The 116,311-nt window shown below is 52.3% G+C and overlaps 3 protein-coding genes across 4 annotated transcripts; 1 reads left to right on the top strand and 2 right to left on the bottom strand.

Annotated features, from left to right (window-relative positions):
• Positions 1–2,875: 2,875 nt before the first annotated feature.
• On the bottom strand, positions 2,876–64,033 carry EDA (ectodysplasin A). 2 transcript variants are annotated; one of them, XM_053990614.1, is made up of 8 exons: positions 63,752–64,033; positions 28,424–28,529; positions 12,068–12,097; positions 8,848–9,027; positions 8,034–8,068; positions 7,880–7,931; positions 5,510–5,640; positions 2,876–4,122 (listed from the first exon to the last, which is right to left on the bottom strand). In XM_053990614.1, the coding sequence occupies exons 1-8, from the start codon at positions 64,031–64,033 to the stop codon at positions 3,871–3,873; spliced, it is 1,068 nt and encodes a 355-aa protein (XP_053846589.1). In that variant the 3' UTR covers positions 2,876–3,870. The 2 variants fall into 2 exon arrangements, with proteins under 2 accessions (XP_053846589.1, XP_053846590.1); XM_053990615.1 differs by having other exon boundaries at positions 5,516–5,640.
• A 9,890-nt stretch (positions 64,034–73,923) lies between these two features.
• NALF2 (NALCN channel auxiliary factor 2) lies at positions 73,924–100,815 on the bottom strand. The gene is made up of 3 exons (XM_053990255.1): positions 100,031–100,815; positions 83,551–83,722; positions 73,924–83,068 (listed from the first exon to the last, which is right to left on the bottom strand). The coding sequence occupies exons 1-3, from the start codon at positions 100,799–100,801 to the stop codon at positions 82,659–82,661; spliced, it is 1,353 nt and encodes a 450-aa protein (XP_053846230.1). The 5' UTR covers positions 100,802–100,815; the 3' UTR covers positions 73,924–82,658.
• On the top strand, positions 76,621–77,406 carry LOC128814578 (SAP30-binding protein-like). Its single transcript, XM_053990545.1, has one exon. The coding sequence runs from the start codon at positions 76,621–76,623 to the stop codon at positions 77,404–77,406; it is 786 nt and encodes a 261-aa protein (XP_053846520.1).
• Positions 100,816–116,311: the final 15,496 nt, after the last annotated feature.

Genomic DNA, 116,311 nt, shown 5'->3' with positions numbered 1-116,311 from the left:
GCCACAGAGCTCATGCTGTAATCCTGGAGGTGTCTGGCCGGAAAAAAATAATATATGGACATAAAATACATACATAAATAAATACATAAATAAATACACATATATATATATACACACACAGTTACACATCTGAGTTACCCCTCACCCTCTGATAGCCGGCGTGGTGGGGGACACTTTGTCACCTCAGGACGTGACTCAGCCTTGAGCTGGCCCGGTGTCCCCAGCATCCAGGTCAGGCAGGACAGCGGTGACAGGCCAGGGACGGCGTTTTGGGCTGATGCCCCGCGGTGCCGGGGCTGCGGCGGGGCTGGAGGCAGCAGCGAGCACACAGCACATCTGTGCAGATGTGAGCTCCTGCCAGGGAAACACCGACCTCGGGATGACCCCCGGGCCCTCCCAAAAGCAGAACCAGCACATCCGGCCCTGCCACGCCCTGGGAAGCCCGGCCTGTCCCCCTGCACCCCAGCTGCTGGACATGGGTCTGCACGGTGACACAGCCCCTGTCAGCAGCTGAAAAGTCCCTGATTTGGATCAGGGACTTCTGCAGAGAATCCCTGGGCATTTGCATCCCAAGGCTGTGAACTTCCTTCACGGGAGCACCGGGTGTGGATCAGACCCAGCACACACAGAGAGGCTTTTCTTGGATTGTGACAAAGGCAGAGTGAACCACATGGCCTGAGCAGGGAGAGATCTGCTCTGAAACCAGCTACCCTGTGCTCCTTGCCCTTCCTGCCCTCCAGGACTGGCTGGCTCCAGGGCTCCAGCAGGATCTGTTGGAGACATTCCCTGCTCCCCCCGAGGCTTTTGTGGGAGAAGTCTCCAAAGGATATGAGGAACGAGCAGCAGGACTGAGGTGTGGAGGAAGCAGGGACAGAACCACCTGCCCAGGTCACATCTGTGCTGTGGGTGATGGGCTCCAGCCTGGGTGTTTGGGAGCAGAAGGATACCTGGTTATCCAAGTCCATTGCATCTGCCCTTCCTTCCCTGCATTCCCAGGGCATTGGGAAGGTGACTCCTGAGCTGCTCTCATCCCAGCCAGGGGATGGTGCCTCTCCCAGCCCTGAAGGATGGAGCTGTCCCCTCGCAGAGCTCAGCCAACACTGCTGTGGCCACAGAGACCTTCCAAGGGAGCTCCTGGTGTGGCTGGGGAGGGACATCCCACCGAGAGCAGGAAAGAGCTGTATTTGCCAAGGCCACCTGCAGCCAGCTCCAATTCCACATCTCCAACTCACACTTTGGTTAGTGTGAGCACCAGAAAAAGCCTGTTAACACATTCCATGAAGGAATTGCTCCCTTCTGCCCTCCTCCTGCATCCCAAGCACGCACCAGGAAGAACTTCCATGCAGGAATGGCTCTCTCCTGCTCTCCTCCAGCACCCCGAGCACACACCACAGGGAACAGCAACACTGGTCTTTTACAGAGCAAAGGGATTCTCCCTCTGCCTCCCCCTGCCCACAGCCATGGAGCACATCCCAGATCCTGCCAGTGGGGGACAAGGAATGCAAACTCCATCCCCGGCTCTCCCAACCCCCTGTTATTTATGGCTGCCCCCAGCCTTGCTGCTCAGGCCAGTTCTAAAGCAACCCTGTTAACGATTTGCTTCATGTTCTCACTGTACACAGTTGTCCCACTTCATTCTTGTCACAGGAACATGTCCCTCTTAATCCATTTGAAAGGAAAGAAAACCACAAAGCCCAGTGAAGAGCCCCCAAGGCTCTTGCCCGTCCCACATGTCGAGGCTGAAGGGAGGAGAAGCCACTAAAAAGCCAGAGCAGCCCATTTGTCACGCAGTTGTTTCCCGAAGTGCACGGCTCCTGTGAATAGCGAGGCCGCGGCCAATGCCGCTGCCCCGAGGAATTTTTGTCTCCCAATAACTGCAACACTTGGCAAGGGACATCACTCGCTAGGGCTGGAGCCAGGAATGCTCCAGGCAGGGCAGAGCCTCCGTGGCCACAGCACAGCGCTGGGACACGTCCCTCCCACACCCTGCAGGTGACCATGAGCCACCTCTGCATGGAGCCAGCACCAAGATCCTGGAATCACAGCATTGGCCTGGGAGGGATCTTATGGAACAAACAGTTCCACGCCCTGCCATGGACAGGGCCATCTTCCACTAGCCCAGGTTCCTCCAAACCCCATCCAACCTGGCCTTGGACACTTCCAGGGATCCAGGGGCAGCCACAGCTTCTCTGGGCACCCTGTGCCAGGGCCTCAGCACCATCACGGGGAAGGATTCCTTCCCAATATCCCATCTAATCCTGCCCTCTGGCAGTGGGGAGCCATTTCCCCTTGTCCTGTCACTCCAGGCCCTTGTCCAAAGTCCCTCTCCAGCTCTCCAGGAGCCCCTTTAGGCACTGAGGTCCCCAAAACCTCCCCTGCTCCAGGCTGAAGATGTCACTTTGGGATTTGTCCCGTTTCTACATGGGCTGCAACTTCACTCCCCCCTTGAAAGCACAAACAAGCTCTGGAAAGAAACACAGGAAAACAAAACCCCAACCAAGCTGAGCCAAGGGCTGAGACACAGAGAAATTTGTGCCTCTTATGGCTCAGAGCATCTTATGGCTTTAGGTCTCCCCAGCTGAGGGGAGGTAACGGGACAGGGTTGCTCAAGAAGCCAAAAGAAACAATAGTGTCCCAGCTCCTCTATTAGTCACCAGAAATCAAGTTATGACTAGACTCAGCAGGGCTCAGAGAAAAGAAAAAGTGGTGACTTCATGCTGGACCAGATTTTAAAATCCCATTTTTTTTCCTTTGCTAAAGTCTCCATCACCACTTATTTTAGGTAGAAGAGTGCCAAAAGCAAAGGGGTGGGGAGAGGAAGGCTAAAAACCACATCTGAAAGCAGGACAGTTGCTATTAAAACAGAAAAAAAAAATCCTGTTTGAATATTTTATTCTTAAACATAACAAACTTCCTCCGAGTGTTGTCACAAGTACTTGTGGCTGCTCTACGTGGCTCGGTGAAGCCTGTAGAAATGTGTTCTGGTTTGCAAAATATTAATTAAAAAGAACAAAACAACCCCCCCCCCAAAAAAAAACAAAACAAAACAAAACAAAAAAAACCAAAACCAAAATACCCTCAACCCAACTCAACTTGCTGTAACAGCAGCAGTACTTGAAGGCAGCCCCCGCTGGGGCAAGGTTACCTCTGGGGTAAGGGCAGGAGCTGAAAGGAGCAGAGGCCTGGACCCGGGAATCGGCGTTTTCTTTGGGATTTGGTGCTTTCTGGAATGTGGAGGCAGTTTCCTATCTGCTAAGCCTGCTCTAGTTATTCCTCTTCCTCTCGCACTTCCTGCTTTTGCTTCCAAGCTCTAGGTCGAGGCACTTTTCCTCCTCCTGAGGACGAATGTAAACACCACTGACCCTGTCTCACCCACCTGCCCTCGCCCCCCAGCCCTTCCAGCTCCCCCTGGGAAGGCAGGAAGCCAGAACCCCCTTCCTGGCTGTCGTTAGCGTGCACATGCAGGAGCCTGGCTGGGATTTTGGGACAGGAGTCCGTGTGCTCCCGCTCCCGCCTGGGATGCTCTTGCCAGTGCCAACATCCGAGCAGAGCCCCCAGCTCTCCCACCAAGCCTCGTGTGAAGGTCACAGAGCAGAGTATCAGTGCAGTAATACTTGAAATACTGAGACAAGGCACACCCAACAGCCTTTCCTCCTCACAACGCTCTCCCCACCAGCTTTTTGGTTTGATCCGAGTCTCCCCGCGAGTCACAGAGGACAAGTGTGCTTCCTGCATTCACATATAGGAATAAATAGCTCTGGATCAGTTTCCTTTATGGCCGGATTACAGAACCCCTGAAATACTGATACGCTTTATGAACAGCAGCACTGTGCAGTTCCGTGGGCGTCCTTGGCCACGCCAAGTTCCTCTCTAGGATGCGGGTGCATCTCCCAGGCGGATGGCCCCAAAGAAAGTCGTGTGCTTGCTCATGTTGATGGAGATGTCAGCGTGGACCATCTTCACGGCGATCTTCTGCCTGGCCTTGAGCAGGCACACCCCGGCCGTGTAGCAGGTGTTGAAGTTGGTCTTGCCGGTCTCGATGCTCCGAGTGCATTGCAGAAAGGGCTTCTCGTCCACCACCACCTCGTAGCTGGCAAAATCGGTGAAGTTGATGTAGTAGACCTGATGTGAAGCAGGGAGAAGAAAGGTGTCAGGGAGGGGGTTGGGGTGTGGGGAGCAAGTGCAGCGTCCTGGGGGTGTGTGCAGCCCCTCCTGGCCCCAACACCTGCACTCACAGGTGACTTGTGCGAGGCAGGGAGAGCCCCAAACCAACCAGGAGAACCTCTTTGATTCCGCTTCAGACTGACCCAAGCATGCAAAAACCCCTGAATCCATGTGCCTAAGGCTGAGCTACCATCCTGCTCATTCCAGGGAAGTGACACACCTGCACAGAGCCATGCAGGACCCTCTGCGTGCTACAACAGCTTCTCACCCCACACACAGACACACACATTCCACTGAAGGCCTCTTGCACTTACCTGCCCAGTCCTGCTTCCTGGTGCCAGGAGCCTCCTTTAGTGGTGACATCAGAACTGCCCTAAGGTGGCCTGGGAGCTGTCTCCTGGGTAACTGGACTCGGTGCTTGCACAGGCATGAGCTATTATAGGGAAAAGGCTCTCCCAACCTCCACAGCTTGGAAGGAAATCACCTCGCAGTGCTTCTACTGATTGAACTCCCTGACTTCCAAGGCCCTGTGACTCTGCTTGTCCTCACCTAACCCTCTCCCACACTCTGATTCCAAAGAGCTGCAGGAGGAAGACCTGTCCAAGGAGAAGTCAGTCTCAGGGAGCTGCTTCTTCCTGAGAAAGGAAATCCAGTCCTTTTGGAGGCAGGAGCTGCCTGAACACTGAATCCCTTTTGATTCCTTGATGGACCACAAACGATGAGGCTTCACTGGTCCAACACCGTGGCCAGCAATCAGCTCAGCATCAAACACTTGGGAAACAATTATACTTTGACCCGTGTGGAGTTATATTTTCTGTCCCCATCCAAACTGGACACCTGTCACCAATTCCATGGAAGAGCACCTGACATCCGTGGCCCACTTCATCCCAGAGCTGTGTCTGGGGAGGAGCTACACGGAGCAGGGGGAGGCAAACGGAGTCACCTGGGCTGGAATCTGGTCAAACCACCTGAGCTGGGAGTCCTGTGCTTCCAGAGCGACACAGCTCCAAGATAACCACAAATGACCAGTGTTGGGGTCTTTTAAAGCACTGAGCTCAGCGTCCTGCCTGCAGGGAGGTTTGGAAGGCCCGGGACATGGATAAGTGGGGGGATAACCCCGGGATTGGTGGGTGCGGGGTGTGCTTTCAGTGACTAATCCCTGGCGGGCGGTGTCCAGGCGGTGACAGGGGTGTGACACTCCTCCCCACACCCCTCCTGAGCCGAAGCGGTTACAGCTCCACACAAGCTGTTGGCATTTGGCTGTTGTCTGGAGCCCTCTCGTGGTTCATGCAAGGCTTCCACCGGAACACAAGAATAGGAGGAGTTAGCCTAGGACCGTACTCACTTCTACCTGACTATAGATGAAGTATGTGCCGTCCACCAGTACCTCCAGCTCCCCACTGCGGGCATGCAGCTTAAACACCTTGGGGTTCAGAGTGATGCGAGACCAGTCATTGAGGACTCCACCTGAAAGATCTCAGTATGAGAAAACGGCGGTCACTCAGTACCCGTCAGGAGGAAAAGCGCAGGAGCAACACAAACACAGTCACAGCACCACAGGGAGCAGGGAATTCGGAGGGGGAACCCCAGGATTACACGCTGGGGAGTGGGAGCAGGGACTTTTCTCTAGCTCTGAGCACACACATCGGCTTGTGGGGTTGCATGTCCCTCCAACCCTCTGTGTTCTCCTCTGCTCATCCCACGGACCTGCCTCCTCCTGACCCTGCAGCTGAGCTTGTTTGATCCCTATTCCCTACTGTGTCCATGGCAATGGTCATCATGGAACCATCACAGAATGGTTTGGGTGGGAAGGGACATTAAAACTCATCCCATTCCACCCCCTGCCACGGGCAGGGATACCTTCCACTGTCCCAGGTTGCTCCAAGCCCTGTCCAAGCTGGCCTTGGACACTTCAGGGATCCAGGGGCAGCCACAGCTTCTCTGAGCACCCTGTGCCAGGGCCTCAGCACCTTCACAGGGAAGGATTTCTTCCCAATCTCCCATCTAAATCTACCTTCCTTCAGCTTAAAGCCATTCCTTCTTGTCCTGTCACTCCAGCCCCTTGTCCAAAATCCCTCTCCAGCTCTCTTGGGAGTCCCTTTGAGCACTGCAAGGGGCTCCCTGGAGCTTTCTCTTCTCCAGGCAAATGGAGGCCAGCTTTGGGTCACACAACTGATTTTAATTCTGGCATTCCATGACTTCACCATTCCTGATTTTGTAATTGGGATAATTTTAACAAAACCTTTGCCTTTACAACTCCTAAGGTTTTTAAAATCCAGAATAAACAACAAAGTAGGAAATTGCATCATATCTCACAACACAGTAACCCCTAACAGAGGTCACTCAACACAGGGATTTATGGATCTACCACTCAATCCTTTGGGATCACTGGGATAACCTAGGGACAGCCTTTGCTATGAGCCCCAAACGGAGCCAATCTCTGTAGGTGCCTCAGTTTATCAAATCCCACTCTTTTCCTCCCAGTCTCCATCTGCCTCTCTTCTCCCTGCTGGATGGGCCTTTTACTTAAGAGTTGGACTCGATGATCCTTGTGGGTCCCTTCCAACTAAGAATATTCTGTGCATCAGTTGGAGCTCGCCAGGCTGGCAGCTGGACAGCATTCCTGGCTCCCAGCTCTGGATTGTTCCCGAGCAGCAGGGAAGGACACTCACAGGGCATTCCCACTCTTAGAGAGCAGCGTTCCCTCTGGAAACCCTCAGCATTCCCAGAAATGAAGGGATAATTGCTTTCTGAATGTAAGCAAACAGCATCTTTTCCCGCACATTGTTCCTGGGAACGGGCGGTTGTTTCCTTTTAATTTTGGGGAGCTGCAAGCACAAATCCCTGTCCATGAGAAATTCCAGCTGCCACTGCTCACAGGGAAAGCTGCCTTCCCACAGAAGCAGTGGCCAGCCCTCCCCACCCCACATGTGAGGCAGGAACTTGTGGATGGGGATCCTGCAGCCCCCACCCTCAGAAGTCCCTCCCAGTCTGGGATTGGGGTAAGGATGGATGGATATGGTCCCTGGGGAGCTGCACGTGGGGACTCAGGGAGGGGACAAGCCAGCTCCTCTCCAGCACAGCCAGAGCAGGGAGGCAGGAGGTGATGAATGAGCCCCAGCTGTTGGCAAGGAGAGCAGGAACTTGAGGAGAATTTGGATGGGGATCTGGGAAGGAGGAGGAGAGCCAGGAGCTGCCTGCGGATGGGAAGTGGCTCGGCAGGATCTGGGATTAAAGGCTGTTGGTGGGGACAGAGGTGCTCAGGGGATCCCAGGAAGGGATGGACACCTCTGTGTGCATTCACCACTGCCTTAAATTCCTGGGAAAACTGGAGGAAAATGAGCAAATGGGGAAGAGACAGGACAAGGATCACTGAGGGTTTAAAATAGAGTGGGGGAGCAAAAAGGCCTGGTCATGGAGGGGCTGGGGAGGCACAAAAAGTGCCTGGAGGTCAGGGAGAAGGGAGATTCAGTGGGACAGAATTACTGGGGTGTGCAGAGCAGGGATCATCTGGGAGATAAACAGGAGCTCAGGGGAAAATGGAGGTGGAGACTCCACACAAGACTCTTCTTGTGGGGTCTGGGCAGGGGTATTGGAGGGCAGGGATGGGCAGGGATCATCTTGGAGCTGTGTCATGGGATGGACTGGGATCCAGGAGCTCTGTGGGTGCAGGAGGGGCTCTTCCCAGTACCCACAATTATCAAGAGATCCTTACCATTCTTCACTTGGATTGCTGAGCCTTGGCCTTGGAGATGGACCACAGCTGGCTGCAAGGGAGAGCACAGGGATCGAGGATTAATGGGAAGCACTGCGCCAGTCCACAAAAATGCCCCCCAAAGCTGAGTTTTCCCACGGAAAGATCAACCCACCTGGATGTCTCTGGAGCTGGCCTTGTCTGTGGCACCTGCAAAAGGCAATTCCAAATCACTGAAGAGTAAGGTTGAGTGAAAAATCCCATAAATAAAACTTCTTTTATCCCAAAATAACCCTTAAACCCCCTTATAAATAACCTTTTTTTACTCCAAAATAACCCTGAAGCTTTTCTTACTCCATAATAACCATTAAAACCTCTGCTTTAACAGGGGGAAGGATATGGGGTGCAGGTAATATTAAAATATATAAAACAGAAATACTAAATATTAAAAAATATTTAAAAGCACATAAGGAAGAAAAAGACTCATCCTACATTTCCCTAGTTTATTTCCAGCATTTCAGTCCAACCATCAAAATTCTTTGTTATTCAACAGGTTTCCACTAGAAGGAAAAATTGCACAACCCATTCCCTGATCCACAGTGGCAATAAAACCTCTTGGCTGCCAAGATGCCAAGTTTCCCTCTGCAGGTCATCCATTCCATCTCCCTTCCCTGGGAGCCAAATCCTAATTAAGGAGGAGATGCCCGTGGCAGCACAGCACGGAGCTGAGGGGCTCCTGCTGCTCCTGGCCATTCATGAATCCCAGAAATTCAGCGTGGTTTGGGTCAGAAGGGACCTGAAAGCCCATCAAGTTCCAGCCCTCCACGGGCAGGGACACTTTCCATAGGTTGCTCCAAGCCCTGTTCCACGTGGCCCAGGACGCCCCAGTCCTGCTCCAGGCCTTGTGCCATCGAGTCCGGACACTCCGGTGATATCTCCGGCATTCCTGCCCATCCAGCTGGGAGCAGAGGGCACGGATGGATCCTTACCTGAGGGGCCCTGCACTCCGGGTGGTCCCTGAGGGCCCGGCGGGCCAGGGGGGCCGGGCGGTCCCATGACAGTTGTGCCTGGAATCCCGGGGATGCCGGGAATGCCGGGAGGACCCTGCGGCCCGGGAGGCCCTGGTGGCCCTTGGGGACCGTTGGGCCCTGGAGGACCAGCCTTTTTACCTGGAAAACACAAGGACAGGCATCACCTGGGGCTGTGGGGTGGCATTGGAGCTGCAGGAAATGGGAGGTTGGGGATGGATCACTCCTGGCTCAGGACAGCCGGGGTGGGTGTCCCACGGCTCCACACCATGAGGACAACGCTGCCAGCAGGGCAGGACCAGGTCACCACCCTGCAGGCTCCTTCCTGTTGGGAATTGCACTTAAACGAGGCACAGGGACTCTCAAGGGATGGAGGCTCAGGGGGGCTCTTCCCACAGCTCCGGTCACTCGGCTCTCAGCATGGGGTCAGCCCTCAAGTCCCATGCCCTGGGGCTGGTCACATCCCTACGGACCTGGGATGATCTCTGGATGCAGTCAGGATGTTCCCACAGCCCATTCCAACGTACCCAGCCACAGCTGGGCTGTTCTGGTCCACATGAACCACTCTGCAGTTGCTCCGTTTGCTGGGTTTTGATGGAAAACAGGGATCATCTTTCCTACCTGTTGCACAGGACTAGGACTGGGACATGATCCCCATGGCTCGGTCTCCTCCAGAGGGCAGTTCGGAGCTGAGCTCCAGCTCTTCCCCAGCTTTGCTGGAGGAGCCCCTGTGCTGCTTGTGCCTCAAAATAATTCAATATTTTGGGCTTTGGATTGAGGGAGGGCCTCAGGAAGGACTAACCCCATCCAGGGGATGGAAACACGGGGGAATTGTTACAATCACAGATCCCAGACTGGTTTGGCTTGGAAAGGACCTTAAAACCCACCCCTGCCATGGCAGGGACACCTTCCACTATCCCAGGTTGCTCCAAGGCCTGTCCAGGCTGGCATTGGACACTGTGAGGGATGGGGCAGCCACAATTTCCCTGGACAACCTGTCCCAGTATTTTACCAGCCTCGTGGTAAAAACCTTCTTCCCCACCATGATCCTCAAACACCTCACACGTCCCAAGGAAGAGAAATGACATAACCACATCAGGAATGACTCCTACATACAGAGAGTGGGATGAAACAAACTCTGCAGGGAAATCCTGGTCCCTGCTCTCCTGATTTTCCACATTCCTGACAAAAATGATGTTCTTTTGATGTAGTTTTTAAAAAGCCACTTTGGAACAGCTTTTCTGCCAAGGAACATAAACTGAGCAAAATCTCTTCAATTGCTGCCACAAGGTCCCCAGTAGGACAGAATTAAACTCGTATTCATATGACAGCAGCAGTTGGGATATGAAATTATAGTTATTGGAACAGTTTCTGAGTACATTTATGTACTTGTTTCTCTACTAATATCCATCCTTGTAATGGACAGAAGTGTGAGGAAAAACCCATCTGTTTTAGTACAGGACTGGGAATCTCTGGATAGCCACTAGCTAGGAGCAAGGACACAAGGACATCAGGGTGGGACAACTGTGGGCTTAATGTAAAAGTGCAGAAAATGAAGTTAAAGCAAGCAGGGGTGAGTAAAGCCACACTCGTATCCTACAAAAAGGGGGAAAAGGCTTCAGGGGACAAATCTCCACAGCAATATTTCTCTCCAAATCAGCAGCCATGACTTCCAAGCTGAGCTGGCCACAGTCCAGCCTTCCTCTAATCCAGTACTTCTCCTCAGGATAATGCTCTGCTTTGGAAATGATCACCTTGAACCACACCCATTTTCCCTAAACTACGCCGAACTCCTCTCACTGACATCCCTCCAATCCAGGCCATCCCAAGGGAGGATTGCAGACAGGGAGTTGGGAATGCTGCTGCTGTCACTCCAGGCTTCCTTTCCCAAGAGGGATGCACACCACAGCTGGTTTAACTCATCTGCCTCCAAAATCTGCTCTGCTACTCAGAAATCTGCTCTGCTACTCAGGGAGCTGCTGCTTGAGCAGTGACACAATCGCTCATCCCAGCCACACATTTCTGTGCCTTTCCCTCCTTCAAGGCATTCCAACCACTTCTCTGCATTAACAAACCTCACAAGACAAAAGATAGTCCATTTATTATCTGATAGCTCCCTTATCAGGTCTCCAAGGAGGGTCCCAGCACCCAAATCCCAGCCTGCCAAGTCTCCCATGTCCGTACCCACGGGCTCTGAAACTCAGAGCAGGCAGAAGCAGGGAGTTCTCCATAATCCTCACTCATCAAACAATGAACTGGAACTCCAAAAAGAATTAAATGTGACAATACCATAAAATTAAGCTACTTTATACAGCTGTATGCAATCCAGCTCCAGGAGATCCCCCTGCCCCTCTGGAATTGCTCCGGAGGCTGCAGCCATCACTTGTTATTTGTTGGGCTGATTAAACGCGGGTCGAGCTTTGTTAGGACAAACTTCTCCAACATAAAATTTCACGCTGCTTCTCGGAGTAAATAGAAATGAAGTTGCTAAGTGTGGCCTGTTCCCACCTCTCAGCTGTGGCTCTGGAGTTTGCATCCAAAGATTAAAGCCATTTGATGTGCTACTGCAGTAGTACAGACATGGAAAACGCCACTGCTCGGATCCTTGGACTCGCTCAAAATCCTGGAAGTAAACGTGGGACCCTAAGTGTAGGACCCTAAGTGCTCCCAGCAGTCCTACAGAAACAAGGATGGCATCAGGAACCCCCCAAACAGGGTTGCCTGAATAACCCAAATCCCAACAATCCACTGCAAACTGCCTGAGGAACATTACGAAATCCACAAAACCTTGAAGGCTGAGCAACACTCAGAAGGGGCTCATAAAAGGATAATGTGGATGCTAACACAAGGAAAAGCAGGATGCAAAGTGTGCTCATGCTGAGTTTGGTGGGTCTGAAGGAGAATCCAAGCTGCAAGTTGGCAGGATTGAGATGAAAGCCAAGGCTGGCAAACAGCAACAGCTCCTGGTATTCAGTACTGACTCAAGTCTTCAATTGGAGAATCTTCAGGGTTACTTCTGTAAATTAACTTCTTTCAGTGTTTAAGGAAGTTTTAAGGGGTGCCTGTGGGTGTTATTCCAGCCTTTCCTGGAGAGGGAAGCTGTCATTGGTTTTTCCTTTGTGTTGGCTGAAGAGAATTCACAAAGCACAGAAAGGAAAATTCAGGCAAAACTCAAACTTACCCTTTTTCTTGTTCTTCACTGAACTTGGACCTACAAAGGGGAAAAAAAAGAAAGAAAATTAGTGAAATTCAGGGATCATTTCATCTGAGAAAATCCCCATTGCCAGTTTATTTTCCAAGTGGACAATGGATGTATTTGTGGCCCATGCAGCAGCACAGGAATGGTCTCAGCTGAGACCAGTAACCCAAATTTCAGAGCATCACAGAGTGGTTGGGGTTTGAAGGGACCTTTAAAGATCATCTGGTCCAACCCCCTGCTGACTCCTTGTGAGCCAAGTTGTTTAAAAATAAGAATAAAACACTAAAAAACCACAAAAGCAAAGAATTATTCTGAACTGGCTGTTTGAAACAATGGGAACCCAAACCTCCTGAGTAGGGAGAGAAAATATTTACAGTGAAGCTGAGAAATGACAGGACTTTGTGAGCAGAGGCTGAAGTGTGAAACATGTTCCACTGCTTCCCTAAGAATTCATCATGTATGGGAATTAACTGCAAAAATCCCCAAATACTCCCTTGCTATTCATCAGGGAAATCCCTCTAAAACCTGGGGTTTTGCACAGCAATGACTGAAATCACCTTTAACTGAGATAAAATTATAACCAATTGAAAGTAATGAGGTTGCTTTGAGTCTGATGGGGTGGGGAAAGGTAAATTCCAAACAGAAGAGCCTTTTTCCCATGGACAGGTAGAGGAAAGACAGCAAAAGGACCAGAAAAATTACTCATCAACCTTACTGATGCCTTTCCAAGAGGAATATTGATTTTCCTACATTGTGCTGTTGGGTCATGGGAAAATGATGGTATTACATATAAAAGGCATTATCTGTAAAAGACATTATCTATAAACGGGAGATAATATAATTTATATAATTTAAGGGAGAAATTCCTCCCTGTGAGGGTCTGGCACAGGTTGCTCAGAGAAGCTGTGGCTGCCCCAAACCCTGAAGTGTCCCAGGCCAGGCTGGACAGGGCTTGGAGCAACCTGGAATAGTGGAAGGTGTCCCTGCCCATGGGGATGAATAAGCTCTAAGGTCCTTCTATCAAAATGATAATTTCTTCTAATTCCCTATTTTTAATAATATTTTTATACTATTTTTTTATAATATTCACAGGTTGGACAAGACATGGATTCCTAACGATGCCATCCCAGTATACCACTAGGAAGCCACACCACACTGCAAAACCTTTCAGGCTGGACAACCAGGCTCCTGATTCTGCACTTCTGAGCCCCACCAGTCCTCACTGTAGCCACCAGCCACTGAACAACATTAGAAGAGGAAAAAAAAAAAATCCCATTTAAAGATCCCAGCCCATCCCAACCCAGCGAGACGCGAGCGGCTGTGCCTCGGCAGCCCTCGGAGTCACGAGAGTTTATTTCATGTTCCATAGATCCCACCATTAGCACCAGAACCAGAGTGAAAGTACAAATAGCTGTGGCCAGCCAGACACATTTGGGCTGGCTGGATCCAATTAGCTTCAAAGATGACTGTGAGGAATGAGAACCACATGGGATGTCAATGTTCGCAGTCTATATTACAACACACGCATCTGTTCCAGGCACGACAGAGAGAGATGTTATGGATCTGCAAGTGGAGCTTTCGACAGACACAAAAATATTCCTGACACGAGGGGGAAAGAAAAGCAGGATTATTAAGTTTGAGAGCTTCTGAGTCTCTCTGGGGTTTGCATCTGTTCGCCTCCCGAGAGCAGGGGGGGATCGTTTAATTGGAGCATGGAGCTGAAGCTTCTGATACAGCAGAATTCCCTTGGTTCTGCTCAAAACGTGAAGTTCATGAGCTACTGCTCCATTTAGGCCAAAATGGTAATAAGTTACTGACTCTAAGCTGAGGGTCACCAGAATTTCAGATCAATATTCCTCTCAGGTGCTGAGGTGCTGAGGCATAAGGCTTGAAAACTTGGCTTGATGGACGTTGTCCCAACATTGATGTGCAGAGGAGAAAAATGGTAATTAAAAAATCTTTTCTGCCAGGGTTTTCAGAGGCCACGAACCAATATTTAAACATTAAACTTGTTAAAATACTTTAAAATACTTTTTAAAAGATTTGAACTTGTTAAATGCCGTGGTTGAACACACAGATAATATCATTATAATATAATGGATACCCCATCCCCTGGAAGTGTCCAAGGCCAGGCTGGATGGGGCTTGGAGCAACCTGGGATAGGGGAAGGTGCCCCTGTCCATGGCAGGGGAATGAGGTAAGTGTTAAGGTCCTTCCCATCCAAACCAGTCTGGGATTCCATGATATATCTGACCCACTGGTTACCTCTTAATTGATGATTAAATACCTACAAGTTATGCAAACCATTTATTTACTGTAGCTTCATGCAGGCCTTGATTCCAAGGATGGCCTAAGAGAAAACTTTGGTTTTTTCCACTCCAAGATGTGGATCACAGGTGTATCCATTGTTCCTTCACTGTCCAGGAGTATAAAAGAACAAATTACAGGATATCCTCTGCTGCTCCAGAGTCTACAGACCTGCCACCTTCATGGAGAAGGAAACTCATTTGACTTGAAGAACTTCTGACTGACCAACGTCTCCCACACCTTGGGAGACTTTGCCGTGCTGTAGTTGAGGATTTATTCCAATCCCAATGGGATCTGAGAGCAACCCAACCTCTCAGCTGTTCCCTGACACCTCTTTTCCCTTCTTTACAATGTGCACCTTTATGAGTGCACCTTTCTGCTCCTCATGAATCCCTTCCCATATCCATCAGGAATGTCCCAGAGATCCAGGTGGTCCCAGCTGCCAGGATTGAATGTGACAGCCACCCAAGCACAGTTATTCTTCCTGACTTCTGTCCTTCTTCCCACTAATCACACCTCTCCCTTTCCACATGCTGCCTGTTCTCCTTTGAGGTCAAACCAGGCCCAGACCTCGGGAAGTCCATCCCCTTCTGCTTTTCCCATCTTTCAACTGGAATTAAATATATGTTTAAACTCTGACCCCTCCTTAAAGGAGTTGTCAGCTCTGTTCACCCCCTTGTTTAGGGGGAGGGAAGTTGGCCAGAACTGTTAATAGAGAAAAGGATTGGGAGAGCAGGACAGGCTGGATGGCTTTGAAGGATAATAAGCATGGAATGAGATTCAGTCATACAAAATATATAGTCCTATAAAATATATATACATGGGAAATAATAAAGTGTTCTGGTGGATGCTGGAGGACACCTGCACGTGCTCAGCTGCTGCTGCTCAGCCAGGCAAGGCAGAAACACAATCCTAAAACGGGAATAACTCTGGAAAACATGGGGAAATCCTGCTGCCACTTAGTGAAGGGTTGAGGAAATCCTGGGAACAGTGAAGTCAGTCCGGACCATCTGATACAGAAAGATGAATTGAAACGAGAGGAATTCCACAGAAAGGCTCCTGGAAAAGGCAAGAAGTGGGCAAGTGAGCTCACCTTGGTGGCCACCAGCACTGGGAAAGGGGTGAGAGCACCACTGAGAAAAGAAGAAGACCTGGAGGGCTTCAAGAACAGTGCTGGCACATCCAAACTGCTCCCCAAGGCCATTGAGTTGGGAATGAGAAGGCTTCCAAGGAGAAGTACAGGTCTGGAGGGGATCTTCTGGCTCAGAGTGAGCCCTCCTGCATCAAAGGTCATGGCTGGAAAGTCTCTCAGAAGTCTGCCAGTCCCTTTGGAATGTTACTTTTGGTAATATTTTTGCCTAACCACCAAAGCCATCGCTACTGAAGCTGCTGCTGGAAACATTGCAGCTACCTGATCTACTCCCACCACCGATATTCCCTTCCCTGGATCTCCTGTAGGAAAAGCCCCTGACTCTGCTGCAGTAACTCAGACCAGCTGAATTCCTCATCACAGGACAGGATTGCCCCAGGGAGCAGGAATGCTGCACGCTGGGCTCTGGAGACCCTGGCTGTGAGCAGCACTCCAGAGCTGGACCCCTCCAAAAGCTGATTTTCCACAACTGCTGGGAAAATAAAACGGGAGGACATCAGAAAAGGAGGGAATGTCAGGCTTGCAGGAAGGGCAAACCTAGAGGGAAAGGCACAAGCAGGAAAGACATCACTATATGATGACAAAAGACCTCAACCCAAACAGAGCCACCACAAATGGAAGGCTACAAACCATTCCAAGCCACCCCAAACAATTCCCAGCCCCTTCCAGCAGAAGCACTTTGGGTTCAGATGCAAACATCTCACTTGAAGTTGAGGGAAACACTTGAAAAAGATGAATTTTTGTTGTGCAAACCCCCAGCTGCGGCCCAGCCAGCAGCAGAAGACATCTCCCCATGCTTCAGGGAGCAGGTTCCAGCCCCAGCTCCTGCAGCCGTACCATCTGCTGGATCAATTCCAAGGCCTTCAGAAAAATCCCAGATGGTGATGCAACTCAAGGATATTACATGTGACATGTTTGCTCTCAGCAAGATTAATAGAGTTGACTTTGCACCCCCTCCAATCTCTCTTTCTGCACGCTACACACTGCTATGATTTACTATAAATACAGAAATATCCCAAACTTCTTTAGGACATCTGCTGATATAAATAGGATATTAAAAAAAACCCTGCATTCCCTTATTAGCTGTGTGTGTGGATTAACAAGAAATAGTTTAAATTCCTGCCAAACAGTTCCAACTGGTTTTATGGACAGGAACAGATCTTTGTAATTATGCTGATTTTATATCAAACCTATAAAAGGTTGACCATTATAGGAATCAGCCAAACAAAGGATATACCTAAGGAGGTGCTGAACATGCTGGAATTCCCAACTGCCAAGAGCAGAGAAAGCCATGGAATGCCAAAACCATGTTTTAGCAGCATGATTTGATTCTGGACATTGCACCAAGTGATGTCTTTAAGGTGTTCATCCAGTTTGGCAGCAGCCACCAGTTTTGGGTATCCATCCATCCATCCATCCATCCATCCATCCATCCATCCATCCATCCATCCATCCATCCATCCATCGTGCCAACCTTTTTTCAGCATTCATTTGGAATTATTGACCTTCTCCTATTTCCTAGCACTATTACTATGAGTAATAGTAATGGAGTTACTATGGAACATCCTTAATCTTCTTCCCTAAGTGTGACACTGGTCTGGGGACATGTAAGACCAGGTAATTCAACTGAGGCACCTCTGTGTTTCCATCTCCCCTCCACCCTGGGAGATGAGAGGATGGAGGTACTGAGGAATTATCCTCATCCCAGGCTACAGATTAGAGACAAAATCATGGTGATTAATGAGATGTCGGCGTGATTCAGAAATACCACACCACTTCTCACTCTTCCACAAAATAAACATTAAATCATTAAGTCACAGAATCATGGAATGGTTTGGGCTGGAAGGACCTAATACTCATCCTGGAATGAGCAGGGGCAGGGACACTTCCCACTAGCCCAGGTTGTTCCAAGCCCTGTCCCTCCTGGCCTTGGACACTTCTCAGGATGGGGCAGCCACAGCTTCACTGAGAAATCCATTCCAGCCCCTCACCAACCACACAGGGAAGAATCCCTTCCATATATCCAAAAACTGCCCCTCGTTCAGTTTGCACCCTTTGCTCATTGTCCTGTCATTACCATTCCTGATGACGAGTTCCCCTCTGGCTTCCTTGTAGGTCCTTTCAAACACGGGAAGTGGTGGAGTCCCCATCCCTGCAGGTGTCCAAGGAAGGCCTGGATGTGGCACTCAGTGCCCTGGGTTGGTGACAAGGTGGGGGTCAGTCACAGCTTGGACTGGATGATCTTGGAGGGCTTTTCCAACCTCAAGGACTCTGGGTTAAGTCCTACCCATCAACCAACCCCTCTATCCCTACTTGACCAATACCAAAGGTGGAAAGAGCGGCTTGGGTGTTCCTTGAGATTCCAGGTGATGGTGAACCTCCTGCCATCCGGGATGTCAGCTTTCCCAATTAATAAGAAACCTCCAGAGCTCGGCAGCTGCCTTTCCAGCAGTGACATTCACTTCATTCTCATGGGCAGAAGAAATGTAAAGCTTTTCAAATATTTTTAAGTGTGGGGTTATTAATGCCAGATTCCAGTGGATTGGGGAAAGCTCCCAACACATGCCTAATCTAGAACATGTGGTTTCGGGGGAGGTTTGGAACCAATATGTTTTCAACATTTTCAGGAAATTTGGTCTATCCAGATGAAAGCTTCTTGGACCCTACTGAACTATCAGTCAGTGATACAAACACTGAAACAAGAGGAATATTTTCCCTTTTCCCTGAAAAAGAAAGTGCTTCTTTACAAACTCCAAAGAAAGCAATGGGTCTGCTGAAGAGCAGCTTTGGGATTATTACTGCAGAACATTTAGAGAATATGATAAATAATAAATCTAGGAAAACATCCCAGAAATCACATCCTGTGCTACTCCAGAATTCTGGCACATCTTCCCAGGGTGGCTTTTTGATGAGGAAGGGGGATCCTCTGCTGAGAGTGGAGGAAAAGTGCTGCCCTCACTAACAGGAACCCAAGCCAGGGGTGTGAACAAAAACTAACTTCAACAAATCTGTATACAGAGAATATGTTTGGTAAGAGAATGGGGAGGGAATTCATGACACAAAGTAGGGAAAGGATGAAACAGCACTGTGGGATGTGTGAGTTCACAGGGCAGGGCCCAGGGCATCCCAGCATTTCTCATCCACCACTTTTCCTTCTCTCCCTGCTTTTGTTTCAACCTTGTTTTAAAACTCCTTAAAATGCACGTGTGAACACAGCCACCCTTAATGGTCTTTGCCTGGTTACACCTTAAATCAAGATGCCCCACAACAGCACCCCACAAGGCAGCGCTCCCTCCCCATCCTTCACCCAGTGGGATCTTGGTCCCATGCCATTCCCAGAGTCACCAGAGGGACATCCCAGCCTGCTCCACCTGCACAACACAAGCCCTGAATTTCAGGATTCTTTGCTTTGTGTTGCCCTGTCCCATTGTGGAGTGGGAGGCTGCTGAGTCCCCAGAAATTGCTTGGGGACAGTGACACTCGTGACCCCCCAGCCCTGTGCAGGACTGCCCCAGCACAAAGCCGGTCTCCACCAGCTTGGGAGATCAAGGACAGTTCGCAGCTCATTTTGGATTCTTCTGAGGCACTCCCTTGGCTCCATCCAATTTTTGAGGCAATTCTTCATCTCTTTGATGGACTTCTCATGTGCCTTCAGGGGAAGTGTCCTGCACTGAGGTCACTCCTGGGGCTGCTTGGCCACAGGGTGTGAGAAGAGCTCGTGCCCTGGCACCAAGGGCTGGGAATCATCCCTCATGTGGTGGCTTAGGGATGAGAGTGGCCTTTGCTGCCTCCCTGCTCCTCTCCTCACATTCCACCAAAGGACAAACCTCCATCCATGTGTCATCCAGATGAGCAGATGCTGCTCCAGGAGCTCCATGGATCAGTAGCCTGCCCCCTCCCCATTCCTCTGATCCCAAACACCAGCCCCCCATTCAAGCTCATCGGGCTGAAAACAAACGGAGGGAAGTCACAGCTCATCCCTGGAATCCCTGGAGAGACACGAGATGCCAGAGAGCCACAATCTCTCTTCTCAAACAGCTTCAGACCACGTAAGATCTCATCAGGAACAGGGCTTTTTTTGCTGTTGAGAAAGTTTTTTTTCTCCTGCCAGTACTCAGAGATTTTTGCTCGGCTTGACAAAACCCAGGACTCCTTGGGGAATCATTTGGTGAAGCTCCTAAGGACAGTTAAACTCAAATTTACAGATAATGCCAAAAGTGGCAGTAGGTTGTTTAACCTGATCTTTAATCATATTCAAGGTAAAAAAAAAAATCTGATTACTGCAGATGATCAGAACCAAAGTGTGAACAGGAGACGGACCTAAGGGACAACCACTCATCAACCTGATTTTTGCTCCAGGTAAAGGTGCTGGGGGGAGCAACCCCCCAGCTGGAAAGGACAAAAGGAGCAGGATGAATTAGTTGTGCTCATGCATTCCACAGGTTTTTCCACCTTCAGAAGGATGATGGGACTCAAAGGACATCAGGTGCTGTCTGAAGGGGGGTGCTGGAACAGGTAGAGCTCCATCAGCCCTGTGTGTCTCCTTCCTAAGTGCTTTTCGGCATGAGGAAAATACCAAAAAGCTGCAGGAATGTAGGAGAACCAGGATGGAACAGCACCTGTCCTTTAGAGTCTGCCACCTCTGCTGTTGTCACAGTGCTGGTCCCATTTAGGAGGAGAGGCTGGATCCAGTCACCTCCTGGGGTTCTCCCCACCCTACAACCTCAACTCTGCTCTCCAAGAGCCAGAGCTCTGCTGAAAATCCCTCCTCACTTCCTTGAGCAAGGCAGATGTGTCCCTGCTCACTGCAACGGGAATTTCCAAGGCTTTACAGACACAAGGAACAACCAAGGTGATTTTACCTCCTCCATCCCATCCAGATCCACTGTAGGATCAATGGCACGGCACCGGGACAGGCTGCTGGTACCAGAAGGCTCTAAAAACCAGCTCCAGTCTCTGAGTAGGTGCAAGAACACCACAGCACAAATGTGGTCACGAGCAAAGACAAAATCCTGCTCCCAATTAACTCCAGAGCCACTGTTGCTGGCAAAATCCTCTTGCACTGCCTCCTCAGAAACACAAAAAGCCAATCAAACAGGAATCTCCACCCTCCTCAGCTCTGCTCCCACATCACCAGTCCCAGCCAAGTTCCTGGGGTTCACACTAGAACCTGTGGCCATCATATTTCATTTTCCACCCTCTGGCTGGCTCTGGAAGGAGGATGTGATGTGCCTTTTGTTTCCCTTCAGGCATTTCAGTTGGATTCCAAGCGCAGATCTGACAAAGAACATTCCCAGTTCTAATTTGAGGATCCCAAGGCTTTTTTTGGCTGCTGGCTGGAGTCACCAGGCTGATTTTCTATCCACCACTGCACCCTCTTGCTTCCTTTATCAATCCCACATATTTAAATCCAACAATTTGAAGCGTAGCGTTACAGCTGTGTTTTTATTTTGTTTGTTTTATTCGGTTGTTGCCTAACACAAAACACTCTGACATTTTCAGTCACATCCCACTAAGATAAACAACGAACATATGTCATGAATTCCAGCAGAAATGATTCCCAAGTGGGGCAGCAGCAAGGTTTGAAGTGGGAGTATGAGAGGCTCTCCCGAATTGTTTGCTGGATGTTTGAAATGAGCTCTTGCCGTGGTTATCCATAAGGAATCGAGGGCAGGTGGGAGGAAACCTCTCTGACAGTCTCATCCCCGCAGAACTTGACGTGTTTTTCCTCCTCCCATCCATAATTGGATGGAAAAGCTCCATGGCATTGAGCAGCTGCCTGAGAGCTGGTGGATCAATTATGTGGGAAAACGTGGGGCCTATATCCAAGGATCTGCCCATATGCATCCACATGTACTCACAGCTGGATGAATCTACAAACAGGGAAAAAGGAGGGGGAAAAGGGGGAAGAAGGGGAAAAAAGAAGGAAACCCAAGAGAGACCCCATTGCTCTTGTCAGGATTGGATGAATTTGATAAGGGAGAAAACGAAGGGAAAAAAGCAGGGAAAAGGAAACCCAGGAGAGATTCTACCACTCTTGGGAAGCTCAAGTGAAGTCCCTGAAGCAGCTGGGAAACAGGGAATGCTGCCTGGCTCAGCCAACCCTTGCATTTATCCACTGAAAGCAATTAAGGCACTTCCCCAAATCCTGCTGGAATTAGTGGGATCAGATAGGACTCCAACAATGTCTCCATACATCACGGCCAACAAAGCCCTCATGAAAACATTCAACCCCAGACTCATTCACAGCTTTTTCCCCAAGGAATTCCTCACTGGAGCTCTGCAGCTCTGGGCTGGTGCAGCTCTGTGACAGCTGAGAGGGTTCCAGTGAGTGCCCAGAGAGGGCACAGTGAGGACAATCACAGCTGCCACCACCAGAGCAGCAGCTCCAGGTTTGGCTGGTCACAGAATCCCAGAATAGTCGGAAGGAACCTCTGGAGATCATCCAGTCCTAGGCCGGGTCACCCTTTGGAGCAGGTGACACAGAAACGTGTCCATGTGGGTTTGGGATGTCTCCAGAGAGACTCCACATCCTCCCTGGGAAGGTGTTCCAGGTCTCTGCCCTCTCCATGGAAAGAAGTTCTTCCTCGTGTTGAGGTGGAACTCCTTGCTTTATAGTTTATGGGCATTGCCCCTTGTGCTGGAGCCTGGCACTATCCTCTGACACCCTTTGGAGAGATCTGTATGGATTATGAGATCCCCTCAGTCACCCATGACACCCAGACATAAAAACAAGCTTATTCATCCCAAAATCTACAGGAGGAGGATCCTTGTGGTGGCAAGAGCAGGACCTGAGCGGGGGGCTCAGGTGGATCTGATCCAGTTTCACAACAATTCCTCCACTTGGAGCGACCAGACGGGCCTGGAGCACGTGCTGAGCCTGCAGAACCTCCCTGGCCAAGGGTTTATCCACTGAAATCAAAGCTCAGCTGCAAATCCGCCAGCAGGGAGACAATGGAGCCTCTCATGCTGCGAGGAGGGAGCAGCAGCTTCCAGAGGAGTCCAGCATTTCCAGCGCTCGGTGCGGCTCAGCTGCACTCACGGCTCAGCTGCAGCCACATTCCTGCCCCTCTGGAACATCTGTTCTGCTCTCATTAGTGCTGGCCCTGTTTTGTAACACAAGGAACTCTGTGAGATTCCTGAAGCTCAGTGTGTGACCCGGGGCGTTCCGAACAGCCGCGGGTCTCAGGAGTGGAATTCAGATGGAATCACCAGTCACTTCCAATAACGTGGCTCGCTGCTCAAAGTGCAGCTGGAAAAGGAGGTGAGCTCTGGTCAAGTTTGAGCACAGCCCCTGGGAGCTCAGAATCCACCCACAAGCGCAGTCAGAGCAAGTGTCTGAAAGCGCCACCGAGGTGACAATGACCAGAGAATTCCTTCTCACCCTCAGCAACTCCAAATGTCCCAGTGGCCACCCCACGGCCTCATCCCAACCAGGGAAGGACAAACACCCCCAGAGCAGCTCCAGGGATGGACCAGATCAGCAGCACCTCATCACAGCTTTGTAAACTTCCAAATGATGAAGCAGAGTTCCTTGTGGAACAATCCAGATCCCAACTGGAAGGGCTGCTGAAGAAGCCAGGGGCAAAGGGAGGTTGTGGATGGGTCAGGATACACCAACCATTATTCCACTCTGATCCCTGTAAGTCAGGATAATTCCTCACCCTGAACACTACACAACTGGGCTTGGGCCTCTCCCAGCTTTTCCTATTTAACATCCAGCTGGGACAGCAACATAGCAGAACTCTCAGTGAGGAATTCTGGACTTCAGCACAATCACGGAATCATAAACTGGTTTTGGTTGGAAGGGACCTTAAAGCTCTTCCCATTCCACCCCCTGCCATGGGCAGGGACACCTTCCACTATCTCAGGTTGTTCCAAGCTCTGTCCACCCTGGCCTTGGACACTTCCAGGAGTATCCACAGCTTCTCTGCACAACCTGTGCCAGGGCTGGAACAGAGCTGGGACCAGCACCTAGACACGACTCTGGGATTTTAGGGACAAGACCTTAAACAGATCCCTGTTATCATAAGCCTGGGAATAACACAGAGATAGGGATATGTAAATAAGCTGCAACCTTAATTTAATCACAGTAATAACAAATACTGACAGCAACATCCCAGGAAAGGGATGCGTTTATCCCCAAAGATTAAAACATCACATTATTCCAAGTTTCTCCCATTTAGGGGGAAATCACAGAGAAATTCTGAGGGAAATCAGTAAGAACAAGCACTTTGTGGTGAGCCTTTCCTTCTGGGAGCGTCTCCTGTGCTCCAGGATCCAGGAAATGTCCAATATTTACTGCGTGCTCATCACCATGGTTTCGGAGCACAATAAGGCTCTATCGCCCTGCATCCATCTGTGTTTCTGGGAATGCCGGGGCTTTGGGAATTGCACGGGGCCAACACAAAGGCACCCATTGTTCTGGAGGCAGAGGGACGAACCTGCCCTTTCCACAGGAGAGGAAGCCAGCAGGAAAAGTTGCTATTGTGAGCTGGATATTAAAAAAAAAACCGCGGAAAAAAAAGTCCGATTGCATCGTCGGTGCTGCCGGGTCGGGAAAGGGGGATGGCTGGGACAGGCCACCTGTGGGACTGGGGGCTGCCCAGGGGGAGCCAGGCACCTCCAGACAAACTGGCATCAGCTACCTGCTAAATCATCCCCAAAACATCCAAAATCCATCCTAAACCCACCCTAAAAGTCAGGCTGGCATCAGCTACCTGCTAAATCATCCAGAAATCATCCTAAACTCATCCTAAAACACAGGCTCTGGCATCAGCTACCTACTAAACCACCCAGAAATCTTCCTAAAAGCCAGGCTGGCATCAGCTACCTGCTACACTATCCAAACCCCATCCTAAAAGCCAGGCTCTCACACCAGCTACCTGCTAAACCATCCAGAAAACATCCAGATTTTACCCTAAATCCATCCTAGAATCACCCTAAAACCACTCTCAAAGCCAGGTTCTGGCACCAGCTACCTGCTAAATCATCCAAAACCCACTGTAAAACCACTGTAAGACCATTCTAAACCTATTCAAAACCCACTCTAAAACCATCTTAAAACCACTGCGAAATCACCCTAAAACCACCAAGCAAATCCTAAGAGGGTGAAACTGGACCCACGTAGCTGGAGCATCACTTCCAAAGCTCCAGGTAGGAGCAGGGATGGGGAAGAGCTTTAAATCCCCCAGAATTTCATTCTCCCAAAGCCATTTGCAGTGCTGAAGCTCTCCTCCAGGACTTTCCTCGGCAGAAAGAACTGCCAAAGTAGTAGGAACCAAATTGTTGTCAGCTTAAGGCCAGCCATCTGCTCAGCCTCTTCCCAGCTGCCATGCTCCCAATCAAAGCCTGGAGAACAATCCCTGATGTTTCTCACCAAGCTCAGTATGAAAAAAAATCTAGGAAGGAAAAAAAAAAAAAAAAAAAAAAAAAAAAAAAAGCCAACAAGCCAACAACCCCAAACCCCAAATGCAAAAAAACCCAGAAACCAGGAAAGCAGCTCGGCAGGGATCTAACTGGGAACAGAGATGAAAGTAGGAGAAAAAGAAACTATTTTATTTGTTTAAAACAATGTTTTTTAAAGAGTCCTATTGACATCTGCTTTGTAAATGCTCTGTCATTATTTATAACCTCCAGAGCACGGAATTGTCTCTGGAGTTACAACCATGCTACTCCCAGATTTTGGCTTTGTTAGCAAAGAGCCAGCAGCATTTTTACTGGCACTCTGGGAATAGAGATCTAACATTTCATACCCAGTTTATTTAGAAGTGGACTAATTTAACATCCTTGATGGTTCCTTTTAGCACAACTGTTGCTAATTAGCAGCTCCAGAATGATTTGTTCATCTGGGAGCAGCAGCAGTTCCACGGCAGCATAAATACACCAGGGCAAAAGGGAAGGAGGGGGAAAGGAGAAAATAGGGAAAAGGCATTGGAGAGGGGCAGGTTTTAGAGAATTAAAGGAAATGAAACAACAGGTGGAGATGGGAACACTGAGGAGAAAAGAGGCAGAAAAAACAGAGTGGAAAGGGATAATCCTGGGCCTTGAGAAGCTTTAAAAATTGGTGGCAGTTTTTAAAGCTGTGCAAAAGTTGGGTCTGGTGGCATGGACTGGAAAGTGGCTTCAGGATGATGATCCCAGGGCTGGGACAGGCACCAGCCCCCAGTGATCCCATGGGATGCCCCAGGGCTGAAGGGATACAGGGACAAGGAGAGGGTCCGTGGCCAGGACAGACCTCAGCTGGTTTAAGTGACCCCAGGGCACTGTAGATGCAGGGCCACAACCCAAAATTAAGTAAACCCAACCATAAAACATCTCGGGAGTCAGAAGGCTGACACCAGAGTCTTCCAAGGAGGAGCCCCTGAAATTCCAGAGTCCTGTTGGAGAGTGACAGGATCTAACTGATGGCTTTGCACACAATTTTCCTTGGATTTTTTAACAAAGAGGCATCAAAGCAGCTTTGCTGCTCTCATGTCCCATGCCTGTGGCTCTGTGCTCTGAGCACAGCCAGGACCATCACCCTCCCCTGGCTGCACAGAACCAGCTCTGCCCTGTCCCAAAATCACCTCTTGCACAGCAAAAGGCTTGAAACCAAATCCTCCAAAAAGAAAAAGCTTTTGGGAAAGGGAACCATGTTCTCCCTGATATTTATAAATCATCAAAGCCAGCCTGTTGCTGGTACCAGGATGAGCAGGACTGGAAGAGCTGGGAAGGGTCGGAGCAGCCTCCCTCCAGCCCCAGTCGCCATGCTCAGATCACTTTGGTCTTTCCCTGCATGTGTAAAAGCACTTGAAAGTTCATAAAATTAATTCCAGACAAATATTAGTGAAGCATCAAGTGGAAAGCACATCTCCTTCCTTCTGGGAATTTATAGTTCAGCCACTTTTATCTCCAGGAGGCTCTTTGGAGATCAAAGATTTGATCAACTTTCCCTTTGCGAAACTCACAAAGAAAACGGTGTTATCAGGACCATGACATGATTTAATTTATTAGTTTAATGATTCACTGTCCTGCTCTGACAGTAAGATTCCTTCACAAAGGTCTAAAACAAACAGCCTGAGTTCCCCAAGGTCGTGGCTCTGTTTGTTTCTCGATTTTATGGTTGTTACAAGGTCAAGCCCTGCCCTGACAGCTCCCACTTGTTAAATGCAGCTCTAAAACCACCACGGCCCAAACATGGGGCAACCACTTGCCAAAGCCAGAGGGACACAACCTGTCACTCTGGCAGTTTCTCCAATCTCCACCACACGTAGGGTCAAAATCCCTAATTTTCAAAAAGACACAGATAAGAATCACAAGATCAGTGAGGCTGGAAAAGGCTTCCAAGACCACCGAGTCCAACGTGTGACTGATCCCAGCCCAGAGCACTGAGTGCCACATCTGGCTGTTCTTTGGACACCTCCATGAATGGGCACTCCAAACCTCCCTGGGCAGCCCCTTCCAATGCCTGACCACCCTTTCCAGGAAGAAATTCCTCCTGATGTTTAACCTGAACCTCCCCTAGCACAGCTTGAGGCCGTTCCCTCTCCTCCTGTCCCTGTTCCCTGGGAGCAGAGCCTGACACCCCCCAGCTGCTCCCTCCTGTCAGGGAGTTGTGCAGAGCCAGAAGGTCCCCCGAGCCTCCTTTTCTCCAGGCTGAGCCCCCACAGCTCCCTCAGCTGCTCCTGACCCTTCCCCAGCTCCATTCCCCTCCCAGGACTGGATAAGCATGGAAGTGCTCTGCATTTCTGGAGTGACTCAACTCTGAGCATCCAGGGAACATCAGGGAAAGGAATGCCAGTCATGAAAGGACAACACTGGGCATAAGGGTGATGGAAAAGCCTCGTTAGACACCAACCTTCAGCCTCCCTATCTCTCCTCAGCAGCTCTCTGCACATCTGGCAAGGCAGAGGCAGCCTGAGGGATGAAGCTGATCCCTCCCAACATCTGCCGGCAGCGCTCCATCGACACCGCTCGCCTCCAGTGGGAACTTGCTACTACACAAGCAACTGGTGAAGACACTGGGATAGATTTCAAGGAGACTGGGAAAAGGACTGGGATGCTGCCTGAGCCATCTGAGCACCAGAGCGACACCAGCTCCAAAACTGAGGGCCCACACTGGGCTGGAATCACTCAGGGAGTCTGTACCAAATGCATCAGACTTGTCAGCATTCCAGGCAAGAGGAATCCAGGGAGTTTCACCAAGCTTTTCTTGGAGCAGAGCCCCAGGGAAATGCTTCTCCACTGTGAAACTGTAAAGGTTTCAGGGCAGATGGGAAGCTCACAGAGCTGGACTGGAAAACTAATGATGATAACGGAGTAAGGACTCAGGCACAGAACCACAACTCCATCAGTTCTGTCCTTGCTTTCCCTGGCATCCAGTCCTTTCTCCACTCCTATAAAAGGGGATCTGTTCTTTCCTGCAGTAGGGAAGCACTGGAGCTCTTCCAGGAGTTCGTGCTCCTGTCTTTGTGTCATGACAATCATGGAAAGCCAGGACTGGAAATTAAATTCCTCACAAAGAAATCAGGAACCTTTCTGCTCTTTTAATCCAAGCTTTGTACAACTTTGCCTTCCCTTCACATGGGATTTGACCCCACCTGAGACTCCACAGTAACTCAAAACCCCCTTAAAGCAGTCACCAGTTTGGGATGCAGATGTTTCCAGCTGTTTGTTGGATTGTGAAAAGCTCCTTGATGACTTTAAGCAAAGTTGGGTGCGCAGGACAACAAATAAGGGCAAAGCAGTACAAATTAAAGCCTTAAGTGAGCACAGTTCGAGGAGTCAAGAATGGAATTCCAAAGCAGCATTAATTCACCCTACAGCTGCAGAAATCAGAACTCCAGGAATTCCTCATCTGGGAGGGGACCAAAATCAGGGAGAAACGGAGCAGGACTCACCGTCGGGCCCTTCGCTGCCTTTACTCCTTTTATTCCGACGGACACGCCTCCCTTCTTCTCCAACGTGCAGCTTCTCCTCGGGGTGAAAGAAGTTCAGCAAGGCCAGCTGTAAGGAGAGGGACAAGTTTAAGCATCTTTGCACGGCTGGTTCAGCCAAGCTGAGAGATTGGAGCCTAAATGCCAAATTCTTTCCAGCAAGGATGAGCGGGAGAGCCGAGGAGGACGTGAGATGGCTGCTCACGGATCTCAGCTCATCCCAAGTCTCCTTGGAAGCAGTCTAGGACTTGGGAAAACTCCACCTGAGGGGTTTCAGCATGGAGAATCTTCCCCCAGACATGGGGGACTGCAGGCCACGGCTGCAGGGAGACCTATGGCTGGAAATAATCAAACACCTCAAAGACCGGCGCGATAATTCCTAATTTTTCTCTGCAAAACTTGCTCAATTCTGGTGCTCTTTCTCCAGCATTACTCACTGCCAGTAAGTTTTTCCTCTCTCAACCTCTTCTCTGCAAGCCTCATTAGCTACTGAGATTCAAAGGTCTTCAGGGACCTTTAAATCCAGCCCAATATACCACATAAATTAACACTTTAAACCTACAGCAACATTTGTAACACGAGATTTGCCAGGAGGCAAAAGTTTTATGTAGCGACCTCCTATTCAGGAAAAAATTGCTGCTGCCTTAAAAAAGTCTTTAACAGATCAACATCCCAACCCAGAAACTGAAATTTGAGGTTAGAAACCAGAATCCCAGCTACACCCGGGTGTGGCAGTTCATCACCAGCGGCATTTTCCTGTTATTTTCACTTCATAAAAAAGGGAAGTCAAAGATCAATTAGGGACCAAACACCTTCTGTGTGTTACTGCATCCAACAGCCACGGCTGCTCCGACTAGGATGGGGTTTTCTTGCTCAAGAAACCCGATCTGCTTATTTCAGCTGTAAATACACAGCAAAACAAAATCACAGCCCAAGACAAGAACCAGGAGGCTTCAAAAAGCAGCCCCAAAGGTTATCGAACCCATCATTGTTCTGAGAACAAAACCTGGGGCATCAAAAGCATCTTTGAAAGAGCAGAGAAGAACAAACACCTCCCCTGAATTGCCGGGCTCGTTAAGCTCCAGCTCATAAAAGTCCCTATCAAGAGCAATAATCGCAAAAGGCCCTTGGCTTTTCACAAGCCCCAGGGCTCTCACCTCCCCTCTCCCTTGCATTCCCAAGGTATTTCCCAAGCACAGCTCCCCTCCCAACCTCAGCATCCCAGTCCTTCACTCAGATTTTACATCGGCATTTTGCTTTACTTCAACGGGCTCGGGTGCAGTCTCACAAACGGAAATATTTGGAAACCCTTTAGTTTCCAAAGAAGAATTCCCAAAGCGTTTCTCAAATCCCCAAACTGTTGCTATTTCTTTCTGCCCCTGTGCAGGCAGGTCTGCAAAATTCCTGGGTGTTTGTCACTGCAATGATGTCGTGGCTGAAAGGACCCCAAAACGCTGTGGGATGACCTGGGATCAGCTTCCCAAAGTCTCACTACCCGGCTTTTAAACGTCCCGAAAAGGCGTGAGTAATGATGAGTAAAACTTATCTGCCTGAGGAAAGCCACTTACAGGGTTGGATGGACAACTGAAGGTTTACAACAAGGAATAAAGGGCGAGAACAATTCCCAAAGCACCACGTTCCCAAAGCTGCCACATCCCACTGCACTGCCCCACGTGTGGAACACCGGAGCAGGATGCTCCTGCAGCCACCACCAGCACCTTTCCTGACACACCATAGCACAGCCAGGGATGAGAAAAAGTTAATTTCTCTTTAAACCCCTTATTTAACTCATGTTGAGACACTGCAGAACTAATTGAAGGAACAAATTGCATTATAATTTGGGTTAAAGTGTCAGTGAAATCCTCAGCGTGGCTTTGGAATGCTGTTATTGCCTGGATCATTACTGGGGTTTTACAGAGCAGGGTAATAAAGGCTGTAATAGAAATAGAGGCTGTTCCTCCAGGCTGAACAACCCCAACTCCCCTGCCCTGCTCCAGGTTTTAATCTGATGTCACTTGTCACTGACCACTCAGAAAACCACTAAATTTTGGCTAAAAGTAATCTGCCCATTAAACTCTGTATTTCTAGTCAGAAAGAGAAATGACAGCGAGGGCAAATGACTGAATCACACATTTTACTTAGAAAACAAACCCACAAAAGCAGCTTGAGACACTAATTGTGAACACAGCAGCTGCTGCTTTGGGACAACTCCCATGGAACCGTGTTTTCCAGGAGCAGTGCCACACCCAACCTGGGAATGGACACAAGTGGTGTGAGCAGAGAGAGGGGCCCATCCCCAGAGCATCCCTTCCACAGCGCCGTGAATTATGCAAATAACAGCACTGACCCTCCAGCGACTGGCTCCGAGGCTCAAGGGTCCTGATCGGGATGGAGGGAATGCTCAGATCCCTGGGGAGGTCAGGGGCAGCGAAAGGGTGACCAAGGCTCTTGCAGCCACCCGAAGGCCAAGTCCCTCTCTGGGGACTCAAGGGCTCCGTTGTTCCAGGGCTGCAGCTGCCCGAGGTCGGGGGACGCTCGGCCATGAAGGGCCCGTCTGTGTCCGTCTGGGAGTCGTGGCCGGCACCGCTCGGGTGCTTTTTCCATTCACCACCCCCGAGACAGCAGTGATGTCTTGGGAAGAAATTCCTCCCTGTCAGGCCCTGGCACAGGGTGCCCAGAGAAGCTGTGGCTGCCCCTGGATCCCTGCAAATGTCCAAGGCCAGGCTGGACGGGGCTTGGAACAACCTGGGATAGTGGAAGGTGTCCCTGCCCATGACAGGGGGTGGAACAAAATCATCTTTAAGGCTCCCTCCTTCCTCTGCATCCTGGGCTCATGGGGCACCCCAGCTGTGCCACTTTCTGGGGAATTCTAAAAGGAATTCTTACCTAGTCCATGATTTCACTGAAACTCCTCATCCTCAAAGTCACAGACAGCTGATTCTCTCAGGCCGTGAACTTTTACAGCCAGAAAATTTTTCAGGAGTCAAGCACACACAGCTTCTTTTTTGGGAGCAGGTATTTTCCCTGAACAGTCTAAACAATCCCCATTTCCCTCCTCCTCCTCCAAGCTAAAGCCCTCAAATCACCCTTAATTTTAGAAGCACCGTGGGTTTAATCAAGAGAATCACTATAGGCTGCAAAAAGGTCAAAAAGCCAACACAGGAAAATCCCAGGGGAAGGCATTCCTCAAAATAACCTGGGAAACAATAGCACAGGCACCGCTCGCCGGAGGGAATCGGATCTGCCTCGGTTTCTCTGGGCAAAATAAAGCAAAACAAAGGCACACAGAGCTGGTTTTCCCTGCAGAACCTGCCTGGGAACATTGGACAAAGCTGCTGGAGGATGGATGTCAAGGGAGCACAGTGGGAGCTGCCAAAATAACAGGGCCTCTCAAACTCATTTGTAGGATGGACATTCCACACTCCAGACAAGGATAAAGAAAGGTATTATCATTTCTCATAAAATAAAATATTATTTGTCTTGTCACTCCAGGCCCTTGTCAAAAGCCTCTTGAAGAGCCACTGGACACCAAGGGAATGTATTTCCACTGGTCAAACAGCTTCAGAAGAAGAAAAGTGAAAAAAATATAACCCACCCCATGCAATTATGCACAAAAGGTGGATTTTCCCTTAGGCTAAGTTGGCAGGAAGAACAAGTGTCTTCTTCCTGCAGAAGGGAAAAACACCCAAACCTTCAGGTGTACAAGGCCTTTTGGGTAAAAAGTGAAATAAACCCAAAGATTTTCTGCCTTTAATGGCTCCCAATTTATCCTGACAAAGCAAGTCCAGCTAAAGATCTCATCGAGAAAACACAGCTCAATGTCTTAAAGCACCTTAGAAAGAAAGCATGAACTCACCCTCTTGCACGAGTGCTTAACAGGATTGTTAAAGTCAAATTCCCTCTTCCTTTGCAGTTTGGGAGATCAGCAGTGTGAGGAGCCTAAGAACCAGCCCAGGCTCTGCAGCAGCATTCTCTGAAGCAATATTGTTGTTTTTCTGGTGCTCTTAAGTTCAGCCTGTGGTTCAGAGGAGCAGCTACTTGAATATCAGCCCCATTGTCCTCCAGAGCTTTGCCTCTGGTCACACGTGGTGCAAAAAGAAAAAGATCAAGTAGATAATTTATATTCCACCAGCTCAGAAAGAAGCTCGAGGAGTAGCTTTGCTTTATTGAAATGAAACACCATCCCACATATTTTAAGAATTGTGTTTGTCATCATTTCTTGCTCCTCATAAAAATGCAAGGAGCAAACGAGGCAACAATTCCCACTTCAACATGACAGAACTTTGACACCCTGTTCTGTCCACAGGACAAGCCACAGCCCTGCCTGCAAAACTCATGGAATGTGATCAATGCCATGAGGGGGAGGACCAGAGATGGAGAGAGCAGAGATGGTACAACCTCCACTTCCCACCTTCCTCCCAAAACTTGGTACTCCCAGCTGGCTGTGGGAATCCTTGCCAGGGCTCTGGAGCAGGTTCCACACCGTAACAAACCCCTTTCCTCAGCTTTTTCTGTGTGAAACTCCAGTTTGGGCTTCACCTTCAAGATGCCCAGAACTACTCTGGTCCCTGTTGCTTCATCTCTGTCATCCTTCCCAGCCACATTCCTGCTCTTTCCAGCTGTTCATCCTGAAGCCCAAGATCCCAGAGGCACAATCCTTCACCCTGGAGTTGATACAAAATCCCAGCTCTCCCTCATTCCAATCTGCACTCAAGGATCCTCACTGGTTTTCAGACACAACGGGGAACTTCAAGAGCATTTTCCACCCAAAGCTGTTCTATAATCCCGAAACACCAGCGATGCTAAGGAGCTTATCCAGGCAGGAAGTTTGGCTGGGAGGAGGGATTGAGCTCTGGCCCAGGCAGAAGCCGTAACAGCAGAGCCATCTCCCTCCCAGCACTCGTGAGGAGCTTCACAAAAATGACAGCCAAGGAGTCAAGGGAGTATTTGACCACTAGAACACAGAAATGACCTTGGGCTTGGAGATGGACTATGGAATGCCATGGACTGGGGGCACAGCACCTGCCAGCAGGCAGGAACTCCCATCTCAGCACATCTACACACTGAACATGCCACCAGTGCTTTTGGGAACGGGATTTGAGACGCTGCCAACATGCTGAGCACTGGGTCAAAATCCTCTCCCAAGGACTGTGCAATCCCAGTTTGGAGAAGGCCAGGGAATGACACTCTGGGTCTTCCAAGCCCTCCAGTTACAGACACTACTGGAGACCAATGGAAGAGGAGGGAGCAGGTTTTCCCAGGATTTACTGGTATTTTACATTCATTACCCAGGAAAGCCACGGTGTTTTGCAGGACAGAACCCTAAATCCAACTGCCAGTTCTCAATCCAAGCCAAAGCGATGGACACAGGGAATTAACTGCCATCAGAACAATTAAAACACCTTATAAGCTTCCCTCCAGATCCAAAACCTTCCCTCTCCCTTCCTCCTTTCCATGTGGAACTGGGCTTTAAGCAGACCTATGACAGCAGTGATCACATCCTGCAGCTCCAAGTCCGAACAGGAATTTCCTCCTTTCCTCTAATCCAAACCTTCCTCAGCTCAAACTCAGCTTAGTTCAGTAAGCAACATCCCAAATACTTACATTTCCACCACTGACCCAACTGAACACACCACTTGATTGTTATTTTCAATCAGCTCAGGGAACCTGGAGCAAACGCAGGCAAACCTGGCAGGTAAGGAGAGCAGGCAGGTGGATTTGCTCCTCGTGGGAGGAGCGAAGCGTAATTTTGGAAAAGGAAGGTCCCAGCATTCCTTCAGCACAGGGAGAATAATCTACGGAACCCTCAGAAACACTTTCTGTCCTAATCCTCCACAGAAAATTGGTTTCAGCACCAAATGGAGCCAGGTCCACAGTCCGAATCCCTGGATTACACACACCCCACAACTTTCCCTGACTCAATCACCAAAATCACCAAATTTGACCCCAAACCAGCCCCGCCTCAAGCCTAGAAGACCACAATTTGTTAAACTAGGCTGTTTGTCCACACACTTGTCTAAGACACCTTCCCCTGGAGCTGCCTTGTGCTGGAGGGGAGCTGGTGGCTCCTACAAGGACTTTGATGGGGGGGACAATGCCATGGAGGTGGACACGGCTCCAGCTGAGCGATGGCTGAGGCTTCCCATTCCTTACACCTGCTGGCATTGAAGGGAAAGCTCAAACACAAGCCAGATGTGAGCAGAACAAGGTCAAAGCTGAGTTTAACACTGCACATGAAGACACCTGCAGTGAATTTTTTACTGGTAGCAGGAGTAAGAGATTCCTGCTGCAGGCTCCGGGTCCGGCACAGCAGAGCCGCGGGAAGTTCCTCGCTGGGAGCAGGCTGGTTAAACGCTGAGAGGGATCAATGTCAGCAAGGTAAGGAACTTAAATCAGTTCCTTTTGCCTCCCAAGGAAATCAAATTTAGCTGTGAAGCAGTGCCAGGCAGGGATCTGCTGTCTATTAGCACGAATTCGCAGTTTTTCACATTTTAATTAGCTTTTGTAGGCCTTTTCAGGCCAATTTTCAGCCAGCTGGGCTACGCCCCCCTCCAGATGGAGGTCATGGGTTCTTCTCCTGCATTCCAGCAGCAGTTCCTTCTTTATTTGAGCAGTTATATTCCCAAAATATTCATGCATTTTATAAAACACAGCACATGCTGCATTTGGGGGAACCAAATTCCATATCAGCATAGTTCCTCTTCCTTTCTCCAGATGCACCATTGCTCTTGCTCCTCATGACCTGAAGCTTCTCCAGCACATCCAGGACAACATGAGGTCAACAGCACAATCCTCCTCAAGCCAGAATCCCTCTTAAAAATATTCCCCAAATCAGAAGCTGCTCCAGCAAAGAGCTTCAGGGCCCTGCTGCTTCCTTTGCTGCACCTCTGTTCCCTGCAAAATGAAGAACTGGGCTCTCTCCAGCCTGAAATCGCCCTTGGGGCTCCTCCTTAGGAGAAAAACTCCTTTTGCAGGTTTGGAAACACTTTCAGGAATACCTGGAAGGTCCTGCTAGTCATGGCAGGAACAATGACCTCAACTGCTTCCACAACCAACATAACTTGGACCATAACGTGCACAGGGACCATTCCCAGAGGGTGCTTTGGATCACCTCCACTGAAGGCGCTTCTTTGCCACCCAACTCGTTCAACTCCCACCAATTCCAGACGTTTCTCAAGAGGCAGGAGCACTGAAATCCCAACATCTGGAAAGAGCAGCTGATTCAATGAACAGTCCCCTTTTCGAACCCATCTCCAAAGCAGACAAACACTCCAGGTGGCCAAGCCACCTCTTCCTTAAGGAGGTGACCAACCAGATTCTACCCTGGAGTTTTCCACTGAGAATGTAGCTGCAGGATCCAAATTTATGGCATTTTTCAGTTCTCTGGTATTTGGCTTTTTATCTCCATTCTACATAACCCCATCGCCTGGAGTGGGACCAGCTACAGCAAAGAATTGGTTTGGATTTGCTCACGGAGATGGATCCATAGGGGAGAAAGTGACAGGAGAACATCTGTCAGACACTGGAACTGATGAACTTCATTCTGCCCTTGCTCTCAGAGAACCCCTCCTATTGTTTTTTGGAGGGGAAATCTTCAAAATTTTTAAATCTTTCTGCTATTCAGATAATTGAGCTGTTTAAGGAAGTATCCAAGGCCAGGTTGGATGGGGCTTGGAACATCCTGGTCTAGTGGAAGGTGTCCCTGCCCATGGAAGAGGGGTGGAATGAGATGAGCTTTGAGGTCCCTTCCAGGCCAAACCATCCTGGGATTTCATAATTCTATCATAAAGTTTTAAAAATATTTTTCCTTGCTCCATAACAAACCCAAGACTTCCTGTCCGAGTACATTTTTCCCCTTTTCAGCACAAGGGCTTTAAAATCCTCTTTTTTCAATCTGAATGTTAAATTTGGCCTTCGGTGGGGATTAATTTTTTTGACGTTTTATTGGAAGAAGAGGAACGGAAGGGAAAGAAACAGAAGGAGGGAATCAAGTAGTCCAAATTGAATTGAAATGAAAACAAGTCTGCTGAAAATGTAACACCCACAAAATAACGCATCCATGAAACAGTGTGGATAAACAGCCCGCTGCTGCAACTGGGAAATAATCCAGTTATTACCCAGCCATCCACATCAAGGGTGAAGGTTTTAATGGCAAGTCCCACACCTGCAGGGATGCATGGAATTGTGGTGGGAGACAGTGACTGCCTGGTTAATTCTATACAATAATCTGCTCAAATAAATTACGCTCTGTTGCCTAATTAATCAGATCCCCTGCAATTAACATCAAGGAGCCAATGACCTCATGCAGACAGGATTAAGAGCTCTGCAAGGCTCCGTTCCGGGCACAGCCACGGGAACAAGTTCCCGCAAGGCAGGGCTGGGTGCAGTGCCAGAGATGCTCCTTCATGCAGGAATTGCAAAACTCCAGATCCTACAGGGACTCCTCGGAAGCCAACTGGACACAGCATGGGAATGGGGGGAAGAGGGAATGTCCCCTCCTCCCAGGGAGGACCAAGGGGCTTCTCAGCACATGGCGCCGGAGAAGCTGCCTCCAGATAAACACCCTGCTTCCCAAAAATTGGATTATAGAAACATGGAATGGTTTGGGCTCGAAAGGACCTTCAATAGCATTTGGCCCACCCCTCTACCATGGGCAGGGACACCTTCCACTAGTCCAGGTTGCTCCAAGCCTCATCCAACCAGGCCTCGAATATTTCTAGGGTTGGGGTATCCACCTCCGCTCCAGGCACCCTGTGCCAGTGGTGGTAAAAACCACTCTCATTGTAAAAAAACTCAAATTCTGCTGCTGTTTAGTCCCCTTCTGGCCTGGCTTCCCCTGCCTGTGTGAGCTCAGCAGCAGGAATTGTCTCCTCTGGAAGTGAGGACACCTGGAGCAGCTCCCACAGCCATGGCACCCACCGACGCCACCGGCATGAAGGGAAAAGAACACCCCAGCACTTCTGGGATGGATCCTTCCAGAAGCAAACCTGTGGCAGCCTGACCCACCTGCCAGCTGTGTCATCCACGCCCTTGGAATGCGCTCTGGGATATGTGGGCAGCTGAGGGAGTCAGAGGAGGCACGTGGGATCCCCGATGGCTCTGTGGAGTGCCATGGGATCAACCGTGAGCACCAGGCTGGCGCTGCCCCACCATGGCCTGTGCACTGGAACAGCACAGCCCTGAGCTACGAGGGACAAACTGAGTCAGAAACGCCACAGTGTGCTGTGGAAACTCTGGGGAAAGGAGCTGGGAGGAGCTCAGGAACGTGAGCTTTCCACAAGCCACCATCTCACAGCCGGTCCCAGCACTGTGCACATCCCCGGCTGCCTCTAGGCCCAGCTTTGGGGCTGCCAAACCCAGCTCCACTTGCTGCTGCGAGCACCAGACAGTTCCTAATCAGAACAACATTCTCCAGCTCCGTCTCCACATGGCAACAGCTCCGTTTTCCATCCAAACAACCCATCCCCAAGCCCCCACGGCCTGGCCAGCGAGCACGAGCAGCTGGCACGGCACGAGCAAGTGGCTCCCGAAGCTGCGCACAGGAATTCCATTATCTTCCCAGCAAACAAACCCCAGCTATGGCATCCCCGCGTCTCTGGCTGCGGGTGGGAGCCACGGCAGGCCCAGAGCAGAGGCAGAGGTGTGAGTTTTTGCAAGCCAAGCCTTTCTGAGCTGGGCTTTGAAGTGCAGAGCCTTCAAACAGCGCCCGAGGCTGCACAGCAGCATCAGCGGCTCCCGCCATGCGCCGCAGCCCATCCAGATGTTTCCAGCCAGGCAGCCAGGCCAGCTGCTGCACAGCTGCCTCGTGTCGGGCTGGGGCAGCTTTTGGGAGGGAGCAGCGCTAGCTCAACATCCCCTGTGACATGTTCTGACTCTGTGAGGCTGAAAGAAAAAGGTTTTGTGCTGGCTGAGTTGTTTGCTGAGAGGAGTTTAAGTAAGGAAAGTAGTAAAGGATTTAATATTTCAGCTCCTGGATGCTGCTTGTGCCTCTGCAGCAGCTGGCTCTCCATCCTACGGTAAAACTGAGGCACTGGGAGGTTAGAAGAACCCAGAAGGCTGAAAAAAATGGAAGGCTAAAAAAAAAAAAGCCAGAAAAATAATTTCGTGGACCGTTCTGTCAATACCCAGTGGCTAAAATGAGGCTCAGCTGGCTTGGACTATTTGGAACTGGCCAACAGCTTTTGACCCTTGAAAAGAGACAATTCCAGCAGCAAAGGGTGGGGAATTCAAGACCACAGATACCTGTTTGCTTTGGGCTGGAGGGATGTTAAAGCTCATCGTGTTCTACCCCTTGCCATGGGGACACCAGACCAGGCTGCTTCAAGGCCCATCCAGCCTGGCCTTGGACACTCCCAGGGCTGGGGCAGCCACAGCTTCCCTGGGCACCCCGTGCCAGGGCCTCACCACCCTCATAGGGCAGAATTCCTTCCCAATATCCCATCTATCCCTGCCCTCTGGCAGTGGGAAGCCATTCCTTGTCCTGGCACTCCAGGTCCCACTCCAAAGTCACTTTCCAGTGTCCCACAAAACTCCAACACACAACTTGGGGTGACACATGAGCTTGGGGGGGGGGGTCTCATCCAGGCACTCCAAACACTCACCAGTAACAGGAAATGCTGCTGTGGTGAAAGAAAATTAGGAAAACAACCCCCTCCTGCAGCCAGGGACTGTTTTCCTACTTCTCTGTGCAAGACAAGCAGTGACATCGCTTGGGGCTCAGCGTAAGAAAAAAAAATAAATACTGTTTACAGAGAGAATTTTGCAACCTCTCCAAATGTCATCCTGGGTCATATTTTGCCCATGATGGGGACACAAAACCTGAGGGAAACTCCAAAGGCTGTGGAGCCCTGGGGTGCTCCCTGCGGCTTCTGCCTGGACATGGAGAGGCAGCACCACGTGCTGGAGAAGGACCCACAAACCTTCTGAAGGCTTGAAACTGAAGAAGGATGGAAAATGTTTAACTTTTGCCAGGAAAAAGTATCAAATATATCCTCCTAGGATTTTTCAGACAGCTTGGTTTGGGTTTGTTTGTTGTATTATTTTGGAGTTTTTTTTTTTTTTCCTAAAGTTGAAACTGGTTTCCTAAATCATCCTGGACAGACAAACAACCAGGGACATCACACAATTCAATACCCAAACAAAGATGAGTCCACTGGTCAACTTTTGCTACAAATTGAGTGGATTAAACCCTTTATTTTTCAATAATGACCAGTCATGCTGCCTGCAGAGCACCGGAAGGTCAGGGGCAGGATCTGGCTAAAATCCCATTCCTGAGGAGCAACAACACCAGGGACCAGCTGGAACCACCACTGTGGGATTCCCCGGGGGTGATCAGGTTCATGATTTTTATTCCCCTGACCCCTGGGATCAGCCAAGCTGGGAAAGGCTCCCACAAAACAGCTCCAAACAAGAGAGATATTTTACCATAACCTTAAATAAACAAGAGCAGAGGAGAGAGAGGAGATGCTGCTGGGAACTACAAAGGGGAACTGTAAACACAACAGCAGATAAAGCAGATGGATGTTTGAAACAACCATTTGCACTGGAGAAAACACATGGGATCCGTCCCCAAGCCCGCAGGGAATGAATTTACTGCAGCCAGAAACCACGTGCTGCAGTCAAATTTCCATTTATAACCATTACCTGCTAAGCCTGGAAAACCCACAAATAAAATCCAGGGCAGCAGAAATTTGTAACGTTGCAAGAGGAAAAACCAAATGACTGAGGATCCCCTGTGGAGAGAAGGATACTGGGAATGCTGCTGCAGGGAGCTCGGGGTGCCCAAGGGCAGAAATGCATCTGGTGGTTTTAATTCCCAGAGAACTCGGACATCCAGCACCCAAAGGAGAGGGAAATGCTTGGTCTGGATCACATCAGCCTCAGTTCTGACTCTCCTTTTCTTTCTCCAGCAGAGAAAACAATTTGATTTTTATTATTAGCCTGGAGAGGTGCAGGGTGGAGGTGGGAAGTGAATGAGCAGAGCAGGAACCAGCCTCTGGTGAGAGATCTTCTGGAAGCAGCAAAGCACAGCAACTACCAATAAAACAGCCTTATAAAGTGGATTATTTGGGAATGACACCACCATTTAACGATGGTATTTTGGTAGCAGCTCCCACTCCCCCGGCAGCACCTTCACCTCCAGCTTGCGGCTGAATTTTTAAATTTAATTAATTAAACCACAGCCAGAGAGGCAGGAGGAGAATGTATTGCTTTGGACCACAGTCAAATAACAGATGCACACACTGGACTAACTGAGACACACTTGGCACTACTGGAATATGCCAGACTCCCAAAAAAAGCCCATTCCCCACTTCTCTTTGCTCTGCCTACACACGGCAGCTCCTCACACAGGGCTGGGATTAAAGGGGGAACATTTCACCAGTGTGGGGAAGGGAACCTGAGCTACACGTGTGATCCTAGAGAAATTCAGGGAATTAATGATCAGCCTCCCCTCATTCCCAGATGCTCCCATATATCACTGGGCATGGACAGCACAGAGTCAGACAACTTTATGCAGCAAGGTCACCTTTCAAAAGGAAAAGCCACCCAAGGCCTCTTTCAACTTTTAGAGTCGAAGAAAAAAAGAGAAAAAGGAGAAAGAACATCTGAAAGGGATGAAACCCTCCAAAATTCACCTCACTGCTAAAAAACAACTCCCCACGGCCTGAGCGTGCAGAGCCGCCTGCACCCCCTGAACCTGCTTCCTTGTGGGATGCCAAAAGAACTGTCAGTCTTGCATTCCCAGAGGAGAGGAGGGATTCCTGAACCAGCTGTCTGTGTGCAGACAGCTCCAGCAGCAAGTCCCAACACCTTCCCCTCCGGCCCTGCTTTCTGGCCTCACCCACAGCCGTCAGGGGCTCTTTGTCAGGCCCCGAGTGTTGACAAATCCTGCTCTGCACAACTCCCCACAACGGGAAGCAACAAAAGCAACAAAAGGCTGGGCTGTGCTCCTGTGGATTAGCTGCTCTCATCCCTCTAGCCAGGAGCTGTGCCTGTTCCGTGTACTCATCGGGATAATTCCTTAGCCAGGCATTAGGCAGAAAACCCAGGGGAAGGCAGCAACAGCCACAACAAACAGTGGCCGCTCGTCGCCACCCCGCGCTCCACCAGAGGCACCAGAAGAACAAAAGTGGTCTTCACTTCAAGCACAGCCTCAAGCTGTGCCAGGGGAGGTGCTGGTTGGACAGCAGGAGGAATTTCTGCATGGAAAGGGTGGTCAGGCACTGAAGGGGCTGCCCAGGGAGGTTTGGAGTGTCCATCCTTGGAGGTGTCCGAGAAAGGGCTGATGGGGCACTCAGTGCTGGGTGACAATGTGGTCCCAGGTTGGACTGGATGATCTCAGAGGGCTTTTCCAACCTCAGTGATTCTGTGTGATGTTGTGAAGTGAAAAAGCAGCACTTACTGCAAGCAGAACACTCCATGCAGGGAATGTGTGAGCAGGCAGCAGTGGAAGCTGCTCCTCCACCTTCTTCCTTGTTTAGCACCTCCAGCACCTTTCCTGAACCCTCAGCTCTGCTGCAGCTAAAGCCCCGTCCATGTTCCAGCATCTCCTCTTGACACCAATGCCAGCTCATGTCTTTTAGCAGCAGTTATTCACTGACAAGCAGATTTTGAGACACGTCTCACGTGGCACTGGAGCCTTTCCACCAGCAGTCAGGGCAGCCAGCTCTTCCTGTCACAGCCAGACCAGGAAAACTCTGACCCAGGGAAAAGGAAAATGTACTGGCACAACCTGGTCACAAACACTTAAAGCCCAGAGCACAAGATCATGTCCTCAGGAGGACTATGAAGAACCCCAGAATCCCAGACTGGTTTGGGTTGGGAGGGAAATTAAAGTTCATCCAGTTCAACCCCTGCCATGGGCAGAGACACTTCCCACTAGCCCAGGCTGCTCCAAGCTTCATCCAGCCTGGCCTTGGACACTTCCAGGGATGAGGCAGCCACAGCCTCTGTGGCTCTGTGTCCATGGAGATATCCATGGGCTAAGGCTGGACAGTGCCCCTACCCCAAAAAAACAGCAGCCTCTTTACCAACACTGGTACAAAACCAGTACCCCCCAGAACAAGGCTCCACTTTCCCATCAGCAACACACACAACCCCCCAGCACAAACACAAGCAGATCTGAGGCCATCACTCAAGCCTGGCTGATGAATAATGTTGGGAATAATCCATTTAATAGCAGCTCTGCTCCCCGTTTCCCTCCTGTCCCTGCCCAGACACGCCCAGGCTGAGCTGCTCCCCCGGGCTCTGATGTGGAGACACAGAATCCCACACTCACAGGATGGTTTGGGGTGAAAGGGACCCATCTGGGGTCACCTTTGTCACGGGGCACATCACCTAAACAGGGATAGCAAGCCAAAAACTCAGTCTCCATTGCCTGAGCCAAAAAATCTCACTCCAACCTCCCCCAAATTCCAACAATATCGTTCCCAATGTGTCATTTCTGAAGAAAAAGAGAGGAACTGACAATAAAGACAAGGAGAATCTGTTCTTTAAAAACACTGCTAGCAAAAACAAATTTCAAATTCATGTCCTGTGCCTCTGACATGTAACAGCAGCTTATCATGTTACCAAAACCCTCTAATTTGAAGTGAAAAAAACCCTAAACCACACAATTATCAAACTGCAGGCATTAAATTCTGTGTCTTCCCTAATTTCACAACTTTCCTTTTGTTAATCACTGATTAACACTGCAAACCCCAGCAGAGGGCCCTACCTGGCCCTTTACAAAGCAACTGAGAAAAGAGGAAAAAAGCTTTTTTCCTTCTCCAGAATCTCCAGTTTGGGCATAACAAATCCCTCCTAAACCAGCAAAGTGTTCTCTTAGCAGGTGCTGTTACTGCAAGATGCTCCTTCTTCCCAGTTTATCCCACAGTCAAACAACTCATGCTAAATTAATTCTTATTTTTCTGTAGAGCCAATGCTCAGAACTTGCAGCACCCAGTGGGTGAAGGGCTGGATTTCTCCTGGCAAACCAATCCAAATAATCATATAGAGAATAAAAACAGACCTAAACAAGACACAAACCTCATGGATCCTTGAACTTTTAGAGGTTTAGTTGGGAAAGAGTGCGAAGCAACCAGTGGAACAATAGGAGCCAAAAGTAAAAATAAAAATGCTTAAAAAGAAAGAATAAACCAACATGGAGAACTCCCTGCTGCAACAACAGAAATTAATTAATTTATCTTTGTTTGTGCATGACCTGGCCAGGAAAATGTGATTTCCAACACTGCTCCTTGAGGTGTCGGTGCATGACAGCTTTATTTATTTTTAGAAGTTGCTTTTAGTACACTTATCTCAGTTTTTCTGCATCCTCTACAGACGCAGGTCCTTGGTGGTGGTTTTCACTCTGATCCAGGAGGGATTTCAGGAGGAAATCAAAAAGGGAAAGCCACTATAAGTTTATCAAACTGCCCAGGAGCTGGCTAAGTCCTGAAGCTTTCCATCTGCTCTATCATTACCCCAGTTTTCATGCTACAAACCTTTGGGACAGACCTTTTAAAGCTTCAAAACCCAACCTGCTGGGGAATATCCCCTACAGCAACGTCTCACTGAAGAAATTTTGGACAAATCCCTAGGGATGCAGAACATGAACCTGAGGATGACGTCCAAACCCCAACTCGGCACCTCAAAGATCCAGGGAGAGGCACAGATGTGCCAAACTCTCCCCGTTTGTTTTCTGACTATCAGAATTCCTGCTGGATCAGCTCCTGAGAACCCAAGGCCATAAATCCTGGCAGCCCCGACCCCAGGGAACACGTGCTCCCCCCCACTGATGTCTCCAGCAGCTCAGTCCCAGCTCCTGCACCACGCCAAGCCTTGGTCCCAGACACTACAAATTAGTTCTGACTCTAGAAATCCCAGCCATAATGCTAAACCCAGAATTCCAAACAATAGAAGGGAATCTAAACCTCACCCAGAGGCCATTTGCTCACAATATAGTTTTTTGTTATGTTTGCTGCATAAATCAGAGCAGAAGTGGCCTGGGTTTGGTGACTTCATTTGGGGGTTGACGCGGTGACGCCTCCTCTAGTGCCGTAAAAGACTTTTCCAGAGCCACTTTGAGTGTTCTGCAGCAGGAGGGGAGCCCCTGGAAAATGCCTCCAGCCCCTCAGGAATGTCCAGGACACAATTCCCAACCCCTTCACCCACACATCAGCCTCAGGCTGATTTTCCAAACTATCATAGAATAATCCTGGAATGGCTTGAGTTGGTCTCATTTAAGGAATGAGACCTTAAAGCTCGTCTCATTCCACTCCTTTCCCACCTTCCACTATCCAAGTTTGCTCCAAAACCTTGTCCAACCCACCCTTGGACAATTGCAGGGAACACTCCCATCAATCTGCCTCCATCCCAACCCCTCAGTGCCTCCAAAATAGTTGCCACAGCATGGAAAAATGGAACAGATGGACAGCAAAGGCACCATCCTGCCTGCACGTGTGCTGCCAGCAGCGGCTGATGCAGGATTTCAGGACACCTCTCTCACCCAGAACAGTTGAGTTTCCCTTCAGCAGCCTTGTCCAAGTGAAATCCCAGCTTTCCCCCGAGCTGCTCTGGCAGATTGGGATGCCTTTTTTTCATTAAATCCCTCCTTCCAAGTTGAGAGCTTTTCCTAAATTTAATTTGAGTGAATCACTTTCTTGCCAAAGGAAAAAAAACAAATCAAAGGTTTATTCTGATGCTATTGAATTCAATGCCTGTAAATTTAATTTCTATCTGTACTTTTGTTTAAACATTTTATGGTGTTAATTACAACAAACCATGCAAATTAGGCTGCCAGTGGAATAAAAGGCCTGTTCTAACAGATAATAAATAGCTCTCAACCATAAGCTCATTAAGATGCTGTTCAAGTGCGTGCTCCGACTCCCAGGTTGAGATCAAAATCTGCATCCTAAAAACAGAAGGATCTTTAGGGCTTGCACGGAATATTGCATTCCTTCCAAAGGAAGATCCTGGAGCAAGAGGATGGTCTGAAATCCAAACCCTCCACGTCTGGTTTGAGGCTCCAACAGAGCTATTTTAAACAGGTACCACGAATCCTACGCATTATTCCTGCTTATCCATGAGCATTTAAATGTCAAGCTTGGTGCAAATAAATTACTTCTTTGTTTGAATCATTGATATCCTCCAAGCCCTGCTGCCCTGACCCCCTTCCTTAAATCCATAGGCAAAACCAGCTGAAGTGTCAGACACATTCCTTGCAGTGCCTGCAGGAGAAGCTCAGCACCTCCCTGGTCTTCCACAAGGTTCCATTTTCACCTCTCCAAAGGAGGTTGGAGCCCAACACGGACCAAGGGAAGGATGGAGAGATCTGAAATGGTTCTGTCTTTACAAAACCTGGGAGAGATTCCATGGACACAGAGTGAAGCTCTCCCTGCCAGCTGCAGGTCAGCCTCAGGACACGCAGGATTTTGAGGACATCTGGTTGATCCTCCCCTTGTGATCCAAGAGCCTGGGAGAGAGGAAGGTTTCCTGCCTGTCTTGTGGGCCTGATACACTGCTGCCACTGAGACAGAGAGGAGTGACCACTTCCAACTGGGAGCAGGTGATCTGCTGACAGGAATTCCAGCAGCCAAGGCTTCACGGGATCCTGGTCTATCCCAGGGAAAAAGCTCAGCAGCTGTGGCACACGGACACCTGCACATCCCACAGGGATGTGGGAATGCACTCCCACCCAAGGGGCAGCTCTGAGCCCTCACGCTGCAGGAGGATGGCAGCAGCCACAACCAGGGAGGGATGGGGAGATCTGGAAAGGAATGGAAGTATGGACAGTGAGGGCAAGGGAAAGCTTTTTCTCACAGGGAATGTGCACAATGTGGTCTGAGCTCTGGAACTCACCATCCTTAACTGGGATCCATCACCAAACTGGCCAAGCACCAAGGTCCTGCCAGTGCTCCTTCCCTCCTGCCTTTTGGAAGGACACCAGCCCCAGTGCCAGATGCAATTGTCCTCCTGATCCTCATGGGATGCAGCCTCAGCCTGAGGAATGTCCCTTTCCTCTGGGCTCATCCAGAGAGGAGGATGTGGAATGTCTCCATACTGACAGCTCCCAACATTACATCCTCATTCTGCTGGAGACTGGGGGTGCCTGGAGCCCAGCTCAGCAAGGACAAACAGCTTTGATGCTCAGTTTGCTCCTACAGGGAATTATCCCCCCTCACTAATTGGGAATTGAAGTAGTTAAAAACACCAACCATGAATCCAATGAGTTTATCCTTAACACCACCCCTGGCTGTTCTATGGACTCGAGCCATGTCCTACCCAAGGAAAAAGAAGGATTTACCACAGAGAGGAGACCACCACCCACAGCCCCTTCAGGCACCACCTCCCTGCTTCCCTCAGCAGAGAAATCCTGGGCAGAGCACCTCCAGCCACAGATGTTCCAACCACACATCTGGCACATCAATGGCTTTCTTCCATCCCTCTACATGGACAGCGACTCCTTGATCTCCTGATTTAATATGGATTTCAAAACAAAGCACAGGCAGGTGTTTCCCTCCACAGTTGGGCTCTGTTTGAAAGGCCAGGAGAGCTTTAGGCAGAGCTCTGGCTGGAGGTGGTGGCTCAGGGCCGTGCTCAGGAGATCCAACTGGAAAATTGGCTCAGCCAACTCTGCCACTTTGGCCACAGAGACTCCTCAGCACCAACATCTCCCCATTTATGAATGGGGTGAAACTCCCCAACCCAACCATCTCCTGCTGCTCTTCAGGGTTTTCCTGTGTCCAGAGGAGGGAACAGAGCTGGGGAAGAGTCTGGAGCACCAAGAGCAGCTGAGGGAGCTCAGCCTGGAGAAAAGGAGGCTCAGGGGGGATCTTCTGGCTCTGCACAACTCCCTGACAGGAGGGGACAGCCAGGAAGGGTCAGGCTCTGCTCTCAGGGAACAGGGACAGGAGGAAAGGGAACAGCATTAAGCTGTGCCAAGGCAGGTTTAGCTGGATGTTAGGGGAAATTTCTTATGGAAAGGATTGTCTAGCCCTGGCACATGGGTGGAGTCTCCATCCCTGCAAGGGTTTAAAAGCCACGTGGATGTGGCACTTGGGGATGTGGGCTACTGGTGGCCTTGGCAGTGCTGGGGAAGGGTTGGACTCAATGATTCCAGAGGGCTTCTCCAGCCTGAATGATCCTGTGATTGTCTGAAACAGAGAATGAGGCCAAATCCAAAGAAAAAGGGAGTCTTTGAAGGTGAGGTGGGTGCACAGAGCAGCACTGGGCACTTTTAGGACCACTCAGAGGTCTGGAGAAGGTTGGGTCAGATCAAGCCAAGGGTGCATGGAGGGGTGAGATGCCTCCAGCTCCCCTTCTGGAAACATAAGCCTCATTTATCCTTCCTGGAAAAGAATGGGCAGCCCGATAGAGGTCTGGTAGGTTGGAGCTATAAAAGAGAATGGCAAAACATAGCCAAGAAGGAATTTTCCATTCAGCATTAATTAGTTTCCATTAACACCCAATTCCACGGCTCACTTTTAGAAGAAAAGCTCTTTTGTTCCAATTCCAGGGGCTGAAAAGGGCAATGAAGGGCTGAAAATGCTCTTCCCAGAGAAAGAAGAAGTATCAGGGATCGTATTCCTGATATTCCTGGGGTTTGAAGACGTAGGGAAGTCACTTAAATGCAGAGCTGGGTCTCTTCCTGCCAAGTAATTTTGTCATCAATATAGGAAATTCCAGTGAAAAGCAGCAGTTGTATGAGCATCTTCAATACTAAACTCCTTCCACATTTTAGGATAATTATTTGGGAAGAATCCTGGAATGGTTTGGGTTGGAAGGGACCTTAAAGCCCATCCAGTTCCATCCCTTGTCATGGCCAGGGACACCTTCCACCAGACCAGGTTGCTCCAAGCCCTGTCCAACCTGGCCTTGGACACTTCCAGGGACATAAAAGGAACGTTCCATACTTGGAACAAGGAAGGAAATCCAGTAGGATCAGATTAATAAAGAAATAAACAGAAAATTGACTCTGCCCATCTTCACTCAAGACCAACACTCCAAAAAGTGAAATGAAATAAATGCTGAGGCTTTCCTCCCCTCATTTCAAACCCTTTCATGCTGGATTTGAGAGTTTTTCAGGCATTTCCAGCTACATGCAGCGCAGGGGCTGGGAATCTCCATTTTCAACTGAAGTGGCAGCAGCCAAGCCTGGGCAGGAATAAAGAGGAGCGGGGAACGCTCAACCCATTTGCCAGGCAGCTCACAGAGGACATTGCAGCAACACAGAGCTCAGAGCCCCTCGCGTGCCCTCCAAGAGCCTGAAGACAACCTGGGGCTGGAAGAGGCAAATCCTCAAGCCCTGGGTGCCCCCATCCCTCTTTGGGGCTGGGGATGCTCCACTGGGAAGGCAGCTCAGGAAGGACTGGGACACACCAGGAGGGTTTCCACATCTGCTCCCACAGCCCAGGCACATCCAGCAGCTCCCACTCCCTCCAAACCCCGGCTTGGGGGGCACCCCAATCCTTGGGCACCCCTGGAAAGCCACCAGGCACCACATTCCCTGCTCTGCTCCCTCCAGTTTGGCAGGTCCCACATATCCATGCTCCACTACACAGCCCAAAATCTGCTTTGCTAGGGGGTTTAGGTTGGAGGTTTTTTTGGTTGTTTTTTTTTTGGTTTTTTTTTGTTTTGTTTTTTTTTAATACTATGTTTAAAGTTGTATATTGTTCCAAAGTTTCCTTGTTTCATGTCATTGTTTGTTACTGTGCTTGAAAGTTGGCACATATTTGTTCAATTAAAGATTTATTTGCACTATTTGTTGAATAAAGATTATTCTTGCTAAAAGCTAAATAAAGTTTCATAAAAACTCACACATCCCATAAACAAAATACAATGTCCTTTCCAAAAAAGCGTTGCACAAAACATTTCAAAATCACTCAATTCATTAGACAATAAATCCACACACAAAATAACCAGGCCTTGCCAGAATACATCATAAAATCTCATTACAACACTTTCAGGCCGGGGCTTCAAAGCAGGAACACAAAGGCTCCACCAACCCCTCAGCCTTGAAAAATCGCTGGCGGCGTGGCCGGAGTGAGTCCCTGGCACTTCCCAAAAGCTTTGGCACCTCCAGCAGCACCCTTGGGTGCCAATTCCCTGCCCCCCGGCCACTCTGGGTGGCTCCCAGCCAGCGGGGCCGTTGTGGTCAGAGTGGGGATCCCGGGCATCACATCCCAGCTCTCCCAAACCACGGGAGCAGATGGAGAGCAAGGCGTCCCAAATCAGCACCACACGAGCCCCTCTCGGCACGACAGCAACAGGAGGAGTTTCCAAACCCATGGATCCATCCAGATCCCAGCACAATGAGCAGGCTGGGCATGTGACAGCTGTGAGGTGAGAAATAAGTCCTTGAAGTCTGAGCTGAGGTTTGGAGCAGAAAGTGATGTTACAACACACTCAGGGAATCCCAGCCATGGAAAAGCATCCCTGGACTCAGAAACGCTTCCGAAGGAAAATGGCACCACAATGGTTTGGTTGGACCTGGCCAAATGCCAACACTGACCATGGCAAAGGCACCAGCAGCACCAGGCTTTGTCACCCCGAGGGCATCTCAGCCTGGCACACAAGAGGACAGTGGCACTGCCACCTGCTCATCACCAAAATTAGCATCACGGAATATCCTGAGTTGGAAGGGACCCCCATGGATGATCAGTCCTGCTCCTGGCCCTGCACAGACACCCCAACTGTCCCACCCTGTGCATCCCTGGGAGCATTGTCCAAACCCTCCTGGAGCTCTGGCAGCCTTGGGGCTGTGACCATTCCCTGGGGAGCCCGTTCAGTGCCAAAACACCCTCTGGGGAAAGAAACTTTTCCTAAAATTCAGCCTAAAGCAGTTTCAGGTAAACCTTCTCTGCCCCCAGAACAGAGCTGTGGCACCACACACGATCCCTGACCCTGAGCAATCCCAGTCTGTGAAAAGCTGTGAAAAACTGGCATTTTCATTTACAACTCCACAACCCCTTGACTCTTCCCTCAACCAGAATCTGGAAGGTGGAGGAGATTTGGGGTTCCTTTCCCTGGGTTTAAGCACCAAGGGCTCCCAGAGAGCGATGGCCATGCACTGGCTGCGCTCCCTCCGGCACAAATCCCAAACTTTACGGATGCACTTACCCACTCCCCTCTGAGCAACAGCTGTCCATGTGGATTTGGTTAGTTGGGAGCAGCTACTCCACAGCAGCACTGGAAGGAGCCCCCTGTGCCCAGGAGCCCACAGCAAGTCACAAAACAAAGGGACGATGGAGCATGAAGGTGATGGCAGTGCCCCAGCCTGGCCTGGCCAGGTGTGACAGAGCACCCAGGCTCTGCTGAGCAAGGGAAACTCTGGAATAACACTAGGAAGAACCTGCTGAGAGAGGGATGAGGCTGTGGAATTGCTTTCCAAGAAAAATGGAAGCAGAGCTGGCTCTGCTGCCTGAACAGCGCTGGGGAAATCAAGGAAAGGAGCAGAAAAGGGGGTGGAATGAGATGATCACTAAGGCCCCTTTTGACCCAAACCATTCCCTGGCTCCACAATAACAGAGACCACAGCACAGATGTCCCAGCTCCTGAAAACCCAGGACACGTTTTCCACCTGGGAAAGCTCCTTGACTTCATTAAAATCAGCTGCTAAAGCTCAGGACACAGGAGGAAGGATGGGGACAAAGACCCTTGAAATGGGTCTTGGTGAGAAGATCCGAGGTACACAAAGGTTCACAGGGTTAAAACTCTGCTTTTTCCTGCCTCTTCAAGCACATAATCACTTGCTTTAGTTGCTAGAGAGCCTCCCTCCCAGTTCTTGGGGAATATATTGTCTCAGCAGGCAGAGGGGGATGAACTCATCGTGGTTTCCCAATCCTGACCAGGGGCTCTGTGAGCTACTGGCAATACATATAATAAGTTATTATGCAAATAAAAACTGGACCCAGCCAAGGGAAATATGCTGGCTCTTCAAGTCCCATCTGCATCCCAGCAAGGATCTCAATGAACTTTAAAATCCTTATTGTCACCACAATGGGCAATATTATATTCTAGTTTGGATCTGTTCCTTTGGAGCATTAGCTCTCATTTGGAGATATTTTTAGATTTTTCTATCCCACTCCTCATTATGAAACACTGAGCTGCAGATTGATTTATTTCTTAAAAGCAAGTTGCTGTTTTCCCAATAACAGATTTAACAAATTTGTTCCACCTGTTCAGCTATGCTTCCAATGTCTTTTTTGTGGTTTCATTGAAGTTTTTTTTAATCCAAACCTCAAAGCCTCTAAACTCAGCATTAAAAGACAAGCTCAGCATCATCACTACCACTCACAATTCAAATGCTGCTCCAAATTACTGCAAGCTTTCATTTGTAAGTCGATACAGACACCAAGATTATGGAGCTTAATGGCTGTGGGCACAAACACACACTCTTCCAAAGGCATTCTCCTACTGGAAATCCTGCCTTGCTGGAGCAGGGACTCGCTGCCTCATCCCCTCCATCCTCCTCCCTCACCCCAGCTGACCCCAGCCCCCAATAGCAAACAGAGCTACTGAAACAGAAATTAAATCATCCCATATATTAAATAATCCTATATTCACCAGAGCGCCTCCAGCCCAGCGTTTTCCATCATTTTATGCAAGAAGCTGTGGTTGCCCCATCTCTGGAAAGGTCCAAGGCCAGGCTGGAGTAACCTGGGATAGTGGAAGGTGTTCCTGCCCATGGGAAGGGGGTGGTCCCGTCTTGACCCACCCCACTGCTTCTTAGAACAATTCATTTGCTTGAACAACCTCATTTTGTGCAGCCTTAATTCACAACTGACGGTGTGAGAAGTCTCAAAAGAATAATTTTTAGCTTTCCCAAACCATTCCTTGGCAAATATTTCAGGAGCAGCATTTCAGGGCAGCAATTTCCTGGTGAGTGATGGGAGTGCACAGGTGTGCACAAGAGCTGGCCAAAAATTCTGCTTTATTTATGTGCAAATGGTTCTGTTGTGGAGATTTCAGAGGGAAAGCAGAAAACAAGGATCCTGCATGAATAACCCAAGTTCTTCCAATCTGAGCATGTCAGCACTGAGCAATGATAGTAGAAGCCTGAGAAAAATCATGGAATCACTGAGGCTGGAAAAGCTCTCTGAGATCAGAGTTCAATCACTCCCCCAGCACTGCCAAGGCCACGATGGACCATGTCCCCAAGTGCCACATCCAGCTACAGGGATGGGGACTCCACCACTCCTGTGCCAGGGCTGGACAACCCTTTCCATGCAAGGTGTCCCTTAAGGCCTCTTGGCCAACAAAGCCCAACCCTGCTGTCAGCCCAACCCAGCAATCAGCACCTCCTGAGGAGCCTGACAGGTTCCTCTTCCCCATGGACACCAACCCTGGCAGATCTTGGTGGAAAAGCCCACCAGGGGCCCAAACTCAGCCCAGCCCAACGAGCAGCTCCTGATCTCCAAGACGAGCGGCACAATTCACTGGATGTAAAGATAAATTGAGCGACTCCTCATCCTCCTGCAGCTCCAGCTGCCACACACATCTCCACTGGCTCCCAGTCAACAGAACTCCCTAAATCACTCACCCTGTGGGGTGAAGCCCTGGCTACACCAAGCCCTGCTGAACCAACCAACCCTAAAAGCCACCACAACAGAAGCTGCCGGGGACACAGGACCAACAGGGCATCACAGAGAACATGGCCAATCTCTTCCATCTCTAAACCGCCATAAATTTTCCCCAGAGAAGTTCAAGATCTTCAAACCCAGAGAAGTGGCCTTAAAAAAAACCCCAAACATCCAAGCAATCGCCCTGGGTTTTGTTCCATCTCAGGCGCCCGTCAGGCTGACACGTCCCCCGACACGAGAGCCCCGGGGCCAAAAGGGACACGGGGACATCCAGCTCAGCCACGGCTCCTCCTGCTCTCAGACCTCTCCCTGGAGCACAATTCCCTCCACAACCAACCTCTTTATCAGCAGGAACATTTCAGTCGGGTCCCTTTCGGGGTAAGACCAAAAGTAAAATCCAGGGAAGGCGGATTTCTGGAGCAGCAATAATTCCAGCTCTGTTCTGGGGACGTCAGGCATATTTCATGGGAAGATGTCAGCTCCTCACATTTAATGCTGACACTGTCATTTGCCCTTCAGCGAGAAGAAAGGCATGTAAGCAACACAAACCAAACTGAAATTTCCCCATTGCAAAGCATTCCTGCCAGGAATCACAATCCCAGTGTCATGTTTCTTATGCCCTTCCTTCCACAATAGCCCTCCAAGGCCACACTTCCAAAGCTTTATTGCTCAGAATTCCTCATGCCAGAGTTCACAGAGCATCCTAGACACCCTCTGGACCAGTTTCAGGCCAGTGCCTTTCTATATCAAAGTGAAATCAAAGGGAGCAGCTGGATCAGGACCAACTTTACAACTTTATTCCCAATTTTTCATGTCAAAGTCCCCCTGTTTCTCACAAATGCAGTTTTGCTTTACTCTCCAAACACACACAACCAGGACAGAGGGATTGGTGGATGAACACATGACACAACACCCTCACAGAAACATTTATTGCCATTTAATTCCCCTTTAGTAATAGTTCAGACCAATTCCCAGCAGAAGGGGAAGCCCAGCTGGGCTGAGATGACTTTTGGGGTCTCAGGAAGGGCTGCCCCTTCCAAAGCCAATTTTTACTGCCCAGCCCAAATGTTCTCCTTTAGTTGTTTCTAAGAAGTTTCCACTTCTTCACCAGCCTCTAAAAGCCTCACAGAAGTTAGAAGTTAAAACCCTTCCAATCCCAGGGTTTTTAAAACTCTGATTCAGGCACTATCTCACCACATTTGGCCTCGCTCCAATTAACCCCTAAATGCCAAGAAGTCAAACAAAAAGCAAAAATCATTTGTTATCTCCAAACTGCATCTGCTGACAAACCCTGCAGTGGGGTTTTTGTTGCTATTGTTCTCCAGGTTTGGGCTTTTTGAGCACTTCATGATAAGAAAATTGTTCGGTAAATATGTCAGGAGCCCTTCCCTGTCAGCCGTCACCGCCTCGGGGTGTGATTGCTGTTCACAGACATCAAAATTTTTGCTATTTGCCAGATTTCAGAAAGCAAACTTGGATCCCCTGGGAGATACCTGGCCCTGCTCATGTGCACCAACAGCAGGAATTTTTAACTCCTTCAGCACCTGATCCAGTTTGAAGCCACACGGGATCCTCACAGGGATCTGACTGAAGGGTAGCTGCCCCAAACACCCCATGAACCCTTTTAGCAGGATCATCATTTATAAATTGGGGTTTCTGCACCTTCAGAGATGGGGAAAAAAAGAATTTTGAGTCAGAAGAACCCAATAGAGAAGCCCATGGTCAGTGAGTAGGGGGTACACCAGCCCAGGGATCCCTGGGGGTCTTCTCCTGAACCCATCTGCACAAAACCAGGCTCAGAAAGCCTCTTTTAGGAACAAGTTCTTTAATGTTTCAGCCAAAATCTCCCTGGGTCCAACATTTAGGTACCAGAGAAGAAGAATTTGAGTTAATCACAACTTAATGTGACCCTCAGCCCTTCACCTCAGCAACGGGATTGCAGAGGGACCCCACAGCCCTCGTGTGAGGTGCTGCTGTCTGGAGTGGGGCGAGGATGGAGGGAAGGGGCTGAAAGCATCACTGAGAACCCCAAATGCCATATCACTTCCCAAGAGCCCAGTTATTCCAGAAAGCAGGAGAAAAGCTGCCCGGCAGCGTAGGGAGGAAAGAGTTGACAGCTCCTTGCTGCATCCAGCGTCATTTTCCTTGGCAAACCCAGGCTGTTGTTGGAAACGCGCGCCAGACGCCGGGATCGGAGCTGAGCCGGCAGGAGCAGCGCTTGGGATTTAACACTTGAAGACCTCAACTTCCCAGAGCTCCTCCTGCAGCTCCATCCCAGCCAGGACACAGACACAGCACATCTGGAATTGTCCAAGCCCTGCAGCCACACAGGGGAGTGTGAACGACCTGCCCAGCACCTGTGCTCGAAGTCAAATCCTGCTTTTATTCAGAATGTGCTGGCTCCCAGCATCCCGGGCAGTGGCACAGAGATTCTCCTGCCTCTCTGCTGCTGAGCCCAAAATAAGAACCAGCCCCTGGGGACACAGGGGAGATGCATTGGACCAAGCCTGGAGTGCTGGATTCCATGCAGGGGATGCAGGGATCACGCCAGGCAGCATTCCTGCAGGTGCTGAGCGTGCAGGCTCTCCCATCTCCTAAGCAAAATCCACCCTGTCAGCAAAAGTTTGAGTTTTTCTCTTGGTTTTAGCATCTCACCAGACACAGGGCCAAGCTCAGCTGAGCCAGGATTAGTGCTGAGCTCCCAAGGCTCAGCTGAAGCCTTCAGTTCAAGGACTTGTCCTGCACACATTCCCTTTCCAGAGAATGAAGAACAGAATGGTTTGGGTGGGAAGGGACCTTAAAGCCCATCCCATTCCACCCCCTTCCATGGGCAGGGACATCTTCCACTATCCCAGGCTGCTGCAAGCCCTGTCCAACCTGGCCTTGGGCACTTCCAGGGATGGAACTGCCACAGAATCTGTGCCAGGGCCTCACCTCCCTCACAGGGAAGAATTCCTTCCCAATATCCAATCTAAAACAACCCTCTTAGTTTAAAGCCATCACCCCCCTTGTCCTTTCACCATCAAGTCCTGCACAGTCCAGGAATCTCTGCAGGAGCCGTGTTCTGAGCCAAAACAGCTCCTGTCAACAACAGGAGAAAACCCCAAGTTGGCAATAAAGATATTGCTCAAAAGAAGACCTAATATTCCTTTAAAATGGACAATTACCAGCTTTAAACTTTGCCTTCCTGCCCCTCTAGAAAAAAAGAAATCCCCTTTTGACCTTAGAAGTCTGCCAGAATTTACTCCGAGGGCACGTGGAGGTAATTCCTGATGGGCTTCCCTCACCTTTGGATGGGATTTCCCCTCTTCCCAGCAAGAGTTAACACCCCAGACAGACAGAGCAAGCACCAACAAGCCCATCCACAGCCCCAAGGCAGCCAGCTACTCATTGAGTTCATTATCACCCAAAAGATACAAACAGCTGCAGTAGAAAACCCAACTATTCTCTTCATCCTGCTCTCCTGCTCTGGAAATGCACCTCCATCAGCTGCACATCCAGCAATTCCTCGTCTGATCCCATTTTTCTGTCAGAGGTTATGTTTTATGGGAAAACATAAGAATTCAAGTTTTCCAGGCAGAGCCTTCCTGCAGCCCCAGGAACAGCAGCAACTGCAGTAAAAAATTAAAATAAACCCCTGATTTTTCAATCTGAGCTGTTCCATCCTCTTGGGCTGGCAATAGTTCCAGCTGTCAGTTTTAAATGCCTTATCCTATTTTCCCATCCCATGGGAAAATTAGAATAAAGTGCTGGTTAAGGGAACCAGTAGCCCAGCAACTTGTTTGCAAAGTTGAAGGAAATAATTGCTCTGAAATGATTTCCTGGATTAATTTCACTGAGCCTGGCACATGGGGAAAACTGGAAGGATCACAAAGGTCTGTTTAGGCCATTTAGTGCCTGCCCCACATCCCCCTGGGAAACCTGGGGAAAGCTGCTGCCACCTCATGGATCAGCAAATATAAGGATGAATTCAAATATTTAGTTATTATTAGAAAATATAAATATTATTATTATCAAATAAGAATGAGATGAAAATATTTGAATTTATTTTTTTTTTCTGGACTGGGCACTCCGATCTTCTCAACTCTCAGGGAAGGAATGCCAGAATTATCCAGTTAAAGCAAGAATTGGAAAAGGGAGAAGAGACAACTGGGAAGATACCCCGAGAAGCTGTGGCTGCCCCATCCCTGGAAGTGCCCAAGAGCAGGCTGGAGCAATCTGGGACAGTGGAATGGAATGGGATGAGCTTTAAGGTCCCTTCCCACCCAAACCACGCTGGGATTCTGGGATTGAGCAGCACAGTGGGGTCTGTCTGACACAGCATCTCCCCAACCCTCCCACCTGCAGATAATTCACAACCACAGAGCCCGTACCTGCTCCCAGGTGGATTTGACTTCCAGCCCAGCTCAGGGAACACCTTCCCCGTCTCCCCCCTCCCGGTGCTTTGTGCCTCGGGAGAGGCTGAAAGCCCAGAGGTGACAGGAATTGCAAAGAGGGATTAAAGGACAAAGGCAGCACTCAGGGACAGCACCCCGCTGGCCTGGCACGGGATTTAACCCTGCTGTCACACAGCGATGGGATTTAACCCCTGGGGCACCGGCACTGCCCAGGAGGAGCCAGGAGGGCTCTGAGCTCCCAAGGGCCGCGCAAGAGGCAGCTCTGGCAGGAGGCAACTCTTCCCCAGGCCTCTCCTCCTCCCTCCTGGGAGTGTCCGGCAGCTTCCAGCCATCGTGGCCACTGTCCTGCCACACCACGCAGTGATCACAGCCCCACACAGCACAAACAACCCCTGCCCTGTCCTCCAGGGCACACAACAGCCGCTGCCACAAAGCCACCGAGCCAGCGGCTCCCACCATGGCAACGCCACCGAACGTGGACCCTCCCCATGGACATGGACCCTCACACCATGGGACACAGGCCCTCCCCATGGACATGGACCCTCACACCATGGCACACAGGCCCTCCCCATGGACATGGACCCTCACACCATGGACATGGACCCTCGACATGGACCCTCACACCATGGGACACAGGCCCTCCCCATGGACATGGACCCTCACACCACAGAACCCAGACCCTCCCCATGGACATGGACCCTCACACCACAGAACCCAGACCCTCCCCATGGACATGGACCCTCACACCACAGAACCCAGACCCTCCCTGTGGACATGGACCCTCACACCACAGAACCCAGACCCTCCCCATGGACACGGACCTTCACATCATGGGACACAGACCCTCCCCACACCACACAAACCCTCCTCAAGGACACAGACCCTCACAGCAAGGACACAAACCCTCACCACACGATGCCACCTCGTGTCACGCACTACCCACAGCTGCAAAGCCACACAAATCAACCCCACGCCACGCAGTGAACCCCGATCCTGATGGGATCCTTCCAATTCAGCAGATTTCGGGATTCCACTGCAAGAGCCACCCCCAAGGAGAGCATCTCAGCTCCATCCCCAGAGCTGAGGTGCAGCCAGGCAGGAGGATGCTGGCAATTCCATTTGGAAGGTGTTATAGGGCTGGCACCACATCAATAGGGTCCTGCATTATTAGGAGTTTGCACTTATAACAGCGTTTCATTTGGGCTTAGGGAAAGAGCTCGTTTCCATCCACACCCATCTGGGAGTGATTATTCCTGCTGTAGTAGCATCCAGGCCCGACTGGCATCGGCACCATTAGCACACAAACCCAGAGTTTAACGAGAGCTCACTTACCACTGAAACCGCCCCATAAAGGCACTTAGCCACGGTAAAACTGCAGCCAAATCTCCCACTAAACCACGGTAAAACTGCAGCCAAATCTCCCACTAAACCACGGTAAAATCACATCAAACCTCCCAGTGATTCCATGCTTGTGCACAATGGATCCTGACAGATCACAACTCTTCAGGGACACACTTCCCACTTACTGACTGCACGGAGTTTACTCAGTGCCCCACATCCCCCAAACCCCTCACAGACCCGTACCTTCTGCAGCCAGACACCTCTAAAAATAACATCCTCCCCAAGTGTTGAAAGATATTAAAATATAAAGCCATTAACATATAATAAGACTGGAATGAGAGCTCCGCATGCTCTGAAACTCTCAGGGTTTGGCTTCCAGTCAAGAAAAATATATTGGATTAGTCTGAGAGCAAAATTAGGCTGGTGTGCAGTTTAATTAGCATTACAAGACACTACATGTGTATGGGAGAGCAAGGAAGATTTATGTTATTATGTGGTAAGAAAAATAATGTTAAAAGGTTAAAATAATATGGGGTTGATACAGCACTATTTACTCTGGGGTTAAGGGGAAGATAACTTTGGAATGTCACTGAAAGTTGTTAAAAACCCAAGTTGAAGGATTTGCCAGGGAGCTCATCAAAAAATTGTGGAAAAACCCTGCAATTTGGTCACAGGTCAGTCAAACACTTACTCTGGCAACAATATTCTCCATCAAGGAACTCAATAAATGCTGATAAAACGTCCAGATCCTCACACAAAGTCACAGTTTTTCTCCTTCATGGAATGAGCAGAAAATAGAAGATGAAACCCCAGCTCAGCCATGGAGGAGGCCAGGGGGGGACAGAAGGAAAGGAACCTTTGCAGCCCCATAAGTCTGGGAATAAGGACTTTGGGAAGGTTCTGATGGAGTTGAAGGTGTCCCTGCCTGCGGCAGAGAGATTGGACTCGATGGCCTTGAGAGGTCCCTTCCACCCCAAAGCCTTCTGTGAGCCCACAATTCCCAAGGACCAGCCAGGCTGTTCCCACACAGCCAAAGGTTTCTCCTCACACAGGAATTCACCCCACAGCCCTCGGGAAGAGCTCACACTGTATTTAATTTCCCAAAGGATGCAACACATCCCACAGCCACTGCCACGCTCCTGCCACCCTGCAGCATCTCAACAGGAGGAGTTCTGGATTCAGGCCAGATTTTGCATGGAATATTCATAGGCACAGCAGCAGGAATAATACAAGAATTTGAGTTGTGAATGAAGGTAACCAGAGCCTGACATCTGCCACGGAGCTCTGCAGGCTCCTCTTATTGACCTCTGAGAGCTTCTTCCAGCTGCAACCAGGACCACAAAGTGGAATCTGAGGGAAAACCCACTGTGAGGGCACATCCCTAATCACCCTCTTCCCTCTGCACACACCCAGCCTTTCCCCGGGCTCAGAGCCATGAAATCCCAACACACAGGCCCTGAGCAGGGATTTAAAGGTCTGAGCCCACAGGACCCGTGCTGAGGTTGCTTCCAGAGGAAGCTGGAGAAGCATTCCCAACAGGAGCTCTGCTCAAAGCTTTCAGCACGTTGGGCAGGTTTCAGCTGGGATGCAGGAGCCAGACACGGGGATGAAAATGCATGGATGAGCTACAGGTATGCTCAGGGTGGGAGAAGCCTCTGGAGCGGCTTCCACACCTTTAGAGCCTTTGTGCCAGCCACACCAAGAGCTGCCTCTTACTCTGGAGCCAGAATTAACAAAAAAAGGGAAAAAAACCTGCAATTTCACACCGGTGAGGGAAAAGAAAGGAAGATATTCCTCCCTGTGAGGGTGGGGAGGCTGTGGCACAGGTGCCCAGAGAAGCTGTGGCTGCCCCTGGATCTCTGGAAGTGTCCAAGGCCAGCTTGGACAGGGCTTGGAGCAGCCTGGGCTAGTGGAAGGTGTCCCTGCCTGTCACAGGGGGTGGAATGAGATGAGCATGAAGGTCCCTTCCAACCCAAAGTAGGCAACGCCAAGGATCAGGAATACCGATGTGGGCACTGCTCCAAAGCAGGAACATCCCTTGTTAAAAAGGTGAGAAGTGGAGACTGAGATCAGACACCTTGGCACCTGGAAGGTGAAATGCCAGTAAGCAAAATGCTGCTCAGCACATTTTTTTGGATGACTCAGCACCTCCCTTCCCTCCCCCCACCAGCTGCAAGCACCTCCACAGTTAGTTCAACAAAACTGATGGCTTTTGATCCCATTCCCAGGCTTTGGCAGTTTTTATCCCCATTTTGGGACACTCTCAGGGCATACATGTCACCAGCATTGGCCAAAAAACAAGTTTTGGCAGAAATGTAGCAGGACATTGATTTGGTTGGAGGAAAAGCATGGGAATGATGCTCTGTGCAGCTCAGATATTGCAAGGATGACTTTTTGACAGGAAAATACAATTTAATTTAGGCACAAAATCCTCTAAAGGGAGACAGTGCCCTGATGTGGATCTCCAGGAGCAGAGCCCGCCTGACAGAATCCCTCTCCCATCCCACAGCACACCCATCCAGAGGGAACATTTGGATTTTATACCACCAGCCAAGGCTGCACCACTCCCCAAAGCCTCTCTCACACCTCCGAGCCACTGAAGAGTCAATGAATTAAAGCAGCTCTAACAAACTCCTCATCTCGCAGCCAACGCGGTGATGCAACACCCGGCGGGTTCTGGGACAAAGATGTGGAACTACAATGCCTCAACCTCTGCCATGAAAATCTGCCCTTCTATCCCAAATGAGTTACATATTTGGATACCCTGTGAGATAGGGAAGCGGGGCGTTATCGAGCTGCCAAATCTCACTCCTGTCATGAGGTCATTTCTGGCACGCGGCCAGGTGAGGTTTCAGCCAAAATCTCAGCGCTGACCATCGCTCCCCGTCCTTCCCCCCACGCTCCTCTTCCTCCTGCCTCAGGTCAGGAAGGGAGGGGGGAAATAAAATAATTTAAAAATAAAGAAAAAAGGGTCAGGAAGGGGGGGTGTCTTTTGGGTTTAAATCAGTTTGTACAATCACAACACACACAGCACTCAGCCTCTCCGCTGAGGACACCTCAGCAGCTGAAGGACATTTGAGGGCTCACAGCTCTGCGGTCATTGGTCCCCCCCAAATGAACTCTGACCATGGTCTTGAGGAGAGAAATGTCATTGATCACTACTCTTGAATAAATTATTTAGTAATTTCAGCCCAATTTATGCAAGCATCACATGGATGGGATCACACTGAGCTTATCAGCAGCACAGCTTAGAAGGGCTGCTGGGAGCCCCACACGTACCCCAAAGGTGGACAATAACTTTCTAAATAAAGCTGTTTGCAAACCCCTCATTTCACTGCTTTAATCACTGAAGGGATGCACTCACAGCACCCCAGGACACCCAAAGTGCTTGTTTTTATCTGCAAGGCAGAAAAATCAGTGAGAAAGGGTGAGCAGCACCACTACAAATCCCATTAATCGCACATTGTCACAGCAGCCAGAGCAGCTCGGGACGCTCAGCCTTCCTTCCCCATGTCCCTACTACCAGCAACCTTTCTCTCCAACCCAACTGCTTCAATGTGCCCCAAAGAATATTTCATCTCAAGCCTGACAGGCCAGATGTAGAATAAAGAAATAAATAATTAGCGTTACCTTATCTGGAGTCCGTCAGCTGCAGCGAGCGACGTTCGGAGCTCCGTCCGCATCCAGAGACAAATTATCTAACGCTGTAATTTATGAATGCCTCAAGTATTTGCCCTGGTATTTCATTATACGCTCGCTGGAAAGAAGAGCTCGAAAGACTAAACAGATCCAGCACGATAACACGAAAGGCACTCCAGCCGCGCGCTATTCCAAGGCAACCCAGGAATCCCAGCACGACATCAAACCGCTCCGGCTCGCTCTGTGTTGACACTGCTCGAGGGGCAGCGAGGGCAGAGCGATGACCCGGGAGCTCGGCTTCCCTCCGGTTCAACGCTGGACTTGGATTTATCATGGGAAGCTGCGGGATCCGGGCAGCGAAGGAAGCGCAAGCCCGGCTTTCCCGGGGGCAGCCGAGGCCGGCGCGGCGGAACGGCTCCCGCTGCCAAGTGGGAGGAAGAGTTCCAAACTCGCCGCTTTATCAAAGCTATTTTTGTCCTTCCCCCCACACACTGATAACCAGCAGGGCGAGGACCGCCGGGGTGCCGAGGCAGGGCTTGGCATCTCCCCCGAAACCCCGCTGAGACTCCGCGGCAAAGCCACCCGGCACCTTGGGGGAGCGGGCCATCCGCTCGGGAGGCTCGGAGGGGAGGAAACTCCTTCCTCCAGCTTATCCTGCTCGCAGCGAGGTTTCGTGCCTGGAAAAAATGAGCTAAGTTTGCGAGCAGAGGCCCCAGCTCCGCTCCGGCTCTCCCAGAGGCTCTCGGGACAGGCGACCCCCGCAAGGGCTGGGGACACCGGCGGGGACAACCGGGAGGCTGCTGCCCACCTGTCCTGCACAGGCTGAGCAGCTGCCGCGGGGGAACACCGAGGCATCACCCAAAAGACGATGCACCTGGGCTGGGGCAGAAGCGGAATCACGAACACAGCGCAGGAGGAGCGAGGGGAGCGAGCCGAGGCCGTGCGGGACCGGGACCCAGCGCGCACGGCGGGTGCGGGGCCGAGCCGTGCGGGGCTCCCCGGCAGCAGCACCCCGCGCCCCGGGGGACCCCGCAAGGGCCGGGGCAGAGCCGCCGCCCCCGGCCAAGGTTGCGCTATCGGCACACACGGCGGGTCCGTCGCGACAAGGAGACGGCGAGCAGCAGGTGGAACGCAGGCGGCCCCGCAGCCCGTCACCCCCAGCCCAGACGAGCTCCCCCCGCACTTCACCCCCGCACCGCGAGTTCGGGGCTTTTCCCCACTTTTCCCACCAAACTCCCCCGAGGGGCCGTTCCGAAGCGCCCCGGGGCGCGGCACCCGAGCGCGGGGATGGAGCCGGGGGATGGCCCCGAGCAGCGCGGAGCCCCCGCGGTCCCCCCGCCCCCGGCCGGACCCACCTGCTGGCGCCGCTCCGCGCCCTCGGCCGCGCGCTGTGGGCGGCCCCCGGCCGGGGCTCCGGGCGCTGCCGCCGTCCCGTCCCGGCGCGGCGGGGCCGCGGGCTGCGGGCCGCGGTCGCGGCGGAGCTCGGAGCGCAGCTCCAGGTAACAGCCCAGCGTCAGGACGTGCAGCGCCAGCGACAGCGCGAAGAAGCCGAGGAAGAGCCGCCAGCTGCCGCCGCCGCCGCCGCCGCAGGCGCAGCCGCGGGGAGCCGGCGCCGCCGCCCTGCGCTCCGCGCCCATGGTGCGCTCGGGCGGAGCGGCGCGGAGCGGCCCCAGCGCTGCTGCTCCCGGGGCGCGCCGGGCACCGCGGGCTGCGCGGCCGGGCCGCCAGCGCCCCGCCAGGGGGCGGGGCCGAGCCCGGGGGGCGGGGCCGGGCCGCCGGCGGGGCGGGGCGCGGCGGGGAGGGGCGGGGCTAGGCTGGGGCAGCACCGCCTCAGCGTCCGGCCGGGGGGCGGGGCCTGGGCAGGGAAGGGGCGGAGCCTGGGCAGCAGCGGCGACGCTGTGGGGTGGGGTTATGCAAATTAGAGGGCGGGGTCAGATCGGGCTGGAGCCGCGCCCCGCTGCGAGCCCGATCCCGATCCCGATCCCGATCCTTTATCCCTGTCCCTGTGCCTGTCCCGGGACGGACACGCGCGGTGATGGCTGGGCCCGTGCCCAGCGCGGTTCAGGAGGGCCCAGTCCCGATCCCGATCCCGATCCAAGTCCCGGTCCCGGCCGACATTCCCATCCCGATCCCAATCCCGGTATGGATGGGCCCGATCCCGGCCCCGGTGACCGCAGTCCCGGCAGTCGTTGTCTCCGCAGCCGGCGGAGGATTCCTGGGAGCAGGCACCAAACGCCAGCGATCCCCGGGCAGGGGCAGCGTTGTCACCGCTCTGCCGGGGGACATGGCCGAGCACCGGGTGCCCAGGGGTGTGTGAGTGTTTCGAGACAGCTGTCGCTGCTTTCTCCAGCTTTTTAAAGGTTGATTGCCACTGCTGGAGACTAATGGAAGCTGGGAAACAGCCTGGGAAAAAGTGAACCAGGGAGAGGAGCAGATTTGGAGAGGGAAGCGTGGAATCAAATCACACCTGGTTTGGTTTGGAAGGACCTTAAAGCTCATCGAAAGGAGTTGGCAAAGCCTGTGCTGGTTCTATTTCCAATCAGGGGTTTTAATTGATAACGAGAGGGATAATGAGATGATTAAGGTGCTGTGTGATGCTCACAGGCTGCCAGGAAATTTGAATTGAGAAATTAGAGATGCTCTGAACAAACCCGAGAGGTGGCCTGAAGAGAATAGGATGTGATTTGGAAAAGTAAAAGGAAAAGAGGGATTAAATACGAGGTGTTAATGGCCGCAGAGGAGGTGGCACTGCAGAGGAGGATTCACAGCTGGTTTTGGAGGATCACACGATGCAGAGCGGGTCAGCAGTGCTGGGAGATGTCAGAGCCAGCCCCAGATCTCCAGGAAGGGCCAGCACCAAGGGCTGTCACCAGCACACCCCTGCCATGGGTCCTGCTGAGCCCCCCTGGGTGGGCTCCGAGAGCTGGGTGGTCCCGGGCCAGGTCTGTGCTCCCAGACCTGGGGGCAGGGTGAGTTTCCCACGAGGCTGTCCCTTCCATGAGAAACCCTTCCAAGTCCTGGAACACATCGTCTGAGAATTTGTGGGGTCTTCATGCCCCAGATCACAGCCAGAAAGAATCCCATGGTGGCCTTGTCCTGCCTTTGGGGAGGAGGACGACCTTTTCCAGCCCTTCCTGGCCTTGTTTTCCTGCAGTAGGTTTTTTTTTTTTTTTCCTATAAGTCCTGTGTCACAGACATGAAATTCCATGAGAGTCTCTGTTTTCATGTAAGGAAGAAATGTTTCCCTAATATCTGGGAAGAGCAAAACTGGAAGCATCAAGCACTGCCAACCCCAACAACGGAGGAGCAAAAAGCAAATAAACACAAATGAACCCTCTGTTCAAACCCCTGCAATTATTTTAGGAACATTTACAATTATTTGAGTGCTTAGTGTTGTTACTGGTTTTCATAGAATCACAGAATATCCTGAGTTAGAAGGGACCCGCAGGGATCATCAAGACCAACTCCTGGACCACCAGAATCCTGGTTTTCAAGATGAAAATCCCAACCCCAATCCTACATGGACCTACCCACACTTGCAGCAGCCTCATCCCATTTTCCAGAGTCATTTAGGTTACTTTGAAGGTGAATTTTAGAGGTCAGGTCAGCCTGGGGCTGGGTCAGAGGGAAAGGTGTGAGCTCTCCATTCCTGCCTTGATCTCATCAGGGATTTAGGCCAAATCCTCAGACTGAGGGATTTCTGCCTCTTAGATCTGACCAGCATCCCACTAAATAAAAAGGAATCCCATGTGATGATGGAATTAATACATAATTAGTAAATGGGATCCTCACAACGACCGGTTGAACCCACAGCCCATGGTTCCAGTTTCTCCAGGATTTTCTTTTAATTCCTCTTGTTCTGAGCATTCCCTCCTCTTCCTCTGCCATCCCTGAAGAACTTCATTACATGGATGAAGAACCTCATTCATGGTTTTTGCTTAAAGTTTAAGCTAAGGTTTGTTTGTTTAAGGTTTAAGTTGTTTTTTGAATCCTGCCTGTGCTCCAACTCCTGGTCCAGGAGAAGCAGGAGCCAGAGGGTGGGGAAGATGCAGAAGGGACAGGGATCCCTGATGTTCTGGATGGGAAAATAAAGAGCAGTTGAGAGGGTCCTGGGGAGGGTGGGCAGAGGCTGCAGAGGAGGAGAACACACAGAGGACATGTCTGGAATGACTTTTTCTCTTGATTCCCAAACTTGCTGGGTTTTTTCCAGCATTGCCTTCCCGTCCCAGCAGGATTTAACCACAGGTGGGAGGAAGCTGCTGTAGCTCGGGAGATCTCCCTTCCCTTTGGAATGGGCACAGCTCTGCACAGCACAGGTGGCAGGTCTGAGTGCCCCTCTCCAAGTGAATTCCACAGATCAGGGAATCTTTGAGTGATGTAAAGCAGCTTTGAGCCCATTTCCCATTTACATTTTGGCAGCAGCTGCAATTCCTGCAGCGGCTGCAGAGTCAGTTTAACATGTGTGACCTAAAAGCTTTGGAATTCCTGACTTTCTTTTGAGGAAAGCCATCCATTGCTCTCTCAGTGATGTTCTCAACAACATGAGTACAATAAAGTCTCCTAAAACCTGAAATCCTGGCACTCCAACTGCACATCCACAGGCATTTACAGGCCCTTAGGAAGGAGAATCCTGATTTTATGGAGCCTCCATCCAGCACTGCAGTCTCAATTCCTTTCCTCAGTGAGATCTAAGATGTTCCATTACAATCTGCTTTGCTTAGGGCTGTTTTTTTCAGTAACTGTGAGCTCTGTCCATGCAGGAAAGGTAACTGCATCCAACTGCTTCCATAGGGGCAGGGATTGAGCAATATTTTCATCTTAGTACATCTTGCTTTTCTAAGGAATCACATTCATGGCTTTTTTTCCTAGCTCTGCCAGGGACTCTTCCAAGATTTTCCCCTCTCAGGACATCACAGTGTCTCTGATCATTCGTCTCTCCCTCTCATCTTCCTCCATGAATTCTCACAATGAACACTAAGTTGCTCAGAGAAGCTGTGGCTGCCCCATCCCTGCAGGTGCCCAAGGCCAGGATGGAGGGAGCTTGGAGCAGCCTGGGCTAGAGGAAGGTGTCCCTGCCCACGGCAGGCGGTGGGATGGGCTTTTTACAACAACAAGAAAAAAGCTGTGTTGACTCTTGCTGGGCTTATTTTCACATTTCCCCCTGCACTGCTGACTTTTAAGGAGCAGCAGCACATTGACACCTCATTTTCCTGCCTGGATCAGGCTTTGCTCTGTTTTGAAGGAAGATGAGGCCTGGCAGCCCCACGATTCCATCCCGGAGCACGCGGGAGGAGGTTTGGCCAAGGAGGCCGAGTTCAGCCTAAACACAACTTCTTGCAGAGGGGGTGAGGAAGATGCTGCTCTTGGTTCTGTTGTATGTTTATTTATATGTTATTTGGTGATAATGAGAACCAAATGTTCGGGATCTATTCAGTTCTTAAACTTTTATAGACTCATTGTCTTGATTTTCAACTGTGCAGCCGTCTCCGAGCCCCTGCCTCCCCCGGAATCGTGGCAGTGCCGTCGGTGACCAGGCTCAGCTGTGCTCTTACTCATCCTGGCTGGAACAATGATATTCCACACCACGTTCTTCAACCTCCCCGGTGCCTCCTGGCCCCCTCATCCCGACCCCTCGGCTCCCACATCCCGGGTCAGCGCCGGAGCCGGCCAAGGCATTGTCCTGGGGGTGCCACTTTTGGGCTGTGCTGGTGCCAGGGAAAGAGGATACGATCTGTGCCTCGAGGAGCAGACGTGATACATGAAAGATGCTCTGCCAGAGAGCCCAGAGCCCGCTCTGCCCCTCGGATTGCTCACCAAAAGGCAGGGAAAAGGAGGAGAAGGGAAAGGAGGGAGCTGCACCCTAAAGCTGAGCCTGACCAGGGACCATGGGGAGGGGGCTGCTCTCCCTGCCCCTTGGCAAGGATTTTTCCAGCCTTCCTGGTGCCACGGTCTTGTTGGGTCCTAGGGTGGACTCAATGATCTCTGAGGTCTTTTCCAACATCGTGGATTCTGTGATTTTCCAGGGGCACAGCTCTGGATTTGGGGCTCCTTGGGGAAAAGGTTCCACCCCACAGAGCCACACCCTGTCCAGGTGGGAAACTCCTCAAGCAGAGCCCTCCCCACCTAAACAATGACTGCTCTCACAGCACAAGGGTTTGCAGCAGCTTTGCCACACCCTGAGAGCCCCTTCCAATGCCTAAAGGGGCTCCAGGAGAGCTGGAAAGGGGCTTTGGGCAAGGGATGGAGTGACAGGACACAGGAACAGCTTCCCACTGACAGAAGTACCATGTTGTGGGCATAGGAAACTGGAACCTCAGTGCCACCACTGGTGTCCTCTCCAGGCAGGGGGAATTCTGACAGGAGAGCTCCTGGAAATCCCCTGCCCCAGGTTTGTGGCCCACGTGCCCATTTCAGCCTCTTTGGCTTTTGCTTCTTTCTCTTTAGAGATGTAAATTCCTTGGATAATAATTTCAGCCTAAAGATGCCATTTCTGCATTAAGAGAGACAAATGTAAAGCGACTAAAACCCTTTGCAGATGGAGCAGGGCCACAGCTCCAGCCCCAGTATAGAATCCCAGGATGGTTTGGGTGGGAAGGGACCTTAAAACTCATCCTATCCCAGCCCCTTTCACGGGCAAGGACACCTTCCACTAGCCCAGGGTGCTCCAAGCCCTGTCCAAGCTGGCCTTGGGCACTTCCAGGGATGGGGCAGCCACAGCTTCTCTGGGCAACCTGTGCCAGGGGAGAAATTCTTCCCAAAATTATATCTAACTCTGCCCTCTGTCAGGTTGAAACCATTACCCGTTTTCATGCCACTCCAGACCATTTTCCAAAGCTCAGTTCTGGCCTAAACTCAAACTTTCAAGCATTTTGGGTAAGGCAGGGTGACTCCAGCATTAAGAACTGAAGCCCTGGCTTTAAAAAGGGTAAATCCAAGGAATTCATATCAAAGCAGGAACAGTCATAAGGAGAACATATGGAAGTGTCTTGTTCTGCTCACAGTGATTGGAAACTGCATGCCCAGGCCCTGATCCAGCTACAGGACCCCACATCCGGGGCTTAGTTTCCAGGTGACCTGGGATTTCAGCGATTTCCAGCCTTGGGATTGTTAATGTGAGATGACAGCAATAACCAGGGAAGGAAAACCCCACGTGTTTGTTCTTCCCAGCATGCCAGCACTTGTGGATTTAAGCAAGGAGAAAGATCACAAGGCTCAGACAGAATATCCTCCAGAACACAGCCCTAAAGCAGCAATTTCCTCTGCAGAGCCCGTGTGAGATCAAGGCAGGATAAAGCACTCCATGTGAGCCTGGATGAGGGGATTTGGGAAGGGGCAGGAGCCATTTGTTGGGGATGGAATAGTAAAGATTAAATTGGGTGTTACAGAGGGACCTTTCCAGAGGGAACAGCTCCAGCTCCGAGTGCCATTTGCCTTCACCTCTCTTCCATGAGAAGACTCCTGGCTTTGGGAATGCAGCATTCCTAAGCTAAACCTGCTGATAGGAACATGTGCATTTCATCTCAGAATGAATAAAAAAAAATGATTGAAAAATAGCAAACCCTCTAATTTTGGTGAGGAACAATTCCCGGGCGATTGGAGGCAACGCGCTCTCGGATGGAAGGGCCGATTCCTCTGGATCAATGGGATGGAAACATCTGCTTTATCTCACCGAGATCTGAAGAGGTAAGAGCTGACAGTTCTTTGTGGGAATCTTTGCTATCTCATTGTATATCTAAATTACATTAATTGACGTCCAACGTCGATGTTTCGGGTAATTCTCGTGGATCTCACAACCTTCTGTTTCAAATTCACAGTCTTCCACCACTCAAACTATTATTATTTTTACCAGTCCCAAGGGTGTGCTGGAGTCTCTTTGGTACAAATTAGAAAGGCTTTTATGAAAAACTCACAGTTTATGGAACAGAGGTTCCCGTTGGCTTCCTGACCCCGAGGTAGTGACAGCTCCCACCGGAGCCTCACCCACAGCAGGGGTTTTAGCACCGTTCCCAACGCGGCTTGGGAGCTGACATGGAGTGAGGAACAGCAGTAATTTCCCCCAGGAGGGACAAAAAAGCCTAATGTTGACAAGTTTATGAGCACAAACATGTCAGGGGATCTCCTGGCAGCGAGGATTTGCTCCAAGCCTGTGCTGGGCTTACCTGGGGCTGGTTGTTCACCTGGGCTGGGCTCTGAGCCCAGAGAAGGGATTTGAGGGAGACAGAACCCATTCTGCAAGGAACAAGAGTGGGGTAGAAATGACCCAAAGATCCCAACCCAAATAATTCTAATAAAAAAACCCCAAACTCAACGAGTTTTGGAGACAAGATCAAGCAACACAGCTGAGGGAGAGAAGAGAGTGGTAGGACGATGCTGAGGCTAGAGGAAGAAGAGTCACAGAATCCCAGGATTTCCTGAGCTGGAAAGGACCCACAGGATCATCCAGTCCAAGCCCTGCACAGACACCCCAACAATCCCACCCTGTGCCCGGGAGGTTGTCCAAACTCAGCTCTGGCAGCCTTGGGGCTGTGCCCATTCCCAGGGGAGCCTTTCCAGTGCCCAGCACTCTCTGGGGGAAGAACCTTTCCCTAAAATCCAGCCTGAACCTGCCCTGACACAGCTCCAGCCATTCTTTGGGTCCTGCCCCTGGTCACAGAGAGCAGAAATCTGAGCTGAATGCGAGCCCTTGGAAAGATGACACTGAGTGTGAAGGGTAAGCAAGAAACCAGAGGGAGGTGGAGGCAGCAAACCCAATCCTCTTGCCCATCAATTCACTGCAATTAAAGTTGAATTAATAAAGACACAGATTTTTCAGTGGGGAAAATACAACAGTGAAACCTTGATGTTCCTCAGGTACCAAAACAGATCCAAGGCCATGATCCAAAGGAGAAACCAGGAAAAGCAGAACAAGGGAGAAAGAAATCACCCATCAAAACCCATCTGGCTCACAGCATCCATGGAAATCCATACAAACCCACCTTCCACAGCCCCTCCAGGCTGTGTTGGGGCAAAGGGGGCTGGAATGAAAAATTAATTGTAAGCTGTTACTTAACACAGATTTTGAGACAAAAAGAAGAGAACAAAGGAGTCCTTCAGGCAAAAAATGTGGAAAATGACAATCATTAATAACATCAACTCCTCACTCCAGGATTTTCATCTGTTGGCTGAGGTGGCATCACATTGTCAAGTCACAAAAGCCATAAACACACCCAAAAAAACCTGATTGATGCCAGAAAAATAAATGCAGAACTCACCAACATCAGGAGCTCCAGTTGGAATGTATCCAGAATGTCCAGACTTGGAAAGGCCTAAAATCATCCTGGAGTTTCCTGGTAGGTAGAAAACACCCTGAAACTACGTTCCTGAGAGGAGGAACCCTCTCTTCAGAATTCTTAATCTACCATGGTCAAATGTTGGTGTGAAAAACAAGGATCTCAAGCATATTTTTAGAAGCCTGTTTCTGGATTTCCATGAATCCCAAGTTCTCCTCTGCTCAGGGAGGATGGAGAAGCTGCAGGAGGTCTGAAATTGTTCAGAAATACACATTTGAAAATGGCCCATTTCCTTTTTTGATAACCCAGAAAGCAGGAGCTGGTGTGCCATCTATTAAACTATAAATAAAGACATAAAAGAAGAATTCCTAATCCACATCCAGAAGGGCTGAGGTTCAAAACCCAGACCCCACCCAGGACTTCAGCATCTGGAGTGTCCCATCTCACACCTCAAAACATTCCCAGGCCTGGACTTTGATTTGGGTCTGCAGCCCTTTGTGTTGTTTTCTCGGGGGTGCAGCATTTTCCAGGCTCTTTCCAGCAGAATTCTTTCCATGCTGCCCATCACAATTTTTATGGAGTCACGAGGCAAATTTACAGCTGAGAAACTTCTCCCTGGCCCCACGCTGCCTCCCAGCTTTGATGTGCACAGCCCTATAGCCATGAAAATTCACATCCTCTTAACTCAAATCCCTGCTAATCAAATCCTTGGGAATCAGCACGTTCCTGGGTGGATTTGCAGCTGCTGCAGCATTTTGGGCACCACGTGGCCACCAAAACCCTTCCCTGGGAGCTCAGGAGTGGCATCACTGCTCCCCAAGCACCCAGGAGAATGAGAGATAGCAGCAGGATTGCCAGGACACATCTTGCAAGCAGCATCCCCAAAGGAAAAGCTCCCAAACACCCTCCCAAAAAGGCTGATGCTGCAACCCAGTGCTGGTCACCAGCCCAGGACCCTTTTATGCAGTCCCTAAAGCCCAGCTGGGGCCCAGAGCTCTCTAACTGGGGCAGTTTAAGGCACACCCAGGAGGAATCACTCTGGAACTGGGAATCACATGGGCTGCAGCAGGACAACATGAAGCTCCCTGGGGACAGCCTCCAGTGGGTGCTTTCCTGTCTGGGGGGACAAACATCTCTTCTATCCTCTCTGGGCAGCCTGTGGCAGCTCCTCACCCTTACAGCCAGGAATTCCTTCCCCATATCCCATCTAGCCCTGCCCTCTGGCAGTGGAAGCCATTCCCTGTGTCCTGTCCCTCCATCCCTTGCCCCCAGTCCCTCTCCAGCTCTCCTGGAGCCCCTTTAGGCCCTGGGAGGGGCTCTGGGGTCTCCCTGGAGCCTTCTCCTCTGTAGGTGAGCACCCCCAGCTCTTCCAGCTGCTCCCTTGGAGCAGCTCCATGGCCTTCTCCAGACTTGCTCCAGCAGTTCCAGGTCCTTCTGATTTTGGGGTTCCAGAGTTTGAGGCAGCTCTGCAGGTGTGGTCTCACCTGAGCAGGGCAGAGAGACAGAACCCCCCCTTCCTGCTGCCCACAGTGGGGAAGTGCAGGGCCCTCATTATCACCCCAGCCCCTCTCACTGTGCCCCACCAGCCCCCTAAACGCCCCCTCCTGCACCCCCAACTCTCTGCCTTGCTTCTCCAGCACAGCTGGTGCCTCCCCCATTTGCCTCCTGCACAAATCTGGTTTTTTTTTAAACATTTATTTCCATCCCCATCCAATTTCTTCCTCTTTTCCTGGTTTTCTTTCCCAACAGAGGGTTTCCAGCTCGGGATGGGGATGGCCACAGTGTAACTCCAGAGCTTTATGCTGTGGCCTTTCCCAGCCTGGCACGCAGCGCTCAATTTGGAGTGCGGTGTCCTTGCTCTGTTCCATGCCGAGCTCTGTTGTCCAGAGGAATTAATTCCAGATTATGTGTGGGTGTGGACTTCAGCTGGGCAAAATTTGGATACCCTGGTTGAGTCATTATTGTCTGATGAATCTCTTGGTGACAGCCTTCGCCCCTATTGTTCTGAGGTGAGCCCCGTGGCAAGAAATGTGAAAGCAAGAAACAAAAGAATATAAAGAAAGGTTACGAAATCAAATTCAGTTAAGGCAGGGTTATTGTCCCTCCATCCCGCCTCTCTGGCCTCCAGTTGGGATTGGATTTGGCAGGAAAACAACCCCCATGGGACAGTGGTTGGGGTTTAGAGCAGGTTCTGGGGGGAGCCCGTCCCCGTGGGACCCTGGTGGCCCCAGTGACACAGCAGAGACAGGGAGGAGGAGTTATCATCAATTCTTAACATTTTATTTCTTTACTGGGTTAAACAAGGAGCAGAGAAAACCTCGGCCCCAAAATACAACAGAACTGAAAGCATTACAGGTACAGAGACTATTGAACACAGAGAGTAGTAGGATAATATTTTAATACAACTGAATTATAGCATGGGATTGTGTTTTTGTTGGGTTTTTTTTGTTTGTTTTTTGTCAAACCAGTTTGGAAAATAAATGTAATAGGAACTAGTGCAAAAAAGTTCTAAACATGAAGCACAGTGTATAAAATGGCATAAGAAAACTGTCCCCTCGAGGACACAGTCACTTTCTTATGACAGAAGGGAGAAAGAGAAACAGAAGGGGGGTGGGAACAGAGGGAGGGTCCAGGAGGCGGAGGAGGAAAAGCTGGAAAGAAAGAGAAACCGGGCCGGGGGGATTGGAAAGGATACTTTGACTTCAGCAATGTTGGTTTGTGTTTCACCACCACGCACTGTTACAGGACCTCGTTGGGGTCGGGCCGAGCTCTGTCACCACCCACATGGCACAAGCACTTGAGAAGGGTTCGGGCACCAGCAGCCCGGGCACTGCAGGGGTCGGGTCCCACAGGTCCCCCCGAGGTCCCCACAGGTGTCCCCAAGGCCCTGGGACACCCAGCACAAGGCAGGGAGCCCCAGCTCGGACACACTGCAGAGAGAGAAGGGCACGAGGGGCTGGGGTCTCCTCCTGCTCTCCCTTCCCACACCCCTCCTGAACACGGCGTTGGCTCCCTCAAGGACCAGCACGTGGAATTTGCTCCCAGTTTCCTCCCCCAGGAGCATCTCCCTTTTGAAGGCATCCAGAATATGAGACTCAGAGGAGCTGGATTCAGTTTGGGTTGGAACAGAAAACCAAATCAAACCTCCACCAGAGGGATGGCTGGGGATCCCCAGGAATTCCTCCCAGGCATCAGCATCTCTGATTCCCATGGGGAAGGTGTCCCTGCATTCCCAAGGTGTTATCCCAGCCTGCTCAGCCAGGATTTGCTCCAGCCTGTTGCCACCACAGAGCCACCCAGCCTCCTGCCCTGGAGAAACTGGCTGGATGCTATTTTAAGGAGAGCTGGTTGGAATTCCTTACAAATTGCTATTCTCTCCCAATCCACTGCTGCCCGTTCCAACTCTGTGAGCAGAAAAAGTGTGATTAATTTTTTTTTTTTTTGCCTCGTTTTCTTTTTGGAAAATGAAAGGTTTTGTGGGAAAGGACTGTTCTGGATGCATTTCTCAATTTGGAAAAAAAAAAAAAAATGGTCATAATGATCAATCTGGCTTGTTTTGACAAGTTTCAAAATTTAAAAAAAAAATCACTGTCTGGCTCTTTTTGTCTTTTTGTTTTGCAACTTAGGCATGTCCAGTTCCCAAATACATTTAAAAATGGTAAAACCAACCCCAAATTTCATAAGCCAAACCTAATTCTTGGGGTTTTTTTGCTGAGTTTCAGTTTACAACAAGCAGAGCTGTCAACCTTCTGGGCTGAAAAAGGATCATCCTGAAGTGCTAAAAAGGCTGGAAACCACTCCTGGCCTGCCTGGAACACAGGTCCTGGAGATGTGGAACAGGGAAGGGTGGAGGGACTGGGCTCAGGAACTCACCCATCTCCTGCCCAGGCCTTTGAGAGGGGCTGAGAGCTTTGATAAAACCCCAACAACTTTAAAAATTTATTATTACTTATTTTTTTATGATCCTCCATTAAAAATGGTCCATCCCCCACCACAAACGTCTCTCTGCTCCCTTCCTCCTTCCTCACAGAGACAAGCAGGGCTGGGAGGTCACCTAAAGAGCCACCTGGACCAAGAACACACCCAAAAAGAGCTGCTAAAATCCTTCCATTCTTGGAATAAAACGGACTCATGGTGGGAGCTGTGCAGCTCCAGGGCTGCTGTGATGCAGGAGCTCCGAGCAGGCTCCTTCTGTGGGACAAGGGATGATTTGGGGCTTGTGTGATGGTGGTACCTCCAGCTGGGATGCCCATGAGCTAACTTTTGGGCTGAAGGAGATCCTTAACATCCAACCTGAACATGGCCCTTCCCAACTTTTCCAGCCTAGCTTAAGAGAGATTTAACCCCCAGGGATGGAAAGCCCCAGGGAAGCACAGAATTCCCTGCCTGTCTTGGGTTACAATGCAAGATGTAACCAAAAGATAGGTGGGGCAGTGCTCTTTATCTCCTCCATGACTCAGCCCTGGTAACTCCCTCCAGGGAAGCACCAGCCACTCTACAGGGAGCCATCTCCACTAATGGGCCATCAGGGTCCCACAGAATGACTCACTGAATCTTATCATCCCATTGTGAGATGCTCCACCCAGGGGGAGGAGCCAAACATTCCTACTTGGATATAATCTGAAGCCTGGAAACCACAGGAGCACTGCCACTGGACTCCCAGAGGACAAGAGCTCCATAACCACCACTGGACCTCCAGGGAAGGACCAGATCTTTCTACAGGATCACCACTTCAGCAGAACCACATCCATCACTCCATTTAATCGGACTGCTACCACCACCCTGACCGACAGGCTGTCAGGCCTATTCTGACTCTATCAGTCTAAGCCAGTGTTTCTGTACTACTGCCTTTACTTTAATTTTCCTGTTAAATTGCAGTTCTGACTTGGAATCTCCCGCTGGTTTGCTTTCAAGCTAGAACATTTCTGGTGCCCAAAGCGGGGCACTCCTGGAAGATGGTGGCGGTGAAGCGCAGCGCTCTCTCCTTGCTGGAGGTTTACACCGAGGACTCGGACCTGGAGTGGGACAGCGAGGCCGGCACGGCAGGGAGTGATGTGGGAGCGCCCGCCAGGGAGAAAGGAGGCCTGGTGTCAGCTGGGTATGGAGAAGGTGACTTCACCCGCCTGGATGGGGATGAGGAAGGGTACGAAGAGGAGAATGATGGGAACAGCAGGCATCCAGAAGATAACAATTCACAGACTGAAAAACCTGAGGTTAGTGACTTAAAGGAATTCCGAGAAGTGGAGGAAAGAGATCATCACGAGCTGGTTGCTTCTTTTTCAGAGAGAGTGTGGAACATGTCTCCAGATGAGATCAAAATCCCTCCTGAGCCTCTTGGCAGATGTTCTAACCAATTGCAGGATAAAATTAAAAAGCTGTATGAGTGGAAAATGAAAGAGGGCATAGATATGAACTACATCATCCAGAACAAAAAGGAATTTCGCAACCCCAGCATCTATGAAAAGCTGATCCAGTTTTGTTCCATCGATGAAATTGGTACAAATTACCCAAAGGACATGTTTGATCCTCACAGCTGGTCAGAGGATTCATATTATGAGGCACTAGCTAAAGCCCAGAAGACCGAGATGGACAAATTGAACAAGGCCAAGAAAGAATGTACGAAGATTGAATTTGTGACTGGCATTAAAAAAGGTACAACAAGAAGCGCTGCTTCCACAACCACCACAACATCCAGCACCACTGTGGGAGATGCCCAGAAGAAGAGGAGGAGGTGCAAGTGACACGTGTTGAGGAAGGGTCTCAAAGAATGACTCATAAAATGACATCATCTCATTGTGAGCTCCCCCGCCCTGAGGGGAAGAACCAAACATTCCTATCTGGACATAATCTGAAGCCTGGAACACCAAAGGAGCACTGCCACTGGGCTCCCAGAGCACAAGAGCTCCATAACCACCACTGGACCTCCAGGGAAGGACCAGATCTTTCTACAGGATCACCACTTCAGCAGAACCACATCCATCACTCCAATAGCCACCATTTAATCGGAACTGCTACCACCATCCTGACCGACAGGCTGTCAGGTCTATTCTGACTCTATCAGTCTAAGCCAATGTTTCTGTACTACTGCCTTTCATTTTCCTACTCAATTGTAGTTCAGACTTGGAATCTCCCGCTGGTTTGCTTTCAAACTAGTACACTGCCCCATCACTTTCTGGCAGAATCCAGGAATGTTTCTGTCCTGACATTGTCTCCACCAAGCCCTACAGGCATTCCTTTCCCAGACAGCAGCAGGAATGGGATTAGGATGAATCACAAACTGAGGGTAATCTGGGCTATGGGACCTTACTCCCTTTGGCTTTGTGGAAATCATGGAATCCCAGAGTGGTTTGGGTTGGAAGGGTCCTTCAAGATCACGCAGTATCACTCCCTGCCGTGGAGGGACATTCCACTATCCCAGCTTGCTCAAGCCCCATCCAACCTGGCCTTGCACATTCCCAGGGATGGGGCAGCCACAGCGTTTCCAGGCATCTTAACAACCCATCACAAACCACCACGCTCGGTGCCACCAGAGACCAGAAGGCACCTGCAGAGCTCAGCACAGGGACACTCCATGGCCTGGCCTCTCAGGATCCTGACCAGGAGCAGCAGATATCCGGGATTTTCCCTTTATTCTCTTCCTCCAGGCGGCAGCCGATCATCTCTCGGCCCCGCCCGCAGCCCTGAGTGGCAGTGAATGAACTGCCCTGACATCTCCTCTTGAAGCAAAGCAAAATGTGTTGAAGAAAAACCAGTTCCAGATGTTTTCCCAGTGTTGCCAAGTTACTCAACATGTTCTGCTTTAGTTGTCAGATGCTTTCAAAGCGATTTCCCTAACTCCGAGCACGAATGGTGAGGGCTCTCCCTGGGAATCTTCTGCCTGGGGCTACCATGGGTCTGTATTTTCATAAGAAAAAGACTCAGCTAATGATTAATGTTCCCCAGAGGAAGCGGGGCCTTTCTTTGGGATTTTTCTTCAGTTATTTTTAATTAATTTGTACAACTGGCAGCTACATGAAAGTGCAAAACCCGGGAATAACGCTGGACCCGACTCCTTTTGCTCCTTCTCTCTGCCCACACCTTGAGCTTGTGGAGACATCATCATCCCTCAATTCCCTGGGGATAAGAAACCTCCTCACCAGGGAGGAATCACTGCTTCCCACTGGGAATTTTCTCTGAGCAAAGAGAAGTTTGTCCCCTGAAGGAAAAGTTGAATTTTACATATTAATCCCAACATGGGGCATCTTCTTTAGGGAGAAGAGATAAGGTCATTGGATGAAAAGGACAAAGCCCCTTGGGTTTAAATTCCTGGTAGGATAAGTAATTTAGAGCTCATGTTTTCCAAGGTGGCTTTGGGAATGTGGAAATCATTTGGGATTGCAAAGGGCCCCTGCTCTGGTGGACACAGGGCTTGGGGTGAAGCATCCCTGGACACATAGGGTAAGGAAGCCCCTCCCCTCCTTATCTAGGCACATTCCTTCTTTATTCAAGCATACTCGCTCCTTTTCCAGGCACATTCCCTCCACTTTGTAATAAAAGTAATGCCAGTGGTGTTAAGTGAGACAATGTCTGCTTCCTGGGCTGTTCTCTCAGAGAGCAAAGCCAGAGTACTTGGGCATGGAGGATTAGGAGGTTGTAATGTCAGACCAAAGGCAGGAATTTTATCCAATGGGCTCCTGATGATGGACTGCTCCATACACTACTTCCAGCTGCTCCTGCTCTGGGAACAGCCTTGTCTGGATCTGTTTAAGGAGATTGGCAAAGTGTTGAATGCAGCATATGGTGCCCTAAAACCACAGAACTTATTGACAGCAGCCCAGACTCGCTAAAGATCTTCCAAAGCCTCGCTCTGGGAAGACCCAGCACTTTCCTCCCACTTGTAGCAGGTAAAGTCCATCCCACGCTCCCAGAGCGGATCATCCGCATCCCATGTGCTCTCTCTGGCATCTCGTCCTCTTGGGAACACCCCTTGGGAGCCCTGGCCTGGGAAACACATAGATCTCCTGTCCTGGGGTCCTCCTCACTCCCGGTGGATAAGGCTCAAACCTCCCCAGTAGCCACCCAAACCAGCCCAGTTCTGAATTGGCTACATTTCCTGATTTACTGGGACACAACACGTGCTCCTGAACTCCGGAGGGAAGCCTCCAGCTGGTGTTAGGGAAGGTGAAACTGTTTCTCACAGTTCCCAGGTTATCCCAGCAAATCCCAGCTGGCACCCCCTGAAGATGACTTGGGCTGTTGGATCTCACTCCTGCAGCTCTGTGGAAATCATGGAATGGTTTAAGTTGAAAGGATCTTAAAGCCCATTCTTTTCTACCCTCTGCCATGGGCAGGGATACCTCCTACTGGACCAGGTTGCTCCAAGCCCTGTACAACCTGGCCTTGGAAACTTCCACAGCTTCTCTGGGAATCTCACATCACCCATCACCATCCCCAAGCCTGGCCTGACGCTCCATCACCAGTAAGACACAAGGGCGTGAGGGCAGGGAGAAGGATGCACATCCCCCAGGGTGGTGCCGGATCCGGATGTGGTGCAGGGACTGAGGCTGGGCCACCCTACACCCGCCAGCGCTGCTCAGTGTCACACATGACACAATGAACAGGGCCAGTGACTCAGGGCCACTTGCTGACGCACCACACTGGGCTATTCTTCTCTCTCCCGATGAGTCGCTCCAAGATTGGACACAGTCTATCTCCAAGAGAGGCGCCTGGAATTAGCTTAACTCTTGGCAGTATGGGAGAAATCTAATTTCCTTCGGGATCCGGCTGTCTGGAGGCAGGGACGGGGCTGTGCTCCCTCCCCTGGCCTGCCTGGGAGCTTTTGCTCCTTGTCAGAGAAGCTCCACGACCCACTGCTCACAGAAAACCAAGGGATTGGATCCCGGTTCGCAGAACTGCTCCATGTCCAACTGTTCTGATTGGTGTAAACTAGGCTGAAATTACACAGATGTCATGAGGAATAGTCAAATGAGAGACATCCTACTTTTTGGGTGACAGTAGCACCCAAAAAGGGAGCAGATTCCCAAAAACGGGAATCTGCTTGGGAAACACTCTCAATCTTCCATGAGCACCACCCCAAAAACCATGGGACAATGGGATCACAAGCCTCATCTCTGCAGGACTTTGGGAACAGGCAACTGGTGGTGTGTAAACAACACCCCAAAGCTCTGAGATTCAAGTCAAAGCAGGAATCAATCATTCAGCTGCTTCTCAGAGCCTCTTTGGTCTGGAAATGGGCTGGAAATGTCAGGAAACGTGTGCTTCCCATGAGATGCCTGGTACTTCCTTCTTCCAGCCGGGCAGGAAGTAGCTTTGCTCATGGGGCTCTGCTCACGGGGCTTTGCTTGGTTTTGCTTCACCTCAACAGACCAGAAACCACAAAACTCCTACAGGTCATCAACTCTGGGACTTCTTGTACCCTCACGGGGATCTGGGATCAATTTGGGATGCAGGACATTCCTCCTGCTCCATTCCTGTCTCCTGCAGTGACCCATGCAGGGCTCTGCTGTAGGTTCCTGTCGAGAGCCAGCCTGGAAACAGAGGGACCATCCCAGCCCCTCTGGGAGCAGGGACTGGGTTCACACCCAACTCGTGATCTTGTGCTAAAACACCCTCTTTTCCTTCCCTGCCCACACCCAGGACAAATTACAGCCCCTGGTGCCTGGCCTGGAGGCACCACCTCGCAGTGTCCATGCTGGGAACAGTTCTGGTGGGTGGGTGGAGAATTGGGAATTTCCTAGAAAATGACCTGGGGATCAGATCCTACGGATCTGATGTTTGTTTGGGGCTGAATCCCTGGATATGCTGAACTCAGGTTAAAAAACTACCCCAAGTGAGCCAAATGAGGCTACACCAGCCAGCACCTTGCCCAGCCAAGTCCAGCTGGGCTCCCAGAAATTTCCGGATCTGGGGGCATCCATGGATTGAAACTATTCACAAAAATGCTCCTCCCTAGCTGGGCTTTATTAGTGCCTCTTTGTGTGGGAGACTCTCCCTCCAAGCCAGATTTCTCCAGCCCGTTTGCCCAGTCTTCCTGCCATCCAGTCAATGATTTGTAGCTGGGAAGCATGGAAGGATGCCTTTGGGATTCCCTGCATCCAACTGTTGCCACGTGGGATCCCTCTCCCTCACAGCCTGTGTGCTGCTGGAGTCACATCTCCCCAACCCCTCACTGAGACCAGTCCCACCAGCCAGGGAGGACAACAAAAAAGGTTACATCAAATCATCAGGACACTTTGCAAAGTGGGATGTGGGAATGCTGGGGACATCCCTCCTACTCCACGCCTCCTCCCTCTCCTTGTCCTCGCACAGAGGAGCAGGAAAGGCCAGGCTGGAGGAGCAGGCTGGGATGCAGTGAGACCAACCCCGAGTGGTACCACAGTGCAGTGTCACAGCGTCCCACTCCTGTCCCCAAAAGCCATCAGCAAGGCAGTGCCGCGCTGAGGACACTGCGCCCCACCAGGGTGGTTTGGCCCCAAGCCCCAGTGGCTTTTCCCTGGGACAGGAGTGGGCCAGGCTGTGCCGGGAGGTGCTGCCCCTCCGCCTGCTCCCTCGGGATTCTCATTCCTCAGGAGAAAAGGAACGAGGGCTGGGCTGACCGTCAAACCTCGGCACGGCGCGGGCGAGGGAGGCGCGGGCACTCAAGGCACTCGCGGCAGCGGCCGGGGGACACCCGGCAGTCCCATGGGGACACCCTTCGATTCCCAGGGACCCCTCCCCTCGGTCCCCCTGCCCCCGTGCCGTTCCTGCCCTCCTGGCGCCTGCGGGGCTGGGAATGCCGGCCCTGCCCGAACCCTTCTGGCGCCGGGTCCTGCAGCCCTGTGCGCGTTAGAGACTCTTCACCACGGGGATGCCCCGCACGAGCAGCTCTTGGGGGATGTGCGGGGGTGCGTGTGTGCCACCCCCAATCCCGTGCCTCCCATTGGAGGAATAGCATGTGCCCCCCTTATGGGAAAAGATCTGGCGTTCTCCTTGGAGGTCGGCTCTGCCCTCTGTGTCACTCGTCCCGTGCCATGCTCTCCTCCAGGGCGGGCGGGGCCTCCAGGCTGAGCCCCCCGGTGCCGCCGTGCACGCTCGAGAAGGACACCATGGTGTGGAGGAGCATCAGGACCAGCACGCACAGTCTGATCCTGCTGCTGCCGAGGCGAGACCCCGCAGAGACCGGCAGCAAGGACGGGGAGCGAGGCTGGTGGTACTGGTGGTACTGGTGGTGGTGGTGGTGGTAGAGGTGGTAGTGGTTCTGCCTCTGGTGATGGAGGTGGGGGTCGTGGCGGTGGAAATGGAGCGACTCTGACGCCGTGGATTTGGGGGATGTGTCCTCGTTGCTGTCTGGGGGGTGCTCGCAGGAGTCCCATTGCACCTCACAGCACTTGGCCTCCTCGTCGGGCAGCTGGTTCTCCAGCAGCCCTGCAGGAAGGAAGCAGGAGGAGGGGTCAGCTGGACACTGAGGATGAGGCTGCAGAGGAAGTGAGCCCTGGTACCCACCAGCTGCGGGATGGGCACATCTGAGAACCAGGACATCCAGACACCCCCTGGGACTGGCCCCAGCATGTCTGTGAGCCTGCACACACCAGCAAGGCGAGCTCCCCAAATCCTGCTCACAGCAGTTCAATATCCCCACCCTGCTTTAATCCATCACCCGCAGCTCCCTCCATGCTTTAGCTTTCAGTCAGAGGTAGGACTTTCACCTCCTGGGCTGAGATGTTGCTGTGCCCCCATTAACCCCTTGGGATGGCCATGTTTTGGCATCAGGCAATGTTTCCACACTGCCCATCCTCCCATCCACCTTGGCAAGCCTTCCAAACCCGGGGAGTGGTTTGGAAATTCCCCAGGGCTCACCAGCACCCCCCTGCCGTGCCCGTGCCCGGTGTGAGCCCGGCCCTCCTTACCCGTACAGATGAAGCCAGGCAAACCTCCATAGATCAGCTCATCATTGTCCGGTAACACGAAGGGGCACCTGGTCTGCACCTCCAGGCAGTATTGCTTGCATGGGATCCGCTGCCGGCACTGCTGCTGGGTCACGTTGAAGTACTCGGAGCACAGCCACGCCTTGTAGACAGCCTGGGGGAAATCATGGAGAGGGACAGCTGGAGCATCGCAGTGTGAAAGGGGACAGGAGAGATCCCAGCTCTTGTGGGAAATGTGTATTGGGGTCATTTGTTGAACATCCCTCCTCGGCATGCTTAGAGAACCCCCCTGCTCCACTTTCCAGCTGCATTTTCATTTTCTCGAGGCTTTAAACCCATCACTTTGTTTCCCCATGGTTTTCATAGATCCTTATGATTGTTTCTTTGGCCCATGGTGGTGTCTCAGGATTAAAGATGGTTGGGAAATTCTTGGCAAGTTATTTCAGTTTGTTTTTTTTCCCTGGAAAATGCCAAATCATGAAAACCAGAATTTTCACAGAATTGTGTTTTTCTTAGCTTTGGTGAAACTTTCATCCCAAAAAGTTTAATGGGCACCAGGACACAATTTATGGAGTGAACATTTTGGAGCAGTGGCCAGTACTGTGGCCAGGGCTGGCCCCTGGGATGTGGGAATGCAGGTGCTTGTTCTCCTTGTCCTGTTGGATGTTAATTACTGGGACACAGTGGAAATAGCTCCAGAGGAGGGAATGACTCTGCAGAGTGTGAGGACACAAGCAGGGGAGATTCGAGGTCTGGATCTGCGTCCCTGAACATGTCATCCCTGGAAGCATCCAGGGCCAGGCTGGATGGGGTTTGGAGCACCCTGGGATAGTGGAAGGTGTCCCTGCCTGTGGCAGGAGGTGGGATGGGTTGGTTTTAAGTCCCTTCCAACCCCAACCATTCTATGACTGCATGATCTGCCTGAGCTGATTCCCTAGAGCCAAGGAGGAAGAAGCCATACTCCAGAGGGGCCACAACCCCCACTGCAACACGTGCTCTCCCTGATGGCCTCTGCTCCCTTGGGGACAAGTGTGTGGAGACAGCAAGGAGGACACAGCAGGAGCCCTCAGTGGGTGGCACATGGCCCTCTGCAGGCATCATGAGTTTCTCTCTGTTTGGAAAAGCAGGACCTGTCACTGCTGCTATGGAACCTCAACAGGATGTACAGGAGGGTTAGAGAGCTCAGGGGACAGTGACACGTTACACTGATGGGACACAGCACCAGGGGTGTACAATGGGCTCCAAAGCACCCACTGACTGCCCAGGATGTATTCAGACAGGCCATATCCTTATTCCAATCTGAGGACTCAACAACTCCCTGCCTGGACACGATGCTGTTGTTTCCACACCCTCCAGACACACTCCAGTGTAATCTGGAGCAAAACAGAGAGAGGCCTTATTAATTACCTTAATTATTTGGGGTGCCTTTAGAGCAACAAGGAGAGGGTGTCCTGACAACACCCTGACCCTCAGAGTGTCCGGCAGCGAGCGGCTGGATGAGCTTCTCCTTCTCCTGGTGACCATCCAGGATTTTGGACAGCTGGTGTGAATGACCTGCTTGAATTTGAACTGGCTGATTTCAGGTGGGTGAATTCCTCCCAAGGCCATGAAGTTTTCAGCATTAAAATCTGTATGTATTAATTAAATCACAACCAGCCTGCAGTTTAAAGGGGAATTTATGAACACACAAGAAGCTGGATGGACATCACTGGCATGCCCAGCCCTATCTGGGATGGACACCCTGGATCCATTCCTCCAGCTCAGCCTCTTTTCCAGCCCTCATCTGCCTTAGGATAAACATCTCCATCAGTGGGACTTCCTCGTGTTTCCCAAGGAGGTTGTTTTACAGCACTTATCTCGCTGCCTACAAGTTTTCCTTCATACTTGACCTACATTTTTCCATCCAAAAGTTCACTCCCTTCAATCATTGCCTCCACCATTCCCTCTCCCTGCTCCGTGTTTACACATCTCTAATATTTGCAGATGTCTCATGCTCCCCCTTTAGTCACAACTCAGGCGAGCTCGGCTGATTTACTCACTCCCATTTCCTGCCAGTCTTCTTCCCAGCTCTGACTCTCCCACGCTGCTTCCCAGATCCCAGTCACATCCCTGCTCCCACCTGGGCTCACATGCAGCCTGGCATGGAGGGTACACTGAGTGCTCCAGCAGAGGATTGTGGGTGTCACTTGAGCTGTCCCAGTTCCAGATTTGGGTGGAAAAGGCCAGAACAGGAGATTTCCCAGAACTTGTAGGAAGCTGATTGGGTTCACCCTGCTCTTGTGTGGAAACAGCTGGCACAAGCAAGCTCTGCATGGATCCACACATAACCCCCCTAAAATGTTTGTGATAATTCCCATCAGGGAAGTCTGGCAGAGGGTTGAGGTCACAATTAATGAATATTTTCATTAATTTAATGAAAATATGGAAGAAGACACTGCAAGGAGCTGGTGATACCACTGGGGAGGGCAGAGCTGGAGCACACATCCAGAACTTGAACCAGGATTCCCTGGCTGCCTTCCATTCTTCCTTCCCTTTCCAGAGCACCTGCCTTCCCTGAGGAAAGCACTGACCCCAGCCAGCGCTTACCATTCCCTTGTGGCAGATCCTCCAGGTGCTGCAGCAGGAATTCCTGCAGCTCTGCAGGATGGAAACTGTGTGTACTCAAAAACAGAGACATGCAAGACCTGCCGGTCCAACAGGGCTCTTCCACTCCACTGGGATCAGGCTGAGACACAGGTGGATCTCCTGGAGATCCCAGTGTCCTCCCATCACTCACACACAGAGATCCATGTCACAGACAAGGAGCAAATTCCCTGTGATGCTCAAGGTTTTGGTATCTCCAAGTTTACCCCACACAATCTCCTTAGTTCTGCTCTTAAAAAGGACACGTGAGAATTTAAAATAGGAGAAATTTATTCCCTGCTTACATCAGCTAGGGAAGCTCCCTGGTTTCCATCCTTGCCCTCTCTGGATTCTTCAGGAAGCGGGTTGGGTTGCAATCAGTGTTCCTGCCATTCTGGCTTGGCTTTTGGCAGATCTCCAGCCTGGCCAAGTAAATTAGTGACTTCAACTCCAAAATAGCTCCGGTTTGGTGCCCTCTTCCTGCATTTTTAGCTCTGGAGGACTGGCTGCATGACTCTGAGAAAGCACACGGAATTTGGCTGCCTAGGAAAGGAGCCAACTTCAGACACCCAATTTATATGGAAGAGGACAGGCTTTGGAATTTTGCAGGTGGGATGAAAAACCTCATCATAAAAGACATTCAAAAAACCCCAAAATGAATTGGATTTCTAATAGTGAATTAGGCTGTCTGCTCACACTTCCAGTGGGATCTGGAAGCAGCAGTCAGAGGGATGGCGCTTTCACAGGGAATTCTGTGCCAAATGGGAGTTCTTCCCTGCCTGTACTATTCCCTGTCTCCTGTCAGTACCAGGACTGCATTCCCCACCAAACAGCTTTTCCTAAGTCTTTTTGTGTCCTTAGGATTTCTGTACAAATTTGGCCACTTCAATGCCAGTCCAGTTGCTGCCAGCATGTTGGAAACACTGGCACTGCCTGTGGAACCATCCCAGCTACATTTTGGGAGAATCAAGGAGCAGGAATGGAGCAGCATTCTCAGGACACACCACCACTGCAGAGGATGCAGTGCTTGGGATAGTGTGGATGCCCACTGGGAATGCCAGCTGTAATTAACACAACAAACTGTTGTTTTCCCATTTGAACAGGAATCAATGCTCGGGAAGTTTCCCCAAGGAAAATCCTGCTAATGGCACAAACATAACAAACCCTTTTCATTAATTACTAGCAGAGGTTGGGGCAGCATCCCCAGCCCAAAATCCACCTCTCTGGAAGGGGGTGATGCAGTCTGGAAGGCAGAGAGCGAAATAGGGAGCTTTTCCCTACAAAATAACCTCAGAAGGAGACCTGGGATTGTGCTTGGACCAGAGGTGAGGATCATTCTGGAAGTTGGGCCCTGCCATCATGACTCTCCTCTTTTCCCTCTTCTCACTGGGTGCACCCAGCTCCCAGCAGGGAGGGGAAGAAAAATCCCTGCCTGTCCCTGCCAGATCCCCAGCCTGGAGCAGCCCGCTCCCCTCCCAGAGCAGTTCCTGGGACTCACATTTCCATCCTGGTCTGAGAGGAGCATCTGGAGTGGCTGTGCCTCATTAATCTTGGACACAGGGAAATGAGCACTGCTAATGAGCCGCTCGGGCAGCTCTCCAAGCTCTGGCACATGAGGATGCAGCGCGGGAAGCAGGACAGGCTGGGGGGGAGAGAAGAGCCCCCTTGGATGGCAGAGGATTAAGGGAATACTGAGGTCCAGGGCCAGCCAGGAGGAGTCACAAACACATCTGCAATGTCCAATTACCACTGTATTCAATTAACTCAGACAGGAACAATGTGGAGCTTTTTTTAGGCTTTTTTAAAAATTCTCCTTGCTATGGGCTGTTCCAACATCATCTCTGGAACAGCTGATTTTTGGTTTCTTTGATAGTTCTGGAGTTGTTATCCCTGCATTGACACATTCACATGCTCTGGATTAGGAGAGAGGGGACAAAACCACCAACCCAACCCTAAACCCCAACAACTGGGCAGCATTATGGGACTTGTATTGTTTTTACTTCATTTTTAATATAAAGTTGCCTTTTGCCTGGTGATGACAGCACTGGAGCCGCAGCTCCTCCGTTTCCCAACCAGGGGAGCCTCTGCCCATTGTACCCAGCTCCAGCGGGCACGGAGCAGCGGCTGCGGTGGGCACTGGGATGGGGCTGCCAGCAGGAATGCCTGGGACACAGCTGGGGATAGGGAAATGGGGGTGGATGCACACAGGCTGCAGGGAACAGCACTGGTGGGAATCCCACCTGGAGTGGGTGCTCCTCAAGCACCACTGGAAACTCCACACAGAGCTGCTGGGCTGGCTGGCACATGCCCATTCCAGGTTCTCCAGTACCCTGCAGCCCATTCCTCTCCAGGGTTGGTTTTCCCAGAAGTTCTCCCCCAGCCATCCCACCCATGATACCAGTTTGCATCCTGCTTGTTGTGTGTCGTTCTGGGCACAGGGGGTCTGGGTCTGGCACAGACCAGGCTCATCCTCCAGGAAGGTCCTGGGCAGTGGAACATCCTCTACACTCCCAAACTGTGCCTTCCCACCTACATCCCACAGGACCAGACCATATCCCTTGACCTGAGTGATTAAGTCACTCCCAAATTACCTGCAAGCAACTTGTCAGAGCTACTCACTCACCACTCCATCACCTCATGAAGCAGCTGATAGTTTTAAAGTTTAAAACTTCTAGTTTTCATTTTAAAAATAAATCATTTTAGCTTTAAGTCCCAGTTCTTGGATTAAAGAGACTGTCTGAATGCTCCTTCTTTTAGAGGGAAAAGCTCCAGATTTCCCCCTCCAAGCCACCCAAACCCAGTCTGAGACACACAATGCCCCAGGTGCTCATAGGTCAAAACTAAGAGAAAATAGCTTTAAAGTGTGACCCCCCACATACCTGACACACTCAAGGTCCAGGTAACAACTGTCACGCTATGTCACGATATCAGGCAGCTCAACACATGCCTTGGGAAGGACTGGAGTGGGAAAGGATGGGAGAACCAGCACCCCAACCTGTCTCTGCAACCACACACACACCCAGCACCCACAGGTGATGGGCCAGGGGGTGGCAGTGCCAGCTCCCAGTCCGTGACAGCTCCCAGCTCTGGGTAGGAGGTGGCAGTGCCAGCTCCCAGCCCTGGGAATGCTCTCAGGGGACAGACACCACAGTCACAGCCTCCTGGCTTTGCTCATCTGCTCATGGCACCGAGGGCTGCTGTGTGCAGAGCCCAGGGAAAAGCCTGGTCTCATCCCAGCAGATGCCACACTGCCCTTGGAAGAAGCCCAGGAGGAAGAGCTTGTGCTCGTGGTTGTACCAAAGCAGGAAACATTCCCTGGAAGAGCAGAGCTTGTGGACTCCCTTTGGACACCTCTGACAGCTCCTGTGCTGAGGGGACAGAGCACATGGCATCCCAACACGGCCATGTGCCTGTGCCTGTTGATTAATCAGAGTAATTAATGGCACAGCTGGATGAACAGGGAAGCAGTGACCACTGCCAGGCCCTCCTGCTTCCCACAGCCAGTGTCTGTCTCCATGCATGTCACAGGTTGCTCCATGGCCCTGCCCAGCAGTGTCTGCAGCCCTTTCCCTCCCACCACAGCTCCCACTTTTCCCAGTGCAGGCTGGGATCTAGCTGGAGGTTACCCCCTGTCCAGCCACCCAGCCCTGCCTGACCACTCCTACAGCCCCCAGCAGGAGGCTTTTGATCCCAGATCACTGCTACAAAACATCCCAATTCCCATGGAATATTTCCATTTCGTTATCAAACTCCACCTTGGGGTAGATGCATCCTCTCCCCAAGGGGGTGAGCACGGTGTGACTGTGCTCTGCTTACAGATGGGAGCTCTTATCCCAGCATTCCTGATGTCAGTCTCCTGTTCAGTCCCCCCTCCTCACATCCTGGGCGTGCTCCCTCTACTCACCCTGGGAATTCCCTGGCAGTGTCTGGCACACGGTGGCCCAGCCATGGTGGGCTGCCCGTGGGCACTGCTGCCAGACCCCAGGCACAGCCAGTCCCTGTCCCAGGATCCCAGCCCAGGAACACGGTGAGGCCAGAGGGACCTCTGGCCTCTGGCCAGAGTATTCCCAGGCTTCAGTTAATCCAGTCTGCTGCTCTGTGCTCTCCTTTCATAAAGGGCCTTGGCTGGGCTTTAGAGATGAGAAGAGCAGCTTGTCAGGAAGGCAAGGCCAGCTGGAGTCTGGAGGTTTGTGTGGGAAGGGGTTGGACACCAGGAGACAGCGACAAACAGCTGGTGGCCAGGGAGAGAGCAGCTCTCCCTGGCATCTGGAGGGCTCTGTCCTTGTGACACCACATGGCCATGCCCCAAGGTGGAAGAGGGGAGGTCAGGCCTCTAGTTCCAGGGTGTCACCACACTCTGAGGAAAGTTCTTCCCAATATCCCATCTAACCCCACCCCCTAGCAGTGGGAAGCCATTCCCTGTGATCTGCCCCTCCATCCCTTGTCCCAAGTCCCTTCCAGCTCTCCTGGAGCCCCTTTAGGCCCTGGAAGGGGCTCTAAGGTCTCCGTGGAGCCTTCTCTTCTCCAGGTGAGCACCCCCAGCTCTCCCAGCCTGGCTCCAGAGGGGCTCCAGCCCTGCAGCAGCTCTGTGGCCTCCTTGGGACTCTCTCCAGCAGCTCCATCCCTCACTTGCCAGTCCACAGTGGGGCAGATACCAGCCCATCCTACCAGCCCAATGACTTAAAAAGTAATTAAAGACTTCTGCAAAACTGAAGCTGAACACAATGGAGTTGGGGACAGAGGGAAAGTGAGGTCCCTGCAATCCATTAGGATGGTTTGAGGAATTCACTCCCATTAGATCCTGCTGCAGCCAGGGGCTTAGCAGGATTCAAAAGTGGATTAAACATTTATACAGCTAATGAGAACATCCTGTTACATTAGATAGGATATAAAAAAATAAAGGCGAGACACTTCAGTGCCACAAGCCATAAATTACCCACCAGTGATGGGGGCGAGGGAGAAGTTTCTGCGCTCATCCCTCTTCCAAGGAAGTGATAAGGTTGCAAAATTGTTCTCAGGATGGTGTGAGTGTCCAGCCCAGACAGGGCTTGTACAGCAGGGATGTCTTGCATCCAGTGCCTATGGAACAGCCCAATCCTGTACTCTGCCAGGAGCCCCCTCCACAGCATCCTGTGAGGTGCCACTTGGCTTGAGTGGGAATGGGACAGGGTATAAGGCAGCAGGAGGAACCTGGTCCCTCCTGTCATCCTTGTGCACCCCACAGAGATGGGCAAGCAGAAGGATCTTGCCCATCCCCGCTCCCTCATGGAGCAAACAGTGGGGAGACAGGAGCATCCCAGCTCCTGGGCACCTTCCGTGGTCACAGGGAAGTGCAGAGTTTTCCATGCTCATGCTGGGTCTTGCAGCCACCTCAACTTGTGCCCACAGGTCCCTTAAATGCAAGCAAAGATGATTTTGAGATGCTTATCAGCAATCCTGGCAGCTCCTACTGCTGGAGACACACAACAGGCCATGGCTCATGTCAGACTCAAGAGCTGCAACCTCTGGTTTTCTCTCCCTGGCTGAACAGCACTTGCAGAAATCTCCTGCTCCCTTCCCTGGGAGGAAAGCCCCAGGATAATGCTCAGTCTCTGTGGTGAGCAGCAGGCAGCGCTCCCGGCTGGCATCGCTCCTCAGACAGAGAATCCCAAGGGATGCACTACTGAGGGGAAGCCCATTCCTGCTGCTCTCCCCTGGAGCGAGCCCAGGACAGGCTGGGGCTCTCCCTGTCCCTGTCCCTGATGCTCTGCAGAGTGGAAGTGCTTCCCCAGCATTCCCATGAGCAAGGGGTGTCTGGAGAGTGGTCCCAGGACCACACTCTGAGCCAGGCTGCCACCCCAGAGCTTCTGGTGCTTTCTGACAGTCTCATTTGAACGGGAAAGTAAGGAATGATGACAAACAAGCAACACAGCACGGCAGGAAAACACTGTTCCCTGCACACGCACCCTGTGGATTCTTCCTCTCCACATCCAGCTCCATGGAAAATGACACACAAGACAACCAGCTCCAAGGAATATGACACTGAAGACCAAGAGGTCAAGGAGATGCCCATGTCTGAAGGGAGTTGAACTTACTACATTAAAGACACAAACAAGGCTCCTGCTCTGCCAGCACTGGTCAGTCCTTCCCAAACTGTGTCTGTTCAGAAAATTCCAAGAAAATTCTACTTGCCTCCTCTCCCTCTGTAACCACCAGCAGTGGGGAATGCTTAGGGCTCATGGTGCTCCAGGCTTCCTGATCTGTGCAAACCCAGGAGCTGGCACACCACTCACCAGGAAAACCCCCATCCCAGCCACTTCCAGGCCCCCTCTCCAGCTCTACCTTCGCTCTCCTGTCCATCCGCAGCCTCCACCCACCAGCAGCGCTGCAGAGCTGCCGTGCAGGGATAAAATTCCAGCCAAGATGCCAAACACGTGTATCTGTTATTCCCAAGAGGATGAGCAGGGCAGGTGGCATTTCCTTCTCCAGCCAGGACCAGGAACACCAGGACGCTGGCACAGGCAGGGCTCTGGAAAACCAAATCCTTGCCAGGTGAGGCCATTTCATGCTGCTTTTTTAAAAGAGTGGCCACGTTGGCAGCATCTGGTGGTGCCAATGCTGCCAGCACTGCTCTTCCTGTAACACCCCAGGAACATGGCTGGGAGAGAGACCCCAAGGAAAAGCCAGGAGCTGGGAAGAGGAGTGAAGCTGAAGCAGGCAAGCCATTCCAGGCAGGCAGCTGCTGGCTCTGCCCACGGGAATAGGGCTGGAGCAGCATGGACAGATGGCTACTTCTTGCCCAGGCAGCCTCTGTGTCTCATTCACAGATTTGCTGTCCCTGAGTCATTGCCCTTCAAAGGACAGCAGAGCTGAGCTCCTGTGTGGAGCCAGGCATGAGTCGCATCCTAATGGCATCCCAGTGAGAGCGGGAATAGCCCCCGGCAGCCAGCTACATCCTGCCTCTGCCACCTGCCTGCCTCCCACCCTGGAGGGCAGCAGAGGAAAAGCCTGTGGGGCACCCCTAGGGACTGGCCTGGGGCTGTGGGATGTTTTGACAAACCCTCTCTGTGTGGGATCCTTGGCACTGCCCAGCACCGGGGTCAGGCCAGGCCATGTGTGATCCTCGCTGGGCAGAACGGCTCCTTTCCTGATGGAAAAGAATCCTGTCCTCAGGCAGGGACCAGGTGAAGCCCGTTGTGAGGGCAGGTCCAGCTGGGTTCAAGCAGACACCCTGTGCATCCTCTCCTACCTCTTGGTGCTGGTGTAGGAGGTGCTGCCTCCTCTCCCTGGGATGCACATGGGGCTGGAAGTCAGCATGGCACCAGCAGATCCCTTTGTCCATGGGAAGCATGGATCACTTCCTGGTAGGAAAAGCAGTGTGGCAAGACAGCCGTGATCTGGACAATCACAGGCAGCCTGTGACAATGGATGTGCACAGCAAGGGGGTTGGGGGTCGTACTTGTTTCCCAGATCTCACACTTTGCTGATATCGCATGTGCTGCTGAGCTCCTGACTCCCGGAGCCTTCCCGCACCACACAGAGCAGCCGGATACTTTCCATCTCCAGCTGCTGGGGTGGCATCTTTGAGGAGCTCATCCCCCCTGCTGGTGAAGCCCCTGTGCCCACCATGTTCCCAGGGATGGGCACACACAGAGAAAAATGTGGGCTTGCATCCAGCACTGATGGCAGCAGGCACAGCTGGGAGCACATGGAGCAGGAAGCAGTGCTGCAGCCCGTGGCACTTGGAGCTACTGGTGACAGTGTGATGGAGAGAGATGTCACCCTCCCTCGCTGTCCCTGCACCATTTGCCCACCTGCCTGTTGCTCCATGGAGACCTGCTGCTGCCTTGGGAAACTTGTGGGTTGTCCCTGCAGCACCACTGACAGACACAGGTGAGGACAGGCAGACAACAAGGACTGACAGACAACCAGAGCAAGAGGCAGCCAAAAATCACCCAATATCCCTCCCATTCACATCCTGACCCCACCAGAGGCCGCTTCACCCCACAGCACCTGTGTGGGTTCAGCCTCCAGCCCACCACACACTCACAGGCAGCTTGAGATGTCTCCAAGCAAAACTCAGGACTGTCCAAGCACCATCTGAGCATCCCCCACTCCCAGCTGGCTTGCAGCCCTCCCAGGTCCCACATACCACTGGCATTCCTGACACCTCCACATCTTTTATTCCAGGGGGCAAACTCCTTCCATCAGTTCAGCTTTTGTTTCTGTTTTTCAAGCCTTGATCTCAGTTTTCAAGCATCGAGGAGATACCAGACACAAGGCACTGGAATTGGGCTGTGCCAGAAGCTGCAGCCACAGCACCTGCAGACCAAACCCACCATGGTCCTTTGGCCCAAATTCTTTATACAACTGAACCACATCTTTGTGCAAGGCTGCAAAAAATTCCCTTCCCTTTGTTCCCATGGAATGGGTGGGGAACATGGAGCTGCACACTTGGCTAAGCTCATGCATGTGCTCCTGCTCAAGCTGCCAAATGACTGCACTGATCTCCTGGAACTACTTTCGAATTCACTCTGGAACCTTTTTTCACCTCATGAAACACCTCACTGGCCAGGCTGGTTCTGGAGAAGCTTTGGAGCTGACACAGGTATGTAGGAGCAGACTCTCTCCTCCTGCTGCTCCTGGTGCACCAAACGCTCCACAGGAGACCAGGTCCAGAGTGCAACTTTGCAGTCACCCATCCATAGATTCTCTGGAAGCCTCACTGCTAAAGTAACTTAGCAACTTTAAAAAACCTAAAGTAACTTAGTAACCTTAAAAAAACCACAAGGTTTTGGTGAAGCCACTTTTGCCATGGTTCTCAAGGGACCTTCCCTCCGTGCAAGGAGCCATCCAGGCTCAGAGCAGGAGTGCACCAGGTTTAGCAGCACTTTGGATAAGCCCAGCCCAAAAAACCTCAAGTTGAACTACTTTTGTGAAGGTCAAATGCTGCTTTGGTTCCCCCAAGAGGTGTCTCTGGCACTGGGATAACCCCAAGACATGGTGTTCCCAAAGCTCCTGGTGCCAGCAGGCTTAGGTTTCCAGAGGATATTCCACAGGGAGGGATGCTCTGTATGGATGCTGATTGTTGATGCTATTCCTGGTTAAACAAGAGCCAGAAAACAGGACCCCAGAGGGTGCTGAACCTGGGCACTGGGGATTTGCTCCCTGCTCTGTGTGGGATGTGCCAGGGCTGATGCCAGAGCAGGAACAGCCTCCATTTCTCACTGCATCACTGCGCACCTGCGGCACAGAAACACCAGCAAAGCCTCGGCAGTGAAATCCTGCCTTGCCAGGGGTACCGGGGAAACCAGAGGTGCAGAACCAGATCCCACAGGCCCGTGCACAGAGAAACCTGATAATCTAATCACAGCTGAGATGCTACAGCTCCTGTCCAGCCCAGCCTGCTCAGCTCTGCTGCCAGCCCCCTCCTGCCTGTCAGCCCTTCTCTTGCCACAGCTTTGTTTCTTGCAGCCTAATGACTCCTTAATTCTGCAGGCTTTGTCCCATAGATCTTGATTTGCCCCAGGACCGGTGGGAGGGGGCACTTTTGGGAGCTGTTGGGGCGGGAGCCAGCATGCAGAGCTTGGCCTTGGCATGAGCAAAGCTCTCATCTGTTGTCTGAGCTGGAGGAACACTGCTCTTTTCCTGTTTGGAAAGATGGGAAAAGGCACAAATGAGCCCTAAGCATCCCTCAGGGCATTGCTTTGGAGGGACAGCAATTTCCTCCTGCACTAAGTCCTGCAAAGCCTGGGCTGACAGTTTGAGTGCTGCTGCTGCCCCACATTTCCTGATGGATATTCGAGTCCAATATCCATGTCCCCGGCCCGTGACCTCCTCAAAAGTGTCCCCACAACTGCTCAGTGCACCAAGTTCATTGTGTCTTGCAGTGACAAAGAGTACAAGTTACACAGCAACGGGCGAGATGGAGACGGCCGGCAGCTGCTCCTGACTCAATTAATGACTTTTCCCTCTTATGTTCAGAAAAACACAGGCGTTTTCCACCTTTTATCCACACCATCCCTACCAAGCACCAGGACCCAGCAGCTGGCAGGCAGATCCTCGCAGCACGAAGTGAAAAGTATTTGAGAAGATGGATGGACCTTGTGGACCCACTTCCCTCTCCTCCTCCTGTCCACAGGATGCCGGTGCCCCTGTCCATGAGTGCCCCTGTGGGAGCCAGATCCCCAAAATCCCACCAAATGGGAAATGCAAACAATAAACCCCAGAAGTGCATCTTCATGGTCTCTCAGCCACAGGGATTTCTGGTGTTAGCTGGAAGAGTAACAAATGAAAGATTTCCAGGGAGTGATTTGGAAGTTGACGGTGCTGCACGGGAATAACAACATATGCAGAAAGTGGGATTTGCCCAGGAATGATCCCCGAGCAGAAAATGAAAAGGGAGAATATGACAGCACTGAATAATCTCAGCAGCTGAATTACACACAGACCCCGCCATTCCATGGGATTCCTATCTCCCAGAAGGACTTTGGTCCAGTCTTCCCTAATCTCCAGGCACACGGGGATGTTGCAGGCAGGTAGAGAAATAATAAAAGAAAGGCCTCATAAAATCAGGCGTGCTCTGTTAAATCAATAGCTAGCCTGTCATTTCTTCTAAGTGCAGCTACTACTTTGCAAGTTCCCATGTGAAAACTATCTGGGTATGAACAGTTCTTTAACGTAACAATCTTTTTTGGGTGAAAAATAAGTGCACCTGCATAAACATTAGATCTGTTCCCTGAGAACCCACAAAAGAAACATGTAAACGACCTGAACCTTAGCACATACACACAAATCACCTTCTGACCCACAAATGAAGTAGTAAGAAAACCACCAGGTAACAGATGTTGCACATGAGGTCTGTTAAAACGATATAAAATAAGTTACGTGAAAAAAGATTCGGCTTTTCCTGCATGAAGAAAATGGAGCTCAATTGATTTATTCCAATGGATGAATCTGGGGTTGGGATGCCTAGGATGCTGTTTCCCCTCCTGGCAGGACCTGCTTTTTCTCCCCAAACCTGAGGGCAGCTCTCAAGATGATTTAAGAGGGCATTATGTGTCTCCTGAAACCAATCCACAACACTTACACACTTCCAAATGCTTAGCTCAGGGTGAAACCTGCTGCCATAGGAAGGAACTGGCAGCTCCAGTTGGGATTTGGTGTTGCTGTTGTTTGAAATCAGGTGGAAAAAAGAGCCAAGATCACCAGAGTGGTTTGGCTGCCATAGAGCTCCCTGTGAGCTGTCTACTGAGCCACAGTTCTTAGGCACCAAATTCCAGAGGGATCCATGGCTCAGCAGAGGGAGGCTATGTGCAGGTGAGCTGGAGCTGCTGTGCTTCCTCATCTTCAATTTTCCAGCTGCTGTTACAGAATGGCAGGGATGTGAATGGGATGCAGCACTAACCCTCCACACTCAGCCCTCCTCTCACAGTCCCATGTCCCAGAATTATAATTTAAATCTTGTTTCTCCAGTTCCAGAGCTCCTGAAGCCAGAATCCTGCTGTGAGGGCTCTGCAGGAGCTCTCACACTGGCCAAGCTGCACATTCCACTGTTTTCCTCCACTCCTCTGCTGTTTTCCTGTTATTTGCCCTCAGATGTTGTCACCATCAAGCAATAGCTCTGCCATCCCTCACAAACAGGTATTATCCAGCATCTGGATGGGAATCACAAATTCAAACTGCTTCAAAAATCCCACCAGCCACATTTTTCCAAGGCAATGAGTAACTGTAGTCCCTGCTCAAGTCCAGAGGACTCAAAATCAGGCCAAAACTCGCTCGGCACCACACTGCTGGAGGGGTCTGGTATTAGCCTCAATTCACAGATGAGGAACAGCCACTGAGAGGGAAAAGCTGAATCTCATGGATGTGAAAGGCTGGAATAAGACACATAAATATGGAGTGAATGGCCTTAAAAAAAGCAGCCTGATTTTTCAGGAGCAACCAAAAGGATGGGCGCTGTGAGGGCTCCGGTGGGAGCGTGTAGACTGGGCACTCCCATGTGAATTTCCCAGTGGGTGGCCCAGGGGAGTGTGCACAGGTTGTCCCTGCTGCTCCTGCCTCCTGTTGCTTCCCAAGTGCTGCCTGTGGAATGCAAGGCTGGAGCTCACAGATGCTCTAAGGATGCACTGACATGACACGGAACCAGTTCAGAGGGATGAGTCCTGCCACTACCTCCAGCTCTGCATCTCCCCAGCACATTTCCTGCTCTCCCATGAAGGATGTTAAACCCAGGGATACTTAGTGGAGACTCATCAAAGCACGGTTCTGTTTCTACATACTTTGGAGTCACAACATAATGATTATTTTCTCACCTTGTTTGCTTTTCTCTCTGGGTCTCCCAGCAGAGATGGAAGCTAAGCCTGAAGTTGGAATGTTTATGCTCCACCAGACATGGCACAGGGAGATCCTGATCTTGCTGGGCCCCTGGAAGCAGGAGCAGCACAATGGACAGCACCAAACTCCCTGTGGAAGTGGAGCAGCAGGACCAAACTACTCAGAGCAGGCTGAATACTACGTCCCTTGGAAACCACAGGGGCAATTTGGGAAGCAGACCGTAATTACCTGCCTGGCCCAGGCCCAGAACACAAGCACAAGCTCCTGCTCAAACCCAGCTCCCCACAGAAGTGACCCTTGGAGTAGTGGCCAGGATCTCACCAATGTGCCCTTGGTGGAAGACACCACCTCCGTGTCCCAGTGTCACACACTTTCCCAGGGCATGAACGTCACTTCAAGAGCTGCTCTGCAAATCCAAGTGTCCCTCAAAACTCCTGTCCCAGAAGAGGAGCAGCCAACCCTGTGGTACTGCCAGAGAGGAAGCTCTGCCACCATCCCTGTGGGGACAATGCTGTCACACACCCCAAGACACAGCTCTGAGAAAGGGAAGCAGGTGTAATTATGGAGACCATTGCCCTTCCCAGAGGTGATGCCTGGAGGGAACGTGCACAGGTGAGCCAGGCAACTTGGAGCTGGTGGAAGCTGGAGGCACCACGGGCTTGTAAGAACAGAGCATCCAGCAGAACCACACTGGGGGTCCGATGGAGATCCAACCACAACTTTCACCTGGGAGAGGAGATGGTTCCATACTGAGCCTCGATCCCATTGATGCTGAGAGACACAACCAACCCATCAGCTTTCAGAACAGAGACCGTGCCCCGGGGCTGGGGACAGTCAGTGACACTGGGGGGAACTCCCAAGCTGGGAGGCACATTCCAGTACCCCTGGGCCAGCTCCCAGGGCAGAAAGGGAGCTGGAAAACAGCTGCTGCGTACATGGAAGGGGCCCTGGCACCATGGTTCATCTCAGGTCACAGCTGGTCTAATGACAGCCAGGCAGAACCCTGGGCTGTCCCAGGAGCAGCAGCAGGTCTGAGGCAAAGGTGAGGGGCCTCACACATGTTCCAGCTCAGCTCCTGTGTGCACAGGGGTGTGCACAGAAAGGGGTGTGGGTAAGGCTAGTAGGGATTAGGGTGTGATGAGTGAGGTGGCATGTGGGATTGGAGTGTCAGGAGAGGGGTGATGGGGAATGGGGTGTCATGAGTTGAGTGCTCAGACTGTGTTGGGAGCAGGGTGTTGGGAATGGAGTGTTGGGAGTGGGATGACGGGAGCCGCCTGTGTGTGCACAGGTGTGAAGGGATGTGCAAGTGCTCATTCAGGCCAAGTCCTGCTTTGCCTTCTCTGTCCCACCACCCTGACCCAGCCTTCCCAAGGGCTCAAGACCTGTCCCACCACCACTGCCAGGAGAGGTCTGGGGAGCAGAGGGAGATCCCAGCCTGCAGGTAGGTGTGAGAGCAGGGGGACCACGGTACCCCCACACCACCAAGCCCGCTGTGGCCCAGCTCACCCGAGACGGCCCCTCGTACCTTGCAGTCCGTCAGGCAGGATCTGACCGAGTACTCTTCCGATTGCAAGTACTTCTCCAGCAAGAGGTCGAACTCCTCGTATTTTTCCTGAGCGTGTTGGTCCAGCCGCTGGTACGCCTGGACGCAGCTGCTACAGGCCTCCCCGTCCAGCGCCCCGGCCGCCGCCACCACCAGGTCCACCATCAGGTTGTCCAGGCTGCAGTCCAGGCCGTCGGGGCCGGCCATCTCCCGCAGCAGGTCCCAGATCGTGTAAGTATCACAAAAGGAGAGGTTGAAGTTCCTGAAGTAAGCCTGCAGGAAGGTCCTTTTGGAGGAGGGCGAGGCGAAGAAGGGCGCGGCGGCGGCGGCGGCGGCGGCGGGGGGCGAGCGCAGGGGCGCGCCGGGGGCCCGCGGGCGCTGCGGGGCGAGCAGCCGGGCGCACGCCGAGTCCAGGTCCCCGCGGGCGGCGGGGCAGGGCCCGCCGGGGCCGCGGCTCAGGTTGCCCAGCAGGGCCTCGCAGCTGCCGCCGCCGCCGCCGCCCGCCGGCTCGGCCGCCAGCAGCGCCCGCGGCCCGCGGCCCCGCGGCCGCTCCCGCGCCCGCAGCTTGGCCCCGGCGCAGAGCCACAGATGGTCGGAGAGGAGCACGGTGAAAAAGAGGAGCGAGGCGAGCGACAGGCGCCATTTCTGCGCCCGCTCGGGGTCGGCCACCGGCTTGTCGCTGCGGCGCGGCGCGCAGCACACGGCCCCGCCGGCGGCGCCCCCGCGGGGGGACATCCAGGCGCCGCGGATCATACCGGGGGCGCGCGGGCCGCGGGCGGGCAGCGCCGCGCTGCCGCCGCTGTCACCTGCCCCGCACCGCCGCCATGCCCGCGCCGCCCCCGCCGCGCCCCGCCGCCGCCGCCGCCGCCCGCCCCGGCCCCGGCCCCGGCCCCGTCCCCGGGCATGCCCCGGCCGCCCTCACTCGGCTTTCCGCTTGCCCCGGCGCGGTGCCGGGGCCGCGCCGCGCCCGCCGCCGCCGCCGCACGGCCCCATCGCCCTCAGTCTGTCGCCATCTTCGGCCGCGCCGCCAACACCTTGAGGAGCCGCGAGCGCTGCGCCTGCGCGCTGCCTCCGCTCCGCCGGCACCGGCACGGCCGCGGCCCGGCCCGGCCGGCGCTGCCGAGGTGCTGAAGGACAGCTCCGCTCCGCTCCGCTCCGCTCCGTGCCCGGCCCGGCCCGGCCCGGGACACCCCCGCGACCGCACACCCGCCGCAGCCCCGGCGGCAGCTCCGCGCTCTGCCCCGTCCTCACCCCCACCCTGACCGTCACCTCATCAGCGCCTCATCCGCACCCTCAACCTCAGCCTCTTCCTCATCCCCTCCCTCATCTTCGCCGCTACTTCACCCCCACGGTCATCCTCACCTCACTCTTGCCATCATCTTCACACTCATCCTCATCCTAACCCTCACCTCACACCCACTTGAATCCTCATCCTCACCTCACCCTCACGGACTGGCCCCATGCCCGTTGCCAGTGTCAACAGGTCCCCGTGGAGAGGGGCCCTGGGGGCTCCAGCAGCAGCCACACACACGGTGCTGTCCCCTAAGAGCAGAGCCTGGCGTCCCCTCACTGCCCACACAGCCTTAGCCCCACAAAGAGCCCCCAGTGATTCCATTTCTGGGGGACTAAGAGAGAGAGAGATATCACCAGACAGCAAAAGCAGCTTCCAGGGACATCCCTTATTCATGTCCCTAAATCCCTGTTAGGGGTTTCTTGGCATGGCTAAACCCTGAGAGACCATCAGCTCCCTGGGAGTGGAAAATAAAGAGCAGCCGAGGGAGCTGAGGGGGCTCAGCCTGGAGAAAAGGAGGCTCAGGGGAGATCTTCTGGCTTTGCACAACTCCTGACAGGAGGGGACAGCCAGGGAGGGGTCAGGCTCTGCTTCCAGGAACGGGACAGGACAAGAGGAAATAGCCTCAAGTTGCACCAGTGGAGGTTTAGGTGGGATATTAGGAAAAATTTATTCACTGGAAACATAGGCATTGAAACAGACACCAAGGGAAGCAGTGAAGTCACTGTCCCTGGCAGTGATCAAAATCATGGGGATGTGGCACTTGGGAATATGGATTAATGATGGCCTTGGCGGTGCTGGGGGTGATGGTTGGACTCAGCGTTCTCTGAGAGCCACTCCAACTTAAATAATTCCATAATTTTATGGGCATGAAACCCCAGTGTACACGGAACAGAGGGCAGAGCCTGCTTGGAGGCTCCTCCATCCACAAAGCCATCCGCAGCCTCGGACGCTACCCCGGCCATGGGAATTGGTTCAGGTGTTCTTATTCCTGGGATTTTCCTCAATCTCTGTCCTAAAGTGAACCAGTTCCTTCAAGGCCATGGGATGCTGGAGCTGGTCACCCGAGCTCCCTCAGGAGTGGGATCCTGCAGGCACAGGGAGACACCAGAGGCTTTATCCTTCTCCTGCTTATCATCCTAACCTGTGAGGAGAGCAAGCCCCATGGCAAAGGGGCTCTCGTGGAGGGGCTGTCACCTCAGCTAGTGCCATTAGTCACAAAGGCCATGGTGTGTGAGCTGCTCACGCTCCAGCAGCTCAGCCCTGGCTGAGGCACTGAGGGAAGGAAATACCTGGTGCAGAGCCAGGAGAGGTTTTACAGCCGGAACGAACAAATGTTGAACATCACCGGGAGTGATGTAAGGATCTGCAACTCAGGCTGGAGGCTCAGCTCCTCTGAGCCGTGGCACAGACACCTGTGACTCCCTCAGGGGCTGCTTCCCTCTGGCTCTTCCACCCCATCCCTTCCTGCTCCTCCAGCATGCCCACGGCTCTGTTGGGAGGAGATGCTGGAATAGCTGAGAGCGCTGTTCCTGCAGGTCTGGGGTTCCTGGCGTAGGTTTCTTTCCCAGGACTGCCTGTGCCTGCTCTGTGCACACAGGATCAGACCGGCATTTGAGGAATCACTGGATGGTTTGGGTTGGAAGGCACTTTTAAACATCACCTTGCCCATGCCCATGCCATGGACAGGGACACCTTCCACTATCCCAGGTTGCTCCATGTCCTGTCCAACCTGGCCTTGGACACTTCCAGGGGTCCAGAGGCAGCCCCAATTTCTCTGAGCAACCTGTGCCACCTCAGGGCCTCCCCACCTCACCACCCTCACAGGGAATAATTTCTTCCCAATATCCCATCTAAATTTCCCTTCTCTCTAGTATAAAGCCATTCCCCCTTGTCCCATCACTCCCTGTCTCAGGGGGAGTGGTGCAGACAGGAGATCAGCACTGTCCTGTCCTGTCCAGGTCTAGGAAGAGCTGAGACAGTAAGAGAACCTCTCCAAGCCTTGTGCACTCCATTAGTTATGGGACACTGAGCCCAGCTCCTTTCTTTATTTCCTGTCTGTCCCCACAAAGCCACACTTGTTTCCTTCCTTTTTCAGCTTTCTCCCCAGCCTGAGGACTCAGTTTTCTCCCTGCCCCATCACTCCTGGTCCTTTTGTGTACCTGGAGCTGAATGAAACCAGGAGGATGTCCCAGGGAGCCACTGTGCAGGAACACTCTGCCCATCCCCGACCTCAGCTCCCCTGTGCTCCCACAGGGCCGTGACGGGAGCTCATCACTCCCATTCCCATTGGGAGAGGTTCATCCACCACAGAGCCTGGGCCCAGCTCAGCATGACCTGCTGAGATGAGGCTGCACCAGCCCTGTTTGCTGACGGCTCCGTTTCCAGGGCACAGCGCTATTTCCACCCTGGAGTTTCCTCTGCCTGGGAAAACATTATCCGCTCCTCCCACTCCCTGCAAAACCAGTGGCTCACACATGACCCTTCAGGAGAGAACAGCTTTGCTCAGCCCTCCTCTGGCTTCTCTCCCTCTACTGCTGCTGCTGGTGTGCTGAGGGCAATGTAGTATGGATGTTTTACTGCCAGTATTCCAAGGGAAATGTGATTTACGGATGTTTTTCTTACTCCAAGCAGATATGGAAAGGTTGGCACTCAAGTCCTGGTTCCTCAGGTGGGAAAGGCAGCTCCGCCAGCCTCTGCCTTGGTGCTCGGGAAGATTCTGTGATGACCTGTGAGGCAGATCCTTGGTGGGGATAACGAGGAAGGAAGTCACCATCAGCACAAGGTGTTTTCTCACTGCCCAGCCAAAGCTTGGCCTGGCCTTGGCAGAGGGCTTCAATGATGTGTTTTTATGGAATTGTGATTGCACCCCTTGTTTGCAATGGGGTGACAGTCCTGGCAAGCCCTGCTGCCCCCCAGTTCCCAGGCAGGAGTTGAGGGACATCCCCAGCTGAGGACGGCACTGGGGTTTTGGGGACTCTCCCCAGGGATGTCCCCTGGGTGGGATGTTTTGCTGCAGCCAGAATGCAGCTGAGATTGCTTTGTACAGAGGGAGAGGCCCTGAGAGCTCCCCAGAGAGTGAGTAAATCAAGGATAATCACATCTAACGGCCAAAATGTGGGGAAGGAGTGGACATACTGGACATTCTTGGAATGAAGCTTGGAAAGGCAGGGAAGCGCTTGGTGCCCAGTGTCAGACATCAGTAGTGCCCTGCCAGTGCTGCCCGTGGGACTCCCTTGTCCCCTCGTGGCACCAGGCAGTGAGGGGATGGCTGCCTCCAAGTGGGGTTTCAGGGACCCCCTCTCCAGGGGTACCACATGGTTTCATCCCGTCAGCACTGCCCGTCCCGCTCCCATTCACAAATCCCATTCCCGGCTGGCTCCGTGCCCTCCTGACCTCGGTGGCCTCGTGTGGCGCCGCTTGGCCGCGTTTGGAGGCATCCGCGGAATGATGACAGCAGCGTCCAGCCCTGCTGCTATACGGCCCTCCCGGGACAGCCCGGCCCGGCCCGCCAGGCTCCTCGGGAAAGGGCTCCGATTGCTTCAGCTCCCGAACAATGGGTGCTGGCCGGGGCTCTCAGCCAGCCTCCAGGGCATGGGCTGGTTTTCATAGAATCATGGGATCACTGAGGTTGGAAAAGACTTCCAAGGTCATCAAGTCCAACCTTTGACCGATCTCCATCTGGTCAACAAGCCCAGAGGACTGAGTGCCACATCCAGTCCTTCCTTAGACACTTCCAGGGATGAGGAATCCACCACCTCTCTGGGCAGCTCCTTCCAATGCCTGACCGCCCTTTCCATGGAGAAATTCCTGCTGCTGTCCAACCTGAGCCTCCCCTGGCACAGCTTGAGGCTGTTTCCTCTCATCCTGTCCCTATTCCCTGGAAGCAGAGCCCAACCCCTCCAGCTGCTCCCTCCTGTCAGGGAGTTGTGGAGAAGGTCCCCTCTGAGCCTCCTTTTCTCCAGGCTGAGCACTCCCAGCCACTCCAGGTTCTCCAGACCCTTCCCTCTGTTTGGTGCCTGACCACCCTCTAGGGGAAGGACCTTTTCCTAATATCCAACCTAACCCTCCCTGACACAGCTCCAGCCATTCCCTGGTTACCAGAGAGAAGAGCTCACTCCTTGTCCCTCACACTCAGCTGCCATCAGGCTGTGGATCTAAGGGGTCTGGAGAGTGTTGGCAGAGGTGGCACAGTGGCAGAGGTGGCACAGCAAGCTATGACAGCTGTGAGCCAGGGGCACAGCTCCCCTGGCCGGGCTGGCTGCAGCCCCATGCTGCTCCCAGCTGTGAGCGCTCGGAGCAAGGGAGGGGAGCAGCAAGAGGGTTTTACAGCCCACAAGAGCAGATGTTGCTAATTGAGCCTTTGAGTTCCATGCCAAGCCATGGCATGGAGGCTCTGCCCGGCTTTCAGAACCACTGCCAGGTCCCTGGCTTTGAAGATGGTGGGGGTGGGAGAGGGGGTTGGTGAGGGGGGTCATGAGTGGATATTGGATTGGGCACAGAGCCCAAGGCCAGGCTGATAGACCCCAGTCTGCACCAGCAACTGCTGGGAAGCTCGTCCCGTTGGAACAAAGGAACCCTGGAGTGATGATCCTCAAAGCTGCTCCTCAGCCAGGGCTGGGCCAGGACAGATTAATGACTCAGAGTAGAGGGGAAGGCAGCACCCAGAGACACAGGTGGCTCCTCAGTTCCCTGTTATTTGGTGGTTGGAGATGAAGAAGCCCTTGTGAGCAATGCCAGGTGCTGGAGCTGCCTGAGTAGGAGAGAGGAGCCGACACCTGGCTCGATCAGAGCCTCCATGGAGACCTGGCACAGGGTGCCCAGAGAAAGTGTGGCTGCCCCGGGGTCCCTGGAAGTGTCCAAGGCCAGGTTGGACGGCGCTGGGAACAAGCTGGTCTGGCGGCAGGTGTCGCTGCTCAGGGCAGGGGCGGGTGGGGCGGTGTTTGGGGTCCCTGTCCCCGATCGCTCGGGCTGTGCCCCGCCGAGGGTCCCGGTCCCGCTCGGGGTCGCGCCCGGCGCTGCTCCCGCCGCCCGTGCCTGGCGCTCTGCTGCCCTCGCGCGGCCACCGCCGGCACGGCAGCGCCGGGACAGCGCGGGAACAACGCGGGGACAGAGCTGGGACAGCGCGGGGATAGAGCCGGGACAACGCGGGGATAGAGCCGGGACAGCGCGGGGATAGAGCCGGGACAGCGCGGGGACAGCGCGGGGATAGAGCCGGGACAGAGCCGGGACAGAGCTGGGACAGCGCGGGGATAGAGCCGGGACAACGCGGGAACAGCGCTGGGATAGAGCCGGGACAGAGCCGGGACAGAGCTGGGACAGCGCGGGGATAGAGCTGGGACAACGCGGGAACAGCGCGGGGATAGAGCCGGGACAACGCGGGGACAGAGCTGGGACAGCGCGGGAACAGCGCGGGGATAGAGCCGGGACAGCGCGGGGACAGCGCGGGGATAGAGCCGGGACAACGCGGGAACAGAGCCGGGACAACGCGGGAACAGAGCTGGGACAACGCGGGAACAGAGCTGGGACAGCGCGGGGACAGAGTCGGGACAGCGGGGGGACAGAGCGGGAACAGAGCAGGGATAGAGCCGGGACAGAGCGGGAACAGCGCCGGGACAGTGCCGGGACAGAGCCGGAACAGCGCGGGAACAGCACCGGGACAACGCGGGGCCAGAGCGGGGATAGAGCCGGGACAGCGCGGGGACAGTGCCGGGAGCGCGGGGATAGTGCGGGGACAGCGCCAGTACAGCGCGACCCGGTGTCCCCAAAGGACCTCAAAAGAGCCCCAAAGCACCCAGCCTATGGTGGGAACAGGGGCTGCCACCCACCCCCGTGGCTTAAGGACAGGTGTCCCTCTGTGTAGCGCTGGCAGAAGTCAGGGAGCCTCTGTCTCTGTGCCCACAGCCCCGGCGGGGACAGGGCAGGGGTCACCTCGATGGGCTGTGGGAGTCAGGGCCAGAGCTGGGCACACTGACAGCGAGGTGAGGAAGGAGCTGAGGCTGAGCTTGAATAGAGCCACGGGCAGGTGTGTGGGGAGCCCAGGTGAGGCTGCTCAGGCTGTGACAGCCCCGAGTGCTCAGGGACCTGCACTCCATCCCTCTTCCCTCTTCCCCTCCTTTTTCCGTGCCTGTGGTGGCTCCCCTGTGTTGAAATGGGATGGGAGTCCAAAGAGGCGTGGGAGGATTGAGGGCAAGTAGAGACCAGGAAAAACTGGGGGCTGAAAAAGAAGGGGAGGCCAAAGAGAGGTGGGAGGACGATAAAAATGTAGTGGGACTGAGAGGTTGGTGAAGAGTGGAGGCTGCTGAAAAACAGGAGACTGAGAAGGAGCAGGAGCCTAAAAAATAACTGGACACCATTAAATGGAGACTTAATAAAAACTGTGGCCTAAAAGGGGTGGAAGGCCAAGGGGGATTGGGACGTTGTGAGAAAAATGAGGGACAAAGGGATGGTGAATAAATAGCGGAGCCCCTAAAAATACGGAGGTTGGAAGGGAGTGGGAGGTGGGGCTTGGTGGTGCTCCCTGCCTGCTCCGCCTGCTTTTCCCTGCCTTCCCCAGCCCTTCCCTGCCCTTCCCAGCCCCACGGCTCCATGTCATGGAGCCGGGCGTGCACTAGAGGACAGCCGAGCTCCATGCGAGCGGCCCGGGAGGCGCCCCCGCAGCCCCTGCCCTGCCCACCGGCACCTCCAGCCCCGGATGCCCGTCCATGGTCTCCCCCTAGCTCCGAGCATCCACATCCCGGCTCATCCCCGCAGCTCGGAGCATAGCCCGGAGCATTCCCCAACCCAGAGCATCCCCACAGCCTGGAGCATCCCTGCCGGTCCTGAGTCCCCTGGCAATCCCGAATATCCCTGCCAGCCTCAAGCACTCTTCCAGCCCCGAGCACACCTGCAGTCCAGAGAGCCTCTGGCAGCCCCGGGAGTCCCTGGCAGCATCCCTGCAGTCCCCAACACCTCTGGCAACATCCCTGCATCCTTGGAAACATCCCTGCAGCCCCGGGCATCCCTGACAGCATTCCTGCAAACTGCCTGGATCATCCCCCAGCCTGGAGCACAGCCCAACCTCACTCAGGACTTTCAGGCCTCCTGGACCCGGAGACTGAAAGGTTTTGGGCTGCCAAAGGTGAAACTGGGGGGTATTTGGTACTTCTGCTTGTCCACGGGATTTATAGATTCTTGTACTTTATTTAAATCCAGAACAGGGAGCAGCTGCCTGTGCAGGAGCTGTTGTGGTTCACAGTAAATCTGGGAAATGTTCCCTTTTTCCCCAGGTTCAGGTCAGATGGGGTGGGGGCCCTGCACACTGTGGGGCTGCAGCAGGCCCTGCTGCTGGCACTAAAATTCAGGAGGAATGAAGGGATACAGGACATCCCAGCTGTGGCAGTGTGACAGACACACAGCCCTCACTGGGGGTCCCCTCCAGCCCTCCTCCCGTCCCCGCAGAGGGGGCTCCCAGCTGGGAGCTGGCTCTGCCTCCCAGATCCCATCTAGAGCCAGAAAGTGTTTCCTGATGTGTAACCTCCACTTCACCCCATGCTCCACGTGGATGGGGGCAGCCGTGGCCTCACAGCCTGTCCTGTCCCCACACACACACACGGTGTCCCCGCGGTGTCCCTGCTGCTCCAGCTGGGCGGGGGATGGTCCCTTCCCTCACTCCCATCCCCTCAGGGGGTTCTCATTCCAAAGGATCATCTCACCCACCCCATCCAGCACAGAGAGAGCAGAGGCTGCGCTGGCAGGACTGGCACCACCTTGGGATGGCTCCTTGGGCTGGGCAATCCCTTTTCTCATGGCCTGCTCTGGGCTGGCAGTGCCACCTCAGCTCCCACACCCTTCATGCAACATCAGAGCCAAGCTGTCACCCCCCTGGATGTCCAGGATTCCTGTGGGATCAATCCCACGGGCATTTGGCTGCCTGGACAGCGTGTCCTGGGCACGGGGACCAGCGGGGGCCAGGGTGTGCGGCCGCTGCTCAGGGCAGAGGAGCAGCTGTGTTTATTTTCCATCTGCTGCAGAGAACAACAGGGGGAAATTTTTTTTTTTTTGGTTATTCGTTTTATTTTTTCGAGGCTTTGTGTGTTCTTCACCAGCCAGAATCCGTCATGTAAACATCCTGCTGTGTCTTTAGGAGGGGGAGGTGTCCGGCCTCCCACTCTGCAGGGCTGTCCCTCTTGCCCACCCCCCAACATCATAGGGGGCACAGGAGAGTGCCAACATCCCTCCAGCTCAGCATGGTTCCTGTGACCTGGCTGGGCACCCCAAGGATCCTCAGGAGTCCAAAGGAATGCCAGAGACTGCTGCCAGTGCCAGCCTCGAGTACAGCATCCAACAAATACCTGCCAAAAATGGCTCATGTGTCCCTTCAGAGAGAGACGAGGTGGTGCCTGCTGGGGGAGGAGAGAAGGGCATGTCCTGGGGTCAGGGGGTTGGGATACCCCAGGAAAGCTCCCAACCTGCATCCCATGGGCAGTGGAATCTCAGCCAGAGAGTGCACAGGGGGCAGAGAGGATGGGAGGCTGAAAGGAGGAGGCAGGAGAAACACCAGGATTTGGGACCACAATGAACCTGAGGACTTGCTCAGAGCATCCCACAAGGCTTTCCTGTCCCCTGCTCCAGGCAGGAGCACAGGCATCTCCTGCTGGGGTGTGTGGAGTGTCCCAGGCAGTGTCCAGAGTGCTGTGGCTGGAATCCCAATGAGCAGGGACTCCCTGACCCCTTCATCCCCCTCTGCAGCCATGGCCGCACATCCCCTGCCTGCCCAGCTCCTGTCACCCCAGGTGTGACTCCTGGGGGACACGGGCAACACAGGGACATGGAGCAGGAGGCACCGTGCTGGTGGCAGAGGGCTCTGGAAGAATGTGGTCAATCAGTCCATTAAGATTCCCAGTCCCTGGTGCTGTGTGGGAGCAGGAGGGGAGGGACAGCCCTCGCACACGCTGCTGCTGCCAAGGCTTCATCAGCAGGTTTGCTCCGAGTCGTGGCCAGCCTGATTAATCCAGGCTGCCTCTGCTGGGCTGCTGATTCCTCAGCCTGCCAGAGAGCACATTTGGGACTATTATGCACAGAAAATTGTGCAGGTTCTGGCTGAATTACCGGTGTCCAGGGAAACGGAGCATTCCCTCGGTGGCACCGATGCTAATGGTGCTGCAGCAGGGCCGGTGCCTCTCTGTGGGTGTCAGACACACGCAGGGGACAAACCCCGAGGCTCCAAGGGACATCAGTCCTGCTCTGAACTCTGAATGGGAGAGGGAAGACCAGCTGCTGGCTCAGAGCATCATCATCTCTTGTGGCGGGGAGAGGAAGCATCTGCCTTTGGAGGAATCAGCACCCTCAGGCTGAGGGGCAGCTCCGTGGCTGGGGGCTGGATGAGGGCTGTGGGGACATCCAGCCTTGGGTGGGGACATCCAGCCTCCAATAGGGTCATCCAGCCTCCCTTGGGACCAGAAACACAGCCCCAGCACCCAGGAGAGTTTGGTGACTGCAGCTTGGCTTTGTTTACCCTGCAACTCTGGCTGTGGCTGGAGTTTGTTAAGGGGTCAGGGGGTTTGGGTTGTTTTCCTGTACTTTACAATTTCCTATGTGGGACTTTATGAGACGAGAGGGCGCCTCCAGCCACAGAGACACTTTGGTTTGGGTTAGAAATGGAAGGAAGGGAAGGAATAAATACACCCAGGCATCACCTCCCCCTCCCTGCCGCCTCTCTCTCCCTCGCTATCTCTCCTCAGTCCCTCACCAGCTTCCTCTGGCTTGGGGGAACCTTGTTTAAAGCAAACACAATATATTTTTAATGAGGCCTGTTAATTAGCCCTGGCCCCAGCCCGCTGCACATGGCTTCCTTGGAGCTGGGCTGGGGCTCTCCGGAGCTGCCGGCGGCTCTTGCAGAGAATCACGAATTGCTGAGGCTGGAAAAGCCCTCTGAGATCACTGAGTGCCACTGTCCCCCATGACTAACCATGTCCCCAAGTACCACATCCACACGGCTTTTAAACCCCTCCGGGGATGGGGATTCCACTGGACAGCCCTTCCCATGAAGTGTTCCCTAATATCCAAGCTAAATCTCTCCTGGGGCATCATCTCCCGTTTCCTCTTGTCCTGTCCCTTGTTCCTTGGGAGCAGAGCCAGACCTGCTTCTTCTGCCCCATGTGCAGGCTGAGGGCAGGTCCCCATCGTGCCAAGGTGACATTCCCCCTTGTCACAGCAGGTTCCTGCTGGCATCCTGCTCCAGGCAGGGGCAGCTGCTGCCCCAGGACCTGCCCCTGGCACTTGTTTTTGCACAAACACGGGGGCTGCTGCATTGATAAGGTGCCAGCAGTGCCTTTCCCTGCTCTCCCAGGCCCTGAGGGCAAACATTCCTGGCATATTTGTCATGTTCAGCTCAATACAGCATCCTTCAGAAAAGAAAAAAAAAAAAATCAAATAAAAGAAAATCCGGTTTTTCCACTGCTCCCTTCAGTGTTCTTTTACACTTTTTCCTTGTTCCAGCCCTGAAGAACCATCTGGATGGGGAGGCCTGGAGAGCTGCAGCCCTCACCCAACTCGAGGAGGGCTGGGGGGAGCTCACCTGGTGGTGGGGACACTGGAGGAGCCCCCACTGTGTCCCTGACACCCACAGGGACCTGGGGAGAAGGGAGCTGGAGGTGCAGAGGTGCAGGTGCCCATGAGGCTGCTGGGTGGCAGGGACAGGGGGAGGGTGGCACGGGATGGCCTCAAATGAGACCTCAAAAGCAGGGAAGGGATTTCTCATTGCGTATTTTTATTAAGTTAAGCAGAGCTCAAAGATTCCCTGGCACCCTGGAGTCCAGGGGCTCCATCCACTGTGGTGGCGCCGGACCTGTCACCCCATGGCTGGCCCAGCAGCACCACCTCACCTCATCCCATTCCTCTCCCTCCTCACCAACCACCCTCGTTTTTGCCCTTTGTTCTTCCACCAAAGCTCTCAACCCACCCTCCTGCAGCTTTATAAACACTTGTTTTGAGGCGAGCAGGTGACTTCCATCCCAAAACTCGGTCGGGAATGGCCCTTCCTGGCCGTGCCACTCCCGGTGCCGCCCATGCCAGGGCTTGCCAGGAGCTGCTCCCGTTCAAAGGCCACCTGGCTCCGGGGGCGAGCAGCTTCAGAGAGCTCTCCCAGCTTGGGAAAGAGCCTCCCAGGCTCTTCTTTCCCAGCTGGTTTTGCCTCCTGAGCCCCGTGGATGAGGCTGTGCTGCTGGCATGCTGCTCCCCAGCCATGATCCTGCCACCTCTGCCAGGAACACAGCCCCAGGGGTGGGATGGGATGGGATGGGATGGGATGGGGACCATGGCTGCCCCCAGGATGCAGGTTTGGGGGAGTCCAAGGAGCTGGGGGAATGGGGAAGCAGCAGGAAGGGGTTTGTGCAAATCCCTGCTCCTGTGGGCAGCTGCCCATCCCGCCCTGCCGGGACCCAGCAATGCTCAGCACTCCCATCCCCAAATCCACCCCCAGGAAAGTGATGTTTTTGGAGGAGAATGAAAGGAAAGCCAGGGAACGCTTGCTGTGCTAATTCTGTCAGGGAGCCAAGGAATATGAAGCACCCCTTTGTTTTTTGGAGCAATTATCCGCCATGATTTGGCTTTTTGTATCTCCATGTGTGAGAAATGAGGAATTATATCCCCCTTATCCATGGGGGGATCACTGCCTCCTCTCCTCACTGCCCTGTGCTTCCACCTTCTCCTCTCCCCCATTCCTGGGCTGTGCCACACTGGGTGCCCATTCCAGCTCCCCCTGCCCTGCTCAAAGAGTCCTAAAGATGCATCCATAAAAACACAGAATCCCACAGGGGTTGGAAAAGCCCTCCAAGACTGAGTCCAGCCTGTGACTGATCCCAGCCCAGAGCACCGAGTGCCATGTCCAGTTGTCCCTTGGGCACTGCTAGGGACGGGGACTCCAAACCTCCCTGGGCAGGCCCTTCCAAGGCCTGACCCCTTCCATGAAAAAATTGGTCCTGATAATGAATTCTGGTCATGGATGTTTGCCACAACAGAGTGCTGTGGCTGTTTCCCCAAGCCATCACCTGCAGCACCCCAACATCCCCCTCATCCCAATTCCCACCCAAACAGACCCATGGCTCCCACTCCTGGATCCAGCGCTGAAGCAGCTGCTGTACCACTCCAGGGAGTCTCTGATGCTCTGGAACTCCAGGATCCTCCATGGCCACAGCCCCACCCTGAGCTGTGTGATAGGGAGGCAGGAGCTTTGTGCTCCCTGTGCTGGCCTAGATCCCACCATGCAGATTTCCAAGCTCCAGGGATGGGATTGGGGCTGGCAAATGCACTGCAGTGGCCCCAGAGCCTCCCCCTGCTCCGGCCGCCCCCACGCTTGGCTCTCCATCACAGCAGCTCCTTCCATATCCCACTCCCGAGCCAAAGGCTCCCTGAGACCCCCCTTATCTCTCCTCAGGGCTGCCAGGTTTTACAAGGGGCTTTACTTTAAAGCACAGAGCAAATCTGAGGAGTGTAAAAGCAGAGCCTGGAATGCTGCAGGGCCAGTGGATGCTGCAGGGCCGGCCCTGCCTGGGGACACAGCTCTGGGGTCTCCTCCGTGATGCTGCCAGCCTCAAACGTGACACTGGGAACAGCTGCCAGAGAAAACATTCCTGGGTTTGCTGGATGAAGGATTTGAGCAAAGTTCCTGCCTTTCCTCTCCTCTAAAGGGAGCTTATGGAAAAGATGGAGAGTGGTTTTTTACATGGACACTCAGTGACAAGAAAAGGGGAAATTTTAAATTAAAATATGGGAGATTTAAGTTGGCTATTAGGGGAAATGCTGCCCTGTAAAGGTGGTGAGGCCCTGGCACAGTTTGCCCAGAGAAGCTGTGGCTGCCCCTGGATCCCTGGAAGTGTCCAAGGCCAGCTTGGATGGGGCTTGGAGCAGCCTGGGCCAGTGGAAGGCGTCCCTGCCCGTGGCAGGGGGTGGCACTGGATGAGCTTTAAGGTCTCTTCCAACCCAAACCATTCCATGATTCTGTGATTTATTGGCCCTCCCATCTGTCCTTCTCCCGTGGAAGGGACCTTAGACCTCACATGCGCAGAGGATGTGGCAGGGAGAAAGCTGGAACGCTCTGCGTGTCCCTGTAGGAGCACACGTATGTTCCCTATAGGGAAACCACAGCAGGATAAACAAGGCTTCAGCTCTGGGGAGCAACTCAGACCCCCCTCTCTCACCCCTCCTGCAGTTGCAGCTGCCTCCGGTTTGCAGAGGGTCCAGGGGGCCAGGAAACCTGGAAACAGCCTGGGCTAAACAGGACGTGAGCAGGAGCATCTGTCCAGCAGTGCTGGGGCATGGACACGGCACTCCTGGGGGGCCAGGGCAGCGGGCTGGGAGCCAGCTGTGCTGGGAATGGTGGGGAATTGCATCAGGAACATCCTGATCCTGCAATTCCGAGTGGCCCCTGCACAGTGTGACAGCAAGACAGGCTGGGAGAGCTGGGGGTGTTCATCTGGAGAAGAGAAGGCTCCAGGCAGAGCTTAGAGCACTTCCAGGGCCTCAAGGGACCCCAGGAGAGCTGCAGAGGGGCTTGGGACAAGAGATGGAGGGACAGGACACATGGAATGGCTTCTCATTGCCAGAGGGCGGGGTTAGGTGGGATATTGGGGAGAAATTCTTTTCTGGGAGGGTGGGGAGACCCTGGCACAGGGTGCCAAAAGCTGTGGCTGCCCCTGGATCCCTGGAAGTGTCCAAGGCCAGGTTTGATGGAGCTTGGAGCAACCTGGGCTGGTAGAAGATGCCCCTGCTGATGGAAGGGGTGGAAGGACGCCCTGGTCTGCACAGCCCTTTCCAACCCACAGCAGTATGTGATTCCATGCTTCCCTGGGCAGAGGCTCTGTGTTCACTCCCCATGCAGCTGGGGTGCTTTGCCTCCCTTTCCTCACAATTGGAAAGCAAGGCTTGGAAGCAGCAGCTGCAAAAGTGAGGGTGAAAAACAAGAACCTGTGACTTAAATTTGGGAGTTTTTATCTGTGTGAAGGTTCTTTGTGCAGTCTTGGAGCCGGTGATCCTGATGGGAGCTGCTGTGATTGCAGGAGGATTCAATGGCAGTTCTACAGGAGGTTTAGTCCCAGCAAAAGAGAGGAAGAACAAAACCACCTGGAGGAAGCAGTGGAACCCATTTCCTATTGGAATGGCTGGGAAGAGCAGGAATCTCTGCCCAAAGCAATGCTGGGCTCATGCAAAGTCTGGCCAAAAATTAGCCTGATTGTTTAATGAGCTTCCCACAGGACGAGGACCTGAGCAGAGGAATTCAAACCCATGGAAGAGGACACAGCAGCACTGGTGGGTGCGGGGGGTGCGGGTGCTCCCCAACACCTCACATCCCCACCAAACAATGGATTTTCTTATCAGAAGCACCTGGCAGAGACCCAACTGCCCCAGCTCCAATAAAGGAGCTGTCAGCTCCATGGGATGGGGGTCTCCTGGCACAGGAAGGCGAGGGACAAGCCAGCCCCTCTGCTCCTGGCCGTTTCTCGGGAACATCTCTGCCTGGAGGCTTTAATGACAAAGCCAAATGTGTGTGAGGAGGTGTAAGCCAAGGAGCCCGTGCCAGGTCCTGCTACCTACTTAATACCTGGGGCCTGTGCCGTGCTGACGATTCCCGCCTGGATAATGAATATTTTTAGCACTCTGCTAGAGTGCTTTTAGTGCCCGGAGAGGCCGTTCCTGGCCAGCTCCAAAGGCGGTGCTGGGGCTGCTGATGTTATTCCAAGGATGTCTTCCCCTATACAGATCCCAAAGGACTTGCAGAATATCCTGATCTCTTTCTCTTTTATGATGATTTTTTTCAATTTTCTCTGATGTAAGAGGAAATAAATCCTCTGCTTTGGAAACAGGGAAAACTGCCGGGCTCTTCCCTGCTCCAGCACCGGGCATGGAGCTGGGACAAAGGGCAGATCTGTCCCTCCTCACCCCCCCTGGAGCCTGGGGCTGAAGGAAAGGTCCATGCTGGGAGCAGAAAGGGAGGT

Source organism: Vidua macroura, chromosome 14, assembly GCF_024509145.1.
Source record: "Vidua macroura isolate BioBank_ID:100142 chromosome 14, ASM2450914v1, whole genome shotgun sequence".
Lineage (NCBI taxonomy): Eukaryota > Metazoa > Chordata > Aves > Passeriformes > Viduidae > Vidua > Vidua macroura.
The sequence above is the reverse complement of the archived record's forward strand: the minus strand, read 5'-3'. Positions and strand labels throughout refer to the sequence as shown.

Coding starts and splice junctions, on each gene's coding strand:
- EDA (XM_053990614.1), bottom strand. CDS start 64,033: ATGGGCGCGGAGCGCAGGGCGGCGGCGCCGGCTCCCCGCGGCTGCGCC. Junction 28,530..63,751: donor GCGCGGAGCGGCGCCAGCAG/GTGGGTCCGGCC, acceptor CTCTCCTTACAG/CTGGCCTTGCTGAACTTCTT. Junction 8,069..8,847: donor CGGAGTGCAGGGCCCCTCAG/GTAAGGATCCAT, acceptor TGCCTTTTGCAG/GTGCCACAGACAAGGCCAGC.
- LOC128814578 (XM_053990545.1), top strand. CDS start 76,621: ATGGTGGCGGTGAAGCGCAGCGCTCTCTCCTTGCTGGAGGTTTACACC.
- NALF2 (XM_053990255.1), bottom strand. CDS start 100,801: ATGATCCGCGGCGCCTGGATGTCCCCCCGCGGGGGCGCCGCCGGCGGG. Junction 83,723..100,030: donor CCTGCCTGACGGACTGCAAG/GTACGAGGGGCC, acceptor GATTTCCCCCAG/GCTGTCTACAAGGCGTGGCT. Junction 83,069..83,550: donor GCCTGGCTTCATCTGTACGG/GTAAGGAGGGCC, acceptor TCCTTCCTGCAG/GGCTGCTGGAGAACCAGCTG.